Source organism: Lagopus leucura, unplaced genomic scaffold (genome assembly GCF_019238085.1).
Source record: "Lagopus leucura isolate 7727_CA_CO unplaced genomic scaffold, USGS_WTPT01 Super-Scaffold_806, whole genome shotgun sequence".
In the NCBI taxonomy this organism is placed as follows: domain Eukaryota; kingdom Metazoa; phylum Chordata; class Aves; order Galliformes; family Phasianidae; genus Lagopus; species Lagopus leucura.
Genome location: NW_024962260.1, coordinates 5,538,669 through 5,682,847, shown reverse-complemented (window position 1 = coordinate 5,682,847; position 144,179 = coordinate 5,538,669). Strand labels below are relative to the sequence as shown.

Below are 144,179 nucleotides of genomic sequence, written 5' to 3'. Positions count from 1 at the left end.
CAGTTTTGAAAGGGGTATAAATGATTACAGCCACAGAGACAAGCCTGTAAATGGTAATTTGCTTTTTAAGGGCACAGGCAATATCATTCGGATCATAAGCAGGAGAAATTACTTAGGAGCTGTGAACAGATACCAGAATAATGTTTACATCACATCCTTTATTTTCCCTTCCCATATATATGCTTTCTAATCTCTTCCCTGCATTATTCCTCACTTATTTTTCCCCTGTAGACATTACAGGTTTTGATTTTCCTCTCACTACTCCCTTTAACCTGCCTAGTGGTAAAAAGCCTGTGGAGCATTTGCATCCAAGCCCTTTGATTTCATTGATGGAAAAGCTTTCCATAAAGCATTCCAGTAATCTGAAAATAAGATTGAAAAGGAGAAGATATGCAGGAATTATCAACTGATTGTTTCCAAGAAGGATTAATGGGAGCTATTCCATAGGACGCAACTTGACATGGAAAAATTCAGCTTCAAGTGAAGGAATGAAGAGTGCAAAGGTTTTTAGCACTGCTCGTCCCCAGAACTCAGCACAGCTAGTCACTTCTGTGGGGCTTGGCAAAACTCATGTCCACCTTTCATTTTTCTTTATGTTTTCTCTTTTTCTGTATTGCTTCTTGTTCAGTATCTGAGGAAAAATGTTGTAGCGTAGTGTTTAAATTTCAGAGCCATGTGTCTGAATGAAATTTGTCTAGTTCTGACTTTTAGAATGGAAAAATATTTGGTTTTATGTGGAATTCCTGGGGAATTTCAATGTTTTATACGAAATTTAAGGTGTAGGGATTGATCGTGAGCAGAATTTATAAGAGAAAAGTGTAAGTAATTAAGAATTGCTGATTATTTCATTGGCTATTTAATTACAGTAACCAATAATGCTGTATTTAGGTAGGTGTGGTTCTTTAAATAACTGTTCAAGTATTAATAGAAGCAAATAGCTATTATTGCAGGTATCCCTAGTACAGTGCTGTAGTGTGTGTACTGCAGAATAATAAAAAGCAAATGCTGAGTGTCTGAGAAATTATAATCATGTCACCAAGAATGACAGGTTCACTCAAAACAACGCTTAATGCGATTTTTTTAGGAAATCTATAATTTTTGTTTAATTTACAACATACTAGATTTTCCTGGGTGGTTTAAAGTTTCTTAAATCATTGGTATGACTTTTGTAATGATGCCTACACTGGTTGTTTCTCCTAATTTGTCGTGCTTCGTTTCTGCTGAATCTCTTTTACTTGCATAACTGATGCTCTCTTTATAGCACAGTGTGTGCAATGCCACACAACAGTATGTTGTCAGCCACACTGCTTAATTTTAGAAAAGGAAGCAAATAATTACACTGAGGAACAGTGTGGTTCTGACTTGATTACTACTGTAATCAATGTTAGGTATTACTTTGACTTTAGTGTCTGTTGGAGCAACTGCTATTTATTTCTTCTAATTTTCTTGAACAGAGAAAAGAGAACAGCTTTTAACATGTGTCCTTTTCTCATCTGAGCTACCACACACTCCCAAGCCCAACATATACACAGTGGAGACATATGGTTTTAAGTAGTTCTTTTTATTCTAAGAATTCTAACAAGAAAACTCTCTTTTCTTTAGAAATCATACTTTTGCCGTATGTCTGCTTGTACGTATGGTAAGACTGAGAGACATCTTACACCAGATGTGTTAAGCCTTCTCTTCTTCACAAACATGCCCAACCCAAGGCATACTTCACGTGGTACCATTTTAACCTCCATGTCTTCTGGCTGTGTGTGTGCTGGCGCTGTTGTTACGATCATTTATGGCGCTCTGAGTGCTAAGAGAGCGCTGCAGTAGGAGGATGGGTGCAGATACGGGTTTGTTATAGCGATTTGTTGATGCAAGAAAAAGAAACAAAAGTACTTTCTGTTGACCTCCTCTGTGTTGGTGGGGTTTTTTTTATGGTTGTTTTTTGTTTTTTTTCGCTTGTTTTGCTAGCTTTGAGATGACTGTTACAGAAAGAGAACCACGTAACCTTTGCCAACGTTAGGCAAAGTAACAGACTTTAGTGTGACTGCATATGTGGGGAGGCTGTCATTTACCCTGCACAGAAGTTTCAGAGAGGTGGCAGGCATTCAGTGAAGTGATTCGTAAATGCTGTGTAATTCTGACCAATTATGCTGATGGCTTCATTGTTATTGATAGGAGATGTAACTTTATATTGGAAAATGCGCTACTGACAACCCGTCATTGCACTCTATTTCATGAATGATTGGGAATGATTAGGACCCCACTAGAAATAATACTGATTATTTTTACACCTCCCCTAGAAAGCAAAAAAATAAAAATAAAAAAAAAATCATGACATGGCTTTGGAGCATCCCACTCTGTTTGCAAGCAAGAAGGAAAAAGTAATAGAAAACCATAATAAGCAAAGTAATCCACTCATAAATGGTCTGTCAGGTTTTGATTAATTTCTGTTGATCAAGTCACATTTTCTGCATTTGCAGTTGCTTGTATTTGATTTAGGCTTTTATTATTGAACGTGTTTTCTCTCTTTATGGAAAGGAGGAAACACTGGGGAGTATTTCACTGAATGTCTGAACGCTGACAAATGCAACCATTTCATACACAGTGGGATACCTGGCAAGGCTCTGATCCCAATATATGAAGAATCAAGAGATAGTGGACCAAATCCATCCCTGGTACAAATTTCATTGGATTCCCACAGAGTTACACTGTGGATGAATTTGATGCACAGTTCTTGACACATCCGAGTTACCTGTTTTGAAGGGATGGTACACAGTAGTTCCAGTTGCAAATCACTGACAATAACATTAACAGCTCAACAGTCACTGCAAAATAGTTAGTATGCTGCAGTAACTCAGCTGAAGGTAGTATGTTAAAACAATGTTGTTAAAAGACATGACAAAATGTAATGGTAAATTCTGTCTGACAAAGAGGACAGGTGGTTTCATTTTGGCACAACACCAAGCATGAGGAGTTCTTGTTTCCTTTTCTGGCATTAGCATATGTCATGGGATGCTCTAAAGTGGTTGCTCTGTCCATAGGTGGGTAGGCAGTTAACATGCCAATAGATGATGCTCAAAACCAAGCAGCATTTTATATATATAGTGTCTAAAATCAGGGCTGTGCACTGCAAATGGCTTCCCTTGCTTCTCTCTTGCCATAGACTTCAAAAGGAAGCTGGAGGGCAGCTACGTTCAGTAGGCAGTAGTTGCATTTTAGCAGCTTGGGTTCAGGTCTTCACTGCAGCCTTCCTGTGTAGCCCTGGGCAAGTTGTTTATTCATCTTGTGTGAGTTCCCTGAAGATGAGTTGATGGAAAACTGCTCTTTTCAATAGTAGGATCTTATTAAATTAAAGCTTGAAACCACTTGTAGCCAAGAATTCAATTTACAATTAATCATGCACCTTGTATAACTGATGGACGTGTTCATAGAACTTCTATTATATCAGTAACTTCAGGGCAATAGAGATGCAAGAGCTTGGAAACTCACGAAATGCTTCAGACAGACCAGACCACTAGCTCACAACAGAGCTAGGCATATTAATTACAGCTGAAAATGCATCCTATTACCCCTTCCTTGACATTTTTTTCCCAATGTTCCCCAGCCCCAGTCATGCATACAGCTCATTGCTGTACTGACAGCGCTTAGACGTGCTAACACAAGGTTTTTGACTACATCCAAGACATAAAAGATGTCAGTCAGTGAACATTTGGAACATGGCTTGAAAAGTTTCCATTCACAGCTAGCACTGTGTACTAATGAGCAGCAGAATAAGATTTGTAGCCAACAAAATGGTTGCTTATACACTCAGTGTAGTGGCTAGCAGTCTACTCCTGTATTTTTTCTATTTATGCCAGGACATGACATGTCCGATAATTGAATAATAGTATGTCTGACTCAGAGAAAATCTTTCAGCTTAGATAGCAGGTGTTTGATCAAAAATATTCTCTCAGTCATTGACAGTTGTATATTTCCAGAAAGCAGAATTGCTCTTATTTTTTGTAAGTTGCAGATAGAGCTGACAAAGAGAATTATATGTTAAGAATACAGAAAAAGAGCAATGTGTGTTACAAAAAAGCTTCTAACAAAAATTGTGATCCAATTTTATTTTAGATTTATAACATAATCTGTCATCATCAGCACAGTGTGGTGCTAATTTACAATAACAAAACAGTCTGAAAATGTGTTCTGGAGTAATGCATATGTGTTTAGTGTCCCATCTATACTCTCATAAATCTTTAATGATAGCTAGTAATAAGCACCAATCAATATAGGCTGAATATGGATATTTGCTTAGATTAAATATACTGTTTAAAAACAAAAAGTGTGCTTGGTAGCATGAAGAGACTGGATAACTCAAAACCTGGGGTTATTAAATTAAAAAAGACTTCAAATAAAAGATGTTCTAAGTAAATGATATTTAATAATCTCTGTTATCAATTCAGAAACAGAGGATAGATGTGCTGCATCAATTATTTGCTGCCTCATTCTGGTTTAAACATTGGTTTGAGTGAATATTCTGCAGCCTGCAAAGACACAGAGCTGCACCTGAGCTCTGTCACGTAGCAGTCGCACAAAACCATCCGTTCTTCACGTTGTGCCACTCCTGTGTCCATTTCTCATCTGACTGATGGCCCTTCAGCAGTGGAGAGCCACTGCTTTAAGAGAACCACAGATCCTTTCTCCAGCAGCCACAGCTCTGAGCAGCGGGAAGGTGCAGGGAGGGAGTTGTTGGTATTAGCATGGCACTGGGAGTGAGGAGGAAGAGGAAGGAGAGTGTAGAGCTGATGCTGGAGGAAGATGTCTACTTTTTGTGGAGATCCCTGGGTGCTGCAGTTCCTGAAACAGAGCAGGCACAACATTGGCCCAATAGATTCAGGGTCTGACAGATGCTCTGGGAACTCATGATTTTCTTTGCTGTTTCAGGCTGACCAGATCCCTAGCACATTGCTGGATACCAGCACCTTTGAGGTGTTTGTTGTTTTTAAGCCACAGCTCTTGGTATCAGATGTCAAAATTTCCTGATTTAACATCTTAATTCGTTTTGCTGTTATCAGGAGTTCTGCTTACTTGCTCTGGAGACTATCAGGAGCTATGCCTTTCTGACAGTGTTTCAGGTGTAGGAAAAATGAGTGTGTAGATGACAGAGCATAATGTATGGCAGGAAAAATCTCAAGTGCTGTGATCATATCTAGCCACTGACACATAGAGAGCTACTTAAACAACTTCAGAGAACATGTTGCAAAGACTCAGTAGGCTATAGAAGTCATAGGATTCTGTTGATAATCAAGGAACTACTAACAACAGTTAATGGCATCTCACTGTTTGGCTGTTTTTTTTCCTCCTCATTTTTAAAATTTGGAATCATAGAATTATTTGAGTTGGAAGTGACATTTAAGGGCCACGTGGTCCACCCCCCTTGCAATTTAAAGGGACACCTACAGCTCCACCAGGTGCTCAGAGCTACTAGGTTTCCCAGGAACCTTTTCTTCTCCATGCTGCACAGCCCTAGCTCTCAACCTGTCCTCATAGAGGAGGTGTTCCAAGCGCTGTATCTATGACCCTACGACCCACGAGCAGACTTTGTGATGTGTTTATGTACAACAGCTGAATAATTTGGAAGAAAAGAAGATGAGAATGTAAGGAGAGGGATGTAGGGAAGGAGGTTGGGATCTTGTGCTGAGCTTCTCAATTTTCTGAGGTTTGCAGATACCATAACTGGAGGTATTTTAAGTGCCAGTATTCTGTAATTGCTGATCCCTGCTGCTCATTCCACAACACTCTCCACTAAATCTCCCCTTCTTCTGGCAGGCTCTTTGTCAGCTGCTGTTGTTCCTAATCCAGTTCACTGTGCAAAAATCCCACTGTCAGTGCAGCAGAGAGGGAGGGCCAGGCTGGGATGGCCTGGCTGTAAGAAGCTGTCAAAAAGAAGGGGCTCAGGGTTCCCCATGCCACCTCCTCCAGTCACCCCAGCCAGTGACAATGCAGCCTGTAGATTTTGTGTTGCTGGATTCCACCACTGCCTTCCCACTCCTGCCACATCCACATATCTGGAAACATAATGAGTTCTTTTCAGTTGATTTTATAGGGAAAGGCTCCAAACACCTGAAGGGAGGTATCACAGCACCTTCATATCACTTCAAACCTTCTACATAGGCACCAGACAACAGAGCATGTCTCCTTGGATGCTGGTTCCGACCCAGCCAGGTGCACTTCATGTGATCCTACTGCTCCATCCTTCCAGCTGGTGTTACGCATGGCCAGAAGGGAGCTCTGAGACTTTGTTCTGAGATTCTTGGCTTATTGATAGAGTACATTATAATTATTTTTTCAATTTATAACGATACTTCGTCAGATTGTTACAAGGCTTCTGAAGATTTAGAATTAGAAATGAAGCAGTGAAGATGTTTCTTTTTTTATGGTAAGAAAAATTAAATAACTTTTTAAATCTCTCTTTATCATAACCAATTACCTCTCTTTTTTGAAACTTTAGAAGTTGGAAGCAGAAACGTAGCACAATTATTAAAAAGTAAAATTTAGTTGTTAGCGAGAAAGGAAAGTCATTAACCTTTTTTCCCCAAGTATTATATATTTGTAACCTCCTGCATGCTGAGGTAAGCACTGCTTCTTACTTTTGTCTCCTGGCAGAGCTGGCACTGGCTTCATTGCAGCTTTGACATTCTATTAGATGTTGCAATTAATACCCCTCAGCATGATTATAGCATCTCCTTTGCTTGGACATTTGGCTGATCTCTAATTTCACCCAAGATTTTGTGGTTAGAAAGGGAGAATGGAGAGATATTATAGTTTTCAGTTAACATAGCAATTGTGCAAAATGCAGCAACATTGTTTGTAAAACACTAATATAGGTTTCTACAGAATTTTATCTTCTGAAATCTGATTTCAGATAAACTCTAACTAGAACCCAGTAAAACCACAGCTAAAGAAAACCACAGAGATCTTGCAGGAATTCAAATTCAAATTCAAATTCACTTAGATTCTCTTGAAAGGTTCTCAAACATGGGGAGCTCAGAAAAGAATGGAATGTATTGTTTTCACTCAATGCCTCCATCACCACCTGGATGAAACTGGTAGCTGGGCAGCAGGGCAGGTACTCATCTATGCAAACAGGAGTTCAAACCAACATACTGTCCATACGTTTTCTTTTGTCTGGCTCCATCTTCATTCAAACCCATGAAGCCTGTGGATTTTTGTTCCCAGTACCTCAGGTAAATACAGGCAAAGGAGAAAACCACTGGAAGAATATCCAGTGTAACTGCTTGTCACATATCATGTGTCTTCTACCTACCTGCGTCCTTGGGAGTTAGTTAAGACTCTGGAAGAGACATCCAATTTATGTTTTCCTTATTGTTCATCATTTCAATTTCTCGCATTTGTGCTTCTTTATACTTCAAAACTTTGAAGGTCATTTTAATTGCACTCTTATTTATAAATTGCTTACTTGGCCACACAGTGCCACTCACAGCAGATTAGATGTAAGACTCTCTATCTCCGCCTTTGTTCTATGGAAAGGATTGATAAGTAGGTTACTCTCTGTAGAATGCTCTACAAATGAGATAAGTGATTGGGAGAAAGATTTTTTCATTTGGAATTATTTTCCACAGAGAACAAACATTGTGTGTGGGGTTTTTTTTTTTCCTGACTACAAACATCAGGATATATGGAACAGAGTCTCAAATGGAGTAAATTAGCAGAGTCAATGCTAAGTATTTTTCCTGTAATGTTTGGTCTAGTTCTGTAATTTTGTCTAACCCCCAACTCCTTCTCTCTGAACTTAGATTCTGAACTCCTGTAACTCCCACATCTGTTTATTTACTTTCTAGCTTGCATTGCTTTAGCTGGGTTGATTAACATACTACGCTCTTCCGCCATGTTAAATAGAATATATGCTGCATTCTCATTTATAGTCTGCATTTGCTTTCTGGGATACTGTTTTGCTGAAAATCAATAATAAGGCAATTTAGGAAAAAATGTGATTTGCTCTTAACTCCAGTTAAAGAAACTGTGAATACTTAACAAGAGAGACCAATCCTTCTGCCTGTAAGTATGGGGATTTCTTTGCGGCTTCAGTAGGATTTAGTGGGGTACACAGACTCCAGAGTATTAATCTGCTGTCACAGCTGGGAGCTGGGCCTATCTAAGGAAATGATGCTTAGCTCTGTGTCAATCAGTTCAGCTCCACTAAAAAGAAAAAGGCTCCCAGCCTTCTTTCCAGATATTAAATGTAGGAATAGGATTTAGTAACTCCAACTCCTAATAGAAAGAAGGTTTTTAATTTCCATCTTAAAGGCTTCTGATTTTTGGTGCTTGTTTGTCAAATCTCTAGTTGTAGCACCTGCTGAAGGCTGGGCAGCTTCCAGAGTGTTACCCAAAGTCACACCAAACTCTGGCCTGGGGACACGTGAATGTCAGGCTGTATATTACACATCAACAGCACCGCTGGTTTGAACTCTTCAGCCAGTAGATTTGCAGACAGAAAGATTGTGTTTAAACCTAGACTGAAGATGTGCATGGCTGTATACAGCTTGGGGGCCTTTTTTCTGGAAGCTGAAGGTGTTTGTGAAATATGAAAAAATGTTTGTTTCAGTACATAAATGGTATTGTGTGCTGAACAAAAGCATAGCTGCAGTTCTGTCTATCCCACACACTAACCAGTGCTCAGATAAATGCATTTTATTAATTTATTATCATTTAATTTTGGTGGAATTTTATTATGCTTTCCATTGTTGTTGTTAATATGTGAAATGCTGTTAATCAACTTTTATTAGTGAATATTTGATTAATAGCTAGCAGATGTACTTGCCCCTGTGTATATTATGTTAAACACAACGTGCCCACGTATAATTCATTATTTTAATAACACACTGGGCTAATAAATCAAAGGAACTCTTGAGAATGCAACAGACAGAATTACCAAGGGAAAAGCTGTGCATTGTTTTAAAAAATAAGATATATGTGCTTTGTTTTATCTATGGAATGGACTTGATAATCAGGTACCTGTGACTCCCGGTATCACATTAATGTGGAAATGACTAAGGGCTGGTAAACAACAGGTCTTTTCCCCTTGACCCCCCTTCTGTTAGAGAGCAAAAATCAATCCCAGACCCAAAGACCTTACAAATCCAAAGAGACAGAATGGGTAAAGGGTGAGGAAAAGGAGCAACAAGTACTGATGAGCATGCAGTAAGCTGTCTGCAAATATCCTTTTCACTCTGTGATGTGCGTAGTTTTGTAATTTCAGTCTTGCTGGTGCTCTCAAGTTACAGAAGTAATAGCTACAAGAGAAGAGCAAGGAAGTTGCAATAAATAGCTGACCAGCAGAGAAGGAGAAAATATGAAGTCAAAACTGGTGTAGGGAGCAGCCAGACAACATCAGTGTCCATCAGTGCCTAACTGCAACAGTGCATTGAAATGTGTGAGTGACGCTCAATGTGACCACTCTGATATTTTCCTTAATAGGAAATCACTATCTATCCAAAGTTTTATGTTCGAAATCTTTACTCAGTATTAATCACTGACAATCTGTAGTGACAGTTGCGTTATTGAAAGAGACCTTTTTGGTGACATATGTCACTCAGTTCCTGAAACAGAATGAAAAGAACTTTCCAAGTGGAATAACTCCATGAAGGAAGTAAATACCTTGTAAATACCTCCAACAAATATGGAACCAAAGTAGAGAAAAATGAGATAATATGCAGAAATTCAGAGACTAAGCTGAGAACTGCACCTTAATTTCTTCAGTCCCATAGCAGCATTCCCTCCCTGCTCTAAATTGCCTATCTCTAATGGAAAACATCTTATTTATGACAGTAGAGTAGTTGTGGATATATTTAATGGCAAGTGCTGTGAAGTGCACGTAGTGCAACACACACATCCAGCAACACAGCTGGGCATGTGATTTGCTGCTCTCTGTTATATTTCACAGGCTGCCTTTTTTTGCTGACCTTGGCAACACGCTTGATTCAACAAGGGATTATCAGATTTGATGGGCCCTCTATTTAATTCTGTGACTTGGTTGAAAGCTACACTGCTTTGCATTGATTTCCATGTGCAATTAATACATTCATCAGTGACTAATGCATGCAGAGATAATATACTCTACTCATTTCAATCTCTCCTGTGTTCATTTTAAATCAAAGTAGCACCTGGTAGCCAAAACCTCCTGAGATGTGATGGATTTAAGGTGGAAATGTAGCACTAAGAGATGCTTGCATAATACTACAGTGATTTTCAGTAGTGAAACAGCAATTCCTTAGAAACCTAAGTAGCTCAAAAGCTTAAACACCTTCACATCATCACTGTCTTTCCATGGCTTCCTTGTCCTCTGTCTTGCTCCTCCTCACAGTGCAACAGAATATTGAATCAGCTGGAGAGCGAAGGAAATGATCCCCTGAAATGTGAAAAGTTTTCCCTCTGATAAGCCTTCAAGAAGTGACCCTTCTACAATTAATTGATAACAGCAGGTTGTATGGTCGTGTGGATACTTTGCAGGCTCTGCAACAGCACTTGTGCTCCTCGAGGAATTATCAGTTATTATTCTGAGTTTGTTTCAAATTAAAAAAAAAAAAAGCCAAGATTTCTTGAAAGCCTCAGAGATCTGTTTGCAATTAACTTTACTGAAATGTTTTGGAAGTTTGCTCTTTCTGAAACATTTCATTTATCTTTTTGACAGGTATAATTCAGCATATAATCTAACAGTCATAGCTACCTAAAACATTTAATTCAAGACTTCAATACAAACAAGCATTTTGACCATATTCAACCAATATTTTTTATATTCAGTTATGAAGAGATTGATATCTGTGTCTGAAGCACTTCAATTCTGTCAAATCTGTGTTTTCAGACATAACATTCTTCCATTTATAAGTACTCCATCTAGTCAGTTCTGATGTGCAGCATCTGAAGTTGCCAAGTTTTCATCTGCCCAGTATAGAAAAGGAGCATGACAGGTAAGAGTGTTTGGGTGCTACTCCTGTCAAACTCCACAGAATTGAGACTATTAGAATGTAAACCCAAATCCTCTCCTCTTGTTTTTGCAAAAACATCCAAACTTCTTCATCCAAATAAAAAAAAATTGCTTTGTACTACTGTCTTTAGTATTCTACAGCACTCATTTTAGAACTCCACAGTGGGCCTTTAATTTCTCCTAGATATGAAAAATGAAACTAGTGCTGAAAACTCAAACGTCTTATTGAAATAAAAGAAGAAGAAAAAGAAACAACAACCACCAACCACACAAACAAAAACACAACACCACCAACAGAAAAAATCCCTCTTGCTTTTATTACCTGTTTATATTCTTACAGTGCTGTTGTTATTACAGTCGCCTGTGAAACAGTAATGGATGATGTCTTCATCATGCAATAGTGTGGCTGGAAGTGTTGCTCTCAGTTTGCTGTCAGATATTTGGGAAAAAAAAGGTAGAAAAATGGTGAGGTTTATCTCACTTAACTTTAGATATATGACATGAAAAGTAGATTTCTGGGCTAAATAAGGTGAGCTTCCCTTGTATGCAATAGAGAGAAGAAAACTTCTAAGGGGTGATTTATCATCCTGTGGAGGCAGCCCAGACAACTCAGACAAACACACAGCTTCCAGAGTGACGTGGGAGTCCAAGTGATCTGCATAATCAAAACAAGGTTTCCAGAACTGTAGCCCAGCAATAAAGCTGCATTCCAGCACACACCTACTGCAAGTAATCCTAGTTGCCACTTCTCAGAGATTATCACATTCTGTAACCCTAGGAGCAGAGTAACTGAATTATGTGGGGATGTTAACCAAACCAGACGTATATATTACAGCAGCTCTTCCAAATCTTCTAAGTCCACTCTGAAAAAAAGTGCTACCCACCTCTGCCAAGCATTTTGATCCATTTTGTGTTTGGAGATGTTTTACTGGCTGCATTTTCCCATGCTTTTTCAATCTTTCATTAGGAGCCTCTAGCATCTGACAGGTTATTTGCCTGCCTACAGCTTCCTCTATTAACACTACCTTTAGACTGAGCACACAGGAACAAATGGAAAATGGATGTTGTACTATTTAATGGAGTAGCTGTCCCTCACCCACCTTCAGTCTGTCATGTGTCCTTCCCACCCCTTTCCTCTGGCTGTATTGAGGAAGGAAGGTTGCTTACACCTGTGTGGATGTCTCTATTGCGTATTGCACAGATGTTTGTTCTTAACTGGAATGCACTACTTGTTATTCAAAAGGCTTACTTCTGCAGATGTTCCTACCACTATGCCCTCCTGCCTTTTCCTCTGTCCGTCTCTTGTACATGAACAGATTGCAGTGAGTTTTTCTTTTTTTCCCCTCCAGAGAACTAAATCCCAAGACAGTCCTCTGGGGTTTTCTTTCCTTATTCCTAAGCAGCAGTTCGTTCAGGCATACATATGGTTTTCTCTCCTTCCTCACCATCTGCACAGATGTTTTCACTTGACTGTACATTCTTAATCCATGAGAGAAATGAAAAAAATGTCATGATTTGTTAAGAAAAAGAGAAAAAAAAACACTTTTTTTCTGATGCAAACTGCTTTTCAGTTACATATTCCTTTAATGACCTGATTTTCATATAAAGACCAGTGGATATAAAAAGATCAGAAAGTTTATTCTCATTATATATGGATCCCATTGTGATAAGTGCTGTGCAAACGTGCAAAAAAATGAGTCTTCCCTGCCTGAAACAGTTTCTGCACATGAAAGGACAGCAGGCAAGTGCAACAACTAGATGAAAGGATTCAAAGTAGTGATGAGACTTTTGTGTTCCACATACTAAGCAATGGTCAATATTAATTTGGTCATCACCTAATTATAATGATTTGTTTGTAGGTAATTGAGAGGTAAGAAGTTATTAGAAATAAATATCTGGTTAATTGCAGGCAAAAAATGCTGAAGATCTGCTTCACAATTATTCCTGGGCCATTTTGAGGTTAGGATTAGCATTATTTTTTCAAGAGTTCAGATTCCAGTATATGTCTTTGCTGTTATGGAAAGAGAAATGGGAATATATGTGGTGCCAGCATGAAAATACTCTTTCTGGAAATGACACTATTTTCATTTCTTCTTAATTTCTTCTCAGAATCGACTCTCTCAAATTGGAAATAGCATGAAAAGATGCATATTTATGCATGCATGTGATTCCCCCAGGTAAAACGAGGCCCTAATGTGGGAATGTTTCATGAGCAAGTAGCAAACTGAGAGCCGTGTCCGTGCACATGTGCAGGGCTTTTTATTTGATGTTGTCTGCCTCTGTTAGCAACTTAAAAATGAATGAAAGAATCTGTCTCTAAACCCTTCGTTCTTCACTACTCACTATATAACTCTTCCTAAATTAATGATTACAACCAAGATTTTAATACGATACCCTTGTCTTTCATACCATAAGCATCCCACACTCTTTCACACCTCCCACCGTGACAGCTGAAGGAGCAAGAGTGAGCACAGCCCCAGTGTAAGCAAAATCAAAGAGATTTATTCAAGGGTTATACAGGTTTTGACGCAAGAAATTTTCATGTGACAATGGGCTGTTGGCTAACATTCAAGGTGTCCTTAACATTAAGCTGTCCTTAGTAGTTAGGCTTAAAATGGGAAGCTGGTGGCTTCCTAGCCACCTGAAAGAAGAAAGGATGAGATTCATCTCTGCCTGCAGTTCTTTTATGGCTGAGTAAAGTGCCTTGACTGTTATTCAGAGTGACTGCATACAGAGTGAAGAATCCTAGCTCCAGTGAAGTCTATGGAAGAGATATAAACTGTGTTGAATTAGCTCTTCAAATATTTTGATACCCTGCTGCATTAATAGGCTTATTTTTCAGCATGACCCTGATCATACCCAAAAGACTATTGGTGTGTTTGAGGCACACAGTACAAGGGATGAAAAGTTAAACTTTTTCTGGTACTGGAATCAACAGTGTTGCTGCTGTGACCTTCAGATCCAGCTAGGAATAAGAGCTTCATTCTATAATAAGATATTATTTTATGGGTGGGAAGGAGGAAAAACTTGTATAGGAAGAACTTAGGCAGTCTGCAGGATTCCCAGCACTTGGGTTGCCTGAAGGATGAACCCTCAGAATTGATTTTTTCTGTCTTTTCTTCTGAAAAGCATCTAGAAGAGACAAAGTCAAAGAGGGCAACATTTAGCCATTGTTGCCAAGCCCCAGCCACTGCCAGATTTTTCTCATGTCTTTAAATAACAGACAATAGAGCTGAACAAAATTCATATCCCAAGATGTTAAAAGCCTCCTTCTTTTCAGATACTACAGACACAGAGTCTGTTTCAGATACAAGATTCCAGTGACAAGTCAAAAGCATGAATATACAGCGAGAGTGGGGAGGCAGCCTGCAAGGCATGGGCCCAAGGAGCAGTATTCCCAAAGGAAACTCCACTGAATTAGCCCCACAGCTGGACAGAGATTAGTATGCCTTATTTTGGTGTTGCCATTCTTGTTGGGTGAGAGATTTTTCTTCAGGTACTCGTAATATAATTTCTCTCTCAAAACCTTCCATCTCTCAGGTGCCTTTCCAATAGCCTACAGATCAAGATTATGGGGTTGGAGCGTTGGGCCAAGAGTAATTCTTCAGATTTATTTTGAGTATCTGAAGTCAGTGCGGATGTTTAAACTGTCTGCATTACCCACAGTTCATTTCTGTTTTCACTGTTCCTATATATACTGGAAGTAACAAGAACTTCAAACGCTAATTAAAGAGCCTGATGCAGATACCTGTCTAGGATAACCCACTGAAGTCAGCTGAAAGCACTGCACTTGCATAATGGATGAATGATGGATTCAGAAGCGCAGAAAATCTTCTCAAGAGCATTATTTTCATCCTACAAATGTTATTTATTTGGATCAGAATGGATCTTTTCAGAGATAGTGATATTCATCAAAACCCTGCTTTGTGATACAATATTGCTCTTTTATTAAGCCATAATACTAGTAGATTGTTTTAAGCCTTATGCTGTGAATCTCTTGCAGATGAAGTGCTGCCTCGGGAATATCCATATGATAAGGAGATTGGAGGATGCTTTTCTTCATAACTTTATCATTCCAATGGTCTAAAGGATTTAGATGATTGAAAACCAACTAGTAAATAAAACCCTATCTATTACACAGCCAACTGTCATTAAGTATTGAGTGATGGAGAGGAATGTTTAAAAGATCACGTGAGGCTAAGTGGTGCAGCATGGACAGAGTGACTGAAACAGCATTTTAATCAAATCTGACAGCTCTATTGCATTATAATTATAGACTGCCGGAGGCGCTTCTTAGACTATCAGTACTTTTGGGATAGTTTGCATCTAAATTAAAATTGAACTTCAAAGCAGCTTGATGGGGATGTGTTTCCAAGGAGTTTCAAAAACGTGAAAGACACCAACTGATTAACATTATGCACTGTACCAGCTGGTTGCTACTGTAAAAAAAATAATAAAGTAGCAGCCATGCTGATAATCAGAAACCACTGTCTTGAATCCTATTAATTCTCTTTTGAATTATTTATTGGAGGGGTTGTTCCAGTCATGCACCTCCTTTCAAATGTTTATTTAGTTTCTCTGAAAAGGAAAAAAAAAAAAAAAAATGGAGGAAGAGAGAGAAATCTGGAAAATCTCCAAGGTTAGCTCACTACCAATCTGTTTAGATGTCCCCTTCTCAACCCAGCCTTGCTCTGCTAAATATTTATGGCAGTGTTTAACAAATAAATCTCACCCACCTCCCCATTTACAGTAAAACAGAAGAGGGAAATGCTTTAAAGACAGATAACCTCTTTTTCGTCATGAGAGGGAAGGAGATACCATGAAAATATTTTAATTTCTGGAACACCTAAATTGTAGAACTGCAGCTGCAAGCATCTGTCTGTCCACATTACAGATGTTCTGCCTGAAGCTTCTATTCTGATCCCACTTCTAGACACCACCAACAAAGAGGAGTTCACAGCTCCACAGTGTTTTCTCCTTCTTGTCATATTGTGTAACCACCAATCGGAAGCTGCAGACATTCTCAGGGCTCAACTCTGGCTCCAGATACATAAATGCATTACTTGGCACACTGTAAAAAGTCAGCCAGTTTCTCAGCCACAAGCAGAATCAAAATGCATTGCAAGGCAGGCTGTGAGCAGTAAGAAAGAAACAGGGCCCTCATCTACTAAAGTATTTAGGTTTCTCAATGCATTTAAAATGGAGATTAAAAGTTTTAAATATCTATGTGCTTGTAATGCCAGTTTCCCATCAGCTCCTTTCCTTTGACTCATTGTATTCCATAATGAAGATCTCTTAATTCTTTATACTTTGCTTCCACCCACTGTTAGATTCACTTAGCTTCATACTCTTTAAGGGGGACTGTGGTGAATCAAGGCAGTGTGTCAGACCGACACTATTCAGCAATGGCTAAGGCTGGACTCTTCAGAACAGTACTGTGAAATTGCTATGAGATACATGGATTTTATTTTTCCCATACATTTATTCTCGGCCAAAACCAGTCACTAGATGGAGCACGTAAAGGAGGGCTTACAGGTCTTTAAATTTAATTGAGTTTGATGACTGTAGGTGAAAGAAATGCCAGTTACATAATTGAGAAATGTGCAGTTTGGCTTCTATATTTTCAATGCTGTCAATTGCTATCTGTGAGCCCTTCTGAGATTTGTCTCAAGATACTGGATCTATTTGGATGCTTCCACAGTTATCTACCCACCTACAGCACCAATCTGTATAAAATTGCCGTATGCAGAATCTACGTAAACAACTTGTGTAAGAAATTTGAAGCTTACTTACCACTAGGCCAATTTTTAACAAATAGAAAACTTTCAGCAAAAGTTTCAGACCTTTTCTGTCCTGATGCATTTATTTTCACTCTGCAAAACATTGAGTTAGGAATAACTCTGCTCAAAATGCAATGTTTCTTTCGTATTTTCATTGCTGTTACTTTCTTGCTGTGGCAGACTTTGGATGTTTGTGCATATTCATGATAACCTATTAATGACTTCATCTACTAGTGCATGTAGATAGTAGCATATGGGAATTCTTTTCATAGACTGTCCATAGGATGGCATCGTGCCTACTTCTTAAGCCAGAGCATTCATTCTCACAGAATTAGTTTTGGTAGTTTCTCAGGAAAAGAGTCAGAAAAAAAATGCATTTTTCATTAATGATTTCTTTGAAGTTATTTACTGTTTTGCAACAAAATGTGGAAAATTCGTCAGGTCTCCCTCAACCATTCAGCTCTTCCTTTCCCTCAGGCCATGGGCACACAGAAGTATGCAAGCAACACAGGCCAAAATTGATCATCACTACAATTATGCATATGGACCAAGTGTTGCATGCAAATATGTAAGTTGGTTTAAATAACTGAGCAAACTTTGGGCTCTTACAAGCTGCAAACCTCTACATGCTGGATAGCAAGGACACCACAAGCTCAGATTTTAGTGGCAGCTTTGACTAATCTCATTGCATGTTAGCACACTGAGTCCTTAAACCTGCAGAGTTTAAACTTACATACCTTTCCTAACTGTGGCTGGTTCCCCTGCCTAGGCCCTCCTCAGAGTGCACAAGGTTACTCAAGTCCTGCTGTACGGCAGGGATGAGAACACCCAGTAGCATCTCTGTGCCATGCCCATTCATACACCAGCCTCTCTTCATTGCTCATTTGATCTCTCCTTGCTCTTTGATCTCAGTTGCCCCCTTAGCTGAGAGCTGCTTCATTGCAGAAAGCCTCACAGACAGACAGAAGCTGCTTCTCGCCAGGTTCTGCTAGCTTTTCCTCTCAGCTGACACGGATACTGTGAGCTGGTTGCACAGCAGGATTTTGTTTTTCATAATTCCAGTGGTGTTTTTTTGCTGTTAGAATTACCATCACAAATCATTGCCACAGGAGCTCTTTTCAACAAGAAATGACAAGTTATTAAAGAAAAACGCTTGAAGACATTTAAACTGAAAGCTGGTATTCCCATTTACCCCTTGACAACATATCAGCCACTCTCTGAGACGGGGTGAGGCAATTTTCACGGAGCCTTTCTGCTTTACTGCATTCTCCCTCCCTCCTCCACCCACTTTTCTCTCTCTTGCCAACTGCATGGAAATTCAGAACATTTCCCCAGAAATAGCGTTCAGATCTGAAGCCTGGATACGTATGTGCTGGTAGCTTGTAATTCTTGACAAACTTCTGGTGGCTTCAAAGAGTACCTGCCAGCTGCTGGCCTGGAGCAGAGAGGTTCTTACTGCTGGGTCTGAGGAAGCATCAGTCTGCAGAGCCTCCCACCCAGTGGAAGCCATTCGGTTCGAGACATGCCAGATCGTCTCTGAAATGGGGATTTAATGTAAGTCTGTCCAGCTGGGAGTACATCTTGTACCTTCTTCCCACTCTGGCAGTTTGCTTCGTTCTCGCTGACCTGCACTTGTTGCTAGCAGGACTCAGCTATGGAAATACGCCTGGTCTGGTGGAAGGTCATGACACAGAGTTGCACACAAATTTCCATGTGCCATCATTACTTCTACTGTGGCATGTTTCTTTCTCAATATCCCCTTTTGATATCAGCTTTTTATTCTTTCCTTTCCTCTTAACCAGTTCAAGAGCCAGCCAGCATAGAAAGCTGTGGGTAGGAAGATGTTTCCTTGTGTTTCTCCCCAGCATGCTCCTGGGGGTGGAGGGAACACACAGGTCTTTTCTCTTTCAGGAACCTCCATTTCCCTGGCTAAAAGCATCCCTCATGTGAAAGTTTCAGCTGATAGAAACTGTTAAGAAAAGACCTAGTTATGATCAGTTCCTTTCACTGATTCACTCTGCATTATGCTTTTGATTTCTGTAGCAATGTTAAATGATACGTAACATTTAAACACTGCTTTCTTCAAGCTACACTCTATATGGACAATAAATGTTACAATAATGGCTTACTCTTACACTGAAGCTCAGAAAAAGTGTGGAAAAGTGAAGTTAAACTCCTTCTTGTTAGGTAACTACTTGTAAGAGGATTTCTTGCACCACAGGGGCACATCATTCGAACTGAACCATGATATTAGACTTTCAACATAGGATAAGACATATCACATAAGTGTAGCTATATTTCTGTTGGCATCATCTTTGATTGAGTCCTCGGGAACATATGGAGTGCACTGAGTGAGAATAGATTCAGCGATGCTCTTCATGTCTGCTGGCTGGGAAGTAATTGTAGCAGAAAAAGAAGAAATCACCAACTTGTGCTGGCATGTTCTTCTGCCTGCTTGGATTTATATATTTAGCTATCCATGGCCAGCAAAGCCTTGGCAAGGAGTGAATGCAGATTTCAGGCAGTTCCTCCTGAGTGAGATGTGGTGGTGACAACATACTCTCATGTCATTTGGCTACAAGGAGATGCCATGAGTCAATTCAAAAACAGTGAAATTGCCAGAGTCGCCAGATTTCTGTTCCTCCATGGCACATACCAAAACAATGTAAGATGGTTTGATGATTTTTGATGATTACTGCAACCAACTCAGACTTAAATGGTATCAGCCGAGTTCCTAGTTGCCACAGACTTTCCACCTAAGCAAGGAGGAAGGGCTCCTTGACCGTTTCCCCTCACCTCACCACCCTGCAGCTGTTGGCCTTTCTTCAGCAGAGCCACGATGCGCAGTATGGGCCACAAGCAGTAAATCAGTGCGTTGTCTGCTTCATCTGCGTATGTTTCTTTGGGAGAGGCAAGTGGAGCTTTTCACTCTTTTCCTCTAGGCCTATGGAACCAAAAGGGGAAAAAGGAGTTCTGTCTAAGCGTGCCTGAATGATTGATTTTAAAAGTGTTTTGTCCTGCTTGGTCCTGATGGTCTTAATACTAGAAGTATTAAATGCTAATACATGGTAATGCGCTGTGCTAAGGTGTAAGGAATTATTCACTGTGAATCACAGAAGAAAACAGAAGCAATCCAGAAGCTTTGGGAAAACAGCTCTGTGGCATCAGCCTAGGGAAACATTATTTGAGATCATATTCAATTGCTGAGAGGTCTCCAATTTAAATGCTTGAAGAGGGTGCTACTCAGGCATTCAGTCTGAATCCCCCAAGATTGATTTATTACCAAGGTGTAAGTGATGGATCAAGTAAGTTGTTTATAGGAGCAGCTTGCTGTTGATAATATCAGGCAGGTCTCAAGCCTGCCAGCCCTCTCTGTGACATGCTCTGTTCTGCAAGTCTGCACTTACATGTTCTTATTATAGGGCTGTGTGGAGTGACTTATCAAATACAGGTAAGCACCAATGCTTGCAAGTCTATTACCTTGGAACACTGGGACATTCCCATTTGAGGAAGCAGCTGTTAGAGTGTCCTTAGCAGTGTTTGGGAGAGCAATGTGTTCGGGAGAACAAGTTCTGAATAACCACAGAGACAGTGGGAGTTCAGAGTGCCCCATGCAGATGTTCGTGGTAATTGATGGATACCCATGGGACTGTTGAGCTTTTCAGGTTCAGCTCATCTCTTAACTTACCATTAGACACTTTTCCAGTTGAACACGCTTTGGGTCTGAAATACAGAGGAAAGAAATGAGCAATAGGAAAGGGAGCAGAGCCTTTCTTCTGTGTATGGAAATTATTCTTCAAGTGTCTTTGTTGACAGCTGGCATGGCACGAAATAAACATAGGTCTATTTGCAAGTAAGCAAGAATTAGCATAAACAGCAGCTGCTGTACTACCAAAAAAACCCATGTAACAATAAAGAATTTTTTCTGCCTTCAGAAACAAAGATAGGTAAAAAGCCCGCATGAAATAATGAGTTAGTTAACCACCTGTTAAAGTTCTGAGTACCAGCAACATGAAAGAGCCATTTGTTGATGGTATAAGCGTTTTTCTGAATCAGATTTGCTAATTAAAACTGAATCTGTACTTATGATAAAAAAAAATGCAAAGCAATATCAAAAAAAGTTCTCTTTCTTACCCTCTCTCTCTAGCAAATTAAGGGAGTTCCTACACTTGCCTTTTCTTGCTGCATCCAGATAGTTGTAATAGTTTTTTCTTACCTTGCTTGGAGATGAATTCTTGCTCCCTCTCTCCACCGATATAGCACATAAAGCCAAGTCAGATCATCAGAATGTGTAATTGATGATGTATAGCCAGGTCGCATTAAGCAAGATAACTTTATGGACTTTTGTACATTTCTCTGGTAAAAGCTAGTTAGTAGTGCACTCAGCAGCACTGTCGTATTTTAATAAAAACTAATGATCCAACTCAGTGAAATGCAGAAACATAAGAAGCAATTTTAAGTGTATCATTTTAGATTGATGATGCTTGAATGTGTATCTTAATCAGTTTCCAAAGGAAGGTAGTTTACCTGTTCAGTTAACTTTTTGTTATAAGTTGTACATCCAGCTCTCTGCAAATGCTATATGTTAGCTTATCTAGATTCTCTTTACTATTATGGTTCATAACTGGTTTTCATTTGTTTGGAACTGAAGCTGTTTGAATATTTCTGGTTGTTTTTGTTTTGTTTTGTTTTGTTTTGTTTTGTTTTGTTTTGTTTTTAATGAAAATGCAGTAAATAGCCCTATTTAGGAGTTATATAGATCTTTACAATGTGTCTTGAAATAAGTGTAAGTCTTTCCAGAATACATTTTAGATCAGAATAGCTCAGAGTCAGATTCTGATACTGTTGCTTGCCAGAATATTCACTTTGTTTTGCACGTCAATAAATCAGCTCAGTAAAACATTACCCCTACTCAGCAAAGGCATCAGAATCTTATATGAAACAGACATCCTACCCCTGGAATGTGTGCCCTGGGGGAGGGTGTGTATGGGTGTACTGCTACATCTGGTGATGTCCTTGTGGCTGTGTAAAATTTCGGGTCAATACTGCTCCAGGTCTTCAGCTTATGCAAAAAAAAAATCACTGTCATATGTCCAAGAAATGCCATTTCTCCCAGCCAATTTCTGGGTTTTATTGAGGCATTCTGGCTCTCCCAGCTCACCCAGGTAAGCTGACAGTGTTGCTGGGCTGGTGCAGCACTCTCACTAGGCATTGCAAAGGCATATTTTGAAGAGAAAATTGCAGCTGACTGAAAGCAAGGTGTTTTCTTACTGTTGGAGAGGAGATATGTGAGGACTAGCAGTTTTTTGAATGCATCTATGAGGAGGTAGATGAATGACAGGCTCATGAAGGCAGCCACGCACATAACAGACAACCCTTATTTTCATGACTGTTACGAGATGACTTGCAGTTTCTACAGAGAGAATTACAGCATCCTGCTTTGCTGGAAATGATTTCTTCCCTCTACTCTTTTCAAATTTTCCTCTTAGTTGAATATTGTAAGTTTTGAGTGGAGTTGATTGCAAAGTTCAGAAGATCTAAAGTCCTAACAAAACCAAGGTGTGGAGTGGAGATTTGATCCTTCCATCATAAAGAAGTCTTCCCTCTTCTGAACTTCAAGGGCCTTTAGCTTCATAACACCACAGGAAAATTCCATAACAAAACCCAGAACCAAACCACAGTTACTTAAACACTGGTCCTTTAGCCACCAGACCATAACTTCTTCTGCCCCCTCTGTTTATTTTTGTAGCTGACAGCTGAAATGAGGTTGATTTTCAGGATTTCATGACAGTGTTTATTTGAGTACATCATTGCCCTGTGTTTTTCCCAATGCCATCACTTCCTTACCTCTTAAGAACCCAACAAAGACAGGAACTTGCACAGACCCAGTAATGCAGGCACAGGTCAGTTCCTTTGCTTGTGTTTTGACTTTTCCTGCTCTTTTGTGCTTCCCCTTCCACTCTGCCAATCATTCAGTCAACATTTTTGTTCTGCTGTCTAGTCATCTTTCAGTGAATAACTTCACTACCTGCTAGGGTCCTAATAATTCACTGCTTTTTTGTTTTAATGAAAAAGCCCTATTCTCTTGATATCAGGCCTCCCAGAGCTGGGAGCATGCAAGCCCCTTCTCATCTGCTTGTTCTCTGAAACCCATATTCCACAGGGATTTTGAGATCTATTATTCTTCCCCCTCTGCCTCTGCTGCAGCCAGTCTTGAAAGAAGGGCACTTGAAAAGAGAGAGCAGCAGCAGTATGGCTTATGAATTCCTGGCACACTGCTTTACCCTGAAGGATATATTAAACAATAAGCGTTTTTTAAACAAAGACCTCTAGTAACCTCACCACGGGCACTGACTCTGCTGATAGATTATTAATTTTAGGCACTAGCTTCAAATTACCTCTTTGAAATACTGCTTGTCTGCTCCTAATACTTGGTCATCAGAATGATATTACATCTTTCCTAAGTGCCACCTTCCTTTGGTATTAGACTGCTTAAAGAATATAAACTTGGGTTTCTTTGGATAGCAGTAGCCCAGTATTCACTGCAGAAAGTGAGAATGAAGTAAACCATTACAAACCCCCTCATTAGAGCACACAGTTAACAGTCATGAGAGGAATAAATACCATAAAATAAAAAATGATTAAACACAAAGGGTCAGATTACTAGTAAGCAATACATGGATTTCCATTTTCACACTAAATATGTAGTTACGCTACTTTGTCTCAGACTTTCCTCAGACTCTTACTCTAAACAACTGCCTCTGTTCAGATTCTTATTTATATTTATTATCCAAAGACAGTAAACATTCATCATTTGTCTCCTAGGAACTGTGCCAGGCTCTTTCAGAAAATGAAATGGTTTTGGATAATGACTATAGGATGATGCATGCAATTAAAAGACCATGCCTTGTTCAAACCACATTCCAACAATATGTGTTGGGTTTTTTTCTAAGTTGAATGTTGCCTGTTTCTGAGTTGGAGAGCCAAGACCCCTTCTGGCTGCTACCATCAGGTGTCTGGAGCTGGACCCCCAAAGGAAGTTTCTGGATGAGGATCCATGGCTGTGCTGCATGAGAGACTGCAGCTGAGATCTATCCAAAGCCACGATGGCTGTGATGGGAGGTGGAGGGCGGGAGGCCCCTGGCAGCTAAAAGGTCCCTCAGGTCACAGAGTGAGAAGTAAAAAGTGTTAGATGGATGAAGAAATATTTTAGGGTGTTTTTCATGGCTGCAGATGGTGATTTGCTTTATTTTTTGGGGAATGGGAGGCAGGAATTTCTCAGCAGCTTGTGCTTTACGGAGCCTAGCTAACAAGGACTCCTTGCAAATTGCCGTCGGAGACCAAACTATGAATTCTTTAAAAGCCCACATGACTAGGATTAAAATCTTTATTTTTTAACTACTGTGTTTGGCAGCTGGAATGGGGAGGAGAGAATGAGAAGCTGTATGTGCAGGATGAAGTCCCACAGGAAAGGCCTCAAGATTAATTTTCCACTTTAATATATTTTGCAACCTTTTAGCTTACAAATAACCTCTAGACTTGTGCTCTGTGTTTCATGGTGGTGGGGACGAGGGATAGGAGAGACTCAAAATTAAGAATTACGACAGAATATAAGTATGTACATTGAAATAACCCCATAGCCACAATTGTTTGATCAGCTGAGTTTATAATAAATGCTAATAATCATTCCCATAAACAGCCAAGCGTGGCTGAATTTTGCTGAGCTTTGTGTACAACTCAGGGAAGGCTGCTCTGTGTTTATTTTGTCTCAGTGTAATTCTTGATGCTTTTTCCTAAGCATGATCCTCCTCTATTATTGACCTTCCAAAAGGTTTTATGGTTCATAGAAATGATACCACTTTAAGACATAAAACAGTCATTACTGCTATAATGCAAATTATAAATATAATTCTAGCATAATGAATGGGACTCAAGAAAACAGACTGCATTTTTGGCAATTGTAGCAGTCCTGGATTTTGGGAAGACAGACAAGTTGACTCTCCTAAGTACTTGTAGTCATCAGTGTTTACTACAAAAAAAATAATAATAAAAAAAAATTCTACAGCTGCACTTCTTAAACCACATTACAAGACTATAATCTTATGTGTGCTGTTATTGTGTCTTTCTTTTACCTATTACACTGAAGGTAATTTCCCTCCCTTTATGTGATAAATTTACCTTCAAACATCCAATGTGAACTGAATTTCCTCTATAGAAGGTTATCAGAAGCTTCCATTATGCTGCAGAGCTGGGTTCCCTGTTCCTCTGCAGCCTTGATTTGCAACATTTTGAGCAGAGGAACATCGTCATTCCTCCATGCCCACAGGGGAATGAGCATGGTCTGCTCTGTTAATGGCTTTGCACTGCAGTTGCCAAAAGGACGTGTCTGCCTGTTTGCATGCAGAATTATAGGGCTGTGCAACTTTTCCAAGTCCCTCTATCACCGCATTTAGAGGAGTTGCAGACTACAGAATCAGACTTTCCCAGAGTTTAGTTGTGTCCCAGACGTATCTCAGATGTTGCTGCTCCATTGCAGTCATTAAACTTCTTTCTTTGCCTGATGAGAAGGCTCTTAAATTTTGCATTTTCAATGTGGCAATTATCTTAATCATATTAAAGTATTGAGGAAACTTCAGTGAGGAAAGAAAATAAAACCATACTTCTCTTTTTGAGAAAACTTTATTTCCTTTCATGTTTATGTCTTATTGCCTGGACCTCTCCTACTAATAAGCTTTTAATGATTGTTCCCACTGATATCATAGCAGCAGATTCTTTGCATGCTGTCTTTGTTTCCTGGAATAAAATCAATTAAGCTCGTTGTCTATCTGACCCCACCTTGTATTAAGGCTTAGTACAACAATTAGGAGCACATTATGGTGTTCATTCTTTTATAATATTGCTTCTGCAGACACTGCAGCAAGTCAGGTGTCGGTGCAAAGATGAACTTTGATGCAACGCAGTGTAGTATGTGCATTAAAAGTCTTCAGTGGTCTAATTACTATACTTAAATGATTCACTTTTGCAAGTGATTTAATGAGCCTATGACACTTTTCAACAGAATCTTGATTTTTTATTTTTTTTTTTAGTATTCTGATGGACAAAGTTATAAATTTTGAAGACTTTCACAGACTTATAAAAGTGGAAGGATGGACTTTTTGGAAGGATGCTTCTGTCATGCAATGTAAGATTTCAAATACCAATTTAGTTTCCATTTAAGTCTCAAACTCATACCCTTGAATTTGACAAACTGTGTCTGGTGAGTTATCTCCTTACTTAGAAACAGGCATGTTATTTCCTTTTCTGATAAAGATATCCTTAATATCCTTAAAGATATTCTCAATTTTGTAGTTTAGCAAATAGTAACATGCCATGGGAACTGCACCTTTTTTTTCTCAGAAAGAAAGATAAGAAAGACATAGTATACTACTGGGATATGGGCTGTGAGTGTCCTTGCTTGTCCCAAAGTAGCTGTCTTTGTCCCTATTCCTGTTGCTATCTATGTTCTAAGTCCTGGTGTCCAGTTCCTCCTCCAAACTCATCATGGTAATTCAATAGTTGAAAAGCAAACTCTATCCACCATTAGAGGTCCTTTCAAGGAGATTTTCTGAAGATGTATAATTCCACCTCAGACAAATCCTTTTTCATACATATGATTTCTAAGCATGGCTCCAGTTGTGCTGTGGCATTTAAGGCCTTCTCCACCTCTTCCTCTTGCTGTCACGTTTTTCACAAGGAAAGGTTGGGGATAAACTCCACAGTTTGTACAGCTTTCATCACGGATACCATGCTTATTAAAAATGTTGCAGATTGTCTCTTGCCTAAGCAGGTTGTACTGTTGTGCACGATGGCCAACCTATGCACGGTACATTCAGAATCTTCCAATTCCTCAGCTCACTGTTGTATTATGGGTGAACATTAGCGAGCTGCAAATAAGTGGCTGCAGTGTATGTGTGAAGGAATAATTTGACAGTGGGGCAGCAAGACTTGATGTATTCCACAATTAATCTAAAACGAATATTTGGCTTATGGATAGTACAAATATTTTGTTTCCGAATTACCTTAAAGAAACAGTTCAGCATTTCAAGTAAATTTTTTTTAATAAGAGTTTTCACCAAAACTTATGGCTTACTGCCAAAACTACTTAAGCAAATTTTTGACCAGCTTTAGGGAAAATGTTCTTCAGTAACTACAGCTAATGGTATGGTTGGTTTGTTGCTAAGCTGCTGTAGAGAAAATCAGCACTCCCCTCTGCATTTTTTTTTAAATCCCTTTCAACTTTAAGCAGGTTATGAGACCTAATTGATCAGCTCCTGCAATCTTTTGCTGCTAATTAGCTAGATGTCAGATGATAAAGGGAATAATATCAGATCCCATCATTTCACAAGAGACGCTTTGTACTAGATACTTGCTTTTCTCATAAAATGCAGCACATGAGGTTCTTCTGAAATAAGTCCTTGACATGGAAAGACTTCACTGGGATTGGATTGCTTTTTTTTGCGTGTGTGTGTAGGACTATTTGTCCTTCACACAGATTATTAGCCAGATGAAGATCATTTATTTTGCTTTTTCCTCCATGCTTTTTAATTCACAGTAATGCATTCATTATGCAACAGGTCTGAGTACAAACTGAGTGCAGTGAAGTTAACAGAGATGCTGTATCTGTGTCATTTGTTTCTCTATATCTGTTTCCTTCATCCTCATTTCTTTTCTCTGGATCAAATACTGCCTTCCTCCCCAGATGTGCTGCATTAAGAGAAACACATCTCTACATTTTTCCTCTGTGTTATGGGATTGGGTTTTAGTAGCAGGAAGGAGTGTGAATACTGGTGTCGAACTCAGCATAGGTTACCAGCAATGACATGGCACATTAGCTATGGTTTGATATCCCTTGGAGTTTCCTTCCTCGGCTGTAAAATGTTCTCTGTTCCTGTGGCCTTCCACCTGCATTGCCAGAGACCTACTTTTCTCTCCATTAGCTGCAGTTGCACTTCATCTGTCATGATTACACTCCTTAGACACAACTTTATAAGTTAATGCCCAATCCTAGGTCTGCCTGGTGTGACTATGATTAAGCATTCATATAATTACACCTTTGCAGAGGAAGGGCTCTAGAAAGTACTTTGGAGTGACCATTGCAGCAGTGCATGTGCACAGCAACCAAAAGCTCATCGTGTTTCCTTGCAGACAGAAGTTCCTCAGATCTAATCCTTACAGTTTGCACTCCTGGCCTCATGAAACTGGCAAGTGCCTGAATGTCTCTGCTACCTGCTTCATGCCTTTAATATTGGCAGTAGCCAAATACTTCTCCTGGAACCACTTCTGAATTGTTTGTATATTCTATTGCCTTACTGTCAATGGGAAAAAAATACTGAGATATGATTTCATGTTGAATCCTGCATCTTTGTGGATGTCCCTCTATGTGTTTGGTCTCTTGAAGATTTTCAGTTGTTGTCATTGTCCCAGATGGGCTGAGGAGAGGCAGAAGGGCTGCCTGCAGTGAACAGAATGACAGTGCCAATTTGCCTGACTGACTTTGGCTTGAGTGAAGGATGAACAGGAGATGTTTCTGTTCAGCACTCAAGCCTTGCTTCTTCTTACATACATGCAGGGAAGCGTAGCAAAGATGTGATTCCTGAGCACTGCATCAGTGTTCCCAGAGATCAAGCCCAGCAAGAATTTTGTTTTAAAACACTTTCTGGCCCAGGTCGAACAGCAATTTGTAGAATCAGGCAAACCTTTGGACAGAAAAAGGAGGTGAGCATTTGAAGTAAGCACTGCTGCTGGTTTAGTGTGAAGGGAAGAGGACAGGGAATCTCTTTTCTGTTATTCAGAAAGCAGGATAAGAAAAAGGGTATATGAGCACCTAAATTTTGTCTGTTCACCTGTGATACAGAAGGTAGTCCTGTCTACAACTATCAAGATTTAATTAAAAAATGAAAAGAGCGGAAACAAATTGAATTGCAAACTTGGCCATGTTATCATCAATTCTGCCTAGTTTCAAGAATATTGAATAAATTGCTGTGCTTTCTGTGATAGCCTCTGTTGAAAACTTTGGTGACATTTCACTTTGAAAAAGAAATTCATTGTTCCTCCCGAATGTGATGTTCTGAAAGTCAAATTTCCCTTTCATGTCTGTAAGCAAAATTTTCAAAGAATTTCTTTTAGTAATTGGACAGAGCTATTCATGGGAATCCATTTTCTTCAGAAAATTCTGGCTTTATTTATGCCTGGAGTATGACTTGTAAAAATGAACAACAGAATCTCTGGATTACTTGCACATCATTGAAGGCTAAGTTTAAGCTTTTTCATTTTTCCATTGTGAATGGCAGCATTTTCCTCAAACTATCTAGGGACCACATTAAAGACAAAATCATGAACTGAACAACCTTTTTCGCCTATACTTCTACCATCACTGCTTTCCCTACCTGCAGCAGCCAGATGCTGCCCATTGGTCCTGCTGCAATTCCTAAAACATGTGGGCTGTTACCATGAGAAACAGCAATAGGACACGGCAGTAATTATTACTCCATCATTATCCCAGCCCTTATTTCAAACAAAAGGAGATCAGTGAAATACCTAGTCATCTCTCACTCCAACCTTCAGCCTCATTATAGTTAGCAATGGGCATGAAGTCTCTTATCGGAGTCCTGAATGGCTCTTGGAGACTGTGAAAGTTGGGAAGCAATGGAAGTCATTTTGTCACATCTTTCCTCAGTCAGCGTTTTCATTGATTGGTCATCTTCTGCCCGGACCCTATAAAAAAGGAGATAAAAGTATGTAAGCAACAGGCACACCGTTTATTGCAGTATCACTGAGTTGGAAATTTTACTTAAATCTTATATTGACTGGTCTAGATAGGCTATCTGAGATGAAGTTTATAAAGGTATGGAGCATTTTATGTGGGCAGGAAACATTTCTTCAAGAGAAAGAAATGGGTTTTTTTGAAAGGAGGAGATGGTTTTCTGACTGGCTCCCACTTTCATCTGCTTTCATAACTCACTGGATCAGAGAAGCTGCAGCCTGGCCCCAGGCTGGGTACTTAGCAGACAGCTGTCTTCCTTCTCAAACAGCTTGCAGAGTTAACTCCTCTTTATTTCTAGACAGGTACCTGAAAAGCCCTCTTGCTTATATTTTGACACACACTCTAATTACGAGATGGAACAAAGAAACAACTCCGTTTTTAAAGAGGACTTGAGTTGTGATTGATTCAATTGATGCTAAAACCTGCTTTGATACAATAACATCCCTCATTACAGCAACTAAAATTCTTACAGGCTCTTGGAGTGAAACTTCCAGTCTCCCAACTAAGCATCTGTACTCTCTGCTTAGAGGAAGACATTATCTACTGTAGAAAGGCTTAGAAAAGGCTTTTGTCTTTGTTGGTGGTTACAGATGCTGAATAGAGAATATAGAAAAGTATGTTTAACAGTAATATGGAGGATCTGGTGATATTAAATACCTTCAGTTTGAAAGCTTATAAAGAGAATCCAATTTTATGTGAATGAAATATAATAAAAAGTGCTATTTTAACACTTGTAGACTACCAGAACATAAAGATGCAAAAAAATATCTTCTGACTTGCATCATCAAGTCTATCTCAATAGTACTGTGGGCCAAGGTTTTGAAGATACCACTACAAAAAAGATGTTTGCATGACCTGCAGTTCTTGGTGTGTCCTCTCATGACATTCAAACAGATCTTTTGTAGAGGATGACATCATTGACACGAATGAGAATTTCTTGGCAAATGCTACCTAGCATAAACCTTCTCTTCCATCTTCCTTAGTCTGTGCATTTCTTCCCTCCCGTTCTCCACTCACATCACAAGGCCATCAAAGAGATGGGATCACTTGTTGTCTGGTGGCAGTTCACAAGTTTTACAAAGGTTTCCACACTCAGTATGAATCTTTTTGTTTTCATTAATTAACCTTATGTATTTTAAGTCTCATTATTTTTGAAGTCCCTTGAAATGACGAGACAACTGCAACTGTGCTATTCTGAATTTTGATCATTATATTTCTCTAAAAATAAAAGCTCAACACGAGACTCATTTACAATTGTGCACCTGGGGAACCTCTGATTACTGCCTAAGGTATTCAAGGCTATTAAAATATTCACTCTGAATAGTCCTCTTTCTGGCTCCTTGCAGTGAGGGAGAATTTCAGCTCCTTGAAGACTGGAAGGCAGTCAGTGCTCGCTGTGGTGCCACAGCACAGACCTGGGCTACTGAGGAGAACAGCGTGCCTTAAGTGGTGGGAGAAATCCAAGCTCAAGAAGTTCCTGTAAGGAATTTTTCCGTTTCAGATTGTGAACTCTTCTTTATCCTGGTAAAGAAGGAATTTGTTCACCAGAGCAATTCTAGCAGCAGGATATCAGCTGTATTTTTTAAGAAATATTTTTGCCTTTCTTAAAAGAAATACTTACAAGCTTTTGTCTATGCCCTAAGAAGCATTAGTTTGTCCTTATCATACTGAAATCAACATCTTGGTATTAAAGGAGATTTGATTTCCTGGAGAATTTCTAACTGCCATTTACAAGCTTTTCTGCAGATCTAACTGAATATGTTGCTGTCCATTCCGTGAAAATGCCAGTGGATTTTCATGCCTTGAAGCACTTGCCTTCTAAGCTGTTCTTTTCTCTTATTCAATAGCAACACAAAGCCACAAGTATCAGCTCTTATGTATTCTGGCTGCAAATGGGAAGTAGTGAAATAAATAAACGCTGCCTTGTTTTCAGCAAAACCAAATCTGTGCCTATAGAATAAAATAGCAGTTATTATGTGACTGCGGCTGAAGAAAGGCTAGGATACGTGTTGGAAGGAGATGCAAAGAATCAATCCAGAAGGAAAAACAATCCATAGGAAACTAGACAATCAGAGGGAAACTGTTCATTGTAACGCTTTGTGCGTCTGTCGGGCATTGAAATGAAAGAAGTTACCTCCAGGTTCTCTAAGTTCATGGTATAGGAGATTGCTATTTGTCAGAAGGTTTTTTTAAAAAATTATTTATTTTAGCTAACATGCAGTTTTTGGTATTTGGCTCTGCATAACTTGAGCTCTGTTAAGAAGGCTTAAAAATGAAAGGAAGTTGAAGATGCTGCTCTTTTCATATAATGTACCATAGCAGCACAGAATAGATAACTATTTACTGAAGTCCCCTTTCCCTCCGTTATGCATTTAGGCATTAGAGAGAGTTAGAAAAACTATTAAAATGCAATAAAGTTTAAGCAGAAAAATAAACTAAAAAGCTGAAACATAATTATCTCTTCCTGTAAATGATGCACAAGCAGCATGTAGAGCTTCCAAATAAACGCTACGAGTCATTTGATGGTGTATGAGGACACTGAGGAAATTTAGATTCAGGACCAAATTACACCCTGATGAAATGCCATTGGCATTAATGAAGTCGAACTCAAAAAGAACTTGTCATGTGTAATCCTAACATTCTGTATGTTTTAGCATGTTATTTTTAACCTGCACTGACTAAATATTACCAACTTGTGCACTTTATTTTGCAAGACCAACCAATCTAATTATTGAGATGTAGTTGGTTAAAATTACTTTCCACATGCACATACATGTGCACGTGAGCAAATAAAAACACAGTCCTGGTATAATTGCAGCTGATGTTGGCTAACCTTGCAGTTGCTGTTGTAGGAGAATAGCTGTGTTAGAGGCTTCCATCATTTCCCTGGAAATATATTTTTCTTTCCACTGACTGCTCACCTTTTCAGCCTAAATATTTATTGGTTTCAGTCTTGCAGTGATTTATTTCTATTTGTTTTTAATTTCCTTATGCACTGTTTCAAATGGTACCACGAGCTATGAATGGTTGCTGTTAAATTATGTAGAGGTGCCACATTGCTCTTGAATGCATGTTTTTGATGAGGTTATTAAAACTCTGACAATACAAATTACCATAGCAACAAAACCCATAAATTCACAGCCTATGCCAACCTCTGGAGTATGGAAATATTTTAGAGCACTCAGACATTTTGCAACATAGCACAGCTCTTGTGGCTTGGCTTGCAGTTGTTCGCCATGTCCTAAAATATATCAGCATTCATTGGTCCTTGATCTCTCAAACAGGAAAGGAGTTGTGAATTTGTTCTTTTTTTTTTCTTTTCAATGTATTTTATCTAGCTCGTGTCCTTTCTGATGGCTTCCTCTGTGACCTTCAGGTGATAATTTGAGCATGGTCCTTATACAAGTAAAGAGAGGGAAAAAAATCTGACTGCAGTTGTCTCTGATAGTGACAGTGGAGCAGTGCTGTGGTTCTGATTGCTACTTAAGGGCTAATCCAATAACTTCCCATTTTTGCTTTAATGTTTTAAAAAGTCTGTTTCTGTAATGGGTTGTTTTGTGTAAGCTGCTGTAAAAATGCTTTAAATTCTTATTTTTTCTTAAAAAAGGTGTTAGCCAGCAGGCCTTAACACAATGCTGTAATCCAGAAAATCTTGCTTTACAATGAAATAAGGCTGAAAGTAGAACCAGGATTAGAAGAACCTCATCTGTTGTCCCCTACATATTTCATGGCTGTTATTTTAGTACTATGCAATGTTTGATGGTCATAGCAAATTCCATGGGCATCTATACACCATGTTCTAAAATGCAAGACGTGAAGTTAAAAAGGCACCTTCTCCATCCTTGCTCAGCTTGAACTTGATACGTTTAAAATCCTTGTGCAATTCAGAATGGTTTGGTTGGGCAAGCTGATGCATGCATTTGTAGGAGGCAGACGGAGGAAAGAACAAGAGTTCCTGCATTTTTGATACCTTTCTGGTTATTGACAGAAGTAATTCCTCTGAATTCAATAGCTTAGTCAGAGATGCGAGGTGAGATTTGACCTAATTCTCATAAGAGTAAGGATGCAGTGGTCATTATTTCTTGCCTTTGTGCTTTATAGACCACTTTTGTATCCTGAAGTTCATAGGGACATTACAAGTTGGTCACCATATGGTCTATTAAGGCAACCCTACTATTTCTATCTAATGTTTCTGTCGTGAAATCACGCTGCATCTGGTAAATTTAAACTGAAAATATGTCCCTATTTTCCCAAGACCTCTCTTCCTGTTCTGTTGATACTAAAACCTATATATTACACTTGGCAGTATGGCTTTTGTTCTCACCAAAGCACTGTATGCCTGTAACAGTGCATGTGTTTGAATACTCAGATGAACCATTCAGGTTTCCCACCTTCTATAAATGAACATTCTTTCCCTCTATCCCAGATAAGGTTATTAAAGCTCTTAGCAGGTAATGAATATTGTGTGTTTGTTCACTGGCTAAAATGTACAATATAAATATACTTTACAGTTTGGTTTTGTGGAATATATACAGCAAAGAGTAATGAATTGTGATTCTTCTGCCTTAATCACAAATAAGCAGGAAATAAGAGCCAGGATTTAACAGCAAAGTGTGTTATTTAGAACCTGTATCTGTTTCTGAATCAAAATCTGGATTATCTACTAAGATTTATGGAAAAAAATGTTAATTTTGAACAATTTAAATTGTTTAAAAATTTATATAGTTGTGAACTGTTTATTGCTTTCTTAATAGACTGTAGTTCAGTTTTGTAACAAACAGCATTCATAATCTGTAGAAACATGGAATATTCTGTGTTACACCTCATTTACTTTATTCCAGTGTCTAAATATCAGCAAATAATGGAATAAGTCTCCACTTGTAGACAGAAGGAAAACCCCTGACTCAAAGGATCTAGAATTAGTGATCTTTTACAATTATAACTGTTACAAAATGCTTAACCTTTTGTTTTCTCAACACTTCTAACTTTCATTCCAAAACCAGCATCATTTTGCTAAGTAAATAATGTCATTCCTGTCATAGATGGAGTTCAACCAACAGATATTCTGTTTCATCATCAGCAAAGGATCAAACTTCTTTACTTGAATATTTTTCTTGCTCTGTAGGTGAGAAAGTAATAGCATCTTCTGTTTCCTTTGCTGAGGTTGGCATGCAGGAACCTGCAAGAATCTCACTGCTTCTGCAGTACTGTGGGAAAAAGAGAGTTTTAAGCAAAAATTCTGGTTATCTTATTAAATTAAAAAAATAATAAAAAAAAAAGAATTCAATTTGGCCAGGCTTGTCACAAGTAGTTGTGACAGTGCATGAGGTGCTCTGTTATTTCTTCTCCCATATCAGGGTCCTCAAGCACTGCCCTATAAAAGCAATAAAATTCTGCACACCTCAAAATTTCCTGAGGATTTGAGATGAAGCACTGTCTGCAGTGGCTGCAAAGAATGGAAGAACAGAATGTGGGGAATGTAAAGCCACAGCAATATTTTTTGGTTTTTTTAGAAAGAGTGGGGTAGAAATGTGTGAAACTACAGGTAAGCAATGGGGGACATCTGTCCTGGACAAAATAGCAGTAAACTATAATAAAGAATGGAACTGATAGGTACTGAGAGAATATATTGGAGAAGACACAACATTGGTTTTGTAGAAGGAAGTCATATTTCACAAATCCATCAGAGTTCTTTGAAGGAACCATTAAATATGAGGAGAAGGGTGATGTCAGTTGCGCTGTATTGGATGGATTTCCAAAAAACTTTCCAGTCACGTTCTTCATTCAAACTTAAGAGAGTTACTGAGCAACCCTGAGTTGAGACTAGTAGCCCAAATAGACCAGGGCTACATCTTGAAGCACCCACCCATTTTCTAGTTCAGTCTCACTAGTATTTCTCCCTGATTTTTGTGGCCTTTGAGTTTCCGAGGATGATATTTATTTAGATGGAACTCTACAGCATGGTGACTCTGACACTCTGACAACTCTGCTGTTTGTTTTTTTTTCTTCTACAAGAGTTATTCCTGCTTTAGTGCTCTTATCCTTAGTTCGAGCAGGGTTGGGGCAAGTGATCTCCTTAGATTCCTTCCCTCCTAAGTAATTCTATGATTCTGTGACTAGAGAATCCACATGGAGAGCTGCCAAAGTAGGCTTCATGGCACCACTCTTCCATCAGCTCTTAAGAGTTAAGTGTTTTTTCTGATGCAACTTTTAAAATTCGTCCATCAGTTTTTCCTCAACTGAGTGGCCTTAGTGAAGCGTGTCAACTTCTACATCTAGAACAACTGCAGACTGGAAAAGCTTTTGGAGGAAAGAAATCGGTCTTCAGTCTCTGGGTTTATTTCTGTAATAAGTTATGGACAATGGAAAATGCTGCTTGTCCCTACAGTCTCATTTTCATGCTGGTATAAGAAGGGAAAAGATCATATATTGTGGTCCATGTTAATAGAACTATCTCCTAACTTATCTTATCCAGCCAATATAGGTGAATTGCTAACTCTGAATTGAAAACTGTCACTTTAATTAGGATAGGAATAATCAGGCAAAGTTTACTAGGGGCTTTGTGTTGTGGGGAGAGGTAGCAACTAACAAAATGGATCATGAGAGTGAGACCTTACGGTGAAAAAAGAGTTTAAAAGGAAAATGAAGGGACTATTGCAAGGAGAATCATTTCAGAGAATTATTGGACATCACAAAGCACTCTATTTTCTTTTCCCCACAGTAAACTTGAATGATCTTAATGACAGAAGATGAGATCCAGCAGGTGTAAACTACAGCATTTAAATATTTATGAGTGAAAGTAGAAGCAGGAACTGAATTTAAGTACAGGGGTCAGTAAGGGGGAAGATTCTTCAAGGCACTGAAGCAAAATAGCTGTCAGGATGCAGAGAAGACAGTGATGAAAGGCAGCTTGAAAGAAAATGGTAATGGTCAAAGTTGGCTTATAGTTAAAGCTATGAGGAAGAGGCAGATTGAAAAATGTTCTTGAAATGTGGCTGAGCCGCTTCCAGAGACACAAAATTTTGTGTCAGGCTTCAACAGAAGCACTGGAGCAGAATTCAAATAGGATGTGAAGTCATGGAAGGGCCTAAATTCTGCCCTGCACATTTCACACAATATTTGATCACTGTTAATAAACCTGCAACCTTTCTTCCAAACAAGCATCCAAAACCAGATCAATTTGTAAAAATTCCAAGAGGTTGTTAAGGAGTTTTCTTCTCTATGATTTGTATCCAAGGAACATTGCTATAAGAGGAAAGTGGTCATATTTAAAGAATGAGCATCCAAAGAAGAAAAATAAGGTAGATAATTGCAGATGAGAACTGTCTTTGTGACATGGTTTGAAGAAATAATTGATTTCCTGGTAGCAGAAAAGAAGAGATTCCACTGAAGTCTTGAGTAATCTTCGCATGTGTGGACAATTTGATGAGGCCTGCTAACAAGTAGCTGTTCCAAACAATTGTCTGCAAAACTCAGGTTGTCAGATATTGCCAAAGACTGAATTTGTATAGTATAGCAAAAGCTCATGTCATGTGGAATAGCAATGCTTTGAGAAACTACTGCTCAGTAAAGAGTAAACCCAGCAGGGGTTTCTTGCCCCAGACATACCATAGCAGTGTGCATTTCTATGCCATTATGTATCTGAACAGAGTAGGTCGAAAAAAGATTCAAAAATCTCCATCAAATTGACTAAGGATCTAAGCTGAATGTGTGTCAAGGAAACAGATACAATTGCTTTCAATTTTAAGATGGATCACCAACAGTAATATCTAGATATAAATGAAACATGGCACAGATACCCCTTACAGCCAAGGGTTTTTATTTTTTATGGATTGTGAATCCAGCCTTTGTTCCCTTTAGCAGATGCAGGATATGTTCATAGATAAGATCTGCTCCAAAAGAAATGACTCTTTTTGTAATAAAATAACCTGTGTTGTTCTTTTATCCAGCAGCACACCTGTCTCATTCTCCACAGAATTATTGCATAACCAATAGACAATATTCCAATTCCTTCATGTTTTAATTTGGAAGAGTGTCAATACATTTTAAAAATATTCCTTAACACCTACCTGGATAAAAGTCTTTGATTTCTATCTTTTCTTCATTTTTAGGTGTATCTGAGACAAGCAGCACAGCCGCAGTTTTAAAATACTGAAGATAGGTCATTCAATGCAGGCAAGTTATCAGGAGGGCAGGCATCGCTCTGCTCTTTGTACTGACTAGGATGGATGTCCTGATGCTCTTCAGAAGCTTTTAGAGATCAGAACCAGTTAGTTTCATCTGCAAGTGCACAAACTCCTAACCTCCCGCTCCCAGACCGCAGCCCTCACCGTATTACACTGCTGGGAAATGGCTGCTTAAGCAGAAATCTCAGTCTAGACTTTTTAAATGATGTCTGCAAAGCTCCATGAAAAAAAGATGTAAATTTTAGAAAATCCTTTCCAAATGAACAGCTATTTCAAAAATTTAGGTCTTTGGATAACATTCCTCTACTTTTGGGGATTGATATATAAATATTCTTGAATATATTTTGGAGTAACATCCTTCTTCAGGTCATTTCAGTGTCCCGGTTTTGGTCACACTGTCCAGTTGTTATCTGTGCTAAACACATTCACCTACCTCCTGTTCTGTGTTCTGTCAGCTTTCATATCATCAAGACAAATACAGATTTTGAATACTGCCTGAAGGTCTCTCGGTCTTCCAAGTTACTTTTGGTAAAACTTCGTAATCTCTTACTCTGCTTCATTACCTCCTTGGCTATCTATTTGTTTGTTTAATAGTTGTGTAGTTGTTATTTCTTCACTGCATCAGTGGTATCTTAATCTAGCTGAAAGTGTTTCCTAATGTCCCCTCTTGGTTTTCTGCAGGAGGATTTGAGAGGCATGCAGAGAACTCTATTTTTGTTCAAAGCATCCCTTCAAAACCAACCATAAACACTGCGTCACATCACTGCTGCTTTGTTGAGGCACTGTCTGCACACAGGGAGGAAGGAGCAGAGACAAAGAACAGCTAAGCACGTTTTTTTTCTCATTCTTTTTAACAACTTGAAATAATTGAACTTGGAATTTTTAGTAGCTAATTTGAAATCATTTATCTGTGAGATGACTGGCTTGCTGAGCTGCTTCCAGAAATGCAGGTCTGCTGGCAGTACTCATAGCTTGGATATGTTTTCAAACAGCCTCATGTCCCCTGGAATCAGGGAAACTAGTCCCGGCTTAATATGGAGTGACTTGCAGAACCTATGAGACTCCCTTTAGCTGCTCTATTTTTTTTTCTATGCAAGGAAATAACTTTCAATTATTCAATGTATCCCATTCTCTGACTTTGTTTTTACTACTTAGGGTTCAAATGTGCTGATGATGGTAGACAAAAAGAAGCACGTGAATAGAAGTAGCCTGTTTAATTACCTATCTTGCCTGGGGATGAATGCCAGACCTAGGTTGAAATGAAGAATCAGATTGCATGTGATATTAAAAACGAAACACGTGACACAAGAGGAATTTGGGTAGAAGCTTGAATGGCAATGGTGTATGGTAGCAAGCTAAATGATTACAGAAATCTAGGTCACTCCCCAAGGCACTGCTTTCTCAAGGCCATATTCCTGAAAGCAGGGCTAGAAGCTACAACTAGTCCAGCCCTGGAAAGAATGGATGAAGGGAAAGTCACCAGATAAAAAAGTGACTTAAAAAAAGTGCACCAGTTTCCAGCGATCTATTGAGTGTGCTATAGATCCTCAGAATATGTAATATTAAAGATATGCCACAGAGGTATTTTTATGAGTGATTTTACTTTTTACTTCCAACTTCCTGAATTGCCCTGCAACATGGATGTATGCTTCCTCCCAAATGGTGTTACGCACTGTTAGATTTGCACAGTTGACATTTGCAAGGGTCTGGAATGTTTTTGGTGCCTCTGAAAGTTCTGCGCTCAGTTTAACTCTATCTGAAGGGTATTCATGGTGAAAAGGAAGGAAGCACAAGCTAGTACGTTAAAGAAATGAGAAAAAAATTGACTCTACCCTCAAAAGATTATTACAGAAAGTTAGATGATGCTTTGTCTGACATCAGGATATGCTAGAAATGAAGCTGTCATCAAGTGACTTAAACCAAGAAAGTACAAGGAGTCTTTCTGGCTCTCCTGACATTTCAAATATAACTTGAGAATATTGGCTTTCTGTTAATGACTCCATTCTAGACTGGGCAGCATTCATTTATCCCAGCCTAACACCCCAGTGCCCAAAGCCCTAACTGTGTAAGGATATTCCCTCTGTTTCTGAATTCATTTTGCAGTAGAAATAAGTGTTTGGCATCCAGCTCAGGAACATGATTTAATGAGCTCTGTGTAACCTACCAATAAGCAAATGTAGTTAGATCGGTTCTTTTGCTTCCCCTCTCAAACGTTATGGAACACTGGGGATAGAAATGGGGCATTTGCAACAGAATTTTCAATCTGTTTACATTTTTGGATGACTGTTAGTTAGACACAGAAGCCTGGAAACAATGGCTTTTATCTTGCATTTATAAAGTATATATTGTTCCAAAGGGTTCCCAAGCATGTTGTAAAACTAAATGTGACTTTCAAGGGGAAGTTTTAGATAAGAATAAAATCTGCTAGGGAGAGAACAAATCGCAGGAAGAAAATCTTTTGCCCCGTTCTTAAAATTATTTGCAGAGTGCAGTTGAATTGGTTTTCTCTATACTGGTAATGGTGTTCAGTACTCTTATTTTACATCTTCCACCAGCATTTTTACATGTTTCTAGGTGGTCGCTATCATTGCTCTGGTTTTGTAAATGAGGAATTCCAGGCAGAAGGAGATAGAGTGGCTTTTACCAAGGTCCCACTGGAAGTCTCTGCAGAGGCCTGACTTCATCAGCCCCAGCCTGGAGTTTCATCTACTGCAGGTCTGGCCTTTAGGTAGCAGACACCAGATTTAAATTAATAGAAATCTCTTTATTTGCCCAGGAATTACTCAAGATGGGGCACTTTAGCATCACCTGAGCATCTAGCCACAAGATGTGATATTTCATTCTGTGTGGAATTAATTAAGTTGGTTTTGCCTTTAGAGCAAAATGGTTGGCTATGAAGAATGGAGCTGTGGCTGCTCCATCTTTCAGTATCTGTTGCTTTTCCCAAATGGTTTTTGCTAGACAATCTATAAAATGATTTCTCACATTTGCTGTGGTAACTGGGAGAAGCCCAACACAGGGGTTTGAGATATGGGAGATAAATCAAGAGCTTCCATTTTTGATTGTATATTGACTTTCAGTATTTGAATGTGTATATTATAGAGGAACCTATGTTTTCAGTCTTTGTTACTCTTCCTTCAGAAGGGATTCCCACACTGAATTGGTTGCTGCTAGCTCAAGGAGTTATTTAGAGCTTCTATTTTTCCTGAGTTTATGTCAAAGTGTGAGCCTGGAAATAATACAACTTTCCTCTGTGCTATCATCCCTGTAAAATGTCCATCAGACTCTGGATGCCTGAAAGCCATTCCAGGTGCAGAGAAACTGTCAAATAATTTCCTGTGTATATTTGCACTTTTAAGATTTTATTCTCTTTTTAAGAGAGATTTACCCTATATATACAAAAACCCATGCAAAGAAGGATGGGATGTAGATGTGCTATTTGGACTCAAATGTTTTGTATTCTGTTACCTTATTTATCACAGATGGCTGAGTGTTTTCTGTAGAATCAGCAGCTTTCATTACAGTACAGGTTTGTTAAATAAATAATGATGCACTGAACAGAACGTAACAAAACTTATAACTGCATTTGTCTGCTCACACTGTGTATTGCATACAGGACTAAAAATCACTCCTCACCAAGGAATATTGATCTCAGTGACAAAAGTTCTTCCTGTAAAAATCTACTAAATACCATTTATGAAATAATGCCAGCAGAAGATATGATCTAAATACATTTGTTAAAGAGCTGTACTTCAGTCCTGCAGGTACTTACCACATTTAGAGTGCTGTGCAGGGAAAACGTGTCAGACAGAGGCTGCTTCTTGGGGCTCTGCAGTCCCCAGCAGGGCAAAGTGAGCCAGAAGATTGGCACCGTCTGGTAGATCACAGGGAAAGAGATAATTATTGAGAAATGAGCCGTAGATCCCTCTTTCATTAGATGGCATAAAAGTATGAGCCAAGCCGTATATATCCTTGCACAACCCTTGTAATGTGTGATTTCCATTTTCTCTGTGAAAATTGGAAAGGAGGAAAGACGAAATGATTTGCTCAAGTTTACACAGAATATTTGAGTTTAACCAAGGAGTTTTGCCTTGACTTTTTCATTCTCATTCCACACCATATCCAATTTCCTTCCTTCAAATTTTAATTTGATAGGACTACAGGTACTATGTGTAATTATTATTTACAGCTAATCAAGAGATAATGCAGAGTATTATATCCTTTAGCACATCCTCTGAATAGCATTTGCACAGCACAGAATGAAACCTGAGTGTTATTCAGACACTTTTCATCCCTGCCTTTTCCCACCAACAAATATTCTGGAAATCGGGGTTTTGTTCTCCCTCTGGCCCTAGAATCCTGTACGTATCTAAGATTAAGCATTAAAAAATGAGATGCTTCTGGATGGAAATAGCTGATTTTCTGTGGGAATATGGCCAGTGCATAACTGAAAGCAAAACAAGAAGAACATAAATGATTGGGAATTAAATTATTCTTCAGCTGTTCAGCATATTTTTCAGTAATTCTCTTTCAAGAGAAAAATCTTCACCTCAGTTGTGGTCATTGGGATCTCAGAAGCTACATGCATCTACAGTGACAGGAAAATAAGTTATTCATGTGACAAAATACTAAATATGTGGCAAAGAACAAGATATTAGAGCAATATAAACATGAGATATATTATGCAGTGTTTAAATAGATCAGCACCACTGGGGACGTACTTTGGGGAAAGATTTGACCCGCTTTTTTCCTCAATAAGAATCTTCTGTTACTGGCATGATGCTCCCCCTGAGGATGCTTGCACCTTTTGAATGACTGAATATGCTTAGAGATAAAATAATAACCGATTACACACAGCGCATTTTTATTAACACTGCGGTAATGCAGGTCACCTTCAGAAATAGATTCCTTTTAGAAAACAGAAAGAACAGCAGTCCAGCTATGATTGTAAGCAAATAATTATCTTCAGTTCTTTCTGCCTGCTTTGTTTTTATAAAATTGGTGTTGTTGGAATTAGTCTTTTTTTTTTTTTTAATGGCACTGAAGAGCATTTGGAGGTTTTCAGATGAAAAGAAACAATTGGCATGCACTTTTCAAGAAGGATTTGGGAGTGATTCATAGTTCTACATAATGCTTGGTCTTCTTTGTAACGTACTAGTGTTAATAATACTAGTATTTCAGAAGGAAGTGGCATGGGATCTTAATAACTTGCCCAGGAAGTTCAGTCAAATTAATTGATAGCACACAATATCGAGACAAAACTGGATTCTACCTCCACAAATTCGACCAGGCACGTTTCCAAAGCTTCATTTAATTCTGATGAGAAACCATATCTATCACTGCAATTGCTGCAAAATGGACTTATGGTTAGAGTGTATTACACCTCCATTTCTGTCCTCATGTTCTCATGGTGAATGCATATTCAGGAATTTGTCTGTTTGTCTCTTTGTTGCTTTCGTTGTTTGGTCGCATTTTGTATTAATGGGGGCTGTACCCAAGTGGGTAATACTCAAATATGTGAGGAATTACACAGACAGCAGTACAGAAATGCATGTTTTTACCATTCCTTATAACACTGTTATCCCGTTGCACGGGTTTTTGGCTTGAATGTTTCAGAAATGGTGGTAGAACCAATTAATAATAAATTATTGATATTGGCAGCTGCTCTGCAATTTTTCCCAGCTGTTACACTCAGACATGTCGCATTTCTTGAATTCTGTTCTGATTTGCATAAATGGCAGAATTAATCATAAGGACAAACAAGATTTTTTCTCCACCCCCCTTTGGCAGAATACAGTAAAAAAATTCCTAAGCTCCCTTTTTTTATTGCCAAGCTGACACTGCGGCCTGCTCTCGCATCTCAGCCTCTTGCCTCCTACCCAGCAGACCTCCAGTCAGCTCTTCACATGGGAGATTGCTGGCATGAAGATTGAATTGTGGAAGTGGCACCTGACACAGTAACTGGGATTCTTTTGTCATTAATTTAGCATCTGCTCACACTCCTTTGTGGACTTCAGCACAACTTTCTTGGTGTCATGTGTTTCCAGGACCTCCATACAGTCCTCTTGTTTTCACTTACCGCTGTCAGTTGAAGGCAGTAGCAGGCTCAAAGGACAGTCCATGTGATTATACAATTAATTAAATTAGCAACCTGCAGGTGTTGTTAAAGAAGACCTGCAAAACTCCTCACTGATCTGGAAGGGAGTTTCTGGGTGCAGATCTGAAGTTCGCAGTAGAACAGAATGAGCTTAAGCAGTATTTTAACCAGCTGTAGGTCAGTGCTACTCACTAATGAAAACTTTGCTATTTATCCTGGGAGAAAATGTGCCAAGCTAAGGGAGATCTTAACTTAGAGTTTAGAGAACAAAGGTGAGACCAAAGGAAATCTGAAAGCACTGACAAGAGATTGCAACCTTTCTAACTGCAGGGTTTGGCTTTTCTTTAGTTTCCTGAACATTGTTATTCCATCTGCAAGGTGTGAGCAAACTTCCATTTAAAATTCCATAATAACTGTCTTTGAAGATACGTGCAAAATCGGTCTAAATATGTAAAATTTTTGCAGCCAGACCTGGGATTTAGTTTTCCCGAGAGGTAAGCAGGTCTGATGGTGCAAGCAGGGATTGCTAGAAAAGAGCAATTCTGAATTGCTCTTGCTCAGCCTGAAAAAAAATCAAGCCCTTATTTTTGTACTTGGGTCTTGCGTCTAGTCTCAGTGTTGATTCCTCATTACAAATGCTGTCAATATTGTGTTAGTGTTTTAGGCTTCTTTTTAACAGCCCAGCCTTAACAAAACACCCTAGTGGATAGCTTACTGCAGGTTTAATAACGATTTTTCATTGCTGGATGATTTCTTCTAAATGTCTTTCTTTTGAAGTACTGAAGTCAGGGATAATGTTTCTTGTGAAGTTTCTTGTGAAGTTTCAAAAGCATGAGATACTGCAAGAGCATTCCCCCCACCTTCCTGTCTTCTAGTTCTTACACTGGTATTCAATTTTTTCTTCATCTGTTTGTGTGCATTTGCACTGCATATATATCAGCTGCGTTCCTAACAACCTGTAACTAATAGAAATTAAAGACCTGGGATGTGGGAAGCATTTTGAGGAGGAACGGAGGTTAGGTGTCGCATGCTAAGTTCTGTAGTCGTGGGGGTTACGCACTGCAGTACACGCTGAGCAGCAGCACAGCTGAAGTGTTCACATTCCACAGAATGAGCAGGTTAACAAACAAACCTGGGCCTTCCTGTCCATCTCACAACAGTGTCCCCTAGAGCAGTAGTACTACTGTCTTTGCCTCCCACTGTTGTGTACTGTAGGGCTGACAGCACAGCTTTCTATAAGCCACAAAACACGTGCATAACGAGATTGAGTTGGAAACATGAATTTCTTGTAGTGCTTTAATGTTTTTAAAATTAGAATTGGTTTGATGCAGGTTGATGTGCTAATCTTCAGACATAGGAGCTGCTGCGTCCATTTTAACAAGCTCATAGCAAGGAGAGAAGGGGCAACCATGTACAGCTCCTGGTAGAATCTCCCTTTGGTGAAGATAAGGGAAGGGTGAGCTAGGCCACGGGGACAGCCTGTCTAACTGCATCTTTCTGGGAGAAAGGCGAGGATGCAGGAATCCCAGGACCTTCAGCTTCCCAGAGAAGGAAGATCTCTTTTGGTACCAATATCTCAGCTTGGAGGGGACCTCTAGTGGTGGCCCACATGGAGAGAATTCAGGATAGGTTACCCTAACCTGCCTCAGAGACCCTTGGCTCAGTGCTAACAGTTGATGGCTCATTTACCAGCATAGCCCTGGGTTTGTTTATATATAAAAACAGACTTTGGATCCTGTCACTTCTAAAATTTTCCAAGTCTGACAGAATCATGACAACCAGGCAAAGGGGCTGCTGGAGCTGGTCAGGCTTCCAGGATGCAAGGGATCTTTTTTTGATTTAGTGTCATTTTGATATTCTGTGCTGGTAATTATGAGAAGCACAAATTACAATTTGTTCAGCCTTCCAGTTCCAAAGGTTTTCTTCTCACTGATTGAATCTGGCCTCTCTCCTTGTCTCTGCTTATATGTACAGATATTTCCAAGCTTCCATTTCTACAGTTAAGAATTCCAGCTTTTCTGAACTCTTCTACTTCTTCATTTTTCATGTGTATCTGTATTCTCCAGGAAGTGGATGGAACATCTTTTCAAGGGTTATATCTAATGAATGAAAGCATACTTCAATCATCAGTAACCATGCCCAGGACTTGGTCTCCATCAGATAAATACCTTCAGTAACCCATCTTCTTATTCAAAATGTACCTCCTTACTGTTTGTCTGTTTCAGTACCAGTGAGAAAGGGTTCCTTTTACGCCATTCTGTTTTCTTTTTGCTTTTAGCTAGACTTATCTCTGTTTAAGGTGTTTTATTAAATCTCAGGTGCTACACTGTGCTCTCAGAAGGTGCTTGGTCTGCTTACCCTCTTGGGAGCATGCATGTAAACCTGAGCTTTCTGGCTAAGATCTCTAAGCTTGTTGCCAAGCGGATTTGGTGCTCTTTTCACCTGACCTTCATGACTCTGTTCCTTTGAGATTGTGCCTCTTTCCCCATGTTCAAAGCAAAGTACATTTAATCAGTGTGTGGTATTACTTAAGCTTCCAGTCCCAAACTGATTTCTGTCTTAGCATTGTGGTTTTAACACTGTGCTGGGGTCTCTCTCCTTAAGCTAGCTTTATTTGGAAGGGATCAGGTTCTGTTTTCCTGGCCAAAACTGATCCTGAGTCCTTCTCCATTCCTTCTCATCCAAATCACTGTAATCCCATCAGAAGAGGAAGCCCACAGACAATTATGCAGCCAGATGTTGTTTTCTGCGATGCTTAATAAAAAACATTCCATCAAAGCTACAATCAAGTCGGTGCTCATCTCTCAGCGCTGTTAAATTGGTAAAGCAGGCTTAAGATTCAGAAGAGACTGTGAATTCTGCTTTCAATATCCCTTCTTTTTCCTGAGCTTTGTCTGCATTGACTCATGCAGAAGGTATTTGCTGAGAATCTTTCATCCAGTATCATTTCTCTCTGTGTGTTAAAGGCAATGTGGTTGTTTCTGTTTGCGGGGTGTACACAGCCATGGGTAAAGCCAGGTGAGAGTCAGATGCTTCTGTACATTTCCCTATAAAACTGAGGGAGGTTTATAGAAATATACATCTTAATTTTACTCAAGATGGAAATTGTCATTATTATAACATAATGTACAGTGTTAGAGCTTGTTGAAGTGCAACATTTAGAAAGCATACGTCTGCTGTCATTTGTCAGCGGTGGAGGATTTTGATTAAGTAGGCAAGCACACTGCAATGATGAAAGATTCTGTGGAGCCTCTGTATTTATCTCTTCTGCAGACAGAAGGGTGGGCGAGCAGATGCCTCCACAGATGAGTGTAACGTAGCTCCTTGGCCAACAAGCATTTCAAACAGATTAAAGAAGTCCACCGTGCATTTCTTTCCTTCAGGGAAATATACAAAAAAGATGGAGATGGGAGAGGAAATCCGAACAATCTAATCACAGCCACCCAACTGCTGACATCGCCCTTTATTCTTTCAGAGGGAAACTGTCCAGTCTCACTGTGTGTTTAATTTATATGCAAGTTTGTAAAGATGTAAAAAAAAAAGAAAAAGAAAAAAGGAAAACCACCTCTGTGAAAACTAAGCTTTATTACCCATTAGGAGAGAGCTGTCTTGAACATTTCAAGCAAGGAGATAATGCTGACAACTTGGTTCAAAGCCACAGACTCAGAAGTGAATTGAGAGTGAGAGTATCTCCCTGCCAATGTATATAAGCACATCTTAAATATTGGACACTATTATCTAGGTATCCAGAGTTTTGTATACAAGTTATTTCCAAGTATTTCACAAAGCTGATTGGCACAATTTGCCTATTTACACTTGGGGAATCAAAACACCAGAAGGCAGCAGCTAAACTACAGAAACCCCGCAGGTAATTGAATTTCTGAACTGCACTCAGTGCTCTACCCTTTAAGTTTCATAAATTGTTACTGATAAATGTTGCTAATAGTTTCTGACTCTTCTACTAGAGCAAATTATCTGCATGCAGTAACACAGAAAACATGATTTCCAAATACACACAATGTGAAGGTTGAGAGAGTGATGAGGGAACATGGAAGCAGAAGTCTGCTGATCCACGTACGAGTCTATTCAGTTTATGGATGCTGCATAACTGGTTTAGGTTATTGAAAAGGTCTGTGCAAAGAATGCTTCTGAAAGATGTCATCCACTCTGTTCTGAAATCCGATTGCAAATAAATAAATAAATAAAATTGAGAAAACTGAAATTGTTGGTGGGGCTGAGAAATAGAAATCAACATAAAGGCTGACAGAGGAGAATGGCCATGAGAAAAAGAAAAATAGATGCCAGCTTGTGTTGCTTCTGACCTGAAATATGATAAAGGAGCAAGTTAGTCAGGTGAGAAGTCTTCACAATCTTGAGAATAAAACTCAGCTGCCATCTCATAATAAAAGTGACTAGTGCCTCTGTGAGTGAAGAACAAGCTGTAGCTAACCAAACTGCAAGGGCTGTTTATCATCACACAGCACAGTGCATGCTTTTCATTTACACATCACATTTTTCCCCCCTTTCAAATTGCACCCGTAAGTCATGGGGGAAAAAAACCCTCAATATTCAGCTCCATTAGACAAAGTTATTCTTTGAAATTCAGGGCAAGGAGCATATGGAAATTCCTACAGCAAGGAACTGGCACTACATCCAGAATAAAAATCAGCACTGTGCAATACTGAAATGAGTGCCATTATGGGTTATTTTGAATCTGATCATGATATGATTGAAATTCAATTACCTCTTCTGCTTTGAAGGGCCAAGTAGCTTGAAGAACACAAAGTTAGACTGCAAAGAGTAAGAGAACAAAGAGTTTGTGCTGGTTGTTATTCTCAGTTCTCTTCTGGCTTGATGCTTTTAACCTATTCCAGCAGTCCTTGGGTGACATGGCATTTACAGTAAATGCTGCCTGTGACTTGGCTGTGCAGTCCATTCTTGTGGGTTTCTTTTCAATAACGTGGTATGGGCAATTGATCGCTGCAGCAGCAGGTGCTTCTTTGGTAGGATTGGCCTTGTTTACAACTTGCCCTGAATCCCTGATTTTTAGTGGAAACGGAGTGAGTAAACCTTATATCTACTTTGCATATTTTTCTTCTTTTTTTAGCCTGCATTTCTACTTTTCTGTGTTCAAAGGCATTTCCTTCTTTTGTTCACACCTTGTCATTAAAATCTAATGTGAAATTCTGGGGTCAGTGCATAGCCAAATAACGTGGACCCAAATAGAACTTACCAGTACAGCAAAATGGGTAAGAGAAGGAGTGTTCAAAACTTCATGGCTTGTTATAGTGCTGAGTGTCAGCAGGATAAATACTCAGGTCTCTTGGTCAGCAAGAATCACTCATAATTGTAGATTATAACACAAATTATTTTGTTATCATTTTGCTATGGCTTTTTTTTTTTCCCAAACTAAACTCTAGTCATTCTGAAATATCTCAAGAATATTTTGAAAAGGGCTAAGTGCATCCTTCACACTAATAAGAACTGGAATGTTTTTTGTAGTTGATATTGCATAGTTTGTTTATACTGGAACTTAAGAGGTGGGAGTATTTCTTTCCTAGCATAAACTGTGTTTGTTATCATAAAAGCATACTGACATTCACCATGGTGCAGAATAGCTTCAAATCTAAAGAAAATCTCTCCTGGTGATCCGTTTATGTTTGTATGTTTATCTGTTTGTGTTTATATGTTTATTCACGTGCTCCTGATTATGGATATGGGAGTATGAAGACTGTATGTAGGTATGAGAGCTGACTGACTAGGACAAAAACAAAAAATTGATTGCATATTTCCAATGCAGTGAAAGTGCTTTTTTCCCCCACTTTTGCTCCTCTTTGAACAGCTGCTGCATATAACAAGCATAGATCCATTTTTATTAAGTATTAGCTGAATTCACTTTTTCTAAAGAAAACAAAGCATCTTACAGTGAATGAAAGCTGCAAGGATTTCTAAAATTCAGATAAGTCTGTTAAGCAGTCAGCCAGCTAGAAATAAACATTTGCCTTCTAGAGCAAGACTGTAACCTTTAGAATATGCCCTTTGAAGAAAACAGCACAGCCATACCACTGCAGAAGAAGTTGAAATAGCAAAGCAGGATTGTTGGTTTTCCTCACTGTCATCAGGGTAGATATGAGACTTCCTTGCTATGGAAAGGGTTTATTCTCAGTTACTCAGCCCTGAGCCTGTGGCTCAGTGGTGATCTTGAGAGTCTCTAGTAGCATGTGAGGAGGTGGCTTATAAAACAATTATAGAAGAAATAATAACAGTAAATAAAATCAACCTCTCCCCTCCAAATTCGAAACATTTCCAGTCAAGGAAGCAAAGAACAGGAAGGGGATTTCACATTCAACCCTATTTTTGTTCAGTTGCAAATAATTGCTTGACATAGGAAGAGAGGTAAAGAAATGCCACTTCAAACTGAGAGCTCAGGAGCAAAGATGAGAGCAGCTTGCTAAGAGTTTTCTCCTCCTCTTCTTTGCCCTCTGAAACTATTTTAATCTTTAAATTACTATAATCCAGGTCACTTCCAAAGGGCCAAGCTTCTTTATGGTCTTTGATGTAACATATTGCTTTCAGAACTTAAGAAGTGATGGTGGTGTGAGCAGGGACTAGTTCTTACACGCTGCCTCAGAATTAACCAGATAATTTGGCCAATTAGAAAATCAGGGATGCTTCAAACTACATTGAATTTTGGGATGCTATCTGGACACTCGTGTTCTTCCTGTTGTAGCCCTTTGAGAAAAGACCTTGTGATTGAAGCTCATCTTCAAACAGCCTCCTGCAGACATAGGAGATGTCACATTAATTCTGATTTCAGTCAGGTAATCTCCATGGCCTATTATTTGAGCATTCCAACAGGATGGAGAAGCTGGAGTAACGATTTTAATGTGGAAGCAGAGGAGATCTTGCTTTTGTAACCAATAGAATGCAAGCTAACGAGAAAGCTTAGGATGAGATTTGTGTTGTTAGGATTGAAGCCATTCATTCTTTGCTTGCTCCTTTGGACATATTTCCTATTATTTCACCTTTCTGAGTTCTATGCCTTGCTCACACATCCTTTCAATGCATAAATGAGATTATCAATATATATTTTTAAATAATATTTGTCATGATCACAGCACTGTTACAAGAACGGACTGAATTGGAATTCCTTTTTGTGACTCATTCAGTAGAAATTAAGACCTGGGCATATATGCAGTCCTAGCAGAGATATAATGCAACATTTTGTTAATGGCTCTAAAAACATCTGTAGTAAAATGAAGCCCTTTAGCATAGAATGATGCATAAAATTAGAGTTGTGGATCTCAGATTAAGTAATTTGTCTTTGACTGCTTATGAGATGCATTGTCCTATGCCCCTGAATACTGTCAGTACTCTGGCAATTACAGAAAAGCAATTGCTATCAATGCCTTTGCTTTCTCTGGAAATTAGAATTCAAATTTCATCCTGTCAAACACTCAGCAAAGAATATCTCTTAAATTAATGTTCACTGGATAACATGGAATTTTTCCCACACCCATTGCCTTCAGCTCAGACCAGAAGCCCTCCCTAACACGATCACTTCAATCATTTCCTCTTGAATGCCTGTAGGCTTCAAGCAGCTTTGCATCTCTCACTATATTACCAGTGCTTTTTGTTTTAAAACACTGCTGTGTATCCTGGAACCCAAACTCACTAGAAAGTTGTGTTAAAATATACAGTAACATGGTTATTCACTAGGAGCTCAATGCCTTTCAAATGGAGTGGAATGGAGTAACACCTTTCATTTGGGTACTGAATTTAACAGAGGTTAGATAAGACCTTACTCAGAACTTAGTTCAATTTACATCAGTTTGGCTCTTTCCAGCCGGTGTAAGTACATCAACATGAAGCAAGAAAAAATGCAAAGAAAGGAAGATGCTGACCTATTTTTCACTGTCTCTGGTACTGCGTGTATGTCTAAGTTATTTAACCTGATCTTTGACCTTCCGCTGTGTATAATGCTCACTTCATCAGTGCAATTGATTGTACTTGAAGGATTACAGAAAGTTTAAGTCACAGAAGGCACTTCCTTTTTTTTTTTTTCCTATTTTCAGCTGTTTTCCAGTTATAAAGTACTCCTGTCCTGGCACGATATCTGCATTCATTTAGCAAAAGACATTTCTTGTAGCTTTTTCTGATGGCATTATTTTACTTTTTTTTCATTCTCAAGCTTGTATAGACAACAGTAAAGAGATGGTGCAGTAGAGAAAAACTGTGTCCTCTCCGATATTGCATTAATCACATTTTGTCAACTCTTGATTTTTGTTGTTCATTTCAACTTTGGACATTCCACCAATGGTTCATATGCTCAAAAAAACACCAGTGTATGCAATGAGAGAACTGGGAAGAGCTCTCCTCTGTACAAAGACTAACTTAGGGGCAAATCTGTGCACTGATATTGATTTATTTCCCTCAAGAACTGCATGTATGTAGTGCTAGACACCTTCAGTGAACTGAGAACCTCTGAGGTGGAAGAACCATCTGCTTCACTTCATATTTGCTCTGGACAGTCTGCTTTATTAAGGCCATTAGTATCTCAGTTGAAGTTTTTGTGAAACTGTGCCCTATTCCTGTGAGAAGAGATGTGATCACAGAGTTGGCATGCTCCTCCTAGTAGCTCTATACACAGGCCAGCTGGGAAAATTATGTCCATGGAACAATAGAAAGCTGTTGTTCTTATTTTACTCTGTCTTTTCATTCTTCTTTCATAAATTATTATTCCCCAATAATTTAAAGATTTATTCTGAAGGGGGAAAAAAAATACTTTTAAAAAATGAATAATCTTTTTAAAAGCACAAAATATCTACTGAATCCTAACAGCAGAACACTGCAGGGTACACATTAATGACCCATTAATGCACTTCTAAGTGGTAAATGGCCCATTAATGCTCCCTTGTCATGCTATCTTGTATAATTCATTCAAATTCATAGGCAGGGCATGGAGAGAAGGGAAGCAATGCCATAGAAATGGTATTTGAGACATTACCATCACAGATCTTGCTCCTAGAGCAGTTCTGTGTCATCCAATGGAAAATGGATCCTGTAACCAGACAGCATGTACTTTACTGGGACAAGCAAAGCTAGCTTCTCTCGTGTTCTCATGGAGCCTGTTTTTGCATCTGTGGCATCTCTTCTAGGAATAACTTGTTCCCAGGGATTTTTTTACTAGAATTCCATTTGATAGAGCTAAAAGCTCGGAAAGGCTGTGTTTCTTTCACTAAACATGTCATGGAAAACAAGACTGGGCAGACACTGAGTAGGTTAAGTTGATCAGCTTCTTATCTGCAGAGCATCAGCAGGAGGAGACCACACAACTGCAGGAGATGCAAACAGTGCAGAGCACTTATTAGTGACAACAGATCGCCTTGCTGCCATTTCCTTTGAGAAGTTCAACTCCAGCGTGGCACAGAACTGACTGGGAGGAGGCTCAGGGCATTGCAGCCTTCTGCACCAATAATGGTACCACCCTGCCATCTCACCCTTTCCCAAAGCTGGGACTACTGCATCTGTTGGCCAAGATACAGCCACAGAGAGGTGATCTCCCAAGCCTGGCAGGACCTTGGGATAGGCTGAGTTCTGCAGTATTCCCAGGCTGCCCATTTTCAGTCAGCTGATGTATATGGTGTATGTAATCCAGGGATTCCTATAGTGCATCTCCCTTCTCCTGGCATGGTAAATTAGACCTTTATCATTCATCATGTCAGGTATTTGCCCAGCACATTCTTTAAAATCTCCAGAAACAGAGCTTCCCCATCTTCCCACACAGTCTATTTCAGGGCTTAGTTATCCTTAGTTTCCAAGAATGTTTGCAGTGTCTTGTCTAATTCTCAGCTTTGCAGATTCAGCTCATCACTATGACTTCCCCTTTAAAAAGCAGGTAAAAAGCACTCATTCCTATTCTACTTTACACCAGCCTTTTATGTACTCCAAAGACTGTTATCCCTTCTTTTAGCCTTCTATTCTCTAGACTGCAGAGCCCCAAATCTTTCAGCCTTCCCTCACAGTCACACACTCGGAGCTTTGATCTGACCCACTGCTGAAATTAGTCAACTTTTTTCTTGAAGTGTAGTTTCCAAAACTCAGTGCAGTTGTAGGCGAGTAGGGAATGGTGTACTGTGACACATGGCTCACAGCTAAGCCATTACCATTTGTGTTTCCTGCATGGTTTATTGAGCTCTCGGTTCATATTCTGCTTTTGACCTTCTAAAATCTCTGGTGCTACTTCTGCAGAAAAGGTACTGGCCTAAGTTTTCCATTCTGCATTTGTAAAAATCATCGATCAGGAGTATGGAAATGTGCATTTATTTTTTGTTATATCCTTTTTTCTTATTTATTTATTTAGCCCCTCAGTCAAGTAGGCAGTAATGAACAAGAAGCAGATACTTTTTAATGTACACCTTAACTTTCTTTCCTAGTTCCTCAGATTCCTACTGTTAGCCTTTCCTGATTTTCAGCACTTTGCTTAGTAATGCAGGGTTTGAATGAACAGAATGCATCTGCCATATTTGTTCCCTTCAAAGCTCATAACTACTGAGCAGCTAGATCCCCTCTGATGACTCTGAAGAGATGATCTATAGCTCACTGTTACATTGTAAAACAGTGATAAATGGTCCATGGATGATCTATAGATGTATATTAAATATATTTAGGCTCCAGGTTTTTAGGAATGCCTAGTGACTAAGAAATGTGGAGGGATAACAGACACTTTCTACCCTAAAAAAAAAAAAAAGAATTCTGCTGCAGCAGATTTTTCACTTTTGCACATCATCAGATCAGAGAAAGATTTCCTACACAAGATGGCCCCATCGATCTCCTAAGCCAGGGCACACCTGGGGTGGTTGAATTGTAAACTTATCAGGTAGTCGTATCCATGTTGTCACTGTAGATGGCTGTTCTATCCAAGAACTAAGCCAATACACATATATGTATGCACAATTTCATATGAGAGAGCTCTGGAGGGTAGCTGTTTAAGCTGCAGGGTCACCTGATCTTTCGAGAAATAATTTCCATGCACTGCAATCAGTATCTGTTTGCTCTCTTCCTGTGCTCAACTGTGTGCGGTGGTGAAGGGATGGATAGCAGAAGGACACTGTGAAACCTGCTGGCATAGCTAATGATGCAGAACAGCCAGAACAGGCACACGGAGCAGCGCCCACATGCTCCTAATGAGGACAAAAGCAGGAGGATGTGCACAAAGCACAGAGACAGCACCAGGCATCTCCACTTGGTGGGCAGCCTGAAGAGAAAACAGTGTCATTTGTGTAGGCTTCAAAGCTGTGTCAGAGCCCTCCTTACCCACAGTGTACCGTTCCATCTGCTGTTTAAGCAGAAAATATTAGTGTAGGGGAAAGGAAGTGATGCACCTAGGAAAAGCTGTTGTTCTGAGATAGTTGGAAAAAAGCTTGTTTGACAGCATGGGAGGCACATCTGTGTATCACACAACTGAGTTTTGCTCAGAAAAGGGAAGAGAAGGAGAAATGCAAGGAGCCAGCTTGGGTGTACCCTGAGTTGTGCAACAAACAGGATTTCCCTTGATCTTCTTGGAGCTGCACCAGCTCATGCCAGAGCTGGATTTGGGTAGAGATCTCATCCATAACCTAGCCCGTGCCCACTCCAGCTTTAGTGGAAATGGAGAGGCAAACTTTCTATTCTGACAGCACTGCTAACCACCGATAAGGTGTCTTTTTTTAGGGGTTGAGGAGGGCATAGAGCCAAAGGCATCCTACATTCCTTATGCTAAGTGTGAGGGTTGCCAAAATTAGTGCACATGGAGAATGTACAATAAACCATTTCCCGCTCAATATGCCAAGAAGGCTGAGGAATCTGTGAATTATGCTGTTAGAAGGAAGCACATATCCAGCATCTTGTCCATCAAAGCAGAAAACACCTCCAAACGGCAGCAGGAGAAACTAGCATTGCACAAACCAGTGTTTAAAACCAGCAGCAGAAGAGCAACCTTGCAAATAAAATTCTGAGCTCATGTAGACAGCTCCAAGCTTTCTGCCAGAAACAAGAAAGCAGCAAACAACGAGAGTGTAATTGAGCCCTTCCAATCTACTATGCATGTGCCTCTGCAGTGGCTCTTCCTCCAAGAAAGCTGAAGTTTGGAGTGGTGTCTTGAGGGAGACATTTCACATTGCTGCTGTAGGTACCGCAGTAAAATTGCCTCAGCCATTGCAGCATCGCATGGCTCTTTATTCCATTTTGCAGAGGTAATAACCATTAGCTGAATAATTTAGGCTGAAACATTTTGCCCCATAAAATTTTTTTTCGGTTGACAAACAGTTATTTCTGTCATCCAGAATAACCATTTGAAAGGACAACAGAATGAAATGTTGTTTTCCATTTAACACAAACATTTTTTTTGATCAGAAGACCTCATTTATTTATGCTGGGGTTGTAGTGGAAGCGATTTGAGGATGATTTGAGGAAAAATATTGGAAAAATAAAGGAGAGGTGAAAGACGTGATACTTATTTTCCAAGCAAATGCCTCTCTATTTCAACAGTGAGAGAAAGAGGGATCTGACTGTTTACAAGAAATCTCCTATATTATCCTGAATCCATTCTGTGAAGCTAAGTGGGGTACTAGTGCTTATAGAAGTGGAGTAGGTCCTGCTCCTCTCCTCACTCAGATGCAAGTGATCAGAAAGTTTCCCTGAGATAACTGAATTACACCTGTAGGAGAACTGACAAGAGATACAGGTTCATTGTTTCTGAAGAGGGCAACATGTGCAGAAAGGAGAGACAAAAGGGCAAGTCATTATGGCTCCAGTCGGGTAAAATCTCCTGCCCAAATCACAAGTGAGAAATGCAGGCAATTATTTAAATTGTTGTGGAAAAATGAGCAGGTTCTGCACTAATGTATGATGTAGGTAAGTGGAGTTCTAATGGGAAACAGTATAAAACCTTTTGTTATAAAAAGCCCTGTTTGTGCTGTCTTTGATCCTACCCTATTTTGTTCACAGTATCTCTGTAGGTCACTTCGGGTCTTAGAATATGAAAATATCCTCATCCATATCATAGAGTTACAGAGCCATTTGAGTTGGAAGTGACCACTAAAGGCTGTCTGCTCCCACTGCCTGCAGGGACACCCACAGCTCCATCAGTGCTCACAGCCCCATCCCCTGACTGTGTGTGTCTGCAGGGATGGGGCACCACCATCTCTATGGGCAAATATTTTCAGCTTGGAGTATCCCCATAGTACTGTGCTTTGCAGGTTGAAGCTTGTGGACTTTCTCCACTTGCATGGCATTACAGCCTGGTAACACAGCATGGATTGTCTTTGGTCACTGAGACAGGATGAATCATAACGATTAATAACACGTATTTTCTTAGATCTGCTTGCCTTCAAACTAATGATTGCACATATCGCCCCCAAACTCTTGACACTGGCTCCACACCAGGTTGTGCCCTCAGGCCCCTTGGGTGTAAATAAGAGCAGCATGTATTCTTGGGGCTTGATAGTAAATACTACACTTCGTGGCTCAGTTTTTAGCATAAGTGATATACTGCTGGAGATAGAAATGAAAAATTACCACAGAAAATGGAAATATACATTTGCAATGTTCTCTTTAATTGCAGAGGTCTAATTGCATCTTTATTTTCAGGAGTATGAAAGTAGCAAGGCTTTTCTCTCTGCATAATACCTACTGCTAGAGAGCTTGCATCTTATGGAAGTAAATTCTCCGCAACTATCTTGTAATTGAAGTATTGTTAAGCATTGCCTAAATATAGAGGTAACATTAAAAGCCACAGCAGGCAGATTCTTCCTTTTTTTTTTTTATATTTAGGTTGGACTTTAAAAAAATGTATCTGCAGATTTTAAACAATGAATATGAATACTTACATGGCAGCTATGGAGAAACAGAGGGAACAGCAATGAGAGGAGGAACCAGTGGCTTGTGTGTCCACAGGTCTGGCAATGAAACTGCTACTGAAGAACAGGTCAGGAGCTAGGCTTTGCCTTGCCACGCAGCCCTTGCCATAAGGGTGCTGAGGAAGTCCAAGCCCAGACAACCAGGCTGTGCTCTTTGAAGATGTTTAGGCAGAATTCTGTAAAGGGCTGGTGGTGTGCTGCAGGCTGACAGGATAAGTGCAAATATTTGCTAGTCCGGGATCAGCATCAGTCTGTATCTGTGTGACACCCAGGGAGTGAAATTCCTCACTCTGCCAGTGACCCGACCACACAGTCCTGATGAGGAGGCAAAGGACTGAGTCAGGGTGCATAGTGAGCAATGTCTTTGTGCTCAAGAACACTCTGAAAACCCAAAGCTTTCTGTCTGTGAGCTTCAGCTTCCCCTGCTACTGGAAAAGTTTGTGATCTCCAGCAGTTGCGTTCCATGAGCCCATTGGAATGCAGTCAGGAAAAAGGAATGCTGTGACTTGTGGACTGCAGCAAGAGCTTTCATCCACTCTGGGCTCACTAGTATATAGTTTTTTAAACATGAACCAGCCTGTGAAACGCACACACACACACGTGTTAAATGAAATCTCAGTATGATATTCTTTAGATGTTTGATGGCAAAAAAGCAAAACTGTGATTTAAGCCCTTTGCTGTTCATGGGCATACAATGCCTTACACACTGCCATGGTACCACCAGATGGCTATCAGTGAGGCTACAGCAGCTTTTTGCTCCCACTCCTGATGATTTGATATTCCAAGATCAAGGTATCAGGTTCACATCATGCAGCCCGCAGGGTTAAGGGGGTAAAATAATCAAAACTGAGATTGTTCTGAGTTGGATGCGACCCTGTGACATTTTGTTGTAGAGCAGGCTGCTTTAATGAGTGCTTGAGCCAGTGTTCATCTTAAATCAAATCTTTTTCCCCTGTGTATTCTGCTACCTCTCCAAGGCTGCAAACCCGTTTCAAAGGTTATTAGTTTGGAAACACTTTAGGGGGTACATCCCTGTACTAAACCTGTAACTGCCTGCCTTATTTTGGTGGCAATAGACAAAGAGAGAAAAGCTCTCATTGATTTTTTTTTCTCTATCTGCTGCTTTGCAAGAATTTTTCCATCCAATTAATCTCACTAGGTTTCTAATTGAAGTGGTAGTGTGCATAAATATTAATCAGTCACTAGGTAAAGGGTCAGGGGCACACCAAAAGAAGGAGTGTATTTGGTAGATACTCTGTTTTATCTTTGCTGAGCTCTCAGATTGCAGAAGATGCTCAGATTGCTTTTCCCTAGCATGCTCTTGTTGAGTTTTATAGCAATATAGGTAAATAAATTATGTAAAAATATTGCCTGTGCTAATTCTCTTGTAATGCCATTTCAGTGTGAAGTAAGTAGCTAAATATATTCTGCATTCATCTGGTCCCTCGATCCCTCTCTATTTCAATGCAAGGAAAAGTATTTCTTCCCTCTCCACACTGTAATATGTTGTGAGGATAAATAAATTGAAGTTTTGGTGGCCCTTCTAAGAGTAGGGCTGTATGACCTGCAATAGAAAATTACAAAGCAATTTTCTTGATACTCGCCTTGGCCACATAACTCATTTGCTACTGGCACATATTCCATTTCCAAGCTGTGACAAGTTTAGATGTTTTGTTTTACAGGATTATTTTGATTTCAATGTTCATGGCTTGATCTGACCTCTTAGTTTGACCCCCTTAACTTTGGTATTTCAGCTCTTCACAAACTTATGAAAATGAAGGAACTGGTTACGAAGGTGACTTGGAAAGGAAAGAAAAGTATTGGCTAGTTAGATGATTCCTTCTTTATTGGCATTTATCTGTGGAAAACTGTTTTCCTGTACAGAACTGGCAATGCCTTGAAATTGCATCTTCTCTTCAGTTCTGAGAACACAATGAGGCTGGGCTCATCCTGAGTTTTCCTGAGTTTTCAAGAGCATTGGACATGATGAAGAAACAAGGTGGCAAAATATCAAAATCTGTGTTGCTACCTCAATGCTACATATCACTTTCCATCTTTGGGCTCTGTGCTGCAGGAGGTAAGTACCTATTGATAGATCCCAGACTTGTATTCAATAGTCTCTCCTGCTGCTGTTACTAAGCTTGGTAAAGCTGAAGACACTGTTTATAGCAACACTGCTGTTAAAATGAACTTGCCAGAGGATAACAGTTCTGGTACATCTTCTTTTACAACTTACCCTGAAGTGGCATCAGACAGCCTCCTGGGTATCCACAGAGCACAGATACAATTGGAAGGGGGTGGGGAAATGGGAGAAGAATCAATATTTTTCCTGCTGAAATGGAAGGAATTCTGAGGAAACGGACACAGTTCAGAGATATTTGCCTTCTTTCAGGCACACCATCAGCCATTGTTTAAGCCTCAAAACAAACTTCACCAGAATGACAGCCAGTCATTTGCTGCTGCAGTCTGGAATTAGGCTGTTCCAGGGGGAGTATTTTTTAACATCCTTGCAAAGCAAGGCAAGATAGAAGCCTCCAACCATTGTGTGATGACAGCCCTTCCAAACCCTCAAACATGGGAACTCACTCTGTTGCCTGTCACTGTGCAATAGTCACCTTTCAGGACATTAAAATAGAAATTGCATAACAGACAGAGAAATGCAGCATGATATGATGAAGCTTGTCAGCTACTAATCTGATATCTAAACATATACATGCTCTGCGTCTTCTTGTATTAAATCATTCTGCGCAAGTATTTAACTATTAAATAAAACAGCGTGGGACCATAATCAGTAATCAGCACATCAGTACCAGTTTTCATTTCCCTGCCTCCTTTGTCACAGCTTCAAGCTGTAATCGTGTCAAGCCAGAGCTCAGTGATGGTTATTAGTAGGTATGGGTAATCTATTAAGTAATTTCGGTTTGTTTTGAGGCTCTGTGTTAAACTCCACCACACACTGCATCAGGCACATGGAGTTAAAGTGAGCTCAGAGCTGCCAGTGAGATATTTCAGCAGTGGTTCTAACTGAAGAAAAAAAGAGAGTCCCTGTGGGTGCACTTAGGAGAGTTTACAAACTTGCTGCTATTTGCTTAATAAGGTCAGAATAGAATGCTCCAATTCTCTAAAGGAAGCAGAGGGTTTTATGGTCAGGAAAAGTCAAAACAGGAAAAAATAAAAACACACACACATCTTCTCGATTGTAAGACTGCATGGTCAGCTGGGGAGAGCAGAGGGCCAGGGCAGCTGAAAGCAGTCTCTGCAGGGGTAGCTTGATGTCCTATGGAGAGATGTCTTGAAAATCATTTTCCTATGCCACAAAACCCTGTGCAGTTTTGAAAACCTCTGTATTTTGTCTTCAGGAACAGACCCTGGGGGAGGACGAACCGCAGCATCCCGGCCGTTAGGTCACTCTTAGAAGATCACAGATCAAAAGTCTTTTTATCCTTGAAAACCAGATTTGAACCTGGGTCTACACTGTCTGGAATGTCTCTCCTTCATATGCGTAGGGAAGAATACAGCTCATGAAAACATTTTGCAGCTTTGACAAATGCTCACTTACAGATGAAATATATATTTTTTGCCAAAAAAATTCATAAACCATTTTTTCCCTTGGCTCTGCCAGTTCCTTTATTTTTCTCTGCTTTCATCCCCAAACCTCCTACCCTTTTTCTGTCTTGTCTATTTTGATTCAGTCCATGCCCTGAATGACTTCAGTCTTGCTATGTGCTTGTACAGTGTCTATCACAATGGGTTTCAATCTGTTAGCACCTAGAGGCATTAACATAATGCAGGTAATAAGGTCTAAATTTAACTTGCTCACAACTACTTTTACCCACACTAATATGCATCATGCTCTTCAACTGTCAAACTTGACTCGCATATAATAGCTGCCTGGCTACCATTCACAGATGAAGAATCTGGTAGAAAGCATTTACCTCAATAAAAAGAATATTTTTCCCTTCCAAAAAGCCCAGCTTCATTTTTTACCATTGCTTTCAGAAGCTTCATGTCAAGATAGATTTTCTTCCCACTGTGATGCCATTAAATCTCATGGCTGGCATAAAATATGCTTTATGAGTTATTAAAGAATGTTACAGTAGCTGAATTTGGCAATCATTAAATAAATATTACTAAATAGTTTATTAAAAAAAAATTAACTGCCTGCCATTTGTACTTATTCTGCCTAGAAAGATGATTTTACATTTTCTCTTCCTTTATCTATTTTTGTGATCTGAAATGAACTCTGAAAGCTACATAGGTCATCCACATACCTGTAAGGGATTAAATTGATTAAGAGCAAGAAATAACTAATCGTCACATTTCTAAATTTCTGTGTTTTGCTCCATGAATTTCCTGAACTAAAAACTCTAGAAAATTGAGTTCAAGTCCTTTGGTCCATCATTCTTTGCTTTTATAGGTCTAAATCGTGGAGGTTGCCAGTAATAATCAAATTATGTATGGAAAAAAAAAATGGAAAGAAGTAATTCAATTAAAAAAATGCTAAAGGACTGAAATATAGGGAACAATTTTTAAGAGTTCAGTTGGGCTCCAAACACTGTGCACTTTCTTAGCTTGCCATTAATTGTGCACTGCCTGCAGTGACCTCCAGGGAGGTCCTACCATGAGAAGGAGCATAAATTGATGAAGGACACTGTTACCAAATACCAGAACGTTTCAGATATCAACTACTTTAACTTCAGTGATCTTTAAATACGGTCTAAGCACATCACCCAGCTTTCTTCAAGAGCCAGTGGCAGATTTCTAAAACACATAATTGGTCATTTGGAAATATCTTCCTCTTTCTCTCTTGACTATGGAGATGGCTAATCCCGGTCTGTGTGGGATCCCAGCCTGAACAACCTGCTCACGAGGAACTTCAGTAATGTTTCCATGGAAATCTGCAGTGGACACAGATTGTGTTGTGCAGGACTGCACAGAAAGTAATGCTAGCTTCAGTATCCCTCTTTCTGAGCAGATTTTGTGCTTTCTAATTTACTCTTACCTGTTCTATGTAGTGCAAGATGCATTTCACTTGGAGATAATGTGCTAAAGCTTAGAGGATGTCTTCTGGAGTGGATTGAGACCGAAAGAACTTACACTCCTTCCCAAAGAGTAAGGCAAAGTCTTATTTCAAATCATGTCCAGCTAGTTTGATCTCCAATTGATGAAACTAGCTCAGCCGTGACTAGCACTCAACTTAGCATTTATTAAGCAATATGTAGGCAGCTGTGTATTTATGAAGGTAAATCCATGTCAAAATGAAATTCTCAGACAAGGCAGGCTGTGTCTGTGTGTAGCAACTTCAATTTGCCTGTCATGAATGGATTAATCCATTTGTTGGCAATGGATCCATTTGTTGATAAATGGATTAATCCAGTTGTTGACATCTGAAACCGTAGGTAATTTCAGCAAAAGATTCAGTGCAAAAAACCAAACAAACGAACAAACTGGTAAGAACAATTACACTGTTTTAGTGTTTCCCATATAGAGATCTTCTTCCCAAAAATCTCAGGGCTTTGTGTACTGCTTGCAGCTGCCATCACCTCTGCTAGCCCCGTTTCTTCTTTGGTTAAACCAAATTCCAGTGCTACAATGTCTTGACCATTTTAAAATTCAGACATAACGTGATTGGGTCCAAAACCTGGGTGTGCAGCTTCCCTTTTCCATCTCTAGCATAACTGAATCTCTCTTGGCTCTTTTCCATTCAGTTGTCTCCCATTTCAATAGATTCAAAAATAGCTCCCACATATTTAATTATGCTTCACTTCACTCTGTTCCTTCTACTCCATTCAATCTCCAGTACAGTGTTTTGTCTGCTGACAGACTTTCCATTTAGGGTGGCTGATGCTCAACCTATTATACTTCCAGCCTGTATCAACTGAAAAAGGTGCTTATCTTACGAGACCAGGAGCCAATGCAGCAAAGAACCAAAAATTAGGTCAACAATGTCATATGAGCATCTCACAGGTCATGATAAAAGCAGCAAGAAGCAAGGTTTAACACAGTGAGCAGAGAAGTAAAGAAGTTACAGGGAGAATATTTCCTTTTCCTCTTTTACTAAGCTGTCGTTCATCTCTGTTTTACTTCGATTCATGTGGGGCATTGGGCTTAAACTTAGAGAGAGAAGTAATAATAAAATAGTACTTTGCATGTGTTTAAATATTGCAGTAGAAAGGAAGCAGTGTAGAATCTCTCACTAAATCCATGATGAAATGGAAGAAACACGGGTTTATAGATTTCAAAGTAATTAAATTTAGTTCCAGAGGGATGTCGGTGCTTCGATCTTCTAGGATCCCTTTCAGAAAAAGTTTTCTCTGGAGAGCTCTGATCCAGAAGCCCATCACAGTCCATTGCAGTTCTCCCACTGATTTAAACAGTCTTTGAACAGAACTCTAAAAAGCAGATGGAGCATTTTATCTGCTGAGGTGATCACCATGATAATTTGGGTTACATTCCTGATCTGGCTAAAGTAAATGATGCACAAACACAGAACAAAGAGGACAGTCCCCGTGCTATAAAACTTAATTTCCAGAACAGGAGCTTTCTTTTGTTCTACAGACAAACATGATTATGAATACGACAATATCATGGATTTAACTCAGCAAATTTAAATGCATGTCAAGGGAACGGCGACAAATGTATGAAGGTTCTGGAGGTGAAATGAACTCTGATTTAGCAACGTGGATTACTTTCTGCAGGGCTAATGCATTCAGATTTTGTGGATTCATGGAGCTCTCCAGTAATGTATAGTATAATGGAGTGTGAAAACAGCACTTCCTCTGAGCCAAAGACATTTGGCCTACCTTCCATTAGCTCCTCATTTCGAACAGATGTAGACCATCATTTCTTGCAACATAAATATGAATGACATTTTATGCTGCTGAAGGTGTTTGTTTCCTCTGAGATGCACTTTTCATTTGTTACATTAATAGGAAAGCATTTCTGTTTAATGCTATGGTTTGAAGTCAGAAATCAGTGCGAGGGGAAGAAAGGAGCTGAAATACAGTCAGATACTGGTTTGATTCTCCCACTGCAGGAATGAACGAGGGAAGGAAAATGATGTGGCAGTCTCCAGGCACTGAAGTGCACGATGGTAAAGTAAAAAAAGGATGTAGCAGAAGCTGACTGACCTGTACGGATAACAAAGATTTCTCTCATGCTAATATATTGGTAAGGATTTGGGTCTCTCAGCATCAGAGGATGCTTTGTGGGCTTGACCCACAGTCTGATGAGTCTAATCAAAATATGCTAATTGACTTCAAAGGGTGTCAAAGCAAGTTTTAAGCGTTTTTCTTCTGTTAACTTTAGTCATTAGTATCTTGTCTTCAATCCATGTGAACATCCCTTGCTGATGGTATGGGTAAGTATGTGATGAGACTGAGAACATCGTATGCTGGTCAGGCCCGCAGGCCTGACAGAACTGTCAATTAGACTTGTGACAACAAAAGAGGAGTGCTAAAGACACATCACATTTTGGGAAAAATGTGCAAAAATTAATGACAGAAGAGACTTCTTTTTTTAGGAAAGAGGATGGAATTTGAAGTGTAGAACTGAAAGAAATTGCTGAAATCATATCAACCTTATCAAGCTGCCAAATTCTGCAAAACCTAGAGTGGCACCAAAGGAGAAAAAAAAAAATGCATTTTTTGTCCCCTAGACAAAAAGGGGGAAAGATCTTTGTACTGAAAATATAATCTTCTGAAATAATTATTACTTCTTAAAGGAATCTTGTGACATGTACTGCACCCATCTTTGATATTCCAGAGGCTAAGCTTTATTCTAAGCTACTACTTCAAATACAGGCTGAAGAGAAAAAGAGCCACTCGTGGGGAGCTATTAATGCTGCTTGTCTTAGACTGCTTTCTCTGGGGTTGTGTTGTTGCTCCTCTGTGTCCCCAGATGTCTTTCCAAGCCTGGACTTCTGTGTACCCTGGGAGGCACCCCGGGGGGACAGGGCTGCAGCCTGCCCAGGGCACTGGCCAGGCATCTCTCAACCACTCTGCACTGACAGGTCCCCAGTGGCTCTGCAGTGTCACAGGTATCAGCTCAGATGCCCCAAGGCCTAACACTTCTGCAGTGGAAAACTCTGCAATAACAGTTTTGCCATGTCTTGCAAAATGAGGATCTACCTGTTCTTTTCACAACTGTATCCTTATTTTACCCTCAGAGGCTTACTGTTATTCTGTACTGTGTGCACAGAATATCATACAGCTCAAAAATGCTTTCTAAGCCAAGGCCAAAACCACGACCAACATTAGCCATGGTTATCATTACCCTTTCTGCCTGCATTTCCCTTGGCACAGGGGGGAAGAGCATGAGTTCCCCCATTGGGGGTCATAGTGCAGAACACAGGCATGGGCTGTGAATGGAGGAAGAGAGAACTGGATGCAGAGAATAGTTTAGGTAATACAGCAGAGTATGATTTAGGAGCATATTCCATCAACCCATGTGTTTAACAAAATGAGGATGATTTTTTAACTTTGAATTTTTAGCTTTGTTGGGCACCATCCCATTTTTCTTTGTTGTTTATTGCCTTCCCCAAAGCTTGAAACTTATGTCTCACTTCTGACACATATTTCACTGCTACTGCAGGAGATTTTCCTTGTTCTCTGGCTTTTGATGTAATTTAGATGTGTTTTGAAGAAGGGAAAACTGCAAGAATATCTTTAGCAACCTTTTAATGAAATTGAGTGTGCTTCAGATGTGGAAAACATCACGTTGGTAGTAGAATGCAGCACACAGGAGAGCACATCATAACTGCTGCCCTCTGCCTCATGGATGGGCTGCCCTGCTCTAGGCTTTGGACTCAGCAAGGTAGAATCATTCTTAGTTTGAAAGACAATCTCTGCAAGGTCTCCAAAGCATGGTTTAATGTCAGAATAGCTAAGGAGTTATTTCTGTGCTATAAAATTCTTATTTGGAAACTGCTGCTCTTAAATAATTGCCATAGTTACATATATGGGGTATATTTTACCAACCAAGAAGCCACTTTTACACTTAAAACAAAACTGAGAACAAAGAGTGCCTGTGTGAAACCTAACTGCTTTAAACACAGCTGCAGATGCCTGCACAATGAGTGTTTCTGAAAGGAAAGCACTGAAGTTGAGAAATAAGCCGGTCATTGAACTGTTATGTACAATGAATATTCGTGGCTAAACAGATATTCTCATTTCATTTCACAGTACAACATGGACGTCTCTAGGGCAAAAGTCATTGTTAGTTACAAAAAACCTTGTAATGAACTGCCTAAGAGGTGCTGTATGCATCCCATAGCCTTCTGCCAAAGGAAATTCGGAGCTCGAAGGTGTGAGCTGAAAGAGGTGGGCAGAAAGTGATTTTTCTGATAAAAAAATGTTTGCATTCTCAAAAAACACATTTTGCCTTTTCATTAAGGAGAGCTGAAGATATTTATGTTTTCTTTTAGAAGTCAAAACTTCCTCATGCACTTCAAAACAAAACATAATTGGAATGTTGCAGCTTAGAGGAAAGCAAGACATGAATCCTTATGCACCATAGCTCTTATGGAACAGCTTTTCCCAGCTCTTTCCTTGGCAAAAGTTCATTGGACTAAAACACATCCCTGTGGAAAAAGATCTCAGCTAACACGTAATATGTAGGATAGTGTATGCAAGCAATAGGTGGGGATTTTAACAGCGACCAAAACATTCTGTGACTTTGGAAGTGCACATAAGTGGGTTTTATTCTTACTGCTGCTCTGTGCCAAGGGGATAGCATGCCAGTTACTGAAAATGATTTGAGGTAACATAAGATATGCTAAAATTTGAGTTTCTATTCCCTGACCATATCATTAGAACCAACAGTAGAAATAGCTCTGAATGGAAGGGAGGAAAGCGGCAGAAGTATGACTTAAATCTTTGTTGTGTTATAACTCAAACATTTGGCTTGATCATACATTGTTACTGGAACACTTAGATAATGTGAACGGAAAAGAAAGAGCAATTGCAATAGAATGTCTTCACTGAGCTGCCAAGTGCCCTTGAGGGCAAAAAAAGGTCTTTGTGGATGTAGATAACGAAGCTATCTCTGAAATCCAAAAGGAAAATCAGTCTTATTGGATCCAAAGTTACATTTTCTCATCTGGTGCATTGCCAAGGCTTAGGTAAGGTTGAAATTTGATGCAAGTCCCATCACTGAATTAAATAAAATTGCTTTCTAATAATCTGGTGAAAACCATTACTATCGTTTAGAAGTGTTGACATTAAATAGGTTTTCATTTCTGACTTGTTCCAGGGTGCTAAAATGGTGCTGGAGGCAATTAGCATTTGGAAGTATTGGAATGATTGATTGTTCTGCTTCCTCTTTGCTCCTTTGTGGGTCTAGCTTTTATCTACAGTTTCAAATCAAAGAGTTCTTTTCTTTTTTTTTTTTTTTTTTAACTAGTTTACAATCTGTTGGCAAAAAGGCCTTCCATCTGAATAGATCATATGCTCTTGTTTAGTTGGATTAAAAATGACAATTACTTTTGTAGGAAGATATTTGTTTTCTTCTAGGAGAAAAAAAAGGCACAAAGGTGTAAATTCTGGTTTTGCTTGATGACTCGAGAGCCTTTTTGCACTCGGAAATTTTTTATTCCAGCTCTGATTAAAAGCAATATGTCAGTTTTTGTTTTTTTTTTTTTTTGTTTGGATTTTAGTTCAGCTTAGGTTTTAAATTTGCAACTGGATGTGAGTGATATTTTCAAGATCGGTCCTTACAGCATTAAGGTCAGCGAAGGGCAGCAATATTATAACAAAACCACATCAATCCCCTCATTTGAAAAGCATTCCCCAATCTTAACAAGGGTGCAAGATGTGCTAAGGGCCCTTCAATCCAGGCACTGCACTGCGACTTGCTGCTCTTGCTAAACCACACTGGAAACATTTCCATCCTTGTCATCTCTTTCCTGGATTTCACAGATCACCCAGGAAAGAGACAGCCTGCCAGAATTGGTCCCATGTAGCATGACTAGTTTTCTCTTGAGATGAGCATATACCAGAAAGCTGGATCTCAACACCTTAGGAGTTAGAATTTTCTTGCATCTGCTCTGCAAGAAATCTGTATGAAATTGCCCGCAGGGTCCAGTGGCTGATTTACACAATAAACACTGCCTACAGCCAAAAGCCATCTAGGAAATAAAGGGGAGCCTAAAAAGGCAACCGGATTTACAAGCTTGCATGCAAGAAATATTGTTGTAAACGTTACTGTCTTAGGCTATTTAGGGACCCTGGGGAGAGTGCAAGCATACTCCATGCCCTGCTGTGCCTTGTTTAGTGGTTACAGCTCCTGAACAGGGAACAGGGACTGCTAAACTGATGCAGATGGGCAAGAAGGAAAGATGGATGGGCTCAGTGCTTTGCTTCCCAATGCCTGCTGCAGACTGCTCAAGTAGCTGCATACAGAACGGAAAGTCAGCTTCTTAACTAAAAAGAGAGATGAATCAGAGGAACAAGAGGTTGAGGTGTCTCTTTATCTCTGATCTGCCCCTCTAGGTAACTATGAACTGCTTCTTTCTATGGATTGTAAAATTGCCATTTGACCAACCTGGATCACACCGACATTGAATAAGAAGCAGTCAAATGGCAGCTGAGTTCTGCAGTTCACTGGCATTCTGATGCCCAGCTATGTTCTTACATTCCACCCTCAAGCTTAGCTTATAAAGAGGTTACACCTGTAAATTATCCAAAGAGGGTGAGAGGTTGCACAGACAGGCAAGACGAGGAGAAGGGAGGAGGTTCAGAGATTTTAAGGCTAGGACAGATTCTCTGTCTCATTTTGTAGCCAATGTGCATATTTATGATGCATAGATAGGAAAGGCCCGCAGAGAAAATACAGCTCACAAATCATACCTTTCAGCATGCTACAGAGTTTGTTAAAGTTCACTCATGTCTCTTGTGCTTGTACTCCATTAATCATTTTTGCTTCTGAAAACAAGGGTAAACTTGTATCCCCAATCTGCATGAAGATCATGTTCATTTCATCTCACTCTTGTATCTCTTTCAAGGCAGCCTGCTTCAACCATCCTCCTCATGAAAATGAATTGGAGAACCACTGATTTCTTAATGGCCGTTGCCCTATGTCTGAGCTGCTGGTTTACAGACCTCAGTCTCCTGACATAAAAAGGAGACCTGGCTGTCCTCTGCCTCCAGTGCAGTCCAATGAAGAACTGAAGAGCACACATTTCTGTTCTTCAATCTTAAAATCCTTAAAATCCTTAAAATCTTCAATCTTAAAATCCAAAACCTGAGGTTTTGTTATTTGATTAGTTTCCCCCTTTGCACTTTGACCTCCCGTGCAAAGTGAAATCAAAGCTGAACACGGGTCTTTTCTCATATCTTTATAACTGGCTTTCATCAAAGAGACCTCTGCCTTCCAATTAGAAGATTATGACTGGTCTGAATCTTCACACTTGAATGCAACAAATGGCAGATCTGATGCTGGATCTCAGACATCCTAATTTTACATCGATGTACTTCTGCTGTCTTCTGTGATTTTATTCCTGCAAGTGACATCAGACTCATAAAGTTGACTCAAAACTGAAAGACAAATTTGAAAGAAAATAAATAGAATAAAGTAGATATTCACTAGCATATGCTATTGCAGCTGAGTGTTGCTGAAATCTCTCTGCACTCTGTTCTTATGTGGCATATGTGCTATAACTGAGAGACATAATAGTGTGAATTAAAAATTAGTCATTTGTTTTTCTCCAACACATTCTATCCACAAAAACTGAGATCTTGAAATGCAACCTAATTAATCCTGATTCTGTCACTGTGTTCAATTAAGTGTATGTGTAGATATAGAAATACTGTAAGTCTGCTCACAACTGTAACAAAGCCATATCTAGAGCAGAGCTCCAGTGTCAGTCCTAACCCCATGGAAGTGGCTTTCCTGCATTAGCACAGTACTTCCAGCTTCCTTTATCAGCCTTCTGCCAGGCTGTATTCACAACCAGTCCCAGCACATCCAGGAAAACAGCATTTGGGTCTGTATTTCCTGCTGTTGGCTTACAAAAGGATTAATTTCATCTCTAGCTGGCAGTGGAATTACTCTCTTCAGTAATAAATATTTTGACTATAATACTTGGATGCTTTTGATTCAGAAGCTATTGAAAACCAAATAGAGGTTCAGCCACTGGGAAGATGATTAAAGCAAATCCTGAGAGGAATGGAACACTCATTTCTACACTAGCTGGGATTTGCCCTTTCCTTTCCAACAGCAGATTCTCATGATATTTTTCTGTGTTTTACTACCTGTCCTTTCTATCATATGCACTGTAATGGTATTTATAGTTCTATTAGATTACGGTCAAGTCTTTTCAAATTGAACAGCCATTTATGAAAGCCTTTAAAGGACAGGAACATGAGACTATAAGGTCTCATGTTGGAGTTATAGATGCTTTTTCAGTCTACATAACATCTCTCAGATATCAGGCAAAAATCTCACAATTCAGTCTTTTTTTTGCTGTTGTTCTTTAAACACAGAAAACCAGTGTGTGCTAGATCCCAGCATGAACCAGGAAATACCCTTGCTTTAGTATTCGTTCTTGATCCTAGCAAGTTGCATACCATTACCTGCAATTATTTGTCATTCTGCTCTTGAAAGATCTGAAGTCATGGCATGGGCTGGGAATGAGACATTTACTGGAGTGGAACTGCAGTATCCACGTTGCACAGGCTTGTGCTGAGGGGACTTGCCTTGCCTGTGTGCAGTGGAGCCCTCAGCATTTTTGTCTGATTTGGAGAGGGTGGGAATATTCAAGATACGATACAAAGGAATTGCACTAGATAGGACTAGTTAAGGCATTAGAAAAAAAACCTCAGTAAAATTCTTGGTAAAATTTAATTTCAATGCTGTGAAGAATTGATAGAAAAGGAGACACCTTCACAGATGTGTTAGGAGGAGGAGCAAGACGGACATGGCAGTTGGTAATTTTAAAGGGTGATCTTTTTCTTCCTGACTGTCTTATTTTGAGTCAAAGGGTCCCCAAACCATCACCATAAATCCTACTGCTAACAAACCACCTGCAAGGCCACTGCTGAGCTCAGTGGATACTGCACTGATTACAATAGGAATTCCCTCTCCTCCAGCTTGTTAACACAGACTCCTTAATCATGCCTTAAGCAGAACCATGAGGGTTCTTTTACCTCATTACAGTTAGACTACGCAGCACAAAACCGGAGCGTGTACAAGTAAATAATGTACATTAACATCAGTTCATAAATCAGACTAACCGCCCACAAATGACAAATATGCAACGTATGTGAGAATATTGAAGCACATACAAGTCAGGATGTAAAACATCACTTACCAGGTGCTAAAATGCATTTTACAGTGTTTTTTCAGAGACGGTCCTGGATGATAGGTGGACAGAATTAAGCGAAAGGTCTCAAGTCTGAAGGAGCAAACCCCATCTGCAGCATGGCTGGAGGAACATGGTCTCAGGTACACTCTGTTCTCATTCACTATTCACAGTTTGGTTCAATGTTGTTTGGATACATCTCTTTTTTCCCCTTTTTAATTGTGATTCTCTTAGCAAATGGCTTTTTAATTTTTAGAAATCACATTTAATTGATATGCAAACAAAATGGCAGAGGCAGTACTTTCAAGAGACATATTTCAGAGACTTTTACAAGTGGAATTGATCGCTTATCATTAACCAAGTGGCAGGATTTCAAGACAGTGTGAAATGGATTGACCTAATAGCAGGTAGCAACTCTCATCTTCCACACATTTCCCCACTTACAAAAGTTTTCTGTTGCAAAGGGAAAAAATACCTTGAGTTAAGCCACTGGTATTTTTAAATTTTCTGCACACCAGCAAAATCAATAGTTCTGATTCTTGCCAAAAGCTCACAGCACTATTTTCTAAGATCACCTGCATTTCAATAGGATACCAGAGATTAATTACAAGTATGAAGATTATGATTCAGAGCTTCCTACTACGCTTGCAGTTAAACATGCAATGCCATCTCCTTATCTGAACCCCCCAAGAAACCCCTGCTGTGGGTGAGTTAGCTCTGCATTTATGTACTGATAAACAGATCTTTCCGACGCACTTCAGTGAAAAGACCTAGATATAAGTGTTGCTCCTCATTTAGTTCAGCCACTGAGACAGGTGGAAGGATGCTGTCCATCCAGACATGAAATGAGCTGGGAATATGGTTTATGGGAATATGGAATAAGGCAATAAAAGTTTTGTGAAGTCCCAATGTCAGCATTTCAGGCACTGAGGCTGAGCACCACAGCTGTGCTAACTGTAGATTGATAGAAGTGAATTCAGCTTTTAAGCTTGCTGAGATCCTGGTTCCTCTGCTGACTGTTGTCTGGATGCAAGTTTTATTGGTCTAGTGCATATCTACCAGAAGTCCAGTTACTACAAACTGCTGCTTGTCAGAGGTTGCCATAGGAAACTGATCCCACTGGTGCATTTTTGAAGGTGTTTTTGAACCTAGCTCATCCTTGCCCTACAATGTGGTCATGCAACAGCCGTCTCCAAGGAAAAGAAATGCCACTTCCAGGAAGCACCATTTTCAGAAAGCAGGACAGAGGTCTTAAGGCTTCGTTTGTTTGATTTTCAATTCAGAAGAAAAATCCTAGTTCAACTGCAAGGAATCACTTCGCAAAATTAGGAAGAGGCCAGATAAAAATACTGGAGACTTCAGTGACTTCAGTCATAGACACTGAGCATGCTTGGTGACAGGTGAACTGAAGGTGGAAAACCAACTCCATAGCCAACAAAGTACTTACAAGTACTTTCAGAATGTCAGCAGTGTTCATTTTCTTTACACATCTGTGGAATTACAGAAGCGATGCATTTGGCCCAGAAGTAAGAACCAAATTTTCTAGTGACCTGCAAGGATTTTAAGACCCAGAATAACCTATTTGCTTGATCACTACCTATTGGAGGATAGAAGTATTTTTCTGTTCTTTGGGCAGTACTTGGGATCTCTTGAGTCCCTTTTGAAAATTAATTCCCACTGGAGAAGTATATTCCCATATAGCATGGCAAAGTAAGGGCTCATCTGTGCTTTTATGAAGCGATAACACTAACCTGTTCTGCATATTTGTTCCACTGACATCTGGATACCTTAAGTGACACTCACTGCTTTTCTGCAAGTGACAATCCCTGAGACAGCCACCCAGAGGAAATGGGTTAGTGCCAAATAGGCATGATATGAAACAACAGAACGGCAGCTCTTCAGACTCGATATCAGAATTTCATTCCATAGCCATTAGTGCCTTTGTACAGTGCTCTATGCTAACAATCAATATTTCATTAGTGCTGCAGTATTCCCTACCTTTATGCATTTTTTCATGTTTTGCTGCATTTAATGTATGTGTGCATTTGGTTGTCTGGAGACAGGTAATGGTTGGTTAGTTGAAAGTAACCACTTACTAAATTTCTAATAAAGCATATAGTTTAAGGGGAAAGGTTGGCAAACTCAGATGGAAGATTAAATGGGTAAGACTCCCAGAGGTTCCTTTAGCTGGAGAAATTGATTTATAGCATGCAGAAAAAGCTTTATTTTGGAAATTGAGTGAGCGGGTGGCTGCAATTTATATAAATTAAACCTTGGGCTTGTTCCTCTGACTTGAGGGTTTTTTCTTCAGTTTTTAACAAAGTTGCTGGTGCATAAACAGCGTTTGCTTCAGTTTCTAAATGTTGGTTCCTTACAGTTGTTTTTAATCGGTGAGTCTTTTGGAATCAATTGTGGAATTAATCTAATTGCAGGCTTCATCTTTACTCCTCATTCTATGGAGCACAACGTAAGAGGAGAGTTTGGCCAGGGAGAAAAATCACAGCTATGCATTCTTGTCTCGTGTCACTTTCCTCTCTGATGTATCATTACAATCAAAATTCTTTATCCTGAAAATTGCGACATGGAATTTTAAAGCTTAAAATAGCACATCTGTAAGGCAGAGATTAGATTATGCAAAGTGTTAATGCAACATTAACTAAAGAGTCCCAATTAAATAATTACAAATAGTTACATGTCTAGCCTTTTCAGTTCCAGAGCATCATAGTTTAAAAGTCAGAAACTTTTTCTTTCTCTGACACTGTTCCTGTCAGTTAAGGAGGACTGAGGCATAAACTTTCAGTTACAAGATAACAAGCGTTGTGAAAAAACAGTAGATCTCCCTGAGACATAGTCAGTGATTTAGACTTGTTTTTAGAGATTGTAATAGATGCACACAATGATAGGACAGTACTAGCATTAATATCAGGCTATACGACTCCTAAAATCATCTTCCTGTTGTTGTCAGTAGCAATTTGTGATTTTCTCCTGCAGTTCTGCCTGCTCTCTTCAGGGCGTAGCTCTGCATACGATCAGACATTTTGATGCCCCAAGGGGAAGCAAGGCAGTAGTAGTCGGATGCCTTCAAAAAGGCAAAGTCCTCATGTAATCCCCTAGATACTAATGATGCTTCCTGTTGATTCCTATTCCATCTTGCAGCGGTCATGTGTACTCTGCCTTCACCATCTTCTGTAACCAGACCAGATCTTATTCTGAGAGGCAATGAAATAGGTCTCCTCCTCCTGCAACCTGCACAGCACTTCTCTGTGCAGTGTAGACAATAGCAACATGCCATTAGTAAGAGTGCAGTGCCCACTGCTGCTGTTGTTGGGGGGAGGCTCCAGCACCGGTCAATTCCTGAGCTCTCCCTTTGTTTTCATTTCTCCAAGTGCTTGGATTCACCCTTAGCATGCAACAGGAGAAACGATTAGATCCTTGCCTAGTCTCTGGTGAAATTAATGTCTCTCAGTGGTATGCCAACCCCACTTTGAAGGAAAAATAATTTCCTGTCTACACCAGCCAGTCATGTCCTCAGTAGATAGAATTAATTATTCTGCTAATCTCACTGAGTATTAGGTTAACATTCACTGCATGAGATCACTTCCCAATTATTTAGCTAGCAACATCAGCAGCAGAACACCAACTTGCCTGGGGAATGGGAGGCAACCAACCATGGCGAAGCCATTTGAACCTAGACATCATGTACATGCAGAGCTCCCCAAAGACAGGAATGTAATGACACAGATTACTGAAATGATAGTTCTCGCACAAGCAGGCCTTTTATTTTTTCCAGTAGTGGAAGACACTTGCTCACTTGATAAACTTGTTACAACCCACTGCATTCCATCAGAAATTCTGGTCAGCTGTAATAGAATATTTTCTTTTCTGCAGAGCCAGGAGAATAAAAAATACACAACAGGATGGGCTGTAATCTCTTTCTCCCCACTGGATATCTAAAGTCATGTTTGAATAATCTTTTTACTTGTCAATTGTGTAACAAGTTCACTCTGATTCATACCTTGTCATGACTTAAGGTAAGATGATAATTATTTACCTAAGCTCTTCTATATGCCATAATAACATACTTAGCAGTTTATTATCCTTCTTCCTTTCTCAAATACCATATTCCTGAGGCAAGTCTTTTAATTGATATGTAAAAACGTGGTTAATCATAAGAGGCATTATCACAACCATACTACAGCAGGGACGAAAGGGAAGTAACCTGATATCAAAATGAAGGTAGGAATGAGTTGAAGATGAAATTTGCACTTAGCATTAGGAAGTGGGAGTATAATTCCAGATTGCCTGACCAAAGCAATGGCATAAAAGTATATGAACTCTTTTAAGGTAATCAAACAAGCTGCTGAAACATTTGCTTGCTGATAAGACCTCTTATTTAATTTCTGAAGTGAAAACTGTTTATAAAATGACCCTATTAGGGGAACCGGTTCCTATTGGAGGAACTCACATAGAAGAACAGATGAGAAAATCTCCCTTTTCTGTGTGTTTTACTTGTTTCACCTCGGAGATCCTTATGGATATCTTTGAGGAGGCTTTGCTTCCAATATTCTAATCAGAGCACACAAAATTAAGTTTTAGGACTGACCTCCTGTGATTCGTGGTCTGATCAGCACGGCTTTTGGGAAGCCAAGGATACCAGTGAGGTCCTCTCTGTTCACTTCACTGCAGGCTGATCTGTGAGCAAACATGAGTGAGTGTGCATCTGGGCATGTTTCTAGATGAACACTCCAGTTCCTATTACTCTAAAACATCCCGAGAGGACTCTCCATACTGATACATGCACTTATCCTATCTAGCTTGCTGTTGAATTTCCACCCAAACCAGGAAGGAAGACCAAATTATACCACTAAACTGATAGCAGATGGCTTCTGGGTGTGAAGTGAGTACACAAGGCAGTGTGCTGAGTGCTAAGCAAAGGAACCTCCCCAAGCGTGGATCTTTTTACACACAGTGTGACAGCCTGTTGTGTGTCAGAAGGATGTGGAAAAGTAAAATGACTGTAGAGATATGATTATGCAAATAAGGCCTGAAGAAATTAAATGAAGTATAGGATCCTTCCCAAAAAATGAGAGAGAGAACCAGAAAAGATTACTAGCACTATGACTTTGAGTTCCATGGGTTCTTCTTTCTTACAGGTTCACCACGGATTGATAAACTGAACATTTCAGCCTTGGGAAGGCAATGCCGTTATTACTAGTGGTCTAGAATTAAAGTATTAAAATCAGTCCTTTTCTTTTTTCCTAGTTTATTTATTTTTCCAAACTGTTATCAAATCTTCTCACTAGGAATTTTCTCTTTCTTTTCAAAGTCCACATTCCTCAGGGGACTGGTGACCCCTTTCCCTCCTTCTGCAAAATGGATCTCTGAAGAAAAGACGTCTCCTCCCTTAACACATCTCTCCCCTGGATGAGGAGCAGGCATGACAAGATGAGAAATCTTAGGCCTGTCACTTGTCCCTCCCGCAAACCAGTGTGTGCTCATCAACCAGTTAGCCTACAACTGGTCTTTATTTCTGATGACAGCATTATCTAAGAGAGTGTGACTCGGGAGACCTGGGTTCTATTTCTGAATGTGGTACTAAGCCGCTGTGTGACATGGGCCTTGTCACTTCACTTCTCTGCCTGCTTTTGCCTTAACCCTTTTTGACCGTTTTGAAATGAGCTGTAGAGGAGTCAGGGGAGAATAGGGCTGCTTGGGATTTTTATGCCACTGTGACAGTCATAGCGCATGAAACTAAAGCATGGAAGATGGATGTACAGAAAAACAGCATGCAGGTCGCCTTCAGGAGGATGGGACAAATGCAGTAAAAGACAACACGGTGACTGCGTTACTTTGCAATTTTACTTTAATTATTTTCCACATCAGTAAAATAACTAGCAGCTGTTTCACTGAAACATAGGTGGCAGGTCATCCTTCCTATCCCCCTCTTGGAAGGACAAAGCAAATTCTCGTCATGTGTTTTCTATACAGAATTTTTACAGAATAGCAAAATATGATTGAGTTGTGAACCAGCTGACCTTTGTAATACTGTTTTTTTCTGTCTGACCTTTTTCTTTTAAAAAAAGAAAAACAAATTCAGCTGTGCCTAAACATCTCAGGTTTGAAGGCCAGCATTAGATTGTCATAATCTTTATTTAGTACAGTGCTGTGCTATTTGTTTAAGGCTGACGCTTCTTGACAGTATTAGGTTACATCTTAGGGAGACACTGTGAGTGGTGTTTGAAGCAGCATCTTGGATTTACTGCAGCTGCCGTAAATATCAGCTAAGCAACCTTCATAAATTATGCTAAAGGCATTTCTGAGTTATATAAGAATTATTTGGGTACGTAGATGGATTTCTGTTGCCAGACATTTTTAGACTATATGCAGGTAGTGGATATGTAGCACTTAAAATTTTATATTTAAGGGTTGTTCCAGATTACAGTAGTATGAAACACGCTTACATTGTATTCTACCTAATATTCATGCAAAATTGACCTTGCCATTAGTAATGATTATAGTTACAGCTTCCAATTTGTACATGTATAAAGAACAGGGAAGGTTTGTAGCTCTGGTTTTGTACAGATGAAGAGAGGAGTTAGTCAAATATTCAGATGTGCATTATGAAAATCCTTTACTCTGAGCACTGTGCACTGTCTGCATAAGGCTCACAAGCTCAGTCTTGCAACAAGCAAACACTGATGCATGTGAATTCAAGAGAACTGTCCTCACTAGTGAAGCCACGAGAGAAACCCTCAGTGCACAGAGATGACTCAGACAAACTTCCCTTTGTTTTTGAGTTACACAAGTTGTTTTTACAGGATGATGCCAAATGGAGTTAGGCAACCCGCTTACATCAAGCAGAAATTAGCTACAGCTGAGGCTTGAGCCCAGAGGTCAGCCATTTTCTATGGACAATCTCAGTTCCATCATTGTGGTGTTTGAGTGACAGCTATGGCCTTGTCTGCCATCTCTTTGCATTTCACAGCACTCAGCTGCAGTTCTTTATGGCTACAAGCACTTGCTTACACACACACAAGCTGTGCACTTCGTTCCTCTCTTGCACTGATTGCACTTTTGCTCTTTCACCCACGTTTCTGATGAGGAGAAATGACAAGTCTAGGATCAGTTTTGCAGCTATAGACATAACTGACCAGCTGGCACCACAAGGTCTCAAAATAAATCCCAAATATGCTACCACAAAGGACTAAGGCAGTGCTATATGGCTTCTCTAAGCTTTTCCGTGGCAGCTCTTCAGCACAGGACTGGGAAAGATTCCTAGTGGAACAAATTGTCCAGATCTGCATGTCACATAAAATGTAATTCAGGCAATTAACTGAATACAATGTGGGCCACCTGGGCATGTGCAGAGAAACCATTTACAAGACCAAAGACAACCAGTAATGGCAGATATTGTGGGAACACTGTGATATGTAAGTCTTGGTGTAATGAATCCTGCCCAGCCCTCCACTAAAACAAAGAGCAAAGTGAAAATGAGTAAGAGTCTGGAGCAGTAATAGACTGCACAACACAGTAAAGGCAGTAGCTTAAGAGGCAACTGCTGGCCAGTTGGCCAGGGGAAGAAACAATGCCATAAATCATTGGGCTACAGGAATCCAGCTCTAGGCATTCTTCACAGCTTAGGCATTTGTATCACTATTTACTTTCACTCAGAGAAAAACTCTAGCTAGCTGTAGCAAAGGCATCAGGAATGTACAGCTCTCCCCTTTAAATGCTGTGCATCTTTAGGTCATACCCTGTTCTGGGTATTTATCCCATCCCTTTTCCCTAGCAGTTCCAGGAATTCTGAATATGGGTCTGTGTATCTTCTGCTTCTCCTTTACCCTGAAAAGCAGGGCCAAATCTCAATATTTCCCTCCTTCCTTGATATGAAGGTGTGACGGAGATGCAGGGCTGTTTGAATGGACATTTGAGTTACCAGACCTTTGTCATTCATTGTATAATTTTATCCCAAGTACATCTCTGTGGCCATTCTGACGTGCCCACTTGCTCTGCCAAAGCAAATAAGTGAGATGCATGGATTAGTTCTGTGATGCGCTTTATATCTGCCCCTGCACTGAGGAAGCCCAGTGAATTTCAACTCACTACAGGAATGAGAATTCAGTAATGAACCAGAGAGACATAAAAAGAAAACTTTAGTCATTCTAAAGCAACAACTGCGTCTTTGCTATCTAGTCTACAGCAACATCTAGCTCTTCCAGGCAAGGCTGAATGTGTAGTGTGAAAACCTGTCTGTACGTACAGGATCTTGCAGCATAAGATGTCAAGTGGCATGAAAAAAATGTGAGGAGAGTAAGGCAGTCAATTATATCTATAAAGAGCCTGTTCCCACACCCATTATGGAATCTTTCTATTAAAATGAACACTAGCTTTGGACTAAGGCCAGGTATATTTGCAGTGGCAGTGAATCTATTGTTATATCTTTCTGTCTGTGAAAGCAAGCTGTAGTATAGGGAGAATTCTTATAGTGCATAATATACTAAGCTATCACCTGCTCTTGGCAAAAAACCTGTAATGTAGTTTTCCTGTAATAAAAACAATAATAATTCTTCAGTCATATCTTTATGATTAAACAACATTGAGACAAAGATTTTTTTCTTGCCTTAATCTGTATAATTCCCAGGCTGCAATGCAGAAAAACCTTTTGAGATATTAACTAGATTATAAAAATGTCATGACAGATTTGAAAACTGCCACTAACGTGAGAGTTTTAATTATGAATACGTTGTTGTTTTTTTTTTTTTAAGAGAGAAACTGCTTTTCCTGTGGCAATAAGATTTTGCATTATGCACAAATACTAAAGCTTAGAAATGTTCAAAAGCTGAAAAGTAAAAGTGAGATAAGAGAATGGATTATTCTGGAAAATAGGTGAAAATAAAACTGATAAAACACTACTATTCAAATGATATATTTATAGGAGTCATTACAACAGAATTAACGTTGTTGGAACATAGAGGGAGGCAAGGTTATAAACCATTCAGGCCTGTATGCCAGATTTATTTCAAGAAATGAATCCTAGTGCTTGTAGCAGCACATTAGAGCCCTGATCCATACAACAGTGGGCAGGAAATGCATGGGAACTTATGCTATAAAGCATACATGCACAGCTCAGCAGCAAAGAGGAACTTTACACTTGGCAGGAGGAGATTACCTGAGTGCCATGAAGGATTCACTGGGGTTACTCACATGCTTCCGTTCATCCCTCAGCTCTAATGTGAGCACCTGGCTATGTCCTGAACATCTGTCTGCCTTCACAGCTAACAGACATCAGCAGTTTCCCCAAATATTTAGCTACTGAGTAGATCCATGGGCTCCTCTCCCTCATGAATGCACCCAGAGCCAAAGCTGACTTAATATGGTCAAGATAACCAAAAGAAAAAGGCAGTACAATATTCAGCATCCAAAGGGAGATGCTGTTGGGATACAAACTATGTCACAAAAATATACTACATCGAGAGGGAGCCACAAACTCTTTAGTATGGGTAACCATGCACCAAATTCAAGCTGGAAGCAGTTTAGCTTCATTTGCCCTAACTTGGCAGCCCACTGCCAGCATTGCACAGGCACAACTTGATGCCAGCCAACCCAGCGCTGCTCTTCAGCTCATGGTCCTGCTGGCTTTGCTTAGTGCTAGCCTAGTGCTGACTGCATCACACCCCATTGTACAACACAGAAATACTGCAGGGGACACCTACAAGTACGTACCCACCAACAAATATGTGTCTTATGCTAATTGATGCATCTTCACTGCTGCTGCTTTCTCTTGTTGCCAAATAAAGCATCTCCCATGCTGCAGCTACAGTTGTCACTGCAGTGCAGGCAAAACCTTGGTGAATGTATAAGGAGTCTTGAGAAGACTGCTTAACTCACAGCAGCACCATCAATATCACTAATAACCAGGGTGGAACCCGTGCATCTAAATCAAATAAAAACATTATTCTCTCTAGAGACAAGAAAGATTTGCAATTGTTGAGATATATGATTAATTTAAAGCCCCCAAATAAATAAAATAATTATTGCCATCTATTCTTGAGACAAAGATTTTTCAAGACAGAAGACTAAAGCATCAGCAGCCCCCCATTTACATAGCAGCTGGTATATCTGCTGAAGTGGTATTTCATGTTTAAACAGACTTGAATTTAGCAGATCTAATGGATAACAATATTTCAAAAAGAGACGTAATCTATTTCATTACATTTTATATGACTTTGTTTAATAAATCATCTTCCACTAGAAGCCTGGTTTAAGATGAATTTAACAGACTTTTTAAATAATGGGTCAATATCAACTTTGTCGTAAATTCATTTTTACTTTGGATGCAGGCCCAGTGGGAACTTTTGTATTGCTTTTTTGCAAATGATCCATAATTCATAATTAATGTTGACTTAAAAATGTGACAATGAATTTTCTTTTGTCGAGTGTGGGTCTTTTCCCCTTAATTTTTCAGTAAAGAAAAATGAATTCTTCTTTAATTAAATTAAAGTTTTGATAATGCTAATTTCAGTTTACTTGTCTGTGCTACGTGGAGTGGTTTGAAATCCCTCTAGCGACAATAACAGGATTGCAAACACAGACTGGCAAAAGCAATACATGGAGGAACAAGTTTAACGGTTGTCAACAGTTTGGGGAAATACAGAGGGGATTCGTGTTCTTAGTGCAGCCAAAAAATTCTCTCTTTAGTTCTCTTTATTACCCAAAAAATCAGCTTTTGCAGATGTTTAGAGCAAACTTAAATATACCTGTGTTAGGATGGAGAGGACACTGGGGCAACAGGTTTGTAGTGCAGGTAAGACCACTGACTGGAAAAATCCCATGCATTTGTGAGACCTGAGGTTGCCACTTGCCAAGAAAGACAAGAAGTAGATGGCACCTGAAAACATTTTGATGCCTTTCTATTGCAAGATGATTGGTTGTGATTTGTTTGGAACAATCGTGAAATTTTATTGTGAGGGTTGAGAATGTCTCAGGCTTATTGTTTGGATGGGAGCAACTGTGAGCTTGGCAACAAAGTGGTGGGGGGTTCAATTTAGAAAGCAAGTCAGCTAAAGAGATTGAGTAGAGTCTTCACCTATGCATTGCACAGGCATGTGGAATGAAAGAGGAAAGGAAACCTAAAAGCAAAATGTCGGTGTTTATTTTTGCCTCAGAAATGTGACTTGATATCTGCTGACTCTTGTATTGTTTTCTTTTCTGCAATTAATGATTTACAACAATCAGTCTAGGAGATGGGACTGTGGATCCGCTGCTTATGAACAACTCTGATGTGTGTGTCACTGACAAGAGTTGAGTTGCTGAATCCAATCTCTATGCTTCTATTTTCCCTTAGTTTCAGTGATCACAGTGCCTTCTTCTAGCTTGTTCAGCCCCTACAAAGGCAGCTTTGAACCAACCCTCTTGTGGCTATTTCTCATTGTCCTGGGCATGGAAAAGCCTTTGGCTGTGAGGGGTTTTCATAAGCTTATCATCACACCAGAGATGGGATGCCAATAGCATGTGAAGAGAATCCCTATTAAATTCTCATATTTCTTTCTGTTGTCTTCTTCTTTTTATTTTTTTTTTTTAAAGCAAAATTATCTTTTTCCCCTTTGTGTGTACTCCATCTGAACTGAGGGTATGGTAAATTTGTCATACCTTGTTATCTTATTTGGTTACACTTATCAGATCACAACCTGGAAAAAATTCTCAGTGGAAGTCTTTTTGAGGAGTGATGGATGAGTTGCAAAGGAAGAAGTGCGTAGCTTTGGGAGGGATGGATCTGTTGTGTGCTGTCTTGGCCTGGGCACTGCTGTGTTTCAACTCTGCTTCACAGTTTTTCCCTACCTGATCACTGATGCCGTTTAGAAAGATCTCCCTTTTCTTTACCATTAATCATCTCTGGCACATCACTGGTACATATTCTTTCTTGTGTTCAAGGTCAGCCTTGTCCCATGATAGTAAAGCACACTGTGTCTTTCATTTGTAGATCTGAAAATGTATAAAACCTGTACAACTTTGATTTCTTAATCTGTTTTATGCAAGAAATCTTCTGCTACTGCAGCTTAACGTGCTGCCTGATAAATGCATTGCAGGCACATCAGCAATCACATTTTTCCCCTAGTTTTTCCAGTAGGTAAATGAGGAATGATTTGACTGAGGTCAATTTGAATGTTGTTAGACCTCAGGCCCTCTGTAAGAGCATGGTGCACTTGCTGGGACATTGGTGAGTTCTGCAAGAGCTTTCAGATCCTAATTGGTTCTCTCTGTTGGAACTATGTGCGGAAACACAGCACTTACAGTTATTGCTCCTTTGCTCAGGGCTTTTAATATATGGTGGCTAGAGCTGCTTTTAATCCCTGGTGGGAATTTGAAAATTAGCCCACAAACATAGGATTTTAATACCTTAGGTATCTTCAGGTTACCAGAATGTCTTAGCCTGGCCACCTATCAGTCCAGTCTTTGACACTGTATTTCTGTTGTAATAAAGCATCATGAAAAGCATTGTCTTCATAAGCAAGCAAGTAAATACAGAACCAAATCTAAGAATAGGCAAAATGGGTGTCAACTTCACTAAAAGTCAAGGATGGAGAAAGAAAATACAACAAAAAGAAATGCAATTTTGCTTGTTTGCAAGCCAAATTTGTTTCTTCTTAGAGTTGGTGAGAGATAATTTTCTTAGTAATTTCCTGGAGAGTTTGGAAGTAAGCAGGGTCAGGGACCAAGAAAGAGCCTTTATTCCCAAAGCAAAGACCAAGCAAACGTTAGGACTGGGTAAATGAGCAGAAGAACTGAGTTGTGTTGTTTTGTTGAAAGTCCTCTGATTGGGCTAAATTTCATTGCTAGGTTAAGAATGACAGCCAGGTCTGCACCCATTGAGAGGTGCAGTTATGTTCAAGTTTAACTGGCCACGTTTTGTTCTAGGTTCCTGTTGCCTATGCATAGCTGGCCCTTGACAGCACAATTTCTCATAGACCGCTTTTCGTGCAGATGGGTAAGCCATCTCAATCATCACAACCCTCCCAGTTAGTGGAAGGTGTTCTCAGAAACAGACATTTCCAAATTCCCCAGGGAGATTCAGGGAATGTGCTTCTCATTGCAGAGCCCTTTGAACAGAGCTTCAAAACAGAATTACTAAACCTTTTTCAGCTTCAGATTCTTGGACAAAACCTCTGAGGTCTTGTTTTGTATACCTGTCACATTTCAAACTCACTTTGAGTGTCATACTTAAACAGGAGCTTCATGTAGATTTGGGCCTGCTGCCATTCTCCATTTTCAGAACAATTTGAGAGTGAATTTCAGAATTCAGAACAATTTGAAAGGGACCAGACAAAGTCTTCATAGTATTCATAAGTGATATGAATGCTTTTTTTTTTTTGCCTTTTGCAAAAGATAGAAAAAAATCTGGAGATAAAAAGTGAAAATATTCTGCATGATAGCATAAAGCATTGATTTTGCCAACTTAGGAGCAGCTGTAATGGTGTGAAACATTTATTGACAAGTGCTACAAGCTTCTTATGAGAACTTGGCCATTTAATAAGTTCCAAGACAGCAAAGTAGGGGGAAGGTGGGGAAGAGATGTGATAGGCCAACAGGAGTGTTGAACCTTGCTAAGATAATTCCAATGTAGCGAAGGTTTACATCCTTCCTCCTTCATAAAAATAAATCAAAATCTACTGAAGAAGCTAAACAGTACTTCCAGATTTAATTATTCTTTAGCTGAATAAGCAGAGAACAAGTGGTTCAATTGATCATACTTTCTTGTGTACGCAGGGCTCCTCATGCATTTTTCATCTTTAACCTTACTTAGCTCATGGTCTCAAGAAAATCAAAATGATTTTTTTTTTTTTTAAATAAAAAGCAAAAACAAAGGAACAACAACAACAGAAAGACATGAAGTCTGGCTGGCATGTTGCTGGAGGGAGCTAGCAGTTGTAGCTGTGCTATTCCTCACTTTTTTTTGTGTCCCCATTCTGCAACCGTCTGTTGTTTTTACTGTTTTGAGCTAACTCCTGCTCTCCCTGGATTCCACTGTCTTTAATGGAAGCAATAATAAGCCTTGAGATATTTGTACCATAACAGCCTCTGTTCACAAGTGCCTCTTATATCTTGAGAGAACAATCCTGGAAGGAAAAATCTGTTGTGTTTCTGAAGCACAGGAATTGGTACTTTAGACAAGTTGCTGCCCTCAGCTGCCATTTGAAAAACTGGGATTTTAATAACAGTTTTTCTCCTGCCCTTATATTTTTAGGCAGAAAACTCATTAAATTACAGTAATTTGTTGCTTTCCTCGTGGCCAGTGAGAGTTTGATCTTGGTCAGGTCCTCAGCACACTCCAGCTATATACTGAAATATCTGATTGCGGTTAAGTTGTCTTGGCAAGGGATTTTCAGAAATGTGCAGCTTTCAACTTGAACCCGTTCAAAGTGAACTGATGAATTTTACCAGTGACTTTAATGGAATACTAGTGACTTTAATGTGAGGCTAATTAGGCCAGCTTGAACCACGTTTCAAAATCCCGTCAGTAAAGATGCACCACATTTGCCTTCGTCTAAGGCACTGAACTGGACTTCACTGGTTTGTTTTACTGTGCAAACACTGAGCCCAGAGGTGAGTTTCACTGTTCTAGTATTACAAATCCATTAATGTACCCCATGATCATAGGCAGTGGGATGTGAAGAATCCAGCCTCTGCTATTAGCTGAGTAGGTTCTAATGGAGCTGATGAACGTCAGATTTGAGTAACACCTGTAGGATTTGGCTCCAGTATTTGTACTGTTATTAATTTACTGTTGTGAATTGTAAGCAATTTTTCATCTTTAGAGTTTTGGGACGTCTTGCCGTGTCAGCAGAGACAAGATTGATGCAGGAAAGGACATTTCAGTTATTTTCTTTCTGATCATACTGCTCAAGATTCTGGCATTTCTGACATGAGTGAAGGATAAGAAAATATGAGAAAGTCTCAAATTTTATTCATAACATGCCACAGACAACAAATGGCAGATAAATTGGCATGTAACAAATTTCACAATTAACCACATTTCTGCCCCTGTTCTCAGTTGCAAAGTGAAAAAAAAATTCAGGATAATGCTAAGACATGCAGAGAGTGACCTGCTATGTCGTATATACAGGAATAGCTTTTATGCATTTCTCTATGGTGATATAGGTGATATACTTTGCTTTCCTGTTCACTCAAGTAACCAGGAGTAGAGCATTTTATCTACCTTGTTCCTTGTTTATGATCTCCATTCCTTTTGCAACTCAACTAATTAACAGCTGTACTGAACCTCCACTTTGCATTTTGGAATAATACTTCAGAACTCCATTTTTTGCTCAGTAAGCTTAAAAGTGGAGTATTAAAGAGGTTAGGAGAAGGATGGTTTCCACCAGAAAATAGCCATGTATCATGTTATGGACTCATTGTCATGATAACTACATGCACATCAGCATTAAGTTCATCAGAGTGGAGATTTTTTTGTATGCTTGTTTCTTGGCTGGATTGTTATTAAGAATGGAAAGCTTTTTTGACTAATAGTTTAGAACAGGTGCATCTGCTGTCTTTGCATAAGGTATCAAAGTGAAATCTAATGCATTGCCCCATCTCCAAAATATTAATGGGCCTCTTGATTTTCTGAGTTTCTATCTTCAGTAAGTACTTTCTGTAATCTATTCAAAGATCGGCTTCAGATCCTGAATAATAACAGTTTTCCATTGAAGGAAATAACATCCAGGGACTCCAAGCACAATGCTTCATATTTAGATTGTGGGCATACAAGCCTAAGAAAAGCAAAAGTCATTGCTCTGAAGGATGACAAAGAGCCTTTGAACAGCTCTTCCTAAATGGTGGGTTATATTCTCCTTCAGCTACAAATCACTATGTTAAATGTGAAGTGAACAAATAGTTTATTGATATTCCAATGTACCACCCTAGTATTTACTCTGAACATTTGGGAAACCCATAGAGGACTTTCTAAAACCCATTATATTAAAGAAAAAAGGGATTTCAGTTGCACGATGTGAATCATTCGGATGAGTGAGCACCAGTAAACAAGCTTATTTTAAACTGATACCTTGGAAAACCTATTTCTAAAAACAATTATTGATGAATTACTTCTAGCATTTGGGAAGGTTATAAAATGGTGTTTGCTACCTGAGAAAATGCAAAGAAAATTTACAGCTCAGAGATGAGGAATGGGAATCTGTGTGTTTTTTTCCATTCAAGAAAATGAACTGGGCAATCTGAATTGTCAGCCTGGGTTTGGGAAACAAAAAGCATTCCTGCATTCTGTGCATATGGGAGAGAAGTTCAAAGAGGCCAAAACCTACATATAACAGGAAACTATTTGAAATCCTCCATCAGCTCTCAAGCATCACCGTCATCTTAAAAATATTTCAGGATTCCAAATTGACTTAAAATTGAGGTCAATATTTGTTGTGCTGCTGTAGCAGTTCAAAAACATATCCATTCTCTCTCCTTGTAAATGCTGCTCTATCAAACTCTTCTGTCTCCATCTTGCCACTGTGAAGCCAGAAAGCAGAAAAATGAGGAGACCAAGAAAGAAATGCAATAGATCTACTGTCAAAATTGTATTTGAGGCAATCCATCTGTAAAATGACCTAGGAGGGGTTCCTAGGGAGCCTCAGCATTCTGAATCTGCTGGGTTTGGGTACCAAGATAGTTTACAGAATTCAAAATTGAATCAAAGAGCTTACTAGAATTTTTTATTCTAATCACGTGTAAATTGGGCTGCATATTATGATTGTCTGAAAGAAGATCTCCTGGACACAAAATCTACCAGAAACAGAAGCAACAATTCACTAAAGCAGCCTGTGTTAATTAACAACGTGGATTAAAAGAACGTGGATTAAAATATTTAAAGAACGATGCCAATTAAAGTGGCTAGGTGTGAATAAAACAAGGGACTGGATCTGTGGATTCAGCTCTGTACTCGAACTTCAAATTTGTCATCCTTGAGACTCCATCTGGGATTCAGCTACCAACATGAAGAGGTACAGGAACTTCCCTTCGTTTACTCACAGATCACACCAAGGCAACAATATCTTTTAGCACACCCTGCCCACTTAGACTGCAGTGTATACCATGTGCTCTATGAGAGTAGCTCATCGTTTCATCTGCCATAAGATGCAGGTAACGCAGGCTGCAGCGGGTGAGCTATGTCACCCTGGTATAGCAAGAATGTAACCTTAAGAACCTCATGACTGGGCACACATTGCAAACTCCAAAAGCAGACTTTGTAACCTTTCTGAAGCACAGAAAAAAATCCACAAACAGGTTCAGAGGTTTTCACCAGCATCTGCACATCAGAGCTGCTTCTCTTCCTCTAAAAAAGCAACAAAAACATATGTGCTCCTAATAAGTTTGATGCTTAAGTAAAAATTGGGTTAATAACTGTGGTCACTATAAACTGTCCTCTATTTTTTCTCTTTTGTGACAGGCAAATACTCCTCTGTATAAAACCTAGAAGATTTGACAACTCATACAGACGGGATTTGGTTTCAGTAATCACTGAAGTCATTTTAAAATAAATCAGTTATTTGAAACAAATTTAGTCAGAAAGGAGAGGCAAAAAAATATATATATCAAAAAAAGATAAAAAAATTAGTTTCAGGGTCAGATATCTGCCTCAAGTCATGTTTTCTTCTGGTCAGATAGATTATGATGTCAAAGGTTTTCCTCATCATACATCAGAGCAGCATCTGCAAAAGAAGTTCTCATTACTTTAAATGTTTGGCTTAAATTGGCAAAGAGAGAGAAGTAGGTTTTATCAGAGCTCTTCAGCATGCATAAACAGCTTGGTGTCTAATGCTGTTTACACCTTTGACACTCTCTCTTGAAAGAGCCAAATTGGACAGACTTTCCTTAGGTAAAACACCCATATAAATCAGTGCATGGGAGGCAAAGGGACAGGAGAAGGAATGAAATTGAGATCCTTTGGGCTACGGAATATATGAATTCCTTTTAATGAGATTTTGATTACAAGCAGTAGTGCCTTGGAGCAAAAACTACAGCAATAATCTCTAATGTATTATTTTGAAGGAGAAATTTAAACATCATAATGTTCATCCGATGAATGTCCATTTAGGCTAGCTAATGATGGAACACTGTATATTACACAGTGCTAACCAACTAATATGAGGAAGGATGTCTTTTATGGGATTATGTAAAAAGAGATCGGGTTCATCAAGAATGCAGTTCCTCACTTGGAAACCTTCCCATTTACTGAGTCTTGAAAATCACAGAGAATAAAAACCAGATATAACGAGATCATTTTCCTCAAGTAAAAATGGAATACATGCCTAGCAATTATTGATTATTACATAAAATGGAGTTCCACGTCCCACGTTCTCTCACCTGGTGAAATCTGGCTTATAAAGACCACTTTTTTGACTGGAGGATCCAAGTTGTTTCATGACGAAGTTCTTCAATGGGAATGGTGGTATTATAGCCAACAGACAGTTTCCTCATCCTGTTCCCGCTCAGCAGCAGCAGCACATGTTATTTGTGCCCACACATCATGGTGGGCCATCCATTGTGATGCTATTTTTTTGACACATCGATCAACCAGAAAAGAGGACAAGGGATCCAAGGATCAGGACTGCGCCATGCAAGAAGGCCATCTGCAGCGAAGAACACAGGATAGTGTTTTCCTTACTACTCTCTCAAGCCAAGTTAAGAATAGAGGAGAAAACTACACATCTGCCACATCTGATAGAACGAGTGTGATCAGACTGTGTGTTGTGCCTGCACAGCTGAGAGATCTCAGCAGAAACTGCAGTTCCCAGACAAAAGCTGGGGCATGCTAGCGTGTTGGGGATCCTGGGTGGGTGTATGATGGCCTCACGTCTCCTCTCTCATGTACATCTGACACAGGAAAAGGAATAGCTTCCCATAGCATCTAAAGGAATTGTTCCACATGGTAGTGCCATTGGAAAAGTATCTGGTGCTTTTCTGTTGTATTTCAGGAAGGTTTAACTGCTGGAAATGGGGGAAGATACCAGATACTGCCAGATACTCAGTGGAATACCCAAAGCACCTCACACTCCTCATGGAAACCCAGCAGAGCAGGAGCTGTTGGTGGCACAGAGCTGCTGATCGAGGCTTGCCTCTCCATTTGCTTAGCAGATCACAGAAGGCAGCGAGGCTGGGTTTCAAACAAACTCCGTCTGCATTCTACAGACCCAAACACAGAGCATATCCCAACACAGTCAAATGGAAATGAGTTACGATGAAGCTGGAGACGAGCTAAAAAAGTTAAAAAAAAAAAAATAAGAAAAAATGTTAAAAAAAAAAAATTTAATTGCTTTTATTAAGCAAACACAGAACACAGCTGGAAAAAGAGCAGATCAGCAGGGCAGGTCACCAGGCTACAGCAAGAGCAGAGCGCTAACGGTCAGAAAGCAGCGGCCCAGGAGAGCCGGGAGCATCGGCAGCCTTCATCCCCCGCAGCTGCGCCCGGAGGCGGGGCGGGGCGCGGCACCAATGGCGGAGCGGCTCAGCGCCCTGCAGGGCCGCCCGGCAGCACGTGCGTCCGCATCGCGGCACAGAAAGTTCCAGCAGCAACTGCACGGGGCAACCGGGGGACGGCGGCAGCTTAGGGACGGCTTTCTTGAGCGCTTTTCGGCTCGGCTGACCGAACGCCCGGGGCTGAGGTGAGTTGTGATTTTTCTTCTTGGTGCGCCTTGCCTCCCGGGCTGCGTGCCTGCGTGGAGGAGATGCAGCAGACCCCTGTGGGTCGTCGGTGTCCCGTGTAGCATTTTGGGCAGGAAAAACCCTGGAAAAACGGATGAAAAACCCCGTGCTGAAACGGCGGTGAGAAATGTGTGGAGAGCGTACGTGTGTTTATTTGTCAGGATCCCAGCTTTCCGTTCAGAGTTTTCTGGTGCACGTTGATTTTTGTTAGTTTAAGAATGGTGTGTTTGAATGTAATGGATGTCTTTATCTTGAGTTTTTTCCTGTGTCTTCAGGATGTTATCTCTGATTCATAGTCATAAAAAGCGTTTCTTGGGAGCAATCATGGCTGCTTTGCTGCTGAGCTTCTAGTGTAATCAGTTGGTTTCAGCTGGAGAATCCCTAAATGCTCTGGGTCACACCTGCTAAAATCAAAGGCAAAATCAATATCCAGCCAGGTGCAGGGCTGGGAGAACTGCAGAAATCAGTGATGTAATTGAATGCAGGTGTGGAGTTTTAGAGCTAGAATCATAGAATACCTCAGGTTGGAAAAGACCTTAAAGATCATCAAGTTCAACCACAATCTAACCGTCCTATCCTAACTCTGACAACCCTCCACTAAGTCATGTCCCTCAGCACCACATCCAAACACATCTAAAAACACATGCAGGGATGGTGACTCAACAACCTCCGTGGGGAGCCTATTCCAATGCTTAACAACCCTTTTCTATAAAGGGTTTTCCTGATATCAACCTACACGATGTTTAAGGTCCCTTCCAGGCCATTGCTGGGTGGTTTCTATCAAAGGGGTAGAGGCAGCAGGGAATGGTGTTGGGTAGGGGCTGAGCAGCATGCTGAATCCCTTGGGCTCCAAAGGTGTTCCTATGGAGAGACTGCTTGTGAAGTGGTACCTTTACTGGCAATGTCAGCTGATGTTTTTGTGATGCAATTATATAGCAATTACTTCCCTTCCTTCCTCTTGGATCCTCCTGTGGAGTCATGAGAGAAGAGCACATTGAAATCTGTTCTTGGTGAAACTGTGCAGTTGAGCTTCTCTTTACAATTATCTTAGGAAAAAAGCCAACATTCTTAGCATGAATCCACTGAAGGAAGCACAGCAGTATGTGTTTGTGGCACCTGAAACTTGATGGCAGTTTTAACATTTGGTGCCTCTTTACTAGAATCAGAACTAATAACCACTCATTGACTGTTAGCATATATTGAACTACTCTTCTAGATTTTGTTCTTACTATAGAGTTGGTGTATTTTGGTTAACTTTGTGCCCAGTTGTGCTTTTATTCCAAGCTCCCAGGTATTTTGTGTCAGTAGACTATAAAACTAAGGTAACTTGTTATGACTGGGGACTCGCTTCTCTTTGACTTTCTCAGACTATTTTCCTTCTGCAAGGCATACATTCTGTCTGTAAGTCTTACCTGGAGGCTTTTTGGTAGCTATTGGTATCCGCTGGTGAGAAATTCCTTCATTTTGTTTACATTTCCCTTCAGATCTTTAGCTTAGTAACCCTTGCCAATAAAGAAATGCCCTTACATACTTTGTTACTCTCAAGAGGCTGCCTTGAAAGGTGAAGCTTGGTCAAGCTGGGGCTCAGCAGCGTTTTTTACCTCCTGCTTGACACAGTGGTATCAGTTTAAAAAACAAGGCATCTGTCCTTGAAGTTGACCCAAAATATCCCTCACATACAGCTTTCAAATTATTCACCCCAAAGAAACACTTATGTGATAAATTACTTCTCCTGCTCCCTGCTTACACTGAGGGCTGTTGCACTGTTTCTGTTCTGTTCCTGAAGTCTCTTCTGTCTTTCAGATAAGATGTAAAACTGGAGAAGCAGCCAAAGTGTATTTCAGTGTCCTTTAAAGGCAGTAGGGAGGCCACATTTTAGGAAGGGGTCATTTCCTACTGATACCTCATTATATATGTTTGCTTTGTGGGTACACCACAGCAAGAAGGTCTCACTGGGATATCTGACACACTGGCACAGGTTGCCCAAGGAGGCTGTGGATGCCCCATCCCTGCAGGCATCCAAGGCCAGGCTGGATGTGGCTCTGGGCAGCCTGGTCTGCTGGTTGGTGACCTGCACATAGCAGGGGGTTGGAACTGGATGATCTTTGTGGTCCTTTTCAACCCAGGCCATTCCATCACGATATCGCCACAGAGGTCCACGAGCTTCTGACAATCAGTTGCCTTATTCATCTCCAGCATGACTTGGCCAAAACCTGATGGTTTCTCTGAAGAAGAGTTTTGTTTTTTGTTGAGCTCATTCATGAGTTACGACAGAAGTTCACTTTCTTAAAATGTTTCTCACAAAAATTTCAGAAAGGAAAGGAGAAAGAAACAATTTGGGTTCAGTGTATTAATGAAAAACTACTGCTCCATGACTCCAACAGATAGCTTGAGTATTAGTCCTAGATAACTTAAGTGAGGATTAATATAAATCGCTGTCTTTTGGCTTACATTCCTCTTTTGTGTCTGAAAGGTTTTTTTTTCTAGCGTTTGTTTTCCAGTGTATTCAAACATTTTGTTCTCTACTTTTTGAGCTTAACGTTGTTTCTAAGGAAACCTTACAAACCATTGACTATGATTATGTCTGTCATTATTTCTCATTTTTTCAGCCCTACTGAAATTACTACCATTGTGTATCAGTGCAGAGAAGCTGCTTTAGTACACCAGCTAATTTATGGACAGCGTGGTTTAATGGGAGTGTCAGTAGAAAGGCAATCAAACCAAACAGTTCTTATGGCCCTCATTATTCTTTTAATCAGGGTTAGAGGAAAAACATGTAATGCAAGGTTCTTCTATGAGAGGGGAAAAAAACAGTGCTGAGCCAGCCTTAAGATTTGCTGTTTATCTACATCATCCCTAATATCAATCAAACAACATGAGTAGCATGGATACGGCTTATTACAGCTGTGACAAATACATTTGTTTTCTCTGTTATAATTTACCAAGTTGGCAGATGCTAATGCAGGAAAATAATTACGGGTTAGGTATACATGCTGTACACAGTGTTATTCTAAAAGGTGCCAAGTGGAGCAGAATGAAAATGAGAATTTCTTACCTTTCTGGCAACTGGGAAATTCGGGATGAAAATGACTCTAAGACTTTTCCCTAAAACCGCCTTCATCAAGAAAGCAGGTGGAAATTCCTGAAGTTTTCAGAATTGTCTTCTTTGTTAGTTTCTTGGGGTCTTCGTTTGTTTTCTTTTAACAATAAAAAAGAAGAAATGAAGGTGAAGTTAGAACCAAAATAAGCTCTTACGTTTTCTTTTGAGTTCACTGGAAGTATTTTGGAAGAAACATTTTTGGAGTTTTGAGAAATAACTTACTGTGGAATTAGGCAGAAGAGATTCTTGAGATTTCACACAACTCGTGATGTGGAATCTGCATGCTGATTTTTTTTTTGGGGGGGGGTGGGGTGGGGTGGTAGGAAGTCTTAGTAAAAATTCTGACTGGCCATGTATGACTTCGTAGGAGTATGGAGAGACAGATTGTTGTGATATCATAGTGGGTATGGAGTAGGCAAAATGCTCTTCAGCGTTAGCTGACAATAACATGCTGTTTGGCTTCTGAACTACAGCTGAGCTTTGCCTCCCACAGTGACTGCTCCACTCTTTGCTGCTGCTTTTTGCTGTGTGCTTCCCGTTTCCATTTAGCTTGGGTGATGATGTGCTAGAAGAAAGTAAATAAGCAGTGTTGTGCATTAGATAAAGCAGATCTGATGTGCTCAGTGCATTGTATGTTGCAGCAGATGGATGTGTATGAGATCTACTGGTACAGAGTTAAAACTGTGCCCTCTCCTTTGTCATCCAACTGGTTCCATTCCCCTCCGACACCTCTGTGCCCCTTTAACCCATCTAGAATGGGTGTTTAAAAGAATATCGTGATATCAGTCCGTTCTTCCCCTTTACAACTGTACTGCGGTACTGAAAAGTTGTATAGGAGGTGGAACTTTTAAAATATGTTCATAGAAATAATTTTAAATCACAAGAATAACTCAGTACAGAATGTTCCTGGCTGCAGGAAAGAGAATCCGACTCAAACGCTGTCAGATTTCTGGAATCAGAAAGGTATTGAGTGTTGGAGGTAGTTCAGAGGGAAGAGTGAGCTGTGGGGGCTCGTATGAAAAGCAACATTAAAGGAGTGAAGTACGTGGAGTTTGGCTGAGCAATGGCTATAAAGAGACAGAATGGCACACAAATGTTTGAAGGATCTGAGCACCAAGAAGGGACTGGTGTTTTGAATGCAAAAAAAGACTTTTTTTTTTTTTTTTCCCTCTAAGAGCAGTGGGTGAGGCTTTAAGCAGCACATCAGGAAAACTTGAGCCCTGAGCTCTGGAACCCTGGTGTATTAACCACCCCAAGAGAGCTCTGAAGTGCCAGAAGTACTAGGCTAGACTGCAGTTGGCACTGGAGGAACTTCTCAGTACCAGGCAGGCTCGTGTTTTCTGGTGGGTTGAATTTTCTGAATGTTATTCATTGTCTGCCTCCTCCATCAGCTTTTAAAAAAAATAAAACATGAAATATCTATGACCATTAATTGGCAGGAAGGCAGATTTGGTATCAAAGAACTGAAAAATTCTTACCTAATCCTTTATTCCCTCGTAAGGTGGGAGACCACTAATTGCCATAAAACAGGAGTCATTACATATACAAATGAGCACCTGCATTAAAGGCTTTACCTAGAAGATGGTGATGAGAGCAATGATCTGCGGTCCTTGTTCAGGAAAGAGAACAGCTCTGTGCTTTGAGCTGCAGATGTCCCAGCCTTAAGCAGCAAAATGCATCACCTATTCTCTGTATAGTTTCTTAGGGAGTGGAGTGACCTTGACAAGGCGCTGTCTTTGTTGAGCCATCCCCCAGCCAAGAGCAAAACCAAGTCCTACCATGCATTTTTCTACCAAAGCTTTTCCATATGGCTTGTCTCTGTTGTTGTATATGATGGGATATCATTTACCTTGTCAGAATAGCTCTTTCTAGCAGGTCATTTTCATATGCTCATGAGATAGAAATGAACTAATTCAATCAATGAAGTAATACAATTTGGCAAGTGAAGAGGAACAGCATTTTATTGTGGAAATGCCTTCTGTAACCATTAGCAACTCTGATTCAGTATCAAGTTAACAGTTCCTCCAAACTGAAATTCCTTGTCCTTCGAGATGCTGAATAACATCAGGTATCTCTGGTAGCAAACAGCCGTGTCCATCTGTCTTGCTGTTGTGTCTCTTCTAGATGCAGAGAGATAGCTGGGCAAAAACAGCAATCTCCATATAGAATTAGTAGCAAGAGGGACTGCCTTAAATAAAAATATAATTACTTCTTAGTTTTTCATTTATCAGTTTTCCAAGCAGGACAACTGATGAATTGGAGGTCTGGTTAAATACGTCTACTGCCTAAGGTCTCACTGAGAGAGACTCCAAGAGCTCAGTGGGAGTGGTTGGAATAGGGAATTAAGAAGATAATAAAACGTATGTATATAATAGCTGGTGAAGTGAAAGTCGGAATGTGATTAGAAGTTGAATATCCTGCAACGCTGTGTTCTGTTTTCATCTGAAAATGAAATAACTTTTCATTGGAAGCTTCAGGGAAGAAAGTATTTTCAAGTTTACAAGTCCTGATGGGGGGGAATCAAGGTATGCATTACTTGTCTGAAAGTCTTATAATGCCTTTAAGATAACTTGTTTTCAGGCAGAGAATTAAAAATGCAGGGATCTCTAGAAATCTGTTGAATGCTTGTATTTCTATGTAAGGCTAACAGTTAAATTTAATCCAGTGTTTACCCTTTTCTTTAGTGATGCTTTTCAGTGATGGGAGAAATGTCTAAAATGCATTGCCTTTGATGCTACTTATGATATGCATGATGGCAAGGCATGTATAGCCACACCTTGTTGTGCATTTACCATCTCTCCTTGCAAAGTGGAGACGGGGCAAGTGATGCTCTAGTGTAAATAGGTGTGGTCCTTGAACCCGTTTACCCTTTCTTGTCTAGGTCAGCATACAATCCAGAGAGATAAATATGTTTTCTGATAGATCTGGTGTTCGTTGTGGCAGAACTTGATCAGAATTCCCACTGTGTGTGATCAATAAATGTGGCTATTGAAGCAGAAATGGAACAATTAGTAACCCAAGTGAGCAACACTGGGGGATAAGAAGAGCAGGCTAGTGAGGAATGACACAGATAGATGCCAGCAGTAAAAGTGGGGAAAATAAAGTAAAACATCTGTCCAATTTACCTAATTGTGTAATAAAAATAAAGGAAATCTTACTTCTCAAAGTACTGCACTGGAAGTTTGTGCACAAAATATTCAGAGCATGGCACAGTTTGAGGAAAAGGAAAGGTGATGATACCCTGCGTTGCTGGAAATGTGGCTGGCAGGTTTTCTTTTGGTGAAGGTCACAGAATCACAGACAACTTGGATTAGCAGGCTGAATGCTGTCGACTTGGTTTCTCGTTCCAGGTCTGCTCCTAGCCAGATATTTTCTTATTATTTTTACCTTTTGTCTGCCATGTATAAATGCCAAGATCATCAGGGAGGTGGTGGATTCAGGAAATAAAATGGACAATTATTCTGATTCATATGAGAAAGAGCTTTGAAATGTTGGTGTTTTCTGCAAGGTGAAAGCTGTGGAGTTTGACTCAGTAGTGATCTAATGCAGCACAGGTAGACATACATACATATGTACACCGAGGCCAGTATGCGTTGTGCTCCGTACCATGGCAGCTATTAGCAAAACAGGAGGAAACAAAAGCTTCAGAGTTGTGTGAGGAAATTAGGCTTTGAATTTCTAATAATAAGGTTAATTTTATATCCAGAGCATTGTCCAATGCCCCCTTGTTGAACAATGGGAAGTGTGAGAATCCCATAGACAATGAATGTTGAAAGCTGTATAATAGTCTTATCGCTTTCTGTAGCAGCCTGGTTTAAGAGAGCTGTAATTAATTACAAGAAGATGACAAATGGTCAGGGCTATGCTGAAAGCAGTGGCACTGGAACTTGACATTGTAATGCAATTGAGGAAAAGCTTGTCAAATCAAGGTTGTGCTAATTTATGAGGAAGCTATTTGTGCCAAGCTGAATGAAAGGAAGAAAAGAAAAAGGTGAAACGCTACAGCAAGTATTAAATATTTGGGGGATTTTCATCTGTATACTTTAAAGAGTGAAGTAACTTTATTCATCTGACTTCTGGCCTGGATGTTTACTTGCCAATTGCACTTCACACAGTAGGCCACCACTGAAAGTCCGTGCTTAATTATTTGTTGGTTATCTGCTACAGCCTCAGTGGAGTTCAGACGTTCAGCCAAGTATGGGATCAGCTGCTTGTCAATAAGTGACAAGTCTTTCACACCCTTTCTGGTGTAATTCTTGTCAAAAATAAACGTTTCAAAATATTTCCTCCAGCTTGTCTGATTCTTCATCCACATAATCTGCAACATCCAGCATGGTGCCATGGTTAAATTGCTGGGTTGGTGGTCAGGGGTGTTAGAATCCAGTTCTGGATGTGCCTGTTGAGTTCCCATCTAGTCTTAAGTCACTGCTTATTACACTTTTCTTTAGTGTCATATTCTCTCTCATGTCGATTCCAATCATGATTCCTAATGACAGGAACTTTTCTTTAGCTATACAAATCCCACCAAAACTTTCAGCAGGAGTAAAAGAATCCCGAAGTTATTTGTCCTTAGAAAGTGTCATTGTGTTCTTAGACTTTAAAGAGCGTCGTTAAACTCTCCAAAGAAACTTGTGTGGGAAATATTCTTCTAGTGCAGCCCTATGATACAGTGAGAACTTCAGGGCAATAATCCTAGAACTTGCAATTTTGACTTTGTGACAGAGCACAGATAACAGTTTTTTTTTATTAAAAAAAAAAAAAAAAACACACAAGGATTCTTCAGAATCCCCTGATCATTAATCTGCCTTGCTTTTTTGAAATGTATAACAGTTTATAAAGCATTTTTTCCTATCTCTACAAAAAAGATGACACATGGCTTGTAATTTTTTTCTCTGAATATTGGCTGTCTGGCTGTTTAAATAGATAGATTTGCATTTGACCACCATCACATTTTAGGCCATGATGCGATAATGTGTGATAGTGCTGCTTTTGCAAGCTTTCTGTGTGGCTGTCACCAGCTCATCACTCACCATTCATTAAATCATACAGGGAAGAGTTGAATGATCTAACTGAAAAATTACTCCCCAAATGAGTAATTTTTTTGCTCCATCAGTTGATGACTACAACTTCTGCCATTTTGCAGCATATGCCTAATTAGAAACACCTTTGGCTGAATGTTAAGCATACGTTACTGTGATGAGCTTCCAGCTCTGCTATCGATGCCTGTGTATGTGTCTAAGATATGGCTAGCTTGCAAAAATTGGTTGAAGTGATGAATTCCCAGTTAATTTCTTCATTTACTCTGTAGCCTCCAGTGGTGTGTAATGTTTCCTCTAGCAGACTCGTTCAAAGGATTCTCTTTGCTGTATTGGCTTGATGTGGTCATAGTCCTCAGAGTTGCATTGTGGGTTTTTATACATATGTTATGTGCTTAAATACACATACCTCCTGGTATCATATTGTACTGGTGATGATGTACCAAAGAGTGGTGCCACAATGCTGAAGTAGCACAGCAACCCACTGCTCTTGCTTGCAAAGAGCTGAGAGACAGACTGGTGCCTATGGCTCTGATGAGAATGGCCAACCTCTGAACAGTGAGCAACGTACTGCAGTCAGTTTGTGACCAGAGGTGGCCGTTCTTATCCAGACATGGAGAGGTATCTTGGTGTGAGGCAGAGCACTTTCACTGCAGTGATGCAAAGCTTCCCCAAAGCAATTGGCAAGCTGAGATGAGGCTTATTTTCTTAGTTCTGACTGAAGATGGGTATGTTGGGGTTTTTTTTGTTGTTGTTGCTGAGGATCAAGGCATGAAAATGTCTAAAGACTTTCATTTCCACCTATTGAAAATGCCTTAAAAAGGAAAGAAACAAACAGATGGCTCTCATTAGCAAAAGAGTGCTTTAATCCTTTGCATGTTTTAAATTTTATTTTCCTTTCGATGTTTGTAAGTAAATTGGTATAAAATTAAGACTTCACCAGAGCAATTGAATTTCGCACATTTCGGTCCATGAAAGGAGAGGTGGACTCCATCCAAATTGCAACAGCTGATGTAATCCTGGCATCACAATTACCTATTATGATCAACAAATGCATTTTAAGTGAGTGGAATGCAGTGAGACTGGCCTTACGCATCTTACTCAAGCAAAACTCATCTGAAGTCTGTGTACAACTGGGTTTCTTGTCTCTACAATTCAACCAAATTTTTATTTTAAGCTGGAAAAATGCAGGGCTCATCATTTTAAATGACACGTGCAAGAGACTGTGCATAGAATTTGCAGTTGGTGCCACTTGCTGAAGTGGCAGGGCGTCAGCAGTGCTATGCAGTCCTCACTACAAAGCCATCTTCTAGCAGGGGGCTGTAGTGATCCCTTGGCAGATGCTACAATGCTTAAATCCTTCTTGTGGCTCTGGAGCTGGTTGGGGTCTTGTTGGTTGATAGCTGTCATATAGACGGTATTATATTTTTAATGCTTGTTTTCTAAAGTGGAAATGAAGCTCTGATCCTGTGCTGTTAATTTGAGGGGGGGGGGGAGTTGAAAACTATAGAACTGGTGGGTTTGAAACAACACAAAATGAAGTGGGCTCTTAGAAAACATTTTTATTCTGTCCCTTTTAAAAACAGAATAGAGTGTAAGGTGGGTTTTCTAAGAGCAGCTTTCTTAGTTTCCAAGAAAAAAATCTTTATTTTTGGTACTGCTGTACAACATTCTAATTCAAAAGCAAACAAAATCCTTAGCATTTCATTTACATCGAGGCTTTTTATTTTGAGCATAACCTTTTAAACTACAATATGTTTTGATATGAGTACTCACACTTAAGTACTACAAGAACTTCCAGGTTTTGATATTTAACTGCATTTCTTTAAATATAGGACGTTTTAAAAATTGCTTGTTGAAATCTGAGCAAGTTAGAAGAGCCTGGCATGATTCTTCCTTGCAGAGTTTGCTTCCTTGATATTTAAACAAAAAGCAGAAATACTATTGCCTTATTTTTAATGCCACTGCTTTTGGCTTGAAGACCACAGTCACGTTCCTCCCTCAGTTCTTCTCCCTGTGCATACATGGATGTCCATCTGAGGCAGGTTTAGATAAAACCATGGATCTCTCTGCTCAGGGTAACTGCTTGTTTGAACAGAAAAGAGACCTTCCTTCATAAGTGTTTTACAGAGCTGTCTTTTGCCATCTGAGCTATTTCCTGGATAATCCAGATGAAGTTATTACAGTGACAAGTCAATTATATGGCAACATTGTTGCATGAAAAATAATTTCCAGTAGAAAGTCATACATGGCTCTGATTGCCTTTAAATTCATGAGCACGCAGCTGATTTTTAAAGAAAAATGCTGCCTGCTCTGTGTGCTGCATTTAGTTTCAAACACAGATGTCCATATTCTTGGATGCCACCTTCTAAAAAGCTAATTTTGCATTGTCATGTTGATACCTCTTTCTTCAGCATTGCCTTTCTTTGGCAATAATTGGCACACTGCAGCTACTGCTGCTGTGATAGCTGTGCACTGCAAGGGTTGGTGCCACGTTGGAATCCATCCAGCGCATCTCAGCTGAGGAAAACATCTGGAGGTGGAAGCACACAAGTAGCAGATCCCTCAGCAGCATCGACGTGGTTTACTTGAAGACTAGGAGGTTTGGGGGATTCAGGGAGAACCGTGCTGCTGCTATTTTGCCCAGTCAGGAAGTACAGCTCATGATTTCCCTTCTGTAAGTCTAGAACCCCACATGGTGTCGGGCAGAACCTGCCCCTCTCAGGCTATGTATGCTGCCAAAGTATCTTTATGTAGTGTAAAGATACTGAGCTAGAATAAAACTGCCTGTTGACTATGTGTTTTCACTTCGGCTCAGAAACTATTTGCTTTGCCTTCTATGGACAGAAAAATGCAAGGTCTGATCTTGGACTCGGTCAGTCCCATTTCACACCATAACTTCATGTGCTCTTACTGAGTTACTCCTTGCTTTCAGCAGTGTGCATTAGGTAAGAATCAGGCCTCCAGCTGGTTGAGCTGAAGTGTATGTAACCAAATGTCAGCAGCAGTTATCTGATCTCAGAATAAGAGATAAAAGGCACTCCCAGGAGTAGAAACCCCCTTGAGCTGATGGAGAAAGAAAAAGGCAATTTTGTGAACTGCTTGCTGTTCTATCAAGAGCAAACACTAGGAGGACTCGGCTGAAATAAACTTGGCAATACAGTTTCAACACTTTCTGTACATTTATTTCACAGGTCCAGAGGAGCAAATAGAAAAAGGGGAGAAGAAAGGCAAATAAGAACTTCAAAAATTAGAGTTCCAATTAAGATTATTGACTTTTCATTTTATTTGAAGAGTGAAGGTTTTTCTGATGGTCTTCCCTTCCTCCTTTTCTGTTCCTGGTAGCAATCAGTAAAGAGTCTTTTCTTTCCTATGTGGGGTCTACAAGCTCATGAGTTCGTGGAAAGTTATTGGAGACTACGACCTCTATTCTGAACACTTGAGTGTGACGACTTAACAGAGGCCTTCTCACACAACCAAAAGAACTGACATTGTCAGCCTCAGAAGTATTTATTCAGTTAGATATCCATTTTTCTAAAACTGAGTGCAAAAAGTCCTTCTGGCAAACCTGAAAAACATTCCCACAATATTTTTTTAATGTTTTATCCAGTCAAATCTTCTACGTGAAAGGGGTTTCGATCTCTGAACCTTTGGAGTATTTGAAAAGGACACTGAAGTCCTCTAAAGTACCAGACCTTTCCAGTTCCGTTGGATGAGTTGTTGGCAAACCATGTATTTATGTGGGGTGGTGACTTTTTTGATTTTTTTTTTTTTTTTTTTTATAAAATTTGAAAAGGCCTTTTTAAGTGGGGAAAAAATTTTCTTGGTGCCAGTATTCTGAATATGTATCTATATATATATATATATATATTAAATAAAAAACAAACAAACAAAAAAACCAACACAAAATTGCAGCTTCTAGAAGAAAGAGTAGCTAATTATCTGTATAGGTGTAATCACATGTCTTTCTGCCTAGCAGGTTATCCCTCTGATGTTTACTCATCCCCTGGAATGTGGGTTTGATATTATTGACTTGTCATCTTCAATCCATCCCATGCATCTCCTGTCTTTTCTAATAGGCCTTTCTTCCTTAATGCTGTCTGAAGGCCTCTTTCACTTTGTTCTCAGTAAAGTGGTGTTCTTCTTCTCTCTGCCAAGTTCTGCCCCCTCAGACGTCAGATCTCCTCCCTCTTTGCCACTGTACCCTCTTTGAGCTGTGTTTCTCCTTCTGCCGGCCATCATTCCTGGCATGCTGTCAGCTTAAAAAGTCCTGCTGTCTGCCACAGCCACTGTCTTGGATCATCGCTGGCTTCCCCTTTCTGTTACAGTGCATCTCTATCTCCAGATGAAAATGTAATCTCTCAATTTAATAATGTGGTGATTCTGTAGATGTATCTCTCTGAGCCCTTGCCTGAGCTTTTGTACTTCTGTCAAATTCCTGCCAAATTCAGTTTCTTAGCTCTGATATGAGGATAGCCCATGTAAGGAAATGCAAGGTGATAACGGCAGTGAAGCTTGTTTTCCTGAAAAGTGTTTAACAAGTGTTTTTATTCCTCTGGGTCTTTATTTTCTAGCTGTCCTGACAAAACAAAGTGAATACATTTCATGGCATCAGGAGACTTTGGTTGAAATTAGGGCAATTTGGAACTTTAATATTGTTGCTTTGCTGGTATTATTAGGGCTGCTGCTGACAGACTATTGAAACAGTGTGTGGGACAAATATACAGTGCTTGTTTCCCTGGGCTCCTACTCTAACACACAGCATCTGTGCTCACATGCACTGTTCTTCTTCAGCCTTTGTTAAGAACTCTTCAAGTTTAAATAGCAGAAAGAGAATATGATTTCTGTATTGTTCTAGGAAGAGTGAGACGTTGCAGTTCTTTGGTATGGGTATTTTTGTGTCTTTTCTTTTTTAAAGTGCCTTAAAGAATGCAACTGTCCAGTACTGATGCCAAACCAATTGCTTTGCCAGGCTTTGAAGCACTGGCTTTATCTTTAGCATTGATCTAAACCTTAAGGAAAAACTGTCAGGAGATGAGCTGCTTATTGATTTGGGCTTCAAGGATTTCTGGTGTGTCAGCTTCTGTGAGAAAGCTGTGCAACATAGAAAATTGGCCAAGAACAACTTTGTTTTAAGTTGGCAACCCTTCATTTTGGGCACACGTTGTATTTCAGTGTTTAGTCTCTTGAGCTTGTGTAACAATTTTGGTCCATTTCTAAATTTTGTAATGAGGAAGAAAACTTCAGGGTATGGCTTCCCCTTCTCTTAGTATTTGTGTCTCAAAATAGGGATTTCCTTTATTCCTAGCAACGTATGATCTTTTCTGTTGCAGTGATAAGCTCTGATACTTTGGTCCAGATTTTGTATTTGGTGTTGTTCTACTAATGATTACTGTTGGTGCCGTGGCTGACATTGCAGCTAAGATACGAGTGCCTGTGCTCAGCACTGTACGTAGCAGTCTAAATAGCTGATAAGTGAAAATGTCCAAGAAAGCAAGTTACCTTTAGAAGTTCAGTGACAGAGCAGAACATAGCTGAGGTCTCTTGAATCTTGGAGCTCTATTCCTGGTTCTACTCTGTCTGCAGATGAGTTTGTTAAATCAGAGTTGTAAGTCTCTAATGCTGTTAAGAGGAAAGATGTAAGAGCAGGTCAAAGTATTTATGGTATGCTTACACCTCGCTTTTTCCCCATTTTGAGGTACAAACTTGCCATCAGGTTTAGCGATAATGCTGCTTTTACTAAGTAGAAACTAAATTTAACCTTGATCAAGTACCTCTGTTTGGATGAATTTATTGCTCACTTATTAAGATGTTGAAAAGATGTAGTCACCAAAGTCGAGTCAGAAGCTAGCATCCTCTGCACCATGAGCTATTTCCCTGTCATTTGAATTTGAACTTTCAGCTTCTAGAATAGTGCTGATTGGAGAAGCAGTGCTTCTCCAATGCTACTGAGGGAAAATGTCCATCTGTAGCCAATGCATCTGAAGACATGAAATAGTGAGAGGAATACAGACTGGAAGGAATCTCTTTTCAGCAGTTGAAAAGAGTACAGACTTGCAAAAGTAGCTTTCTTGCACCACAGAAGGATGAAGTACAGGAAGGATGAAGCACAGGAGTCCTTAAAATCAGAGCACTGAGTTTCTGCAGGTAATGCTGTAATGAAGAGAATGACCCTAAAATACCCTTGGCCAAGTGGGCTCTGGGGCAGCAGTAGGTGTGATTTATCACTGTAATTGACTTGTGGGAGGTAGCATCCAAGCTCACCGGAGTTGCAGCTGCAGGCAGTGTGCCAAGTGCCGTACCATGTGGCCCCAGTTCTTAAGATTACTATAGAAGGAAAAAAAAAAAGAGAGAAAAGAGTGCTAGTTGAGCATGAGCTTGAATGCACCTTAGCTTTTATGTCCATTACAGAAGTAGTATTTCGGGCAGCTTTTCTTGCAGCACTGGGTCCCTAGGAACTGGGATGGGAATCTAATGGAGGAAACAAGTAGTATATTCCAGTGCATCTATAATAAAACACTAATTCTGCCTCTTCTTTCTGAGTTAAACTTCCAGAAGTACATTGCTCAAATCGGGTGCAGAGTTGGTTGTTGGTTTTTTTGTTGTTTTTTTTTTTTCCTTCAACACAATGACTAACCAGTATATTAAAGTAATGCAATTTGATGGGCCTGCATTCCCGTTGTCTTTTTTCCCATCTCAAACGTTACATCTGTTATCGTTTGTGCTGGAGGGTGTGATTATCCTCTATAGATAGAAATGTTCTATTGACTGAGTCAAAAGCGTTTAGTTTGTCCAGAGAAGTTATTGTTTGGAGGCTAGAATGTCTCCAGTTCATATCCTAGTTCTCGTTTCCATTATTACATGTGTGATATTAATTTCTGTCTTTGATAGTACAAAGAAATCCATCTACTGCTATGAGAAGAGGGTGGAAATGAAAGCGAATGACTGTGGACATCTCCCTTGGCACAACTTTTCATCTTGGTAACAGCATATCAGAAAGGTTTCGATTTAAATTCACAAATAATGCAAAAAAAAAAAAAAAAAAAAGTAGTTGGAAGGTGCTACAATTTTTATCTGGAGTAACTCAGTTTTCTTCTATTTGCTAGGACAGGGCTTAAATCTTTGTATTAAATAGTAAAAAATCTAAAAATCTTGAGGAACCAAAAAATCCACTATAATGTATATAATGTTTATATGAGAGAAGTAAATCTCTCTGACAGGGCCTCCAATATCAATGTAATCAAAACAGCAACACAGATCTTTGCAGTACATAGGAAAGAAACTGTGAAACAGTCAAGCCAAGTGGTAAAACAGCTGCTGTGATTTATAGTTAAGAGAAATGCATTATAGTCATCGTTGCCTTTTATCTCAGCTATAGCATGGTAAATTTCATTCTACCATCACTGTTTACAAAATACTCTTCTGAATGTTTATTGCCAGTATGCAATCACTACAATGGCAGAGAACAAGTGAGATTTTTTTTTAAGAGCTGTACATGTTATTCAAGTGGTGTTTATACTAAAATTAGCCAAAAATCAAGAGAGACAGAAAAACAGAAGTAATTAAATTACTTTCCACTAATGAAGACTTAAGAACTGCAAAATATCCCAAAAAAAGTACTTCATGTTGAGTAAGTGTGAATGTTCAGAGAGGGTAAGTGAAGCAGGGACCCAGCTGATTGCTGAGCTCCCTTCTTCAGCCTGTAGGTCTTCCCTCAAGCAGTGTTTTCCTGTCTTCTTGTGCTGTTACTGGGAAAATTCCTTTTTAGCTTTAAAAGATCCACACCTAAAATACAAATCTACTTTTTCGGCATGCTTCCTCCATACCCAAAGCCATTTAGCTGTGTTGCTGTATGGCTGACAGCAAGCCAGAGCAACTTGAGTGTTGTGGACCAGCCATCCAAAACAAAACGTGCACAAAAAAAGATTGAGGGCAGAGAGCATTTGAGTGACTACCCTCTCCCTTGCCTCTGTGGAAGGCAGCCAGTTAATTTATTTAAAATAAAACTATTTCAACCAGCTGGATAGTTGCACTTGGCTGCCCTTGTAGGGCCTCCTTGGCATTTACTCCAGTCATGAGGTAACATAAATATTCACGGAGTGTAGAGGTAGCTGTCAATACCTAAGGCTGTACATAAGAGGAAGCAATACAATGCAGTAGCCCAGCAATGGGTAATTCAGCATAGGAAGTGAAATCACCCGAGCCTGACCTGTGTAGATCAGCCACTATGCTGTGCCTCTGCTTGGAGAAATACCCTTTGCTTTGGGTCTGTATGCAGTGTGGAGCAGTGTGCTCTGGCAGGTAGCAGTGGTGCTCAGAGGATGCTCTTCCCCTTGCACTGCAGGCTACAGCAGATCGGAGCCATGGGCTGCAATGTGCACAGAGATCTGTTTAGACTTGAAAAAGATGCATTTTCATTAATTCTGGGATTCAGTGCAAGAACTTGCTGCTTTAAAAGTGCAGCACAGGATTGGCATTATTTAAGCAAGTATTAGCCCAATTTCTTCCGCTCCCTGTAAGAGGCTGATGAATGCAAGGTCATGACTCACTCTGCACCAACTTCTAGCCAAGGGATTTAGACCTTCAGTGAAGAAATGTATTGTGAACCAATAATCTCTTTCAAAAATTACTAAAATTTCATGGTACACCTTTTAATTGTTAATATTTAACCAGTGGAAGTATCACTGCCTTTTTCTATTACTACACCCTTTGGAAAGACCACTTAGAAGACAAAAGCCCCTATAGGTGACCTGCCATGATGTTTGATAGCTTTAGTAAATACTTTCAAAAATAAGCATGATCAGCCAGGTCCTTAGTTGGTACATATCATCCTCTCCCCACTGGATTGCACCAGCTGTCACCCTCTGAAGAGTTGTCCAAAAAGAGCTTTTCAGTGGATACCTGGCAGAGTTCAGCTGTGTCATTCTGAGCTCTCGGTGGCTCTGTGTGAATTGCTCCTGATGTGAATTGAGAACTGGATCATCCTCCCAGTGTCATGGGCAATGGGAGACTTCATGGAAGCCAAACAGCCTCACTGCTATGGGACGAAACTACAAATGATAGCATCCCATTAACTGAAACTGAGCTTATAGGTCTGAACCACAGCTAAGCAAAGCTTGGTTAGTGCTTGTTTGAATCTTTAAACCAGTTTTCTTCAGCCATGACTTCCCCATGTTTAGTTTTCCACCATTGTTCTGAGTCTGACTGCAGTAACACGCACACTTATTCGTTTTTCTTTTTTTCTCATTTTAATAGAGGGAAATAGAAGAAATAAAGCAGTGTGACATTCATAACCACAGAAATTCATGCCAGGAGCTGATCTCTGTAGATTTGCCTACTGCACCAATTTGAAAAAAAATTGAATATCAGGGTGAGCAATGTCCCAGAAATGCTGCAAGTTCAGGAATTATTCCTCAGAATTACTTTGTTCCGATTGTTTTGGGATCTTTTGGTTCCTGATTTTTAACATTTTGATTTGTTCAAAATAAAATTAAATATGTGTAGAGAGTTGTTTTTTTTTGTTGTTTTTTTTGTTAGTGGTTCTATGCATTCTGTGCCCAGCTGTGCTTTGCTCTTCATTTACTTGGTCGTATCTGTTATGTTGATACGTTTGGAACAGCATCCAGACATTCAGGCAAGGATTTTTGGCTACAAAGGTGGGTGTTCAGTGAAGTTAGATGCAAAGCCCTTCTCGCTGTACGTACAGTTGCAAATGGATAAGTGGATTTTGGCTATCCATTATCACAAGAGTGAAGGAACGTGGCTAGATCAGTATGACAGAAGGGGAAGACAGATTTTTGTCTGCTGTTGCATTCCATGGATGATGGTGCTGCTTGTTGTTACCATCCATCATTATCTCATGCTAAAACCTCAAGTATCAGCATTGTGATGTTACAATACAATATCAACAAAAAGAAGGAAATTGTGTTTCTCTTTGCTACTCTTTAAGCTTGCTTTCTCTGTTCTCCACTCCAGTACTAAATATAAAGGAGAGTTGTGGCTCTGGAGTCCTCAGTTTTTCCTCCTTTTTTATGAGCCTCTGCAGGAGGTTGCAGAAGGACATCAATTTTTCTGCGTCATTTGACACTACGCCACTGCAGCTTGCTTTAAGAGCAAGTAGTTGGGTCCTTCAAGCCGCTGCTAGAAGAAAAACTCTGACCATTTCCTCAGGTGATTGCATTCTTACATGGAATAAAATGAGCTTGGATCTTGGAAAAATAAAACCCTCTCCTCCTCACCTACTTTCTGTTTAGCATTCCGCACCATGGATTGTAATGCTCAGGCTCCAATAAGACTTCATCAGTCATGGGTTTTCAGTCCTGCTGAAAAAAGTTCAGATCTGATTAAACAATGCAGCACAATGAATTGATAGGGTAAAATTTAGTGAGATTAGCTGGGCTACCTTTTAGATGCCAATCATATTTAAAGCAATGAGCAATGTCAAGATAGATGAAATATGGTGTTCTGGAGAAGTGTCCCCATTGGGAATGAGGTAGTGACTCCCACATAGAACCAGAGATGTATGTATTTGTTTTTAATAATGCCTGAAAGAGAATCTCAGTTTTAATTTTTCATAATGCTATTTGGCAGATTTTAAAAGCTGATGTTTTCAGGAAAGACTCAAATCTCATATGAGAGGTGAGCAGGAAAGAAACCCTTCACCAACCTTTTCCTGTTAATTGTGTTATTATTCACATACTCTTGTAATTATTTTAGGTACTGTTCCAAATATATATTTTTTTTTAAGCTGGATCCTGATGATAATGAACTTCCAAGGTCTGTTTTCCTACAGCTGGCAGTGTCATGCTAAATGGACTGCAACAAGAAACATTGCTGTGCCGGAGCCAGATCATAATTTGCAAATGTGTTTTTTGGGAGCTGCTGAAATTTCTCACCACCTCCTTGCAGGGAGAGCAGAACAGTGCAGAACACTTCCCACTGCTCAGATCTGAGTGAGAATTTCTCAGGCTGATCTTCTTGACAGTGACCAGTAAAGCATAAACCAAGGCTTTCAAAAAACTTTCAAAAAAGGCTGGGGAATTTGGGATACAGCATTTCCCTTTTGCTCTCTGGTAGGCATTTGCAAACAACCTGGCATTTCAGAAAGACAGAATATCTGCCTTCTAACAGATAAGCCTCACCTTAGGTATCTCAGGTTACCAAGATCACCAGTAACATGATCACTCAATTACTGGATTATTTAGGATTTTCTCAGCCAGGGATGTGCGTGTGTATATTTCATACAACAGCAATGGTGAGAAGTAGGTGACAGAAAGATCAGAGCACTGATATAATGTGATTAATAACTGAATGAGATGCATTAAACTATGTGGAGCTCAGGAGCTTTGTTATGAGATAATGCTTGCTGTCACAAGTCAGTGAAAACTGAATGTAGACCACAGGTGCTCAGTAATGCTGCAGCTTTAGCTTGAGTTCATGGATAATACAGAAAGGATGGAAAGGCTGATCCACCATTTGTTTAATTGGCAGTCATAGGAGCTTGGGTTTCTGCAGCAGTCAGTAGAATCCTGCAAACCATTTGGACACGAGCATCTCAAATTGTTTTGGAGGCAGTCTGGTTATCTGGACTGTCATTCTTCCTGGTTCTAATGGAGCACTTGCAGTCTTGCATATTTTCCACTTTTCTCACAAAGAAAAAAAGCTTTATATAAAAGATAACAACTTGGTTTTGTCCAGTGATATCAGGAAAGCAATGAAAATGGCAACGTTCTTAGGTGAGGTAATAAAATTAACATATTCTTTCTGCAAAAGGACAGTGCATTTTCTCTTTCCATGTGACAGAGGTGTCTTGATAGCAAAGTTGAGACAGAGGGCAACAACATACTGTAGTGAAGACATGCTGTTGGTTTTTTTCCTCCCCGTTATCACACATTTTATTGTTCAGGAGAAAGTTTTTCAGACCAAAATGCAGCATGGGATGAATGAGCAGCGTGCCCACTGCTTGCAGAGATGAGCACGAAACAGAAAGGAAATGAAAGGCTCCCCCCAGAAGGGTCTTTTTTGTTTCTTATCACAGTGCAAACGTTTTCCTCAGCGCCATAATAGAAACTTCTAATGTCAAATATTAAAACACTTTCTGAAAATAACTGCTGTGATGTGATTGGAATTTATATGTAAATGGGTGACTCCTACCACGTGGACCAAAAACGTGCTTTGATTGCCAAGCCCAAGATTGTCACTAGTAGCATCTCTCACATCAGGCTGTATTTCTGCAGATGCTTGTGCCCTGCCCCACGGAGGTGTTTGGTTGTTGTGCTGTTGGGGAGCTGTGCTTCTCAGTCTCTAACTTAGCACAGTAGTGCAGGAGAAGCACATTGACAGATCTTGTCTTCAGTTCTGCTCTATTCTTAGAGGAGCTACTTTAGGAAGATGGGTTGTTTTAAAGAGTTTGCCAGCAAATGATAGATCATCTTCTGGGTCGTGAATTCTTGCCACCTTGTGTATTAATAGGAACTGCTGAGGTTTCTTCATAAGTTTCGTTGGTTACAGCAGGTCATGTGAGTAACAGAACCACAGAGCTGAGCAGCTGTGACCCATATATTGGAGAAGAGAAGGGAAGAACAGTGGAATAAGGACACAGTGTTTGAGTCGGTACTTGATTTGGCTAAGCAAGCATGTTTATGCAATACTCTGAGAACCAATTGCAAAGTGCTGCAGCAGCGTGGAGCGTTGTAACAACTAATGGGTTTTATCCTGATTACCGTGAGCCACCTCACACAAGCAGCATGTGGGTGTTGTAGGGGGATCTGGGGGGTGCCTCTCTCAAGCACTGTCCCTTCCACCTTAAGCAGACAGAAATCCTTGTGAACTTCAGGCAGATTGCTTGTCCTGCATGTAGGGACACTGGCACTCATGCATTGCTCTCTTTCATGCTGTACACCGGGAATGTTCATTTCTTGGTTGTTTTCTTGCATTTTGAATGGTCAGATATTAGAAATGCTACAGAATAGAAGCGCAACAGACACACCTCTGGGGCATCTGCCATGCCAGGTTTTAATAGGATTGCCTGTTGGCATACAGAACGTGTTCCTTGGCAGCCAGAACATTTTGGTTCCATTGACAGTCGATCCAAAAAGACTTCCCAGTAGGACCAGAAGAAGGAGGAATTCTGTGACCACCGCGTATGTCTGTCACTTTGAGATCTGATGTTGTGGTCGAGTCAGCTTGCCAGTTTAATTGAATGAGAACAGGTGGTACTGGCTGAAGATTTACTCTGTCAGAGTTGTTCTCTTAGTGATAATGGAATTCCTATTGGGGAAGGGGACAGCATCCCTGCTGCCCTCCATTGCACTGTATACCATCAAAATCTGGAAGCAACTGGGGTTATCCTCTGCTTTCCTATAAGCATCACAGATATTTCCTCTGCACTGTTGTCACCCATGGCAGTGCTTCAGTTTCAGAGTATTGCCCTATGCAGTAAGCTTCTCTGTGCTCCGTGCCACGTTCCTGCAAAATGATCGTGGCCCTGTCCTTCCTGCCCTTCTCACATGGAGAAATAAACCCCTCTCCAGAGTCACTGAGAGGTGATGTGCCAGATGTGACCAACAGCGTTGTTCTGCAAAACAAGGGAACTGCAGTGTGTCTGCTGATGGCAATACGGAGCAGCCAGCTTTTTAATTAAACAGTGAAGAAACAAGTGAATAATTAGCATATAGATAATGTAAATTAGCCCTTATGTAATACATGAAACTGTTCCACTTATTGGACTGTAGTGCACAGTTGCGAAGTATTAAGCTGAAATCTATGCCCTAATTATTTTCCATGATGTGCATGTCTCAGCTTTTGTACTAATGAATGTAGGTAAAGATAAAAACATATTACAAAAAGCTAGGATTCTAATGTAAGATAGGACAGTGCTAATTACTGGCTAATCATTGTGTTAGAGTAATTATATTATATGCTTTCGCAGCCTTGGTTAATGCCAGATTGAACACCAGCATGTAATTTTCTAGAGAGAAGTTAATTTTTTTTGTTATCATAACGAGGTAGTATTTTCCCTTTTTTTAATCTATGGTCTTCAGAAATGTAGGACGTTACCATTGTTTTGAACAATTTTCCCACCTTGTTTAGGTATAAGGAACCATTTTAGTGTCAAATTTTAGGGTAGTTTTCATTCTCTGTTGTGCTAATGGGGGAAAGCACTAGCAGGTTGTGACCCATCAGTGAAGAGGTTGCAATGGTTCTATCAGGCAGCATTTTCAAATTGATTTTTTTAGTAATGACCTCCTTACTGCAGCTGGACAGAACTTTCCTCTTGAAGGTACAAGAGCAAAGAGCCACTGTTCTGTGTAGCTGGCTGGGAGATGTCCCAGGCCTGATTCAACATATCTGACAAGCCATGACAGCCTTTCTTTCTTGGACCCAGCTCTTGTTCTGCAGTATCTGAAATAGGCACACTCATGCAAGCTGATTGTAGTGAAAGCCAACAGAGTATTTTTAAAGTAGTGCTTACCATGATAGCAATTATGGGAAGATGGATGGTGCGAATCTGTAGAGTAAGCGAACAGAGAGAAACAGCTATCTTCCTTGTTTAACTTCTGTTCCCATTATTCCAAAGGTACGTGGAATATATCATTAACTTTAAAGAGGGAAATAAAACCAAATTGAAGGACCTAGATCCAAAGGTAGTACCTAAGCATCGCCGTTTATTCGCTCTGTAATGGCTTAAAAATCTGTGTTGAGCTTCTTATGACAGAACTGGCAGAAGAATGCTTCCAATTACATACAGATTCTTTGTGAATCAAATTGAAAACCTTTGCTAGCTGAAGGGGACAGCGTTAAACTTGGTGGGGAAAATAGTTCTTGAATTCCTATCTGTTATAGTATGTCTGCTTTCTTTTTTTATACACGTGTACAGGCAGCTATTTCTGTCTGGCTCACCTAACACAAAACATTTTCTTTTTTTTTTTTTTTTTTTAAGTTTTACTCAAAAGTAATGATTTAATTTCTTTCCTTTGAGATCTCTCTATCCTTGACATGGTAACTTATTCTAGTAGTTAGACATAGAACTCTCTTGAAAAATCTTACTCCAGCTGTAATCTGAATACATCTGGCATCTGACTTGTTTTTCAGCCAATAGATAGTGAGATAATTATCTGTCTCTAATATTAATAGTGTGGGAGAAATGTGCTCCCAGTGTCTTGCCTGGTACTCCGTGACTACATCTGTACTGATGAGTGGGCTTTGGGCACAGGCACCCCCAGTGATGCTTAGCGTTCAGGTTCTCCTAAGGGCCCTTCAGCTGGCTCTCTTCTAGACAGTTCCTAGCCAGGGTTTGGGGTGGCAAAGGACACTTCCACTACGGATAAAGATATTGCAGTGGGGGTGAGAGCCTGAGCATTTGTATGGGTAAGAGGAGGAGGCAGGAAAGAGGCGGGATTAGCTCACCATTTAAATGGGCTGGTATCTGAACAGTCTGCTGGATCTGTCCAGGGAGGCTGACAAAATGATGATGTTGATGCAGGACTCTGAAACAATACTTAGTTTTATCTACTGGTAATAACAGATTCTCACGCATCCGCCTGTTTACAAATGACTGATCTTTTAAAGAGGAATGTGCTCTTCCAGTGCTGCCCTGAATGGAAAGAGTACTACCTTGTCTGATTTATGGAGAGTATATATCTAAACTGATGTCCTAAACATTGCCTTTAGGGGCTCTTTCTCAAAGCGTGCTGCTACCTAGCAGTTTGCCTCCATGTTACAGGATGACAGAGGAAGCTCGTAGTAATGGGTCTCCTAAAGATGTCACCAGAGTTGACTCCCATGATAGAAAGTGTTAGAGCTATCTGTTATATGTAATATTAATGCCCTCAGTTTTGAAGAGATGAGCTAGAATCTGGGCTGTCAGAAAAAATACCCTCTTAGATGAATCCAAAGAACTGCGTGAATCTGACAGTGGAATCTCATTAATGGGGGAGAAAATGCAGACATTTGAAGACTTCACACTAAGCAAATCTGTGGCAGGAGATCTCACCTCTCTTTTATGTTTATACTCTAAGAAAATGTCACCTAAGAGACTCTACGCATCTTCTGCAGAGGCATCAGAACCACTCTGTGTTATGGGAAGTGTGCAATAAAGCTTGATAACTTAAGGGACAAAAGTTAAATGGTCAAATACTTCCAATTAAGTGTGTAGCAGCACTAACTCATGTATAGGTATTCAGTGTTCCCTCATTCTAGCTTGATTCTGTTGCTTTCTGAAACTGGAGAATCTGAAGGAGCTGCACCCTGAGTCACAGCCAGAGCTCAGGAATTGACTGCTGTGGTGGCAGAGGCAGGATCACAGCACTGACCTTCTGCAGGTTCTTGGACAGACCTTTCCCTTTTTGAGTTTCTATTTGCTGCTTCCACTATTTGCCGATGTAGATTGCCAGGCTCTGAGGAGCAAGGATTGGTTTTCATAATGTTTGCTGTGCTTTTCATAATAGCCTGAATCTCAGGTGGGCTGCTATCAGTCATGAATTATGTATTAACTGCAAAATTATGGAGTCGAATCACAAAATCTAAACTGATAACTGACGTGGATCAGAATTACAGGCTATATTTTACAGTGATGTAAATGATGCTGTAAGTGGCAGAGCTGGGGGATTCAAGGGCAGAGTTGCTATGGGAATACTAACAGAGGGGGGAGAGGAAAAAGGTCTTAACATTTTTTTTTTGAAGCCTCTTCCAGTGCGTGTCATTTCTCAGTTTCCTTTGCAACCTTATGGGAGATGGAAAATCAGTTAATCTAGCAGGCAAGGTCATCTTAGTAATGACTGAAGGAGAGAGAAACTCTTGAGCAGCCCCTTGTAACTTTGAGGATTACCCCAGCGTTGGTCACTCTGAGTCTGATGGTGGAGTTGTTGGCACGCACAGGTGGGAAGTAGACCTGCTGCACAGATGGTGGTAGTGCATGCAAGAAGCCATAGGAGGGACACGTAGTGCAGATTATGCCTGCAGTTGGGTACAGGTGCAGAAGGAGGAGGAGAGGACACACAGTACAGTGAGGTAGATGAGGAGAAACCTGTATGCTGCAAATCTCCCAACAGCCATGGATAGCTGCTTTGGAATTCTGATGTAAATTGTGTTGAAATTTCCCTTTCTGTGAAATAAACAGCAATACAATATTAAAGGAAACATTTAAAGTAGTAAAAAGGAGAGCAACTGCTTCCAGGACTTAAGCAAAGCAAAGAAATCTACAAATAAATACAAAGTGTTGTATTACCAGAAAAGAGAACTGCCTTCTCCCAGAAACAGTGGCACAGATCTCATCCTGACTGAAGTCCACTGCAGTAAATTTACATCTGTGGTGAATCAGATCCAATGAACTGAGCCTCTGGCATGCGATTCTTGGGTTTCAACCGGAGGCAAGCTAAAGTGTAATGTGCTACATGCAGGCATCCCTGGACTGCTGAAAGACAGGAGAATGCAACAGAGCAATATCTGTGAATGGAAATGTTTGGGAAACCACTACCAGGCCTGAAATGCAGCGTGTTCTTACTGGTCACTTTAAAATCTTGATGAAGGATGGCCAGCTTTGCGCTGTGCCTCTTGCAGAGGGTTGCTTTAGAGCAGAAATCATCACCCTATGATTGACTATAAAAAGGAGGATGTTACTAAAGCCTTGGTCAGAGAAATGCTACACTTAAAAATAGTTGCCAAATTGGTCCCTGAGTTGTAATTTGCCTCTTGATGTGCTTCTGGGCCCATCCAGGAACACCAGGCAGTGTGCAGCATATGGCCATCTTTCCAATCAAGGATTTAGTGTCCTGAACCTAATCCAGGCTCTGGCTGGTTGCTTAACGCCACTGGCACAAAGCGTGGAAGAGGGCAAAATACAAAATAGATGTGACAGGGAAGGGCTGCTCTTTGAAGAGAGCCTCGGTTTGCCTGTGTTAGCTGCAGTCAGAACTGTGGGAATGAATAGAGAAGGCAGAGGAAAATAAATTTAACTGTGCTTTCCCCAATGTCTGTCACCTCCATCTCTTGGGTAAGTGCTGTGCAAGGTCCTTGTCCCCAGACCACACATGGTTAGTGCAGAGAAGTTGCAAAGAGGCAGAGATGTTCCCAGGCAGGACATGGCTTGCAGAGAAGGAGAAATTAAACAGGGCAGGATCCATCGGCTTGAGACAGACTTAGTGCAAGGTGCATGAAAAGGAGCTGGAGAAGGCACATACCAAATAATTATTCACTCCTTTATCACTTTTTGTAACACAAGAGGCAGGTTTCATTGCTGGTTCAGAACAAATATTAATTTGGAGGAATTAATTTTTTATACAAAATGTGATTGAACCGCAGATTCTTGGTATCAGAGGATGCTGTAAGAAGCCAAAGGAGGTGTAAATGGTGTCAGGCAAATTCGTGAGAGATTGGACAGGTAAAAGTGATTCTTAGCAAGATGTCCTGGCTGCAGTTTCCAGCTGAGGGGTCACTGAGGCTCTGACTGCTAGCAGCAGCTCAGAGTGCTTAGCAGAGGCAGGGTCACTTACCTGCTGCCTTCTGCATTTTGCCTGGGTGGTCTGTCTACCTTTTGCCAGAGTAAGATGCTCTTTGATCTGATGCCATGCTGCTGTTATGCTGTTCTGTGGCATAGCCTGTGCTTGCATTCATTTTCGTTAAAAAAAAAAAAAGTTTGTAAAAGCTTTGCTTTCTTTGCTGTTGTTTCAGGATCTTAATATTGTTTTAAAGTTGCCTTAGCAGCTTCTTTGAGTAACTCCAGGAGCCTGACGTGATGCTGTGGTGTGCTGCCAGGGCTTGAGCAGAACTTCAAATTCCTGCACAATAAATCCAACAGTAAGAAGTGCTGCCTCATCTAGAGTCACAAATAAAAGCTAAACTCGTTCAGCAAAATGTAGTAAATGAAAATTAAACATATATATATGACTCATTCAAAAAGCTCTGTTTTTCTGAGGTTGAGCCACTTCTCAGTTTTCCTTAGTTTATGATGTCTGAGGAAGGCAAAATGAGATGTTTCAACTTTGTTCAAATTAGCTATTTTGGAGTGCTTTAATGGTAGTTTTTTGCCTTTTTTTTTTTAATGTTTCAGACTTTTGGCAGTCACAAGAAACAAACCTTTATAATTAGATTGAGCTACTTGCACTAGCTTCACTTGTGCACACCAACACCATCTGTGTTGTTGCTGTCAGTTTGCACTGTTCCTACATTTATCTGCTGCAAAATATTCCCAGGTAGACTTGTCATGGAAATGCCTTTGAGACTTACTTTTCTTGGGGATGGGTAAGGGATGTTGGTGTGAAAAGGCTGTAAATGGAATGAGCACGCCTTGCTGCTGTCCCTTTATTTCATGCTCCTTGAAACAGCCAGGTAGATGCTAACGTAGCAGTGTTAATTTGTCTCCTTCATTGTGGTATTGGGCTGTAACTGATCAGCAGAGATTAAGATGAAGGCTCCTAATGCTTTCTGGCATATGACACTCCAGCTACCTTTCATGTTCTATTATGAGGATAGAGACAAGGTAGCAGTCCTACTACAGCAAGGGTGGTGAAAATTATCCACCATCCCCTGCCATGCTGCTACTGCTGTAGCAAGGTGGCCAATGCCATGATGTTGTTCAGCAGGCTCTGGGTGAGAAGAGCCAGCTCATCAGCTGCAGTATTCTGGTCAGTGTTAATTGCAGGACAACACTGTGACACCACTTTTCTTAAAGAAACGTGGAGCTGCGAGTGTTGCGATGTTGCAGGACTTGTGCACCAACCGCCTGGCAGCAGCCAGTGGATGGCACTGTTGTTGCAAGGAAACTTTAAAAAAAAAAAAACAAAACAAAACCCACAAAAACTCAACACTTCCGAAATGTTTGGATGGAAGTTTTCCATTGAAAACAGCGGTTGTGTCGAAATGGAAACATTTCATGGCACAGATTGCTTCGCAGTGAATTTCTAATGGAGGAGAATGTAAATGACTCAGTTTGACTTTATAATTTCAGTTTAGCTTTTTTTTTTTTTTCCTCTCTGTTTTATTGATTCAGTTTACTCGTTCCTGCGAATACACAATTTTAATATAATTATTTATTTTTGTGGTGTTTATTTATTTGATTCCAGTGACTTGAACTCTCAAAATGAAGCGGTCTTCCTTAGCGGAAAAGAAGCATTGCTTCCCCCCCATTTGTAAAACTAAAACACTTCTTAAATGCTGTCACAGAGTAAAAAAAAATAATAATAATAATAATAATAAAAAAAATAAATATTTGTTCTCAATGTTGGAGAAAAATAAGATTTTTAGGGTCAGAATCTCAAACAATCTGATGTTCTGTGTTATGCCCTCGTTCAAATGGAGCTTCTTGCAGAATGTGCCTGGAGGGGCTAGAACACAGCAACATGTGTTCTAGGAAGGATGTTGGACAGGTGGTACCATAGCCCGGGATCATGGTAGGCTGTTAGGAGCAGGAATTGGTGCCAATGTGGGCTGGAATCTCAGGTAGCTGTTGCTTTTTAAAAGTAGCTGGCTGATGGGGTCTGACTGGGAACAGTTTGCCATCTGCATGAGTTCATGCATCCATCATGAGCTGCATGATGGGTGTTTACAGGAGGACTGGATACAGTGCAGAAGGAAAGAACTCAGTGAACTGGAGAGGGAACACCTTTCCTCTTTCTTGTCTTCAAACAAACAAACAAACAAAAAAAAAAACCACCATTTATTCATATGTGGCTTGTCTTGTTATGGCAAATATGCAAAATGCAGTTTTGTTCTACATAGACAGGGTAAGTTATTTATAGTGAATTTTAATACAGTCTTGTTGGAGGAAGCCCAAATGCTTCGTTCTGCCATATGAAAAACTTACTGCAATTATTGCAGACTTCTCAGATTCTGCCCACTTCATGTCAAGTTAGCAGTGCTACATCTTCACTCTGCAGAGCAGTAGGATTTGGAGCAACATACACGGGCCCTATGAAAATAAAGTGACAGGGATGTTGGCTAAGAGATCCAGATCTGATATCCATAAATACACTTTTTTTCTTAATTGGAAGTGAATAATGGCTTTATAAGCAACTGTGAGCAGCCCATGTCTCTCTGGGGTGTATGGCACAGCTGCTGTAAGAAGTGTTTAAGCACACGCAAGTATCTCAGTGAAATGAAGATTCCTGCTTAGGTCAAAACAAAAAAAAAGTTGTGTTTTTTTCTTTGGAGCAGTTGCTGTGGTATCTGTCAACAGTGAATTACCACCTCTGTCAGTTCTCAAGTGGCACAGCAGAGTCCCCTCTCCTCCCCAGATGAGGAAGAGAAATTCATGCTGTAATATTAATAACTGTAGGCCCTTTAGCCTTTAATAATTAACACATTGCTAACTGTAGCTGAATGTTCCTTCTTCAGATTCCAATTACAGACCCGTTTGGACTCAGCTCAGCAGAGGGAAGTAGTAAAGCAGTAGTGTTATAACAGAGACCTACATCTGAGTGAAATTGTTCTCCTTTGGCCCACGCAGTAGAAGAATGAAAATTCTGTCCCTCTGACAGATGTGAAGTCGAAGTATCAGGTGTTACAGAAGAATAAAGTACTTTTGTACTGCAGTTATTCCAACCTAGGGGACTACTTGAGCATCAGAGCCAATTCCTGGAGCCTGCTGACAAATACACTCATCTATGTAATGAAAAATGTTCCTTTCTGCAGATGACAGCTGTTCATAAACTTGATACTTTTCCCCAGGTTACTGCCTGGTAGGAAGCTCTGTGCTTTGTTCCTTGTGGGACGGCTGTATGTCTTCGTTGGTAGGGGATGAGAGTCCTGGTCAAAAAACACTGGTCTTACATTGGCTGGGCCCAGTATTTTCAACCTGAAATAGAATTGCTAGTGGAGCTCTAACAAGAGGTTTAGCATGTAGCAAACCTACTGTGATCTCTGCAACCTGATTTACAAGTCTTAGATAAATGTTGTTTGTGTTTACTGCGGCATCGTGATGTTTTGGCAAGATTCCTGCTACCCCAGACACTCCTGCAAGCAGAAGGTCTGATTTAACCATAACAGCTCAAACGTTTGTCAGCTTGTAGCCTTATTTCAGAAGGTGTGCTATTACGCAACCAGGACTGGGAGGAAGGCAACTAGCAGATTCTAAGTGGTGGTAACCTATCCACTAGAACTGAGCAATGGAGGCTGCCATGTATCCTGGGTTCTGCAATCTGTATATTGAGAAAATGGAGGGAGCTGATCCAGCTGAAAACCAGGCTAACGAAAACCAATTTGACTTTTGTTGGTGTGGCTTTCCAGTTGTGTTCATGTTAGCCTAAGCTGTTGTGCTGTTATAGACCAGGAGTAATCAAAAGAGCTGGTAGAAAAGGCTTGGAATTGTATTGGAATACATTACGTAGTGGGATGTTTTTAGTAATTCTATCAGTTCTATTGTCAGGCTTTTGTAATGCTTGATGAAATGTTAATTCTCACTGTTTGTGGCCTAGCCATGGGTGTGATCATTTTCAGCTACCTGCTGACAATTAATACGAGCCTCAAGAGATCTTCTGATTTTTCAAATTATTTTCTAGCTGCTTTAAATTTGAGAAGTTGTGAAGTGGAAACAGAGTAGGACTGAGTGAGAAGTCCTTTAGCTCTGTGTAAATGTGGGTAGTAGCTTTCAGCAAAAATCAGATACTGCTTGAAACTGAACGAAACTGATTTTTTTTTTAACTGGGTAACTAGTTCTAACAAAAAAAATCTGATGGATCTGTGCTAACTCCTTTATTGACTTTCTGTCTCCATGGATGGGGCATTCACCACCTCTCTGTGCAACCAGTGCAGTGCCTCAGTGCAAAAAGTTCTTCCTTGTATCCAATCTGAATCTCCCCTCTTTAGTTTGAAGCCGTTTCCCCTCGTCCTATCACAACAGATTCTGCTGGAGAGTCTGTCCTCTTCTTTCTTACAGCTCCTTTAGATACTCTATAAGCGTTTGTTATGGAAACATAAACACTGGAGTAGATGAAACCAAGAAGGGTTAAATTTTGAGTATAATCAGATTTTTCAAAGATGACATTTCAGAATTTTTGGCATATGTGCAGAGTTTTTTTTTTTAAAAAAAAGTTTTTCAGATGTTTTTAATTAAAAGAGTTCTAACAAATTCTAGTTGGAATAGTGAGCGCTCACATTTTTATCTAACGGCAAAACAGAGACAGGATTGCTTCACACATTTTGGATGTTTTGGTTGAGGTCACTTTCTGGTTTCTCCAAGCCTGCTCAACCCATCTGTGATCCTCTCAAATGCCATTAATCGAAAATGTTACACCAACAGTGAAGAGAAAAAATCATTTTTAATAAGAAAGTATGTTGTTTGGCAAAGCAATAAAAGCAGAAGAAATTTGACTACAGAAGAGAATCCAGTAAGGAAGATGACTAGAGCCTAAGAACCAGTGGTTTCATCTGTACCCTGTTAGCACTTTATAGACTTATGCTAGAAAGGCAGTCAGCTGGATGGCAGATGGATGATGACTACTTGAGAAAGACATTGGACCAGGTTGTGAAGTCATGGGTTGGCCTTTCTCCACTTCTGAGACGAAGATGACAATATTTAGAGAAGAGGTTGTGTGTTCATTTGAGTCCTGGTAGCACCTAGCAGAGCCCTGCTACTACTTCTCACCAGCTAAGGGGGTTTTGGAGGTTTGCTTTGGTTTGCATATTGTTCTGCTGTGCAAGAAGCATTTTTGGGAAAAAAAATCTTTGCAGGTTCTAAGTAGTATAATATCGGGGTTAAACTTTCCTGAAATGCTGGAAAACACCAGCTGAGTTCTCCTGCTTTGGTGCCTTATGTGTGGATTACCCCCATTTTATGGTCATGCAGATCCTAAGAAGGCAGTGGGTTAGCAGAAAATGCAAGTCAGAGGGTAAAAAGTTGCTATGTAGGAGACATTTGAAGTTAGAGTGCTGGATTTACCTCACTACTAAAGTGAGAGCAGAGCTGTGACACAAACTCCAAAGTTAATGAGAGGATGGGCACAGGATGTTTTGTCTGCATTTTGGTATCCTTTCAAAGTCCACAAAAGGATGCACATGTCATCACCATAGAAAGTCAGGATATTCTTAGGAGAAATGGCCAACATAAGGGCACATTTTAAAGGTAATCCATTTCCAATGAAAATGCATATGGGGAGATCACATTTTTAGTGTCAATCTTTTCTCCCTGCTGACTATTGCTCCCACCTTATCAATGTTTTATGAAAGAAAGAGAAACCTTCTGCAGCTGCAGAGGCAATTTGGAGGGATTAAAAATTTATCCTGTTTTGAGCAGAGCATTCAGCAGGTGCTAGAATACACTTAATCACAGGTGGGCAACCTGCATAGCTTCCCATTCCCCGGGCTAAAAGATGGAGTCAAGGTCTGGGCAGTTCTTTGGGGCTGGGGTCTTCTGTCAGGACCTGCGTTCAGTTCCAACCATACCCATCCCCAGGCTTTGCCTAGAACAGCAGCAAACTGAAGTCCAGGGAGGAAGAGACTTCTTTTCTCCTAGTTGGTTTCATTTGGTGAAGCAGCATTCAAGCACTCCTGGATGTGCTCCGTTACTGCAGCAGGATTTCACTGAGCTTTGAATTTGGATCAGCATTTAAAGAGCACAGACTTCATTAAGAAGTGTCTCCATTGGCAATAATTGCTGAAATTAAATCAGCCTTTTTTTTTTCGTAAGCTAGTATATGTTCCATATTTCCTTAATGCTATGACCACCACTCCATTACTAGTATTTGTCAGCTGGATTCCATTTGATGGCAGATAGTCACTTCTTCCAGTGCTGTTGTAGAAGACTGTGTGGGGATCTGATAAATGTTTTTACATATCTAAAGGGAGGTGGAAGGGAAATAGATGAGGCCAGGCTCTTCTTGATGGTGCATAGCGATAGGACAAGGAGCAATGGCCTAAAACTTGAACGTACAACATTCCATGCAAACTGCAGAAATACTTCTTTACAGTAACAGCAATGGAGCACTGGAACAGGCTGCCCAGAGAGGTTGTGGAGTCTCCTTTTATGGAGATATTCAAGACCCATTTAGACACCAACCTGTGCAACCTGTTGTAAGGAACCTGCTTTAGCAGGGGGTTGGACTCGGTGGTTTCTTGAGGTCCCTTCCAGCCCCTGCCTTTCTGTGATTCAGTGGAAATTTAATTTCTAAAAGACTCTTGAGCATATGTTTTCTTCCCATCTCTAAAGGGAACCTAATTAAAGCATCTCCTTTCAAGTGTCTTTTCAGTGAGATTTCATGATGATTATAATGTTAAATGGAACGCTTGGCTTCAACAAACCAGCATCTCTGGGCTGTGAAAACATTACCTGGGAGGTGAGGAGACTCCTTCCCTTTGTTAGTAGGTCTGTTGGCTGCTATTGCGGTTGGTTTCCTAATCCATATGAATGAGCAAATATTCACCACTGCTAAGGACAGAGTGCTTCTAAGTTTTATCTCCAGAGAGCAAGTGGTGGCTGACAGTGACACACTTGGTACGCTCTGTACCGTTTGTTTACAGATCTACATGTAGTTTCCACCCACCAGAACTAATTGCTTTTATCAACACCAGTAATTAGAAATGCCAAAGAGGCATCAAATTTCCTAACTTAGCACAGTATAAAACTGTGCATGGCAGTGTGCTGTGACAGGTTGGACTGGGGAAGGCAGGGATTGGGGGAAAGATTGTAGTCAGAGGGCTTGTTGGTACAGAGAACTGATAATTGGAGCTTCCTGCTGCAGCTGTGGGGAAATAGTGTAGATCTCTCTCTGAATTCTCTTGGTCATTTTCTTTAGAATGCTGTGAAAACACAGTGGGATTTGCAGGGCCAGGCTGCTTTTGGGGAGCCTTTTGTTGAGAAAGTTTTCTCAAATAATGGCACGACAGAGCAGAACTGCTGTCTGATGCAAGTGGAGCAATTGGATTGCTGGGACAGACAGGTAAAAGGAGAGAGTTCCAGCACAAAAGCAGCTCTTTGAATCTAAAAAAGCCTTTGAATCTATATCTCCCACAGCATTTTTATCACCAGGGTATTCAGGTGTTGTCAAAGAGGTGTGTCTGTCAGCCTGTTCCATCCTAAAATAGGGTCCTGTCGCATTATAGAGTGTATTGGAAAGCTGGAATGCGCATCCTGCTTTTGGGCTGAAGGTTCAAGCTTCCTACCTCAGTGCCAGACAGGTTTCTGCATCATTCGTGATAGGTAATAGTGGAAATCAATTTCTGACTAAGCTCTAAATAATTGCTGCCAGAATGCCATCGTGGTGCTGATGAGTATTTACCCAACAGAAGAAAAACAGCATGTTGATTCTCGAACCACAGAAAGCCGTAATTGTCATTTAAAATCTGGCATGTTTAAAATACTAAATTCATTATCTTTCAGAATCTTTAGATGTATAATTATAAACCATCACTCTGAATACATTTGCAAGGGTAAAGAAATAGGCGTTGTTTCTTTCTGACAAGAGATGAGGCTGTTGATTTGCTCCATTTTTAAGATCTTCCCTAACCCAGATACCCGAAGCCCAAGCAGAAAGCAACACTTCCTACCTGTGCAGAAAGTAAAGCCTGCTCAGTTTCAGAGCTATTTATTCCTATTAGTTACTCCCAAAGTTATAATTTTGAGGTTGCAACGCTTGAATTGTGTATGTTGCTCACACAATAACCAACGTTCCTGCCTCTCCTCTTTGACCGTAACAAGTTGTCTTACTTTTTTTCTTAAGGTGTCGGGATAAAAAGCCAACAGAACATTAAAATTTCTCAGTTCCAGAGATGCCAAACTGCTATCAAGGGCTGTGACAGGGTGTACGTTTTCAGAAGTATTGAAAGGAGGGGGGGAAAAATTCAAGATTTGACATTAAGGAGATGATAACAGCCATTGGCTCTTGTTCAGTAACTGCCAGCCCTGAATTTCAGCACTGAGACAATCCGACTTTCACTAACTTGGATGGGAAGGGATCTGACTTAGATTGTGCTGTGCTCTGACCTGGCTGTTCTTATGTGCAGTTATTTGCTGGAAGAATTTAGACAAAAATAATAATCCCAGAGTATGGTTTTAAGAGCAGAGAATCTGTGGTAGGCAGGTAAATCACAGACAGATCCAGATCCTGGAATTAGCTCTGCCCTTGGGTGCTTTCTGTACGTAAGGAGAGCTCTTGAAAATCCAGAGCTTTGAAAGCTTGAGAGCCTGAAGGATCTATCTGGTATAATGAAATGAGGATCTCAATGTGAAGTATTCTGCCAGTAGGATGGGAGAAAAAAACAGATGCTGAACCCACTCAACAAAGAGTGCTGTGGCTTCCTTTTGTCATGCTTTAAATAGTGAGAGAAACATGCAAGGCATTATCAAAAATTGGAGAGTGATAGAATCAGTTTCACATCATTTCTTCCAGTTGCAAGTGGAGAGCAAGAAGCAATGGCCTGTCCAAGCCCAGTGGTTTGGTGCATCTGCTCAGTCACTCCTTGTTCCCATTCTGCTCGCCTGCCTTTGCTTTATTGCAAGGCAAGTTATTACTTAGATAACACTCCTGTTTCCTGGAGTAATAGTGTTTTGGACTTCAGCTGGCTATCACCCTAAAGATCAGCAAAGCTTGGTTTTCATAATTGCAAGCTCTGGTGTGTTTGGACAGCTGAGGCATCTTTTATATCTTGGATGTCTGGAGTATTATTTGTCAGCAACACCAGGAATTTACAGACTGGGCGTCAAGATTAGACAGGGAGCTCTACAAATGAGAAACATGACAAGAATGTGGCCAGGTGCTGTTAGCATGTGTCCGCAGGCATCCCCATATGTGCTGGGCTGGAAACTGCATTTCAGCATCATTGCTATTGATTACACATTTTGTGCTAGGTGCTTTTTGGGTTAATTCATCTCACACTTACATTTGAGATGATCTAGCTACGTGCCAGGGAGCATCATATGTGTTGTTTGTGCGTTCATCATACAACCTGTGCCATTTTGGCAAATAGAGGGAGGAGAAAAATAATATTAGTCTTTGCTTTAAAAGAAACTCTTTCGAACTTCTGGTGTATATGATGGGTTTCGTAGAAAGGGAATTGAGCTGAAATAGTACTACAGTGAAATGCTTGATCACTAAGGAGAGGAGATGTAATGATTTTGGACAGCAGCTGTCAGGGTTAAGAAAGTTATTTGTTCCATTGGTTTATAGCACAGACCAGTAGTATTTTATTGTCAAACAGAATTAGTTTTATATCAAGAAGAGTGATTACTTGGGTTCACTGTGTTTGAGATTAAACTTGATGATTTCATGTCCATTATTGATCTAGGCTTTACATTCAGAGAAGTAGTGGTTTATATTTTACTTAAGGGGATTTGATCACAGTAGATGTAATCTTCAATGGTTTCTGCAAATAAATTAGTAAAGTTGCACTGCCTCTTACAGTGTCTGAAGGAGAAAAGTGAAAGCGAATAAAAAACACGTCACCTCGATGAGTCTAGTGCCAAAAGGCCTAGAAAAATGGCAGAAATACATCTTACCTTTTGCTGCGTGGAGGGGACATTCTATCTAGTACATGAGCATGGCATGCACACAAATGGGAACCTTACAGAACACAGCCTGTCAATGGCACACTGACACCTCCAGCTTGGATGGGTGTTTGACAAAGGGATACCAGAACTTGCTGCACATCATCTCCTCTGATTTATCCTGAGATTACACCAGAAGAGAGAGGGACAGCCAAAGTGCTTTCTAGCATTAGAACAGGGTCAATGAAGCACCAAATGTGGGCTGCCTCCGTAGGAGGGAAATGTGTAAATGTATATAATACAACCCTAAAAATAGTCCCTTTCAGAATATCTTAAATCAGGTCGTTGGAACATGCCAAGCAGTGCAGCCTGAGATGGCTCTGCCTTTGGGAAACCTGTAGCTAAGAGAAGACAGGTGGTTGTGGCACCTAGAGCTCCGCTCTGCTGGGCAGTAGTGTGTGGCTATAAGGGAGGGAGAGAGAATGTCATGGAAGGCACTGTAAGCTGGCTGTGTCAACTTGAGAGCTGTGCAGCATTCCCCAGGGGACAGGTGGTATGGGATGTTGTACCTTCACTGTGAGCTGTGGGAGCAGAAACAAGTCCTGCTGCTGTTATTTACAGCTGTCCCATTCAGGCCATCATGATCCCTACCTCCAAAATGCAACACTTCGTTTGTGCTCCCCACATTCTCTACAGTGTCTTTGATTCTTTAGGGAATCAGTGGTGTACAGATCTGCCCTCTCTATCATACCTCTGTGTCAAGTGTGTGATCTCATTCTTCATGCACCGTCCCTTGCTGCATGGCAGAGCGTGTTTCTCTGTGACTGAAAAGTTCAACATCTGTTTAATTGCTTACCTAAGGTAATGCTCACATTTTGTTCATTTTGCTCAGGGTGCAGCTACAACAGAACAGAGCAGTCCTTATGTGTCACCTATCCCTGATGCACCCTTCCTCAGCTCCATGCCAGAGGAACAGGTACGTAGCTTGCTCTGAAAGTAGTGCCTCCTACTTATTTCCACAGGCATGCATGCCACGTTCATAAAAATCTATGCGGCCATCTGGAACGTGGCATCTTTCACATCGCTGTCACTACTGCTGCAACACACCACCCACTGCCTCACAGTGCTCACATCCACTGTTTGGTGTCCATAAACATTCAGTAGGTGTCAGTGGGTGCCATTTCTTAAGCATGGAGGAATGTGGTGATACTTCTTTCCTTCATACACACGTCCATGCCACTTTGTCAGACTGCCTCTGGTGAGTCCAGAAGTGAAAACAGTATTCCAGGTTTAGTCTTAGCAGTGCTGAGTAGCTTTTCCTGGCCTTGGAAGGATGTATGTAGACCAAAGGAAAGAGAAAAGAGAAGGAGAAAGCAGGTGCATGGTTTTGAAACTAATTGGATGGGTTCGATGTGATAGGAGTTAAAAAGATGTTGCCTGAGGCATTACGATTATTATTTTTTACTAATTTGGGGATTTGTTTTTCATTTTAGTTTCTCTGCTCAGTGAACTGGTTCATATTTAATAGCTCACTAAGTTATGACTACAGTCGAAATGACAGAGCATGTGTTTTCTAATTTAGGAATAAAGAGAAGTGCCCCTTTCTGCAGGAAAGAGGAAAAAAGCTCGCATTGGACCAAGTCCTTCTCAGCAAAGGTGGCAAAGTCAGTGGCAGGTTATCTGTCCTTGTGGCTCCCATAAGCTTCTCTTGGTGCATGCACTGCTTAAGCATAAAAAACTGCAAATGTGACCGAATGGTGCTGCCAGACTGTGAGGTTAAGGTTGTAAATCATTGATGGCACTTGGAGAATGCTACCCACTGGAACTGGGGAGCACAAGCCCTGTTAGCTTTCAGGATGATCTAAGCTTATGCCTACCTAAAAGGTTTGTTAAAGGCATTTGAATTCTATAAGGGATGTCAGAAAGGATGTAAATACCAAAGAGTACTTCAGAATCTCAGCAGCTTTTTAAAGAGGGCTCAGCCTGGGCCAGAGTCGGCTGTCAGCACTGCTGAGCAGTGCTCTGGTATCTGCTGTTTCCTTCCCACCTGTGTGCTCTTCTTTCCCTTTGAACAGTTAGAACACCTATTGCTGCCTTCTTTCTCTCTGGTCTGCACCAGTGTAGGAAGGCAGCTACAGCATTTTTACTTGATGGGATGTGGGGGAGGAGGGAAGGGAAGGGGAGGTTGTTTGTTTGTGCTTTGGTTTAACTTTAGTGTTGTGGTGTGTTGGTTTGTTTTTTTGTTAACATTTTGAATGTGTCCATACTTAAAAAATGGCAGAAAATAAAAGCAGGAGACAGCCCCACACAGCTGTATGTCTCCCAGCATGGCCCCAGTTACCAGCTTCTGGCAAGTCGAGGGAACTAGCTGCTTTACAAACTCTATTATATTGACAAATGCATGCTTCCATTATTCAGACTGCTGGAACACACAGTGCTTACTAGCATTTCCTTCGAAAATACCATACATCCTCATGAGTTACAATGACCAAGAGCCTAACAAAGTAAGTCATTGTAAAGAAACATAGCCCAGTCAAATAATAGCTGAACATACAGCAAAATCCTTGCTTTGATCCTTGTTTGCCTTCGGAAATACTATGTCAAGTGTCTTTATTTAAATGAAGCTTAGTTTAAAGTAGAAGCAGTTGTTTCAGGAATGCCATAGTGGCTCCTGGGTGTGTAATTTCTTTTCCTATTAAGAAAATGGTTGACTGATTTATTCTTTGTTACTCAAGTGCAAAATCCTTACCAGTACACTGAGCTTTTGAATTTACTATAAACATTCTCTTCCTGCTCCCCTGCTGTCCCTGTCTGGATTCTGATGCACCATATATCTTCACCTGTGTGCAGGAAAGTCACCCTAAGGAAGCACATCTCTGTTCTACTTTGGACAGGGTCCAGAAGGTGGTGCAGTTGCATGGCTTACAGCATGGCAGTCATCAGCATCTTCCTCTTCGAGAAGTAATTGGGAATGCTGAAATGACTCCTTACATCCCCACCGTGATCAGCTATCCTGCCAACTTTCCTTTCTCAATGTATTTTCTGCTTGTGTTGCAAATAGAAAGAAAGACAGCAAGAATAAACAGAACTCTTTCCAAAGTAGGGAATGCCCTTAGAAACTTTGGCTTTTACTAAACCTTATCTAAAGGAATGCAGCTTTTGTGGGGCTGCAAATTAAATCCCTTTAGTTATTTGCTCAGCTTCTTCTGGCACAAGCCCTAAAAGCCTGAAATCCTTTTCTAATCTATATTTTGGTGATGCATGCTTTGGTCCTTTTACAGCAAAGTTAGATTGCAAAGTTAAAATGAGGCATTAGAGATGGCTGAAAGCCAGAAAAGGAGTTCTGCGCTGGGCTAGAACTAATATGAATCAATGTAGGCACGACACACCGTATCTACAAATACATCAGACAGAGAAGCCACTTTTATTTCCAGTAACCACGTAACCTTGTACCTACACAGGTGTATATACTTCTATGTTCTTATATTATGGAGCGTTTGTTGTATTAAACCACAGCCAGTGTTTGTGGTATTGGCCAGACATTCTGCCTGCTCTAACAGAGCTGTTACTGCAGACATCCACGCTGTAGGTTTTCTCAACGATTGCTGTACCATCTTATTGTGGTTGTGGACTTTAACAGGATGTCAGCATAGGTGGCAAATTACTGGGAGCTGATGTAGCAGACCTCAAGGTAGATCTTTCTTCAAAGAAGGCTGAGTTGCTCTGAGCCCTGCGTTGTCAAAAAGTCCCTTTGCTAACTTGCTGGATAACACAATGTAGTGGCCATTGCCTTTATGCCACAGGATGTTAAAAGAACATCAGTAGAAGCCCTCTCTGGCAAAGACCAAGAAACAAGCTGAGAGCTGGGTGAGCTCTCTGATTTCTCCCACTCCTGCTGAGCCCTTTCTCTTACTCTCCAGAGGTTGCAGGTGCTCCTGCTTCCTGCTTGTGCAGTCCTCTTCCATTTCTCTGGAGGCAGATACCTGTAACACGTCAGGACAGGAGCAGTGCCAATGTCTTATTACTCTTAAATGAAAAACAGCTACTGAAAATAGCCTTTTGTGCTTGCTGGAGAGTGGGTGGGGACTCCAGCTGACCCATCTTATTTGGTAGCTGATCTCAGTGGAAAGCTCCCAATTAACATCATCTGTCTTTGGTTAAAGTTCTTTAATTTTGTGTATTTTTTTAATATCCTGCTCTATCCCAGCCTCTTTGGTCCTTGCTTCACTCCTCCAGAAAAAAGCTTCCTATAACCTGTCTTCATAAATCAGGCCTTTGGAAGTGACCTAGCAGTTTAGATTTAGAAAAGATTTCACAATGTTTTCATTTGTATGTGTCAAATTTGTGCAATCAGCAGGATATCAGTGATGCTGCACTTTTACAGTACATGCATATTTAGCATAATGCAACTAGAATGTTTACCTGGGATTAAAATGGACACCCATACACAGTTTATACCAAGGGCAAATGTTTGGACAAAGTCTTAATTACTCCCAGACAAAGATATCCCTGCTGTGGTTTATTTCCTTGCACTAGCCAGGTGGCTGTGTATGGATTCTCATCCTGTCTGGTTTTTGGCTCTGAACACTCAGCTTATTCAAAATTGAATTAAACTGTGAAAATGAAGTGCTCCCAACTATCTATTGGAAATAAAGTGAAGTACTTGTCAAAATTAATTTACCTGGGAAGGTGGAATATTTTACCTCAGGTGAAAGATTGATTTATAGCCTGCAGTATAAGTGGCACCTATTTATATATGTGAAACACTTCAGAGTGTTTAAAACAAGTTGCTAATTTACAACAAACAGTAATGCCTCCTTGGGATTTAGCGAAGAAGGTAAACTTTCACTCTGGGGTTATTCTTGTTAAAGAAGATGCAGCCAACTCATGTATCTGTATGCCAGACAGGGTCTGGTTTGGGCCGACCCAACTTTTGCAAGCCTTGGTCTGGCCAGCAGCATTGCACAAAATACTGGGAATGCCTGACTGGCTCTGAAATCGTAGCGATTCCATGGCGCCGAGTTTATATTTTATTTACGACATCCCATAATGCCTGCCAGCAGGGTGTGTGGACCCAGGAAATAATTAATGGATAAGGTTTCTGTGTAAATATACTATGAAATGGCATCATTATTTGCAACGTGTGTAAACTAGAGAGGCAGACTTAGTTGGAAATGAATGCTTTTGAGCAGTCATATATTTCAGTAGGACCACAACGTTGTTCACACTACATTTTTTTAGTGAATGTTTTTTAAAGTCTATTTATTTTTAAAAACCTTCCTAGAGATAATATTGAGGCATCAGAGTGTATTCTGCTCTCCTCACTGCAGCTTTAAAGTGCAGGATTAAAAATATCCACTGTTTATTTCCACTAAATCTTGAGCTCATTACTTGGGTTTTATATCATCAGATCCCATTGATTTTTTTTAATAAGACTAACCCAAGATTATCAGAAGGAATGATATAAGCCTTTATCCATATTGGTTTATAAATCCTTAATCCAATAGGTATGCTTTTGGAAGCAAGTAACAGCATTACACATTTGAGGAGCCTCAGAGCTCCCTCACCTCGGTGCAGTTTCATGACTAAGCTGCCTCTATCAAGAATACAGCTCAGCTTTATTCCCTCATAACCTGACTTCTGCAGGCTCTGCTCACAGCGCATCACTGGAACCGAAACAAACAGGAATGTACTGCTACACTAAAAGGAATGTAATGGGAGGGTGTAGACTTACAAAGACTAGTTCATTTTGCAACTTGCTCCACTTCAGCAAAACAGTATCTCCATTCTTTATGGATGCCACACAGTGCCATGTGTCATCAGTTGTGCAAACTCTCAGCATGACCACTTGTTCTGTGTGATACAAGCTAGGGGTGTTACTGACTGCAAACAGCAGCATCCAGTGCTAGGTGCTATGAGGCCATATCCGACCTCTCAGACCTGATGGGTAATTGTCCATCTCTGCTTTTTCCTGTCATAGCCCATCTCCTAACAAGGCCAGAGGGAGTTTCAGCTGAGACAGCCTTCAGGATCTGACCTATTTCATCTGTGACATACAGCACTGTGAACTCTTGCCTGCCAAATTCCAAGGGCTTGATTTCTGGCAGAAAAAAAAGTATTTCTTCACCTCTTGGATTTTCTTAAAGGAATGCAGGTAATTATTTTCAGTTATATGGCACGTACACATTAGTAGTTAAAATTTGCTCCTGTGATAATTGTTTAGAAGAGGAGACTGTTTGACTCTTGTCTGGTAGCTTCAGTGGCACTGTGGTGTGTGTAGACATACTGGAGATCTCTTCACTAAGATGCTACCAGGGAGAAAGGTCATGGAATGGGTCAATTACGGACCAAATATCACTGGTTTTAAAAAAGCGTCATTTACAATACATGCTTCTTATTTTACTGTTGAGAATACTAAGTGGTGACAGTGGAACCTGTGCCCAAAAGACATTAAAATTGTTTCTCTGAGGTACTTTCTAAATCAGCATTCAATCTATTCATTCAATCGACTCTGTATAACAACAAATTTCTATAAGCTAGAAATGACAATAGTGGTCCTTAAATTATTCACATGATGTTAAATTGCCCCTATTAACACAAAAACAGCCGACAGGTTTGCCTGAGTTTGTACAACTGGATCTCAGCTCTGGTCCACTTGAAAACAGCAAAGGACTTTAATAATTTTGAGGCTCTGTGATTCTCATGGGAACATAAGACATCTTAAAAGGAAATTAATAACAATGAAGCAAAATCTGTTCACAACAGAGAGCTAAAGGGGCAGGTTAAGTTACCTTTTTATTGTACCTTGCAAGACAGTGGTCATCTAATGATCATTACGTTCTTCATGATCACTGGCCCGTTTTTTGCTGAGGAAGGATCACACTGCAGAAAGAGATGGCTGCACCACTTTGCAGGGAAGAGTGAGTGAAACCCCTGGATATAATCTGTAATTCATGGTGTTTCAAGCAGGGAGACAGTTTTGGCACTTGAGTTGGCAGTTGGGCACATCACTATTTGCTGTTTGCACTCCAGGCCACATCACCCTCGACCCAACCAGTAGATCACCTCGATCAGTACAAATGGAAAATGCTTTAGAGTCAGTTTTAAAAAATCACATCAACAGTATGTTTATTTCTCCAGAAGAATCTGTGTCTTTTTCACAGTCTTTCAATTGCTTCTTTTCTGAAGAGTGAAGTCTTTATTTCAGACATCTGCCTATAGAAAATCAACGTGGTTGTTTTAAGGGCACATTTAAAGATGAAAACTGAGGCTTGAATAACTTAGCATACAAATTACACAGATATAAAAGTTGTCTTTCATTGTCTTAACTTACAGTTTATTTTGTACAGAATTCATTATGTTATACATCTAAGACTTATTATATCGTATAAACATCTTGGGTGTGATGTATATACATATTCAGTGTTATAGATTCAGCAGTTAATGTATGCATTTCACAATACACTATAGTGTATTTCAATGTAGTGCACATGATATATTTCAGAAAAGAGCATTTCCTCTATGAAAAAATGGTATTTCATTCATAGGGCACTCTACCTTGAAATACAGTTTTTGTTTTTTTTCCACTCTATCATGGACTGTTTGTACTGTGTCATATGGCTGTAGGATTTTCTTGTACATTCCCCAATATGAATTAAGAAACAGCAGCTCAAAACATTACTCTGTGTGGTTCTACATCAAGAGGAGAGCAGGGCACTCGTTTCCTTAATTCTTATTAAATGAGAAAGAATGCATAGACGAGCCACATGGAGCTAGGCTGTGTGTGATGTTCGAATGGAGTAAGTTCCAAACAGATGAAAACCACTAGCTCTTCAGTGTTCTCTGAATGCCAGCTCTTCAGCTGGCATCAGTGCCCCAGCTCTGATTTACAAGAGCTGAGGGTCTGGCATCAGCTCTGTTTTCACAGTTCACAAACTCCCTATTTTTCATTAACCCTCTCTTTGCTTGTTGAATTGTTCCTTCTTTATGCATTGACACTACATATTGTCTTTTCTAGGTATCAGGCAAAGAAACTCGCCTGCTGTGCCTTCTCTCTTTATGCTATAAATAAGATGTTCTCTTTATTCAGCATTAGATTACAGGTGTTGCTTCCCTGGGCACCTACTGAAGCGCAGTTCTAATTAATCTGTAGAGTTTGTTTTCTTTTCTAGACAATTCTAGTTTCTTGCATGCTTACATATCATGCCTGTTAATCACCTGACTTCCTCAAGCTCAATAATCTCAAAACCAGAGACTCTTTCATTAACCTACAGATGCTGTTCATTTCACAGCAGAATATGATATATTCCATGAATAAAAGATTTTTTTCATTCCTTTTTTAAATAACGAAGAGCTTGGACTCCCTGGGAAAAAAAAAAAAAAGAATAGGTGCATCTGAAAATGCTTTCACTTGTTTTGAATTATTTTAAATTAAATTTACATTCAAAGCAAGTTATTTTGATAGTAAAACGTGAGATATTGCATTTTAAAAGTACTGCACTTCAGCCCAGGGCTGTGCTTCATACCTACTATGTTCATCTAAATTCTTTTCCTTCCCGTTTAGAAGCGGCTGTTGATTTCTGTTATGTAGCAAAGATTCAGAAGAGCAAATGAGCACAGCTGTAGGTCTCTCCATTCAGTGTGCCATAGTGACTGGAGTTGGAGTCCTGTATCATAGGGCCAGAATTCAGCATCTGCTGATGCAGTTGGCAGAACTGCGGCCACCATGAAGTTGGTTACAGAGCTGAGTACAGTGCATATAAGATCCTGGTTGCTGTAAGCTGCTGGGTATGCATTCATGGAAACAGCAATGCTGTTTGTCCTGCTCAAGTACCATCGCCATGCTGTCTCATGTCTAGTTTAGGTTTATTGGTGATGGATTTATGCAGGGGAGGACCAGACTGGGTATCAGGACAAGGTTAATCACTGTGAGGCGCTCTCAGATAAGAGCATGTTGAGATGAGATGCTAAATCTTTTTCCTGTTCTTATTAACAAGGATCATAGAAGGAATTAATGGTTCCTCGTGAGATCTGGAGCATTTAAAGAGGAGGGAAACATTTGTTAGACATTCTGAGATTTCACTTCAGTACAAGTACTGCATCCCTTATCAAATGGAAGCATCGTGGGGGTTTGGTACTTTATCTGCTTAAAATTGGATTATAACAGATGCTTTTCCCTGACTATGCAGTTCAACGCCAGCAAGCAAAAGTCTTTAATCACTTTCATAAGCTTGGTGTCCTTATTTTGCTTTGTAGCCTCACTATCTAAATTCTAGGATTCTGCAGTAGTTATACTAAACATGTTCCCAATGGTGGATTAGGATCCAAATGCATAATTTGCCAGAGTAAAGGTTATCTGGTCTGTTCTAATAGCAGAACAGAATCATAAAATTAAGGTTTTATCTCAAAATGTGGGAGCAGCTGTATGTAAGGTTGTCATAGTTTGGATCTTATCCATCAGAAGAACCTGTGCTTTATTGTGTGTTGGTTTTTTCAGCTTTTTTCTAAATGTAATTTTCAACATATTTCAGTTATTCTTCCACACAAATACACACATAATACCTGTGCAAGGGCAGCTTTGAACCTTCAGCATGTGTTCCTTGTTACAACTGCAAATAATCACTTCATAATGCGCCCAGTGGGCCTTTTCTTTCCTGCTCCCTTTTTAATGAAAAATGACTTTATGTAGGTTGGTTGTGTGTTTTCTTCTTAGCAGCCTTATGGTCAGTGATGGCTTAGTGGGTGTCTGGAGCATAATCTGATATCCTGCTAAACTCTACCATCAGTGCATTAATTTGTTAGTAATGTGTAACACTGACTCCAAGCCTTTGCTTCTTTGCTATTTGCTCCTTCCTATTCTATGCATTTCAGTACCATATTTGGCTTTCTCCCTCTGATAATGTGTATTGTCAACGAAGCTGCTGTGTTTTCCTTTGAAGTATGTGCTGTTTGTTTGCAGGTTACCTTTTCATGTAAGCAGTGACAAAAGTAAACCCGGAGTTGCTCCTTGATTTTCGTATTCCAGGGTTGTTTATTATTGTATTTACAGTTCCCTGTAAGATAAAACCCTTTCCCAATAAGAGTTCTAACACCTTTCTATGTTTCTAATGACCCATATACTGACATGGAAAGAAGGAAGATAATCAGTGATGAAGGAGGTATCTCTAGGAGCTGATGCCAATGAATGGAAAACCTAAATTGTTATAAATATTACTGTACTTCACTTTGGTACAACAGAAACAAAAAAGATCAATGGAAATAATGTTCCCTAAGTCAAATAAAATTCATAAACAGTACAAAAGGAAATTAACCACATGGGGTTTTTTATATGTGTAAAAAACAGTAAGACTACTTGGCTGCATTGCACGTAGGCAATAAGATAAGATTCATTCATATCCCTTTTAATATAAGCCATGTTTCAGGCTGTAAGCAAGAAATGTCCGCTGTGCTTTACAAAGAATGACGACTAGAAAAATCAATGCAAACAAAGATCCCTTTCTTTTCTGATTTACCATTTATCATGAGAAATGACAAACAAATGAAGTCTCCTCTGAGTCTGAGCGCAGTTGTATTAGCATTTTGCTAGTACCAGGCAGTATACAAAAACAGCCATCGTGTGTGACACCTTCAACACCTACAGGTAGCTGCTTTAGGGGCACATCCTGGTTTGTGGTGAAACAGGTTTAACTCAGCCAGCCTCTTGTACCTGCTCAGTGATGCCAGATTATCATCTCAGTAACTCCAAGGTTGAACTGTCTTGTTCCTATTGCTGACTGGACTGACCGCTCCACCATCCATAAACAGAAGGCATAAAGGTGATTACAAACATAAGAAAGTAGTTTTACATATTGTCTTGCAGTCTTTCCATATAGTCCCTAAGTTCCTTGGAATCACCAAGATTCATATCTTGGCATACCCATTTAATATTATCATCACTGTCAAATAGAATTGAGTTGGTGTAGGGGCCTCCATCCTCCGGCAGTATTGTTGTGTAGGAAGTGAACTTCACTCGCTTCTGCTTTGGCCCAGAAGGATTTATAGGTTCACTTTTAACTTCTTTTTCACAAAGGTACTCAGAAGATCTGAGGATGTGATTATGAAGAGTCTTCTGAGAACTCCCATTAAGGAGAAAGTTGCTTTCTTCAAACTGCATTCCTCTGTCAATCATGGTAGTGCACTCCTCTGATGGGAGTGAAATGTCAACTGGGTTCTCCAGCAGTTCAACCTCATTTCCAAGCCAGACCCAATCATGGGAATGGGGGATGTTGCCTTGCTCACTCACAGCAAACCTTTTATGCCTGTATTTCCAAGCAAATGCCACACAGTTAATCAAAAAGACCAAGATTGCTAAGCAGAAAACACACAGCAGGGCATACATGCCGATCTCTAAATCTGTTAATCCTCTTGAAGTCAATGTGAGATCACTGGGATTGTTCTCTCCTGGTATTTCTACTTGGGCAGGAAAACCTGTGAAGGCAGTTGGGTTATTTTGGAGCTGGTCATCCTCCAGGGACTCCTGATCAATGGGAGATATGAAAGTTGTGCTTTTGTTTGCATTGTCCTCATGATTACTAAGGACTCCATTTTTGGACCATTCTTGTGCTGTCCTCTCTTGTTCTGCAGTTTTTTCTATGGAATTGCTTGCATGGCTTTTAAAATCTTTATCTGTATCATCAATGTCATTGGTGCTTTCTTTTTGATCAGAATCTTTTTGACCAAACTTCACTTTGACGCTTCCCTTTCCAACAGCCAGAATGCTCTTTCGCTTTGTCTTCTGACATGGTTCACTGATGACCATTTCAATTTTAATTAGAGGTCCTTGACCATCCCCTTCTGCCACCACCCCTGGCCATTTTGACTGAAGATTCTGGTGTACAGATACTACCATCTCATCCAGTGAAGTGATGGTGATTGAGAAATCCTTGGAGTCATAAATATCTAATGGTGTCACTGACCCATCACTGAACAAAATCCAAGCACTGACTATGGCTTCCTGCAGGGAAAAGAGGATTAGAAAAATGGTGTGTGAAATGTAAGCGAGCACATAGGCAGTGCTCAGGTTGTTTGTCATCAGCTAAATAAATACACAGTTTGGATTTGGTTTATCTTGTTGTTCAAAGGAAAAAATGAAATTGTCTGCTCTGCTTCCCATTTTTGCAGTTTTGAGCTCTCTAGGCCATTAGGCATTTATCTCATCTTTAGTAACTATCAGACAACAGTCATCTAACTTTAATAAAGATTACAAAAAAAAAAAAAAAGTCTTTTAATCTTAAGCAAGACTCCATCTTGGAACAATGGAGCGCTGCTAGGAAAATAATTGTATTTTCAAAGTCCTGGTTAATTAATTTTACAAGTGCCTTATAATGGGAAATCTCTGTAATGCTGCAGTTCCATTGCTATCTTTAGTACAACATGTGGAGGGGTTACAGACTGGAATGGTGATTCCCATTCAGCCTGCTGAAACAAACTAGGTTAAGAAAACAGCTCAGTGCAGCGTTTTAAATGTTCTATCATGCTTCCAAATGCACACAACTACATTAAATACGCAAAAGTGATTGCAGTTCTTTATGGAAACTACAAGAAACACTGCAATCCCCCCCCATGTTTAGGAAGATTTCAAAGAAAATGATTTGCCTTACTGAAAACTGCTGGTGTGAAAATAATAGTTGCACTTTTTCTTCTGTTACAGAGTATCAATTCTATATAAACATAGTGAAAAATACTTAAGATACTTCATTCAGTGGTCTTATCCAGAACTTTGTAATTTCTCATGTTACATACTCTATTCCATACCTGTTTTGGTGTATGAAGGATGTCGTACGCAGAGGTGGTGGATACAATAGCTCTCTTATTTCCTTTGCTGGTTTGTAAGGAGAGGGACAAGCCTGAAACTAGTTGTACTCCTAGATCTGTAATAGTTACACGGTCATCTAGAACTACCACTGTCTTCTCTGCCAAGATGGAATCAGAAAGAGGTGACAGAACCTTGAAAGAGAAAACAAAAGCCAGTCATGAAACAGCAACCGTGTTAGAAAGCATTAGTCTCATCAGCATAACACTTTGGTTAATCTCCAGTTTGTCACAGTTATGTATAAACTGTAAGTCGTGTCTCCCCCAAGAGGTTGGACTCATTTGCTACTGAATTACTATATTTACGAAAATAATTTAATAAAATGTCATAACACTTCAAAAATGGCCACCTCATCTCAACTATGGAGCATGGTTTCAATTAAACAAATTTGTTTGACAAAAAAAGTCGTTTTTGTATTGTCTATGACATTTCCAATGAATGCAGTGCAGCACAAGACACCATGTTAATCTGGTATGTTCAGCATACCAGTTAATGCTGAAACTCATTAAGGATTAGTGCACAAGGCTGAGCAATGGGAACTTGCCCTGGTGCCTTTGTGAGAACAGAGGACCTCCATGAAGTGAGAGATTTGCAAAATGGATTTTGAAAAATCCCAATGGATGCCCATCTTCATTTTCCTTGTGCCAAAACAGTCCTGTCAGTTTGCTCTAAGACCTTGTTTCTGAGATACTCCAAAGGAGATAAATCATCTTTCAATTGATTCCTGAGTCAGCTGGATCAAGCCCTGAATATTTGATGTGTAAATCATCTACCATAACATCAGATACCTATGTTATAGATACCTGCATCTGTCCTGGCTGCCTTCTGCACTGCTATAGTTACTAGGGAGAAAGAAGTACTTCAAGGGCAGAAATCTCTTGCCTTCTCTGTGTTGTTTGTTTTAGGCTGACAGGAACTGAGCTCTGTTTATGCGCATTGGCTACTAAGGAAATTTAGCATGACTGGAACATTATGAGTGCTTACAGTTTATCCTCGATGCTTGTATTCCTTATTTTGATTTAACAATCTGAATTAAGATAGATGGGTGAGCATGCACACTGAAAGATTTCTCAAGATTGTTTTTGCGTTTATTTTTTGTGTTTCATTTTGTGAATGTTTAGAGACCAGTTTTTCAGAGACATCTAAGCATGTAAAAATGCTGGTAAATCTTAGGTAAATCTTTCTAACCAGGAAGTTAATAAGGTCCCAATTTAAAAAGAAGCTGGTTGTATGGATGATGTAACCTTCATTGTTCATAAAATCCCATTGTACTTCTTAGTCCTTAATGAATACAACCCTTCCAAAATTTCACCTAAAGGTATTGCATGGAGGTGACAAACATCAAAAATGAAAACCTGTTCCAACTTCTTTTTAGGCTTCTACTAAAGCAGTGACACCCGTGGCAGTACCTGGACCGTGGTGATGCCATGCTCCCGACCCACCAGAACTCGGCCATCTTGAAGCTTAGCAATCCTGGGATCTTCCACCTTCATGAAATCAGTCACAAGGTCAGTGATGTCAAACTGCCACTCAGAGCCTAGCATATAGGTCAGGTAGCCTCCAAACTCAGAGGATTCGGCTACAAACTGTGTGAGGACTCGCACCATGGCATGCTGATACTGAAGAGTGCAACCTCTTCCTTTTTTCTCATCGTCTTCTTCATCCTCACTGTCACGGGTAGGCCTGTAAACATGGTTATGTTTATTGAATTGCCACAGTCTCCACTCAACACTGCAGAGCTCCATTTGCACAATATTTTCAGTTAGATTAAGGTGAGTGTCATCTATTACTGCTTGATAAACAGGTAACCAGATTTTGGAAGAACACTTAAGTCTGAGCGTTACGCTTCTGCAGATTTTTGTGCTGTACAATTTAAAAGCTGATGCTGTATCAGTTAGTTAGCTCTTTGTTATTGGAGAACTGCCCAGCAACCTGCAAATGTGGCTGTTGGTGCTGCTAGTTCAGTGGATCCACCACTCGCTCTCCTTACCATGGTTTGGCAATCAAATCTTGTAAAGTGCTAAGGAAAGCAGTGTGAAAGATCCATGAGAGGGCCATTTGGGAACAAACCCCTACAGTAGCTCAGCAGGGGTGAGAGCAGAAGTTTTAGCATCCCCTCCTCCACCCGTGCTCATAGCATTTGTATTACATTGCTTAAGTCCTTAAAATGCTGCTCCACCTCACTGTTGTGTTTGAGAACCCCATATAGTCAGTGCAAGTGCTACATTTAGACCACGCAGAACTTCAAAAAGCCCAATTTAGGCATTTAAATTATGACATTATTCATTATGGTGCTCTACAAACATCATCCCAGACTGGTGAGATTCACCCTCAGGAATAGGTACAGCGTTACATACACTCCTATTAAAGTTTTCTACCTTGTCCCCTATGCAAAATATAATTTCTGCCAATATCACAGTTTTGCATAAGCCTTTTATCAGTGATTTGTACACGGTGTTAGGGCTGGTTACATCTCACAGTTTTCTCTAGTTTAAAACTTAGTTTCCCATAAATTCTTTGTTGTTATTCATTCCTTGAGGCAAACACATGGATTTTCCTTATCTATTGCAAGTCAGGCATTAAGTCCTAGGTGGTCAAATTTTTACTCGTTATGCCCTCACACTGTGGAATTTATTGTTCAGAAATATTTTGCCTTTCTCTTTTGCTTGTTTATTGGAGCTGAAGTGACTTTATAGCAAGGATGTGAAATACTGGGTAAGCCTCTTATTTTTCACAGTATTTTGGGAAGTAGTTTTGTGTTTACTGTGGTCCTTTATCTTCCTTTTTTGAAATACCAGCTATGAAAAACTATTATAAAACAGAATTGCTTTTGTTATAAATTGTTTTATGACAAAGTTGGCAAACTGTAAGCTGAAAATGTATCTAAGAGAAGCCCTTGTGCTCTTCAAAATGCTATAAAGTCCTGGTGTTACAGAATCTCATTCACTAGAAATATATTCTCAATGCATCATTTTGTTAGGTGGATGTACGTATATATTCAGCCTGAAATAAGCAGCATTTGGTACAGCCCTTTTGGT

The 144,179-nt window shown here is 40.0% G+C and overlaps 1 protein-coding gene across 1 annotated transcript in view; it reads right to left on the bottom strand.

Moving 5' to 3' along the window:
• Positions 1 to 136,656: 136,656 nt before the first annotated feature.
• Positions 136,657 to 144,179, bottom strand: part of TMEM132B (transmembrane protein 132B) — a 177,191-nt gene continuing 169,668 nt past the window's right edge. The window contains exons 7-9 of the mRNA XM_042865912.1: positions 142,551 to 142,824; positions 141,084 to 141,275; positions 136,657 to 140,283 (exon numbers count right to left, since the gene is read on the bottom strand). Of these exons, the coding sequence (XP_042721846.1) occupies positions 139,132 to 140,283; positions 141,084 to 141,275; positions 142,551 to 142,824 (1,618 nt within the window). The 3' untranslated portion in view covers positions 136,657 to 139,131. The remainder of the gene's footprint in view (positions 140,284 to 141,083; positions 141,276 to 142,550; positions 142,825 to 144,179) is intronic.